This window comes from Apis laboriosa, unplaced genomic scaffold (assembly GCF_014066325.1).
Source record: "Apis laboriosa isolate Shangri-la unplaced genomic scaffold, ASM1406632v1 scaffold19_cov150, whole genome shotgun sequence".
NCBI classification, from domain to species: Eukaryota; Metazoa; Arthropoda; class Insecta; order Hymenoptera; family Apidae; genus Apis; species Apis laboriosa.
Genome location: NW_025222278.1, coordinates 3307851 through 3452029, shown reverse-complemented (window position 1 = coordinate 3452029; position 144179 = coordinate 3307851). Strand labels below are relative to the sequence as shown.

Genomic DNA, 144179 nt, shown 5'->3' with positions numbered 1-144179 from the left:
CACGTAGTGGTGGTTCCCGTGGGACCACGTANGGGTGGTTTTCTTCGGGACCACGTAGGGGTGGTTTTCTTCAGGACCACGTAGAGGTGCTTTTCTTCAGGACCACACAGGGGTTGTTTTCTTCAGGACCACGAAGGGGTGGTTTTCTTCAGGACCTCGTAGGGGTGGTTTCCCTCAGGACCACGTAGGGGTTGTTTCCGTAAGGGCCACGTAGGGGTGGTTTCCGTCAGGACGTAACATTATGTAACCCACCCTTACGTTTTCCTGATGGAACCCACGCCTACTTGGTCCTGAAGGAACACACCCCTACTTGACCCTGACGTAACTCACCCCAACCTGTCTCTGACGTAAGCCACCCCAACCTGATCCTGACGTAACCCACCCCGACCTTACCCTGACGTAACCCACCCCAACCTGAGCCTGGCGTAACCTACCCCAACCTGACCCTGACGTAACAACCCCGACCTTACCCTGATGTAACCGACCCCAACCTGAGCCTGACGTAACCTACCCCAACCTGATCCTAACGTAACCTAGCCTAACCTGATCCTGACGTAACCTATCCTAACCTGATCCTGACCTAACCTAAGGTAACCTGATCCTGACCTACTTTTACGTAACCTGATCCTGTCCTTCTATAATTCTTATTCACTGATGTGATTATTATTCTGTCTTTAATAATAGTTATAACGATAACGATTCTATTAACAGTAGTAAAAATACTGATAATGATAGTTTTAATGATAGTATTAGTGGTAGGAATAGTATTAATGGTTGTAATTGTTTATGGTAATAATAAAAAATTGATTAATAAGAATATAAACAAATGTACGGTAATAATAATAATAATCGTAATAGTAGTAACCTTAACTAATAACTATATTTTCTATCCTGAATAAAAATTAATAATAAGTTAATTGTTAATATTGTTACAAATATTGTAATGAATATATATCGCGGCATAATATCGCGTCCTATGCTATTGTATATATACGATTATTTGTAATCGGTTTCCGAACACGGAAGGAAATAGATGTATGCTTTCAATTATTATTGTATACGTTTCGATTAAATTTAATCTGTCTCCGAACGCGGATGAAAACAGACGTGTATTTCGATTGTTATTTTACGTTTCGACTAAACGTAGTCGTTTTCTGTCCGAACGCGGAACGGGACGGATCTGCACGTTTCTGTTCTCCTAATAAATTTTATCGCTGTACGATGTATTAGAATATGTATTAGAGTATAGTAATCGTTCGATAAATAAAGTATCGAAATGTAAAGATATATTATATTATGTTCTCTTTCAATTAAATATTTAAGTAATCATTTTTTTCTTCCATTCTTTTAGATTGTAAATAAAATCGTTATTTTCTAAATTCAATTTCTCCTTCCTTTATTTCTTAAATATTTCTGTTACCGATATTTTTGCTTTTAGAAATCTTTATTCTTCCAATTATTCTTCCAATTACCTTTTTAAATAACAATTTTTCATGCATTCGTTTTATTAATCATTTCTTGAAATAATAATTTTCATACTTCAATTTTTCATTTTTGCTTCCCCCCTCCTCCCTTCTCCCATTTCTTTTAAATATTCTGATAATAAATGACTTCAACGTTTAATCTTTCTCTTTCTTTAAACTTTCCAAATATATTATTAACTCTTAAGTCCTTATTAATTATAATTCAAGTTCTTCGCTTTCTTCAATCTAATCTTTTTTCCTTAAATATTAAATTTTAAATTTCTGTCATTCTCTTATAAACCATAAATAATTTTTTTCGAAATTATATATCTTAATTTCCTTTGATTAAAGAAAAAAAGATATTTCTTTTTATTTACTACAGTTTTTTTCTTCTTTCTTCTTTTTACTTTTCGCTTACTTTTTTAATTTTTGATACATGCCGACGCTTTTTTCATGTTACCGCTAGACACCCGATACCTTTCCGCGCCGTTAAGCTGATATCTCGCTGTGAGAGTAGCACAACTTCGCTCCCTCTACGCGGGAGCAAAAGCCGAGACGAAGTTGCAACGTTCCCCTTCCATCCTCCACCTGTGCCTCTTCCAAAATTTCAGTCCGGCCGGGGGGAAGCCTGGGTGAAAAACCCCCCGGACAGAGAGTGTGACATCCCGAATTCCTGTGGGAGAAAGACGACCGAGGGTCATTCCTTCGTGGCAAGTTAAGAAGCTGTCCGTTGCTTGCGAAAAAACTCCCCCAAGTCGAGAATCCACGAGTCTCGAACTCGAGTTCTTCGACATGCGGAAAAAGCAGCATTCCAACTTAGCCATAGCCCTTCTGACGAAAACTTCTAATTTTCGGCTATTTTAGATACTGGAAAATACTTTTCGCTTGTTTTTTTTTTTAGTTTTTATGTTTTTTATTCTTGCGAATCGTAGAAAATCGTTCGATCGAAAAAATATTTTTATTAAAAAAAGAAATTAAACTCTTAAAAGAATCGAAACGAGAATCATTGACGCATCATTTGTCAGTGACCTATCTATCCATTACTTGATTCACTTTTCAAATTAAATCTATTTTTCGATGTCTCTTCTAAGAAATTTAACTTCCATCGTATTTTTCTTTTTTTTTTTCTTTTTACTTCTTTTTACTTGAATTGTTCCTTTTTTTTATTTCGTTTCCAATTTACATATTTTTTTTTCTCTTATATTTCATATATTAAAATATCGTTTAATCATAATTAATTGCATTAATTATATATACCACGAATCGAATTTAAAAAGTAAAAATTAGAAAAAACGAATAAAATTTGAATAAAATTTGAACAAACAAAAAAATAATCGTATAACATATAAATACGTTTTCGAGAATAAAGAATACGATAATCGAAAATGATAAATAAAAGTAAAAAATATATATATATATATTTTAAATAAGAATTAAGCGAAAAATTAAAATATATAAATATAAAATATATAAATACATAAAATAATCTTTTATTTCTAAGAATTGTGAGTTTTATCGTGATTGTCGTGTATTTTTATTTGTGTATTTTTATTGAGTGATACCTGATATAAATTTATATTATTTTAAACAATTTCAAGGGCAAATAAAAAAGCATTGGTTTTTTTATTTAAAAATAAATACGAATCGTTTACTACGTCTATACAATTGTTTATTAAAATAACATTTATTGGAACATTTCGTTCCTATATTGATTCAATATATTTCAACGTATATCAAATACGTTTATTAACGATTTAACTTAATTTAATTTAATAGCGATGAATGTCTTGAAAATCTTTTAGTATTGTACGCGAATATGTGAGTACGTGAGTACTCGAAGATACGTATATATGTATATTTACTTACATATATGCGATACAATATATTATTATTAGATAGAAATGATATGAAATTGATGAAATGATCTATATAGCGAATTATGAATAAAAGAAGACTAACGGAATATTTATAAATTTTATATACAGATATATGAAAAAAAAAATATACGTATGTATGTGTGTGCATCTGTATTTTCTTTTCATATATAATATATTCCATTGAATGATACATTTGTATAGAACAAACGGACAAATAATGTAATATTTGCACAATTGTGAAGTTAGGAATTAATATATATATATACATATTTTGTGGTCTTTTGTGATTATGTACAGCTTTTTTTTGCGCAAAAGAAAAATACAATTTTGTGTATTTTGTTTTCTCTCATTTTAAATTGTTTTGTTTTTTTTTTAGTTCAAGATATATCACGCATAAGACGGTTACGGTAAGAATTCTTTTACTCTTTTGAAATTTATACATGGAATGAAAAGCGATTTGCGAATGAAATGAAAATTCGAAACGTCGATATTTTGAAAAATAAATTTAAATTGAAAATGATCTAGGCACTTGATTTTTTACGTATAATTTCATTTTTACGATACAAAGCTGTATTTAACGTATAAAAATTGTATAATGATTTACGAGGGAACTGTTTCTTTCGAAGAAGAAAAGATGTGTCTTCGTAGAAATGTTCGGTTATTCTAAATCGAGCGAATAGTTCCTTACCATACGCGTCCAATGTGCCGTCGTTTTGCAGATTTTCGTAGATTGTAGTAAATTTTCGGGAATTAAAAAAAAAAAGAAGAAAGAAACAAATCCGTCGTCATTCTGTGTAACAACGATTTTGTACAGATTTTTTTTTTTTAATATTCGTGCAACATTTACTAGAACGGCATCGTGATTCGTTAAAATGAAACGATACTTGTTACAACGCGTTTTTATTTTTTATAAGTGTAACATTAAATATAAATATTTGCGTTAGATATAAAATATGATATATAATAATGGAAAAATTATAAAAATTGTTTCGTTTCGATAATATAATTTGATTTTACGCTTTTTGTTATAAAGAGAAAATAAAGAAAAAATAAATTATAATAATAATTATTATAATAATGCGAAATAAGATGGAAGATAAAAGGAAATTTTATATAATTGTAACGATTATTGAAGAAATATATTCAAAATTTTCAATGATTTCTACTATTTTTAACTAATTTCGAAATTATATGAAAGATCCTATGAAATTGTTTCTCTTTATCGTATCGATGAATTAAGCTAATAACGATGATGAAAAATAAAAGTATCGTGTTAATAAATTATTATATAATGATACGATATTGATACATTAATGGTTAGATAATTATTCCGTAAGTTCTCAAAGATAATTATCTTTTCGAAGATAATTAATGCATAAAATTATTTGCTATTCCTTTTATCTTCCTACATAAATTGTATATAAAATTAAAAGATATATTTTGTAGATTTTATATTTTACATTTTTCAATTATATATCTAGATATGGCATTTTTCTAATTATTTAACAACGCTATACAACATTTTAGTTACGCTTAACGAGAATTGTTTGAGTGAGAATAAATTCTGTTGATCGAATCTCTTTGAAATTAGAAGCAAAGTGATTATGAACCGCGAAGACGCTGTCTTTTCTTATCTAATTTGTTGATTGATTTTATTTCTTAACTAATAAGAATGTGTTCGCATCGTACACGATCGTCAATTTTTTTTTATACTTAGACCGGATGAAAAATCAATTCCAACGACACGCGTATAAAAAGTATTGATATTAAAAAAAAATAAATAAATAAAATAAAATAAAAAATAAGAAATCATCATTGATTATAACGTTTTATCACGGATTATAACGTTTAATGGTTATTTTCATTTTTAATAGCATCGCTGGAATGCCAATTATGCCAATACTTGTAGATATAGCGCGAAATGCAAAATTTCTTCAAGTCGAACGATCGTGTATAATGTGAATCTCGCATTACATATTTATTTTTCCCATTTATTATTGAACACGTATTTTCTCTCTGAGGCAAAGTAGTTTTTTCTTTTTGTAACTCGTTGATCGAGGAACAATTTTATAAAATAGTTTGTAGCGAATTGTGTTATTAAGAAGTAACACCGTTATTGTGATCATATTTTTTTATGATTAAAGTAGGCCTCTCGTTTATTTTTACGTATTATTACTATTGATAATATATTTCCAAAATAACATAACGATAAATCGAATTCGCTATATACCATCGATATATCGATTTTTTTAATAATTCTGCGATAAGCTATTGAGTTTTATCTTTTTTCTCGATATTTCTTTATGAAAATATAGATGGATGCAAAAATTCTGTATATTATTCTTTTAAAAGAACATTGTCACGAACTTTTTAATAATAGTTAATTATAAAAGATTAAATGTAGTAAAGATTATATGTAGTAATAATAAAATATAAAGAAACGATATAAAAAATAAATAAAAAGAAATTAAAAATATAATGTTATAATTTTATTAAAATATTTGAACGATTTTGCTTTTTAATTAATAGAATATTATTAAAATAACTGATGAAAAATCACTAATAAGATTATTACTACTTCGATACAAAGCGTGATTTTACATTGGTCATTACAGAAATTTCCTGCGATACATATATGTTCATTTAGAAATAACATTGTAAAAATATTTACAATGTTACTCATTGACAAGGAATGGCATAATATAATAAAGTTAGAAAAACTTTCGATCAATCCGATACATATATATATATATATATATATATATATGCGTTGCAAAGATATATTTTTTAAAAGTGACGCTTTTAACTTAAAATACATAATTTATTTTATATAAATTGGAAAAGAATCACATTACAATTTGCAAAGAGTTAAGAATAGAAAATTAAAATTTATTTTTTTTACCATCATTATTTATTTGAAAAATAATATAAAACTTATAAATATTTTATTTTATTTTTTTTTTTTTTTTAGAAACATCATTTTCGAAATATCTGTGCGATATATATATATATAATATGAATGCATATGATCCTATAAATGTACAATTTTTGAAAAAGATTGATAAATCATGACGTTGAGTGTGTGTTCGGCAATTTCATTTATAAACAAATGTAATAATTTTATTAAACAATGACGATTTGATTTCCTCGGTAACGAGATACATATATAAATAAATTGACCTCTGAGAGAAATTAGAGATAGATATACATATATATACGGCGAGGAAGATAATACAGAAATAAAGGTGTTCCGTGTATCAAGAACCACCTAGGAAATTGACATTTCGCAAAAAGATGCACCCTAATGTTGTTCGCATATATTTTTTTTCTCCTATAATTCCACGAGTAAAAATCTATATAATTGTCTTTTGACGGTCAAAGGTGATGTGCTACTATTTTTTCATTTTGTCACTATAGATATGTATAAAAATCATGTTGCGAAATGGAAATATGTTTGATAAGAGTGAAACATTTTTCTTTTCTTATGCGATGAAAAATTTGTATAGAATCGTACTATTTGTTTCGTTCGATTATAAAATTTTCAACGTACATTGTGCAATGTGTTATAATTGAATTCCTCTTAGCGAAATAACGAACAATAAATATATAGATACAATTTTCACAGTGGATATAAAAAAATAATTATTTCCATAGATAAATATCACGTAAATCTAGAATTGGTATTGCGTATAGAATTATTTTATTCATTGCCATGTCTGTATTATGATCTTTTCGTTTTGATTTATAAGATATATTTACATTTTTTAAATAAGATTAATCAAAAAACGGTGATTAATTATAAAAAATTAATTATTTATAAAAAACGAATGATCAAACTATTTAATAAAATTTATTAAAGAGAGATAAAAAAAAAGCGACGTTACTTCTCGGTGTCCCTAATATTATAGATACATAAAAATTGTGTATCAAACACATTTGTTCTATTATATGAAAATTTTTTTATCCGAACACTTGATTCATTCGTAATAACATACTTTTTATTCGTTCTACCGTATTTATAATTCAAAAATATTGGTCCATTATCGAACAATTACCCGTCTGTCGTTTCTTTTCTTCTTTCCTTATCGAATCTAAACGAACGAGTCGAGTTTAGGAGAAGTTGACATCGAGTCTCAATTGTACGATTTATTAATAATCTTTTTTCGAACACGCGTCATTGGATCTTGTCACGCTTATAAGCGTCCTAATGGATTCTGTACTTTGAGAGAATACAGGTTATCGATTTCTTTGTTACTCGTTGTAGCACTTTCCAATATTGCTCCCTTGTAACGAGACGACTTTGAAACGCTCCGTGACACACGAATTAACAACGAACTGTATCGCTACTGGTAGATATAGTAAAGTATCGATCGCGATTTTCGTGCAAAAAAGAAGAAAAAAAAAAATATGTGTGTATTTTGTGTATCGAATATACTATTTTTTTAAAACAAATTCAAGCGCAACTTTTTTTCTCGATTTTTTTCTAATTTTGGAATAAGTTATACTTCACAATACATTTTTCGATAATAATTATTTACGTTTTCGCGCAAGATTGGACATTTTTTTATTTGAAATAGAAATAAATAACGAATAGAAAAAAAAATTTCGAATAAAATAAAAAAGTAATAAATAATTATTTGAAATAATAATAATATTTGGGAATAAATTCTAAAAATCTTATTTAAAGAATAAATTATTTTTAAACAATATATTTGTTAAATATTTATCATTTGATTATTTCGAATAACGAGAAAACGAAAGAAAGATAAGAAATAACATAGCATTTAACTTTATTCCCTTTTACGATATCTTGAATGATGCCACTCTAAAACGTTCAACGTACATACATGAATTATATTGCAAAAAAATTATAGGATCATGTGTATTCTATGATAGAAATAATTTTAAAAAGAAAAATCTTTCTCCGTGAATTGAGAAATTGATAAACGTTAAATAAGAACGCGTTAATCACACTCGCTATCTTTGGCCGTCAAGAGAGTTAAAGGTCCGTTTCGTCTTGGGCCGAAACGATCGCGTGCGCGATACGATAATCGTATTCGGGTGGAACGGAAAAAACAAAATTATATAATCATTTTCTAATAGTGAAAAAAATTTGCCTTTATATAATATTCTAAGATTTTCGTGTAAAAGATTTTCATGTAAATTTCTATAAAATTAATTTATAGAAATTATTTAAATTTTTTAAAAGTTCTAAATTTTAATTTTTTATTTTCTTTTAAAACATATTTTTTAACTTTATAATTTTTATTTTTATTTTATATTATTTTATATTATAAATTTGTTGATACGTTTCAAAATTAATATATATAAAAGTATGTTATATTATTACATAAATAATGTTGTGTTAAAAATATAGTAAAATAATTATATATATGCTTTATTTTTAATCGATGATATATTAATCATATTTGTTGTTTACGAGCAATATTTTTTTTATAAATATTGTTCTTTATTTAAAATAATATTTTTCATTTTCTTTTAAACAAATTTTTTTAATGTTACTTTATGCGATCGTATTTGCATTTTCAACGATTTGCAATGATTTCAGAAGTTTTGCGATAGGTAAAATAAGATAATAATCATCGATATCGTATACATCGATATATTTTTAACAATTAAAAATTATTTTTTTCTATGCTTCCTTTCTTTCCAATTTGAAAATGCTTTTTTATTAAAGTTTATTTATTATATAAATTATTAAAACTGAGATAATTCGATTTTATTTATAATGATCTTTTTTAATAAAACTAAAACTAGATCTTTAATACAACATTATTTATGAAATGATCTAAATATAAATTTGAAAATTAAAAATTCTTGTTTCTCTAATAATAATTCTCTTTAATCTATTCCAAATCTAGTTCAAAATTAAACTTCACGTAGGAAAACATTATTTTCTAAAAACTGTATGTTATTATAAAATAATTTTAAAAAATCAACGAAAATAATTTTTAAATGGTATTATGGAGCGATCTTAAAAAATTGATCGATAGTTCATATATATATATATACATAGAAGGCAACGTTTGTTCGCTATTAGAAGTCATGATAATAGAAAAAAAAATTTTGTTTCTATATTCGTTCCACTCTAAACCATAAATATATCTATTTTTCACGAATTATTTTCCATGATCGAGACCTGCTCGAAGGAAAAAGATTTTCAAACCTAATCGATCTATAGGGCCGCATCGTTCGCGCTCTTTCTATGTAAAAAAGAACGTTATTGGAACGTTGACGCATTTCATGATAATTTGTCTTTGTCCCCATATCCGTCGAATATTCGATCGTGACGAATATTCGATCGTATCGTAAACATCGCATAATTCGGGGAAACACGGAGATATTCTTATAATAAAGGATAATAAAATAACGCTCATGATGATCGAGCGATCCGTCCGTTCATTGTTATTTATTGATCAAATTTTATCGTTTTCGAATTCCGCTTTTCGAAGTCTATGAAATCCTTCGAAGACAAGACAAAGCGGCAAATCATATTTTTTTTTTCTTTTTTTTTTTTTTTTTTTTTTTTTGGAAGGGAGAGAAGAATTCTCTTTATTGACTAAGACGACTAGGATTTAGCGGTACTAGTTTGTGCCTTGTCGTTCTGCGCCTTATCGAATCCGTCGATCAATGTCTCGATGATAAATTTGATTGTCACTTTGTAGGTGCTCTCCACGTTTTCCGAATATCGATCTTCTAAAGTTCGTTTCACAGCCTCTAAAAACGGTTGTTCAATTTTCTGAAAAATAAAATTGATCGAAATATGTGTCCAACTATATACGTAATCTGCCACGACAGAATGAATTAAAAACTATACGAGGTGACATTTGATATTTTCGGAGAATCGATAGAGGAAATAGAAAAAAAAATTGTCATTGACTTAACAATTTTTTTTTCACAAACTTACCCAAAAATATTGTGGATTGAAGTCAGGTATCTTCGTATGCGTGGCTCCGACTTGATGAAGACATGTCAGAAAATCATCCATGTTGTCAAGGCCTCTGATACCTTCATCTAAAGCACCCATTACTTTTTCTGCATGTTTTCCTAATTCTACCATATCGAATCGTTCTTCTTTCGACTTTAAATCCAAAAATCGTGAGAACATCTGTACTAATTCTTCATTTTCTTCGAACAACCTATAAATAAATGTAATAATAATAATAATAACAATAATAAAAATAATAATAATGATATAGAGGGTTTATTCGTGGGATATGAAAGATCAATTTGAAAGATCACTTCTATGGGCCAAAATCCTGTAGAATCGATCTTCAAGAGTTGATTGCACGAATCAATGTCTGTATAAGAATATACTTATAAAAAATTTCAATTTATAATTTTTTTTTTTCAAAGAATATATATATATTATAATACGTATAAAATAATGATAAAAGAGTTTTTGCGTATAAATTGTGCTAATTTTACAATAAAATTTATTCTTAAATAAATAATAAGCAAAACTTAAATTTATTTGAAATATTGTAAATTCAAATTTGAAATCAGAAATATTTCGATATAATATATATTTTTATATATTTTTTCATCGCAATTTTTCGTTCTTTTTATCGTTATTCCTTCATCGTTTTATTATTTATTTTTCTTATAAGATAATTTCAACTTTCTATTATTTTTATGCAAATAAAAAAAAATAATTAACAAGATTGATAAAAAATTTTTTTAATCTATTTCTTGATAACATTGTCATTGTTATATGTTAATACTATTATTTTATAACCATAATTGAATCGTTTATTTTTTTTTTCATTATCGAATCAATTTTTATTTTATGTATATAAATAATAATATATTATTACATATTTTTTGACAAGACAAAACAAGAAAAGGTACTCAATTTCTTTTTGAATTTTTTTAGGTGTCATAAATCTCTAACTTGCCCTTTAGAGAATAAGAGCTTTTACGATACATCTTGTACTTCCTTGAAAACTTTTCGAAACTTGATCTAACAACTATTGTTACATAAAACCGACATTCCTTTTTTAATATATCTCTATTCCATATTTTTTATCTTCATTTTTCTTTTAACCAACATGTCTCTTAACCAACTTTTCTTTCTTCTTAATTCTTTTTTTCCAAACGAATTGAATTTCATCTTTATATACTTTGTATATATACATTGGTATACATTCAATGATTTTATTAATGACATTTGTTTCCTCTCTTTTCCTTTATTTTTTATCTTTTATTAAAACATAATTTATATGTGTATCCACGAAAAGATTATTTTATTTTTATATTTTTTCATTAATTTAATCTAGATAGAAAAGAATAGAAAATAACTTCGTTATTTTGTTTAGGAACGATATCTATATGTATAAAATAATAATAATTAAAATATTTATTTATATCAGATATTATATATAGATATATATAACGAGTTTATGATCTATTTAAAAATATAATTTATTATTTATTTATATATAAAACATGTATTTATTTTGTACAAATTATACATGAATATTTCATTTTGTTTAACTTAATTACCGTTAATTATATGTATTGAATAATTGAATAATTATCAAAATTAAAATTAATATTTGCAAGATTAAAAAGTTGCATTTTTTTGTTTTGAAATTACAAATTTTCGAAAACTATGGATTTTAGGAAAATACTAGATTTATAAATTCATATTCAATGTGTTAAAATCTATGAGAAAAATCCATCAAAGTTTATAAAATCAGATATATATATATATATATATTGAACAATATAATATAATAAATATGAAAAATAATATAACAAATACAGCTAACTATATATATATAAATATAGATTGCAAGTAACAAATAATTTAAAAAGAAAGCAAATTGTGAATTATTTAAAAAATTATTAAATTATCTTTATTATTGTTTTCAAGTTATCAAGTTCTTTGTCTTATTTGCATTTTTATTTTCATTTCGTTTATACATTTAATTAGTCAGTCTATTCTAACAAATTGTCTTATTATCATGCTCTACTTCGTTTTCTCTTAGTTCTTAAGAGTCACAGCGAAGAGCATAGAAAGATGACATGGCGGAACAACCTTAGAATGTTGAGTGACTAAAATCTTTAGTCTCAACCTTAAAAATTCATTAAATTCATTAAATCTATCAAAACATTGAGCAAGAAGTCTAAAGATTTAATTCCGACAAACATTAATTTTAATTAACGCAAATTTTAATATCGTGTCAAATGAAATTTTTTTAACTATTATATAATATCTAATATAAATTGATTCTAGCTAAGTATATTCAATCCTAAAACTATCCGATTATTAATATAATACATTATATCATATATATTATATTCTTCTGATTCAAAGAATTACTATTTATCATTTGTTATAAAACTTTTTAAATGGCAAAATAGTTTTTGCTTGATAATTGTGAACATTTTTTCGTTGTATCGAAATAAATTCAATAATATTAATATGAAAATGTGTTGAATATAACAAATATTTTTTTATCGATAAAAAATTAGGTCATTTTAATTATATCACCAACAATGAATAAATAAATATACTATTCAACATTTTCTTCGAGATACTCGTGATTGTTGCTCGTGATTTGTTCATATTTGGTTCGACGGTGAGCTAATGCTGTCGATTAGACTACGCGGTTCGTGATTGGTCAATATTTTTTTGTTAATAACTTAACAAAACCGTAACAAAAGTTTTTCTAAAAGGAAAATATTGTTTGAAATTATCTCATAGGAATCTCCATTTTACGGATATTTCAATTTTTGGAACACTCTGTATATGTTCTCTATGTCCTGAATAGATAGAATCAATAATAAAGAACTTAGATAAGACTCTTGAGATATGAATAGCTCATAAGAGTAATTATTGACTTTGATGTTCTATAATCAAATCGCCAAATTACTGTGCACATATATTATTTTAGGAGAATTCCTTGAGATTTAGATTTGAGATAAGATTTCCTAGCTTAAATGAGAATTTAACAAATATATAATAAATAATATTATATAAATAATATTACTTTTCAAATAGTATCATTTTTTCTGATATTATTTTGTTTTATTCGATATATTGAAATGTTTCGTTTTAAAAATATATTGAAACATCTAAAGTTCTTTAACATTTTAACATTTTTTAACATTTTAAATAAAATTATTACAAAATATTAAGCATTTTTTGAAAATTTAAAATATGATTTATTTTATTTTTAATAAAAAAAAAATACAAAGAGAATGATAAAGATTTTAAATATCTATCTCGAATATTTTAAAACATTGAAGAAGATTAGAACGTTTGAGAAGAGAATTGATTTCAGGATTTTTTTCTTTTTCTCTCTCTCTCCCTTCCTTTTTCTTTGTCCTATCCAAATTTTCAACTTGTTTGGTCAGTGAAATGCATATAACGCTACACTTGAAAATAGAAATGCTATTTTCAAATAGTATTTGTTCGTGAAAATACTTTTCAGTTTTGATTTCACCTTTTCAATATTTTATTTCAAAGTTATTCTCTTCGTCCCTATTACTTATTGGCTGCACTTCTTAATTTACTAAAAAAATTGTTTTAATATTGATAAAATATGTTTTATACTATTTCTATTTTTTTATCTGTGCTATTGTGTTAACCAAAATTTGATTAAAAAAGGATGACATGTAAAAAAAATTCTTATTAACGATAAACTAACAGGTTGTGAATTCCAATATTCCAAGCATAATACGCATGTATAGCACGTTTATTGATTTCGGAGGCACTGGTTGGACTAAACATCTCTGATCGACTTTCATCTCGAACCATGATGTCGGGAGTATAGGCAGATCAAGCTTGATTAAGTTGCTTTAAAGCAACTCTCTCGGTTCTCCGTACAATTTGCATACATTTGAATATGTTTATTATTTGTTGTTCGATATTTGTTGTTTTCATGAAAAGTATGTCAAATATAAATGACGAATTTGTTAATTTTTTTTTCTAAGTACTACAATATATGTATGTATATTTGGATTGGCCAATAAGACATTATTATTTTTTTTTTTTAAAGAAAATTTTCAATTTTTCTATTTGTTTTGCAAATTTTGCAAATTTTGTTTTTTCTAAATTTGTTTTGCAAATAATTTCCAGCTCGATTTAATTTAAACTTTTCTTTTTATAAAGTTATGTCTTTTTTTTTTACGAAATATCTATATCTTTAAGAGAATGAAATTAATCTCCAAAGTTTTATTATGTTATGTTATGAATGTAATTTTACTTGGAAATTTTTAAAAAAATTTCATTAAAATCAGGATTATCGAATTAACTAAATTTTCTTGTTTTCTTGTAAGTGTATATCCGGGTATTATTCCGAGATAAGCAATAATCGTCTAGTTCAAGATTTCCGCTTCTTTGTTTGAAATCGAAATTTCTTATTCGTGAAAACAAGAAACGGAAAAGAATTGTTTCATAACCGAATGAGATGATATATCATTATATTCTTTTCAAAAAAGTAATTAATATTGTTCGGTCGACCACTTTATGATTTGTCACTATTTCGAGCCCGTTCTCGCTCGTTCTTTTTTTACCTCCTTCGAGAACAAAGGCAAGCCGAATGGTATATCTTATATCTGCAATAATTATTTAACTAGTCTTGGACGAATTGATTATTTTGGAATACAATATCGTATAATATTTTTAAATAGATAAAACCGAATGAAAATATAAAATTTTGATGAATTTCCAATGATACATGAACACAGATTTGGAATAATTACACGATGTATTTCAGAAACGATTAGAAATAAGAAACGAAAAAAAATAAGATAAATATGTTTTTGAGTGAAGTTAAAAAAAAAAGGAAAAAGATAAAGAAATGAAGAAGAAGAAGAAAAAAAAGAAGAAAATAATAATAAATAAAAAGAAATAATCTATAAACATGTATAAAAGATTAGAAAAAAGAAGAAAATTGATTATAAGACTAAAAGAAGCTTATTAAGAAAGAGAACAATAGAAAAGAGGATGAAAGGTGGAATAAGGATGGAATGAAATTAAAAAAAGAACATTCGTGTTTAAAAAATGGATAAAAAATAGCATGGAGGATAGTGGAAAATAAAAAAACGGAATAGACTCATTTTTACGTCGATTCGTCTAGAAACAGCCATGAGCGCACTATTTCTGCGCCTGGTCACGTGAATAGGTCTGAAAATGCCAATACGAGGAAGTCCATTGTCCGTTAACAGTCGGATAGAAGCGGAAAAACAACAGTCGCTTGCGTTTCATGTCGGAACTTTCAATCCTCGAACATTCGTTAACATTGAAAAACGAACAAAAAAAGAAAAAACAGAAAAAGATAAATACATCTACATCGTTTATTCGTTATTAATCGTTCGCTATTTTATGAAAATATTTTCATCGAAAATTATCATGAAGCCTATAATCGGAATGATATAATGGCATGAGAGAAAGAATTTTGTTATGTTTGAAGAATTTAATCACAACTTTTCGATAATGAGTTCTGAGCGAATTTTCTGTGTTCCATAAAGATTTTTCTAAATATTCTGTAATTGTATTTTTCAATATTTTTTAAACGAGACTTTTTTTTATATATGTATACATATATGTATATGTTACATATATAATCAAAATTAAATAAGTTATGAATCCCCATTCTTGTAATTATTCATATAAAATAAATTAAGATCTATCTTAAATAGATGTATACATTATTTTGACATGAGATAACGATTGATTATGATCGATTATATTTACCATATATGTATATACACAATGAATTTCAAAAGAGATATTTATTAATTTTTAATAAAAATTTTTTTCTTATTTTCTTTAATTCTCTCTTTCTAAATATTTTTTATATCCACTTGATTATTGGTTAAAGAAGGATCAAATTTGCACAATTTCCTCTTCGATCTACGATAAATTATTTCAGGGTAGCCCTTTGTAGGCATAACATCCCGTACGCTCTAATTACGCTGAGAGTGCATCAATATCAGGAATCTCATAATTCAATAATAAAAGGATAGATAAAGATAGAAAATAAAGAGAGAGGTCAATGCATGTAAAATCCCTCAAAAGGGATTTACCGTGAAAACGAATAGCGAATAATGGAATCATTTATTGAACATTGGTAAGGAAAATGTAATTAAGTGTTAAACAGATTTAAAAATATCAGTTGATATTTACAAGTTTGAACATAAGTTTAACCCTCCGTAATTGAATTTTTTCTTCCCTTTATAAAAAAATTGATTATGATTTAAAACAATTTTTCATTCGGATACAATTTCATTTCTAGATTATTGTGGCTGCGCATCTGTAGAATCAGTGTTTATTTCTCAATAATATTTTTTTTGTTTTTTTTTTTTTTTTAGCACCACAAATCTAAATAAAATTAATTAGGAAATACGTGAAATTAGACTCAGTGTCTGTTTTATGCGGTCACACAATATAATGGTTTTCTATTTTTTTTTTTTTTTCATATAAATATTCGTTGTAATAGAATAAAGACAGTGCTTTTTTTAATTAGAATAAGGTGATTATGCGAACAAATAATTATCTTTTTTTTTTTATTAATTTTCTATTATTTAAATTTTTCTATCGAAAAATAGGACAATTATTAGAATTTCAATTTTTATATTTCAAGTTTTTATTTAAAGATTTTAATTTTTATTGTTATCATATCTAATTAGAATTTTTATCATATTCCTAATATGATATGATTTAAAATATCCATCTTTTGTTACAGATATTTGCCAGTCTTTGCGATTATTTCCCACGAGTAACAACAATGTAGATTCTTCGCATCTAATGATGAATCACATGTATTTTGATTCTTCCAGTCACTCAATTCGGATGTCAGACATCCGACATTTTGCAGCGCTTTTTTTAGCGCTTTTCTAGGCTTTTTTTTTGTGTCTCAATTATGAATGAGAATCATGAGTATGTTGGTGTGCTTGTTTTGCAATTTTTTTAAAATACAAAACTAATTAAAAAAACTAGAATAAGTAATATACTTCTGATATGTCTGTTAATTATAAATAGATAGAGCCGGATAGATATAATTAGATAAATTGTGATTGTATCTTGATCGAATAGATATGCGTTTTCAAATGATAACCTGTTTCAAAAAATAAAATTTAAAAAATGGAGGATAAAATTGAAAAAAGTGATTATCATTTATGGGTATTCCATTTTGTTTTGTCCATTGATTTTTCGAGTTCCGTGATCGAAATCGCGAAATGTTTCAAAACGAATGTTGCACTCAAGATTCTGCGTACATATACGGATAAAGATCCTTACGATCATCGATCGTTCATGTGTATTTAACTTCCTTTTTATTCTTTTCTTTCTTTATCATTAATTTAGTTATTGCAATTGAGTCTTTTTTTCACAAATATAAATTGAAGAAAATAAAAAGTAGAAAATTGATATAAATTGATATAATGCTTGATTTTTATTTGTTATAAACTAATTATCTTTTTTATCTAATTATTCTTTCTATTTAGAACGATTATGATTTAGAACGAATTTTGATTGAAAAAAAGAAGAATTGTGTATGTACTTTGAATTTTTATAATAATAAACTTGTCAAACTTGATAAATAAATAAAGTATAAAATTAAAACATGTAAATATTATATTAAATTATAAATATTAAATTATATAATAAGTTATACAATTTCTAAATTGTAAATTTTCGCCAATTATTTCTCATCTGAATTCTCGGATAACGTTCAAGTCTATTTGGAAAATTATTCTTAAAAAAAAAAAAAAGAAAAATAATTATTCTTGAATTACACACGAAACTTCAAATACGTCAATTATGATGGGTTATTACGCCAGTATAAAAACCTATTGTTCTTTCGAACATTGGAAGATCGATAGATAAAGAGGAATTGCGTGCGTTTGACAGAGAAAAAATTGAAGAATCTGAAATCTAATATTTGTTGACGAATAGAAAGGGTTGAAGGAGGGGAATAGAGAAAGAAAGAGATTGTTCGATTTTAATTAACATCAAAGATCTCGTAAAATTTATCCGTCATAAAATTATTTCGATAAAATTGTAACGTGATATCATGCTCCATTAACGTTTTAAATGAAAGCAAAGATAACGTTGATTTATATTTGCCGTTCAGTTGTTTCTTAATATTTAATTTTTCCATTAAATATTTCAATCTTTGGATATCATATCGTATAATTTTCATCATATATATTCATATATAGTTTCTCGTATTTTAATTTTAATAATTAACAACAGATTAGAAAAAAGACAACATTTAGAAAACAAACAACATTTTAGAAAAAAGAAATGGTATTGAATAGAGAAAACATGAAAAGAGTGATAGATGATTCACAAGCGCGGCAAATATTTTATAAAATGAGAGACGATCGTTCGAATCACGTAAAAACCGACGAATAATAATAAGGATTGCTGATGAAAGTTTCTGATCGAAATCTGGTTTTCTATTAAAAAAATCGTCAAGTCCTTATATCAGATTTGATGATGCAAAATTAAGAAAAATTTGTAACAAATTACTAACGAAGACTATTATTTTCAATAAACATTTATCGCGTTTCAATAGAAAATTGAAAATAAATATTTTATTTCATATTACAAATGCAATATATGTATACAAACAAATGTAATAATATTTCGAATTGATAATTGTTTTATAAAAATATCTTGCGAGTTTTCTAGTATTTTTGTTTTAATTTATTTTAAATTTTCTTCAACTTTGATATTATTTTATACTGATATTCTATAAAAAATACAAATAAAATATTTCCGATCAATTCGATAGTATTCAAGTTACTCACTTTAAGTACTTGATTTATTTTAGTTAGAAAAGAAAATAAGAAATGGTTGAATCATGTCATATATATATATATATATATATATATATATATATATATAATATAATAAATCATCCCTTAGAATGGAAGATGAAAGAAAAAATATGTATAGTAAACGATCGTATAGTGTAAGAGAAAGATGCGATATAGGAATCATTGAGCGCATTCTGCCTTTGGAAAATTGCGTTTGATGTTGATGGTGTCCTTGAAGAGCCTAAATGCTTATCAATCGCGTAATAGCGTATGGCGTTGTGTATGGGCTAACGTAATAATACATATGTCGTATCTCATCAAATATTTGATAAAGTTCAAATTAAAATTTGTCTTATATTAATAATTTCTTGTTGAAAATATGTTAATTATTTAACATTTTTTTGCGTGTCACGATAATAATATAACGATATTGCAAATACGATTGATTTTGGAAATTCGCTTCTTGACATTCGATGCAATTTGATAATGTCGATTTTCCAAGAAACCGATTATAAAATTTTATAAAAATAAAAATAAAAATATTATAAAATATTTTAAAAATTATTTTAAAATATCATAAAAATATTATAAAATATCATATGATATATATCATATGATATTTATTTTAAAATATCATAAAAATATTATAAAATGCTTGTCAAGATCATCGTTTTATCGATGAATAAAATTACAGAGGAAAATTTTGCATATAATCGATTCGAACTATGTTTATATATCGAATAATTAACTATTTTTCCATTTATTTTGTTGGATAATAAAGAGTAAAATAATCGCCTGTTGAACGAAAAGCGTTAAAACGTTACAAACCTCATAAGCATAAAGACACCAGTTGTCTCCAATTTTCTGGATACAGCTTTCCAGCTGGCCATAACCGTAAATTTTTGTTTTGCCGTAAGCGGAAGTCGTGGATCTGTGGTGGGTTGATTCGGTGTAGCCAATTTGCCAAGTTCGCAACCCATATCGAGTCGGCTTATGTTTTCCTCTCTTCTCGACGAATAAAAATAAAAAGAAAATCACCAACACAATTGCTATTTATCTTTTATCCATAAAAGTTTAATACCACGAAAAATATTCACCTCTATAGAAATATTAAGCTTGGAGTTAAAACATTTGACGACTTCGCGTCAACGATAAATCTTTCTACACCATGATAGAAATCAATCCGGCCGAGAAAACGAACGAACGAACAAACTTTGATCAACCAAGCAATCGTTTCCTTTTCCTTTCACAGTTTGATCGAATCACTCGTGCCTGAAGCGTTTCACCAGATTATTCGATTAATTTTATTGATCCACCAATTCAAGATCGTAGAATGAAAATGAATTTTCGTATCTTCCGGAATTAATCACTTTCGAATCATGTTCATAATTATCATTTTACGAATAATATTTAATAATTCATTTAAGATACGGATTTAACATGGGTTTCCAATGGGTTAACGATCCATTCCATTCGAGACTAACTTGATCGAAAATGCGTCAAACGTTGGTATGAAAAGTTGAAAAGTTCACTTGTCCTCGTGTTGATTCAAAATTCGATTTATAAATGAATCCGAGTGTTCAAATTTAGCGAAAACCACTTTTTTCTTATTTTATTATTAATTTATCTTCTTTGAATCTTGCTACGGGTTTATATATAACGATGAATTTGGATCGATTTCCTCGATTCATTCGAAGATTCTTTTCAAGAACGTCTTTTCACCTTCAACGAGTAAATGTGTCGAAAATTTCTACTGGACGAAACATAAGAGAATTCTGATTGGAACGACTTTTGCGATAACAGTTCGTTGACAAAGAAAAAGAAGAGAGAGACGATGGACATTGTTATACGATTGGAATTATCCGTGGTCTGTTGGATGAACAAAAAGGGAAAATAAAAACAAAACGGTCGAATGGATGTATTTTATTAACGAATGTAAATTAATCGAATGTACTCTTAAAAAAAAAAAAAAGATAGATTTAAATTGATTTTATTACTCGAATCCTTGGCGTTTGCCAATGTTTGATGTACTTTTCGGTACAAAAATTATTATATAGTGCATAAACAAGAATACTGAATGTTGAAATAAATTACGATTCGAATAATCCAAATAATTAAATTTGAAAAAATTCTTATTCGTATTGCTCAGTTTCTTAAACGAGTTTTACCAATTCTATCAAATATTAAATATTAACGATAAATTTGAATTTTTTTAAATTTTATTTTTGTTATTTTTATCATTTTTTATTACAAAAATATGTTATATATCAGTCTTTTTATTTTGATTTTTTGAATTTAAACAAATTTTGAATTGAACGTTTAAACGAATATACGAAAAACGAAAAAAACATTAGATTTCGAGAGGAAAAATGTGAAAAATATATAATGGAAAATAAGGAAAAATATGAAAAGATTCTTATTAAAATTTAAAAAATTTAAAGTTGGCGACGACTCGTTTCGTAATTTAAAGACAAAATTCTTAAAGAATTGTTACCGTAGTTGAACCGAAGATAAATAATTGTAAGGAAAAACCGAAAAGAACGAAATAAATAGATGAAACTTTCTTCCTCGATGGAAAAATGTTAAACTCGACACAGAATGGAGGCAGTAACGAAGGTGAAAATTAAAAAGAAAAAAAAAGTTTGGAAGAAATAATTAGAAAACGTCGGAATTTAAGATTAAAGAGATATACATATACAAATATATATTTACGTAAGAATGGAAAAAGGTCAGAGAATATATATATATATATATAAAAGAAAAGAAATCGAATATAATTCAAAGAAAATTTGAGTAATTCTATTGGATAGTCTTTAAAAATCGATAATATTTGAAAACTAATGATCCGATTCATCGAGTACGATTCTCATCTGTTATTTTTGAAATAGATTCTATTTAAAATAGAAATGGAGGCGAATAATATAAATGAAAAAAAAGAAAATGTATATTGCCATCTATAAACAGAGATCGAATGAATGTTGACTTTTATAAAAACAAATTTTGTGCCCAACTTTTAAATTGTTTCGTTTTTTTTATATCTTAATTTGCTATAATAATTTTATTAATATAATATAATTCAACTTTGTAGTATATAGTGATTTTAAAATTTATTCAAATCATCGTTACAACGTTAAAATTATAATTTTAAAAAATTGTTAAAGAATACAATTTAATCTCAAAATATTCTATTTTAATTTCTAAAAATCCTATTTATTTTATATTTTTGTTTTGAAATTATTCATTAAACGTGCATTGAGTGACATATATTTTGCAAAATTTAAAATAGAATTCATATAGATATATGATCTAATATAAAGATCTGAATTTTGAAGAAAAAAATGTCAATGTTTTATTATTTCATATTATAAAAATAATATAATAACAAAATAATATCCAAATTTATCTGAATTTGCTAAATGTTTGTTGTACACATGAGTATTGCGATATAAAAAGTAATACGCGATAAAACTTTGAAACGATAAAAGTAAATGCAAAATACATTTTTGTTCTATATTGATGAGACTTTTGATCAAAAAACGGAATACAAAATACAAAATAGAGCGACAAATTTAACTACTTGCGATATATAATATCATTTTTTTTATTTTTCGTAACGAAAAATATTTTTCAAAGAAGAACACGCGTAAGCATTAGATTGCAAAATTTGATAGAGTAATTAAATTTTCGTTTATTCGAAACCACGTTTAGAAGGTAAACCACATTTAAAACTTACTCTCGTTTGACATCGTGTCAAATATCTTAACACGAACATCAATTCCCGTCGCATATAATTCTTTCCCGTTAATCACTAATCGAAAATCAAAAGACAAAAAGGATGAAAGCAGGAAAGAGACGAAAACAAAGAAGAAGAAAAATAATCCATTTTCTTTTCACAAAAAAGAAAAATCTTGTCCAATCGTTCAATCTTCTCTCCCGAATACGACACGAACAAAGTAAACAGGGTAAACAAGAATGATGGAATAAATCACCTGATGTGCGATACGCGGTTTCCCTGATCCCCTGATACGATGTTTCGCGTACTACGAATTGTCAACCACGAATCGTCAACCACGAATCGATTCGAACGCGATTTATAACCCGTCAAAGTCCTCTTCCTGTTTGTTGGTCGGTGGTACTGCACCCTGTTTCCTCTTCCTCATCTCGGTCCACCGAAGAAAGAGGCGAGTATCGTAACGCGCCAGACGAAATTTCTCTCGTCCCTCGTGAGTACGCGTACGCGGACTCCTCTCGATACGAAAGCGGCGAGATCTCATTCGAATCACAGTCTCTCGAACCTGAGAAGACCTGCGAATATTACGATGTCGAAACACTATTGGTGAGCGGCACACGCGACACGGTTCCTGTTTTCTATCTTTAGAACGTCTCCCGGGGCTCCGGATCGAGGGGATTTTCGAAGGGGATGATGATTTTCGTCACGAATTCCGTGTTGCCTTCAGCCCAGACGAGCCGAGACTGAGCCAGCGGTAACAAGTGCTCAGCTCGAGCGCGCACATGCGCGCAACCAATCCTCCCCTTGTCCCTTCACCAACCCTCGCGTTAACCATCTTCCTCGATACAATACCTGCGACCAATTAATCGACCACTTTGCATTTTTCTCCACCGCCGGAGAATTGGATTGGACAACGGAGGGGATAAATAAGGTTGCGAGGATGGAAGATGATTTTATCTTTCGTCTTTATCTTTCGTGTTTATCTTGAAAAAAAGAATCTTGAAGAAAAGAAAGATTTGCTTCATAATGGATGATTTGCGGGAAAATGAAAAAGCGATCGCGAGTGAAATCGCAATAGTTTGTATCTCTGTACATCTTTTTATTTGTAGCTACGATAAAAAGTAAAAATTGCTGGAAAATAATAATTAAATACATTTTAGAAAAGTTGAACGTGATTAACATGATAATAATACCATGGCAAATCCGACAGGTGTGTTTACATTGGTTAAGAACGTAGAACGGAGAGGTTCTATGAAAAGGCCGGAAGATCCTCGGCTCGCGATCAACCTACCAATCAGCTGGCTTTGTGTTGATTCAAGCGAAAGCCGCGCGGCAAGGTTTCCGTTCTTTCAGAGACCGCTTCTTGGTTTAGTTCGCCACGACGCGTATCCTCGACGCGACGTTCCTCTCGATCCGTTCGATAAATCGATTTCTCTGATCAATTGGCGAATATCCGATACTTTTGAATGGTAAAAATAAACTAGTGCGTCGAACAAATTACGGGAGCGTTCTACCTTGTACGTTTACGTGTCGTCAACGCCCGATCCTTGCTTCGCTTTTATCCAATTCCCTCTCGAATTCGCGTTGATCGTGATCAAACGATTAATTGAGTACGACAATATGAGCATCGAATACGGTTTAATTGTAAAAGATTATGTTTTCGAATGATATTCTCGATGGATATATATTATTTTTCATAGAAATGATATGTCGCGTCATTGAAGTTGGCAAAAAAAGCAAAATTCGATGTTATGTAACAATAGTGTAGTAGTATATAATAATATTTCGAAAATTATGAATTTACAATAATCCGTATCGCAACTATTGTAATCGAAGCTCGAGGCATGAGTTTTTAATCTTCCTAATAACGATAAAACGAAGCAAAATTTCTTTTAAATTTCGCGACAATTTCATAACAAAACGAACGATGTAAATTTGTGATGAATAATGAATTATGAAGAGTGAAATTACAAACGATGGAAATATAAGTGAGAAAAGTAGATATCGGTGACGCAAAGCTGGACGAAAACAACGACCTTCTTGTTGATCAGGTAAATATCGACTTTAGAAAAAAGACTTTAGAAATATTTTTTTCTTACTTATTATACTCTTAAAAAATATAATTTATAAAATACAAAATATAATTTATAAATATAATACAAGATTGTTTCTGTTCATTCGCAAATGTCCAATCCATTTAATTCGTTTAAATTGTTATCTTAATATCATTTAAATTGCTATCTTCGATCAGGAAAAAATTGTATATCTGTATAATAACAAATAATTTCTAGGAAAGATTTTTCCCTTATCGATTTTCCTTATTTTCAAAAATTTTAAAATTAAATAGATAATGAGTTATTATGGGTTACGGATTTTAAAACAAATATGTTGATTCGTGTTCAACACCATTTGAAAGCGCTTTACAAAGTTCGATGATTATTCCAACCATAAATTTGCATTTTCATAAGATAAACATGACTGCTATTGTATCAGATACACGCGCACGATCGATAATCTTTTAACAAATACAATGTAGGAAATAGAAAACTTGAACTTGTTTGAACCTTTAAAGAAGAAAAATTAAAAGTACGATTTAAAAAATAATATTTATTTTAAAGAGAAATTATTTAGCAATTTTTTTCTACGTACAATTATACATATGATATAATTTCGAGATTTTGAATTTTTAAATTTGATATTTACTTAGCTATTATACGCGGAGAATGTCTCTGTTGGATATTATACATTATTTTAATTTATATCAAAAAGTCATTATATAGGGAAGTCATTTTAAACGATATAGAAAAAAATATTTAAATAATACTCCAAGTTTATATATGAATATCCATCTATTATGATTCAAATATGTTATTTTATGGAAAATTATTTTTTCTTGTTTTAAACAATTTTTTTTTTGAAAAAATTAAAATTATTTAAATATCTTCGTTGTAAATAATTTAAAAAAAATACTAAATTTTAAAAAACTATATGAGATAGCCTCGATTGACTTCGCTTCAGTTTCTATTTACTTAAAATTTCAGAAATTTCGAGCTCCAAATTCTCTCAAGTATTTAATTAGTACTTAATTATATAAATATTCGTGAATGCTAAATTATAAAAAAATATGTGTATATATTCTGATGATCATTCTTGAGCCTTTCCATAAAATATATAACATTTGGTGAGATTTACTCAAATTTGTCAAAAGTTGGATTGAATTTCTGATCGGATATAACAACCGTAATAAGAACAAACCTCATGGTATAGATCTAAGGATTCGTATTGAAAAATTGTTTGTTTAATCATTAGTTGATTCATTACTTTTTAATTTAAATCGAAATGTAAAATTAATCGTTACGATTAATCAATTAATTATTTCATCCCTCCTTTGATATTTGTTTAAAATATTGCGAAAAAAGAGAGAAAAAAGAAAAGAAGAGTTTTCTTTTTTCTTGCCGCAAACAAAATATTATTAGCCGAAGAATCGTGTTTTCGAGAAAGAAACACGCGGATATACGGATTAAATACGAGTTTTCGATTGAATATAATGCGTGATTTTTATTGATTATAAATTATTTACGCAACTATATATGCATTTGATTTATATCTATACTATGTACTATTAGGATCTCGATAATAATCGATTGGAATTTTCATTTTTTTACTCGTTCTGATTTTCGAAATCTCAGCAAAATATCATCTTGCGGACTTTCAATTTTTTCATTCTCCTTATTTTATCTTTTTGTTCCAATTTTTTTGTTTTTTATTGTGATCGTGCTTCTTGCTCTATTAGCGGGATATTCTATCTTCGTAACGCGATACACTTTGTATCTGTTTTTCTTTTGCATTAATCACCACTAAAGATTTTTACCATGCCATTTCCTCCGTTTTTCGTTTTATTTCTCGATACAAAGTGCTTTTCGAATGGTTCTCAATCCCTTTGAATTTGCCGTATCCACGTAATTCGACGGTATGGTCGTGAAACTCCTCCTTCTTCCTGCTTTTTGCCCAATTTCCAACTCGAAATTCATCCATATTTTTTTACCATACTCTCTCCCTTTTTTTACTCATTTTTCTCGTTTTTTCTCATTTTTGTTTTATCCTTCTTGAATAATAATCATATATTTTTGTGGCTAATTGTAAAGATATATTGATTTGGACAAAAACTTCGTAATAAATCATTATTATAGAAATATATATAATCATTTATTATAGAAATATATATAAAAGATATCGATTCGTAATTAAATCTAATTTGTAAACTCGTTTCATTATTTTTCATTATTTATCGATGAATAAAATAAAATTTGATAAGATAGAAATGGGAGAATTGGAGAATAAAATACACGTGGAAATAAATATGTATATGTATATTGAATAAATATAATGTATATTGAATAAATATAAGAAAAGCAAAAATTATTTATTAAATCATTTTTGAAATACTTTTTAAACATATTCCTTTGCGACTCGAGTTATTTAACTACAATGAATAATCACGAATAATATGAATTAGAATTAGAAAATACCAGATTCAGCGATTGTCGTTTCGGTTAGTGGCGGCAACTCGTTCATCGAGTTTCGACCTCTCGAGGCCGCGTCTGTGCCTGGAATCATAATTTCGCTTGGAATGAAAATTCTCGACGAAGAATCCCCGAGGCATTCCATAGTCGTCGATCGAGGATGTACGATACGATCTACGATAAGAAAACGCATGGCTCGTCTTGTCTGACAATTTTTTCTTTGAATAAAAATGATAAAGAGAAATAGTAGTTTACCGTTTTTGCAAGATGGATAAATATAAAATTCACTATGGTATCAAATTGATATTGCTATTGTTTGCGTTGATTTATAAAGAGAAAGAGAAAGAATAAATTAGCATATGCGATTATTTAATGATTTTTCTCAAAATTTTGAATATTTGGTTCTTAAAAGTTCTTTTTTTTCTCAAAGTTTTATTTAAAAAAAAAAATCATCCAGAGAGAGAGAGAGAGAGAGAGAGAGAGAGAGAACAATTTTGAAAAGAATATATTTTTATATTTTTCACTGCGATATCGATCGATGTTGAATGTTTCGTTTCAAAGGACACATTTTTATAATATCTAATGGTTAATAATACATGATCGATGGTTCTAATATTAAAATTTACGAGATACACAACGTTTAATTTGTCCAATCTCTGTTCAAAGATAATTAGACGCGATTCGTGAGAAAGGATTCGATTCGATTGTTGGTTGAATTACACGGGATAGTTCGATGGTATCCATGAAATCGCATCGAAGACTGATGATTTTCGAATGACCGCGAATATCGGAAGGCTTTAAAATGCTAATTATCGATGTTTGGGATGTCGACTGCACGTCAATTACTAGAATTTTAAAATCCACCGCGTTGTTTAAGTTGACGGGCGCACGGTAGAGTTCGATCCAAATTATCGTGGCAGACGTTTGAATTTTTTGCGGTAAAGGACCTCGATCGGGCCAAACCTGAAGCTGATGGGAAATATCCTGTCAAGAGGAACACAGGTTCAACCAATTCCACCAATTATCGAACATGTAATCGCTTCAGAGTTCGCATGTTTGCGCGTTCGATCCTCTTCTATTTCTATAGAAAACTCTGCCTGATGAGGATCAATTTTTCTTTTTTTTTCTTTTTTTCTTTTTTGTTCATCGATATTGGATAAAATGCATATCTATTATACAGGATGTTTCCCATAGCGTGATACAATTGATTAGGACCATGTTTCTCAATTTTTTTTGAAGCACAATCCTTTTTTTTATAATGTTTAAATAAGTTGTGATCCGCATCTCTTTTTGCAATTAAATAAAAATAATATTTTAAATATTCCATTTTTTATCCGCGTAAAAAATCTATCTATAGTTTAAATATAAAATGTTCAATACCTTTAATACTTATTTATACATAATTATTATGAATTTTTATTTCTTTCGGAATTAAACTTTTTTTTTTAAATGTACGAAAAAATTTCTTACGCTTAAAAAATTTGTCGATTTTTATGAGAAAAATCTTTATCTTTTATAAAGAAGATAAGTCGTACAAAATTATCTTGTTTCACATTAGAAAAAAAAAACAGATTTATTATTCATTTGTAAAATAAATCAGTAATACTATGTAACGTTAATTGAACATGAAAATATTAATATTTTTTCATATTTTTCTGTTACGATAAATCGTAAGTCATTTCCATTTATTATATAACGTGATATTTTGAAACAAATAATTATTATAAATTTTCTATTTATTATTAATTATTATTAAATTTTCTATTTCCTATGATCTGGCTCTCCGAAAATTATTTCGCGTAATTCTTTCAAACATTTGATCAAAACATGATATTACGTGTAAAAATAAATCTGAATATTGTACAATAAAGCTTTAATCGGTAAGTGGTAAAATTAATCAATTTTATGGAGAAAGCATAATATATATATATAATGATTATTATTTCTAATTGTATATATATATTCGTAATTATACGTGTCAATTTTATATTATTATCCTCAATTTTATATTATTTATAATCGATCAGATTTATTGTTTACGTGCAATTAACGTGAATCAGCAATCGGATAAGATGAAATAAGAACTATATCCACGTTATATTGGATTCAATATCCAAATGATTTAATCAACAGAATCACTTTATTTTATTTTTTATTCATTTCATTTGATTTATAATTAAATTATATTAATTTAATAAATAATTGTGAATCTATATTTTTCTATACTGAAAATTATTTGATTTCGGTATTTAGAGAAACCATGTCGTTTACGAATATATCAACGTTCTACGTTCTAAAAAATGTCTTCAAAGACAAGAAACGGTGTAGTCCGAAAAATTAAATATTAATAACACGTAAAAATTAGGTTTTTTTTTCCTTGGATTTCGATCCGAAAAGTTTAGCAATAAAATCGTATTATAGGAGTAACCTAGACATATAATCAAAGGAAGGAATTTCGTGAGAAAATATCCGAGTATTTATAATAGCATCGGATCACGGAACATAAAGAAACTTCTCTATCGATTTTGGATCAGTAATCTTGTGAAAGATCATCGAAGAGATTCATAAAATCTTTGAATGTTCATTCACAAAAAATATCGAATCGATTGGAAAAAATATTATTTACTCATTAGAATTTCAAATTTTTGAAATAGGAAAAATTATGAAGAGAAGCAAAATTAAAAGAGTCGGATAATTTAGATTTTTTAAATTTAACATTCTTATTTTTATTATATTTATTACATTTGATAGTGTAGATTTATAGTATAGATCGAATAACTTTATCGAATATTCGAATAATTTTATCAAGTATTTTTCAATATTAAAAATTTAAACGATATTTAATCCTATAGATAGATTCCATAAATCATTAGGAAATTATTAATTATGTTCTTTTTTTTTTTTCAAGCATTCTAATTATTTCTAAAACATGATTGAAACGAAATAAACTTAGAAATGTTTGATATATTGATATATTGTTTGATATATATGTTGATATATATGATGATATATATGTTTGATATATTATGTTATATAGAATAGTAAATTCCTCTGATGAAATTTATAAATTTTTTTCTTTGATGTTTTAGATGATGCAGACTAAGAACGTAAATCAAACCGTATATGGAAATGATGTAAGTATTATAATTACAAAAATTATAAATTATTTTGAAATGTATAGGATGCCAACCGTCGCTATAATTTTTCTAATAACTTAAGCAATTAATATGTTTATTTTACAATAGTTGATTTTCTTTTTATTTTTTACTATTAGTTTTGATATTAAAAAATTTGAAACAAAATTTTTCTTCGATGAAATAATTTCTTCGATAAAATTGTATTCTTCTTGTCTATCTTGGAATAGAGTAATTATGAGATAACATGTTGTTGAATTTGAAAATATTACTATACATTGCAGTTATATTATCATTCGTGTAGAGAGATATTTTCATCAATTAATTACCAACAAATAAAAAAATAAAGCCAAAAAAATATTTTAATATAATTAATATTTGGAGAGAAAAAAGCTTCTTCACTTTATTTTGATGATTTTTGATCACATCATAAAGGGATATTTCTGCCTAAACTCGTTATTATCTTGCATTGGGATGGAAATATTTTCAGCCTATCGCGATTCACGATGAAATAATTTTTTAAGTAATTCAATGTATAATATGTAAGTAAATAAGTAGTTTCTTGATATCGCAATGATTTATATTAAACAAAAGACAAATTGCAATCTGATGTATGACTGCAATTAATGCATATATTATCATATACATATACATATATATTTAAAATTTTATTTAATTACTTTTTTTTTGCAAATATCTCAAAAAATAAAATCGAACAACGATATAATGTTAAATCTAGAAAATAAAATAAAATGTCAAATAGAAAATATGATACTCGACACAGATCGGAAAATAACTTTCTTATTCTCTTATTTTGATTGAAATCAAATTGTTGGACATGTATAATCTTGTATCCTATATATATATTTGTATAAAAAAAAATAGATATAAAATAATAACTTTTATCCGATATGGATATTACACTATAAAAGCAATTTTGATGCTAATCATTTTTATTAATCTTTCCTCCATCCAAATTTTCTTTTAAATTTCGCTCAATTGTGCTGTTTATATATTACAGAAACGCCAAATTGACTGCTCGACCGGAAGTAAGTACGCTTTTGCATCTCTCAAACTAACCTCTCTTCGTATAAGATAAGAAAAAAAAATTTTTTTTTAAATCCTTACACTGAAAATCTCGACATTTGTCAAACAAAAAAATGCAAAAATGGCAAAAAATATATATACATATACAATTGATGATCTTGATCTTAATTTGATTTACTAAAAATCGTTCTGCTAAAAAAAAAAAAAACAAATAATGCTTTTTTTTCGAAATAAAATTAATTAACTAAACAGGGAAATAAAGAAAATATATACTTATTTTTTATAAACTATTCGTTCATTGAATAGACAAATCTCATTTATTTAATTTTATAATAAGTTTATTTTTCGATGATATTATCATTTATTATTATAATATAATGAATTAGATTAAATACGTTTAAGATTTGTTTAGGAGTTTAACAACGGATCTTTTTTTATTACATACATTTGCTCATGTACATTGATACATACATTGTATGCTATTAAAATCTACGATACGATAAAAAAATTTATAAAAAATATATATATATATAAAAATACAGGCGAAAGTTAAATATAAATTATTAATTTGATTTTTTTAACTTAAGTACATTATACTTGATGTATATTTCATAAATATAATTGATAAAAAAGAAATGATATGAACGAATAAATCAAATAATGCATAAGTTGTCATGACGTTATTATGTTACAACAATGCTAATAAATATATATATATATATTAATTTTAATTAATATTTTTAATAACCAATCGATGAATTAAATACGATATAAACATAGGATATAAACATATATCGATAAAGTAGAAATCTGCAACAATTATTTCTTTTTTCATAAATCACGAATATTTGCAGCAATTCATTTGCAACTTACTTTATAATTGAAATTCGATTGATCTATACCGAGTATTTTCTAAATTATATTCTATATTCTATACAATGTTGTAATTATTTTATTACAATTTTATGTAATTTTAAATTTTATTTTATTTCAATATTTTTGTCAATTAGAAAAAATACATTGATCACCGATAATTCTTATTTTTTATTTATTTAAACAATTTCGTTAAAATGAATTATCAATTTATTCATTGATTATTTTGCTATTAAATTTGAAATATCATGTACAATAGAATTACGATGTTTGTACAATAGAATCTTTTGTTGTTCGTTATTTTATTGTCTATACTTTCATCTGAATTTTCTCGTATCAATAATATATATTATCCGAACAATATATATCCTCCTATTAGAATAAAAATTGTATTTAAATATATTTCAAATACTAAATATTAATTTTATTTAATCATTATCGATATTTGTTATAATTATATATTTCGATTTTGATTTCTTTCTTTCTTTCTTTTATTTATTTACTTAAAGTATTGTATATAATTCATTTTAATTTCAATCAATGATAAATATCTCGTTAAACAACATGGGGGAAAAGATACTTAATTGAATCGAATATGTATCTATGTATCTAAGAAAGAAAAATTTTAAGGCTAAAATTTTTAATTCAGAAAGATTTCATTTATACATACATACCGGCACGCGAGTATATAGAGAGGAATCAATTTATAATATTAAAAATTAATAAATTTAATTTAGATTTTTCATTTATCGATCAATCGATGAAATAGCATAAAATTATCATTTCTTATCATAACTGTATTTCGTTGCATGTCGTTCCATTTCAATCGCAAATTCGAAGACAATCACAGGTGATAGATAAAAAATATCCATAAACGATACAATTCAATTTACGTGGTTCAAAATCACGATACGATATTCGCCTTTATGATTATTCTTGATTATTATTATTAATAAGAATTCGAGGACCATTTTAAACCGCGATCAAGAAGATCGAGAAGAAGAATCACAATCGATAAAGAAGGAATCGAATCGTTCCACTCGGTAAAGATCGTCGAATCCTGTAGAGGCGCCTCGACCTTCGTTGCGGGCCCCAAAGAATTAAGAATCCTCTTGTTCACCGATAAACCTTGCCTGTAGCACGCAGGTGGGGCGAGGTGAAACGAGGTAAAGAGAGAGGAGAGAGATGGTTACTCCCGGTGCCCACCTGGCGTCTCACCCGAGGCTTCACGCCAAGTATTACTACGTCGCTGCTCGGACGAGCTGCTTATGGGATAGCACGCGTCAAACAAAGTGGCGAAAATCGTCGAGCACGAGGTTGTTTTTTTTTTTTTTTTTTTTTAATCGAAGGATCGGGAGCGCGCGAAACGTGATCGAAGAAGGTGGTAAAGACGATGGTCAACAACCATGTCGAAGGGCCGCCAACTTTCTCAGATGGACTAGAACAGGTGAACTGAAACGAGGAAACACGCTGAGCTGACTTCCTGTAAGATCGCATGTCCTAAAAGGATAGATTTCGAATCAAATTGTGAATCGTCATGGCAAAGGTAGTTTGGATCTAGTTTAACGGTGATCGGAAAGATTTTAATTCTGTGAAATAAATTAATTGAAATTTGGAAAATTTGTTGCAAAGAAAGAAAAGTTAAATAAACTCGACTCACCGTTTCTTTATATTTCTTATATATCGTTTCTTTGGTTTCGAGGATGCTGAACTGTTGCTTTCTTTCGCGTTGGCTGTGCGAATGTTTCACAAACATGGGGAACGTGCGATTTTAAAAGGTGGCTTGAAGTATATGCGTGTTTCAATACGCAGAAACAGAGTGAAAGGAGTAACATTCAATCTGGTAGAACAGAGTTGCTTTGAGAAGAGCATCGATTATTTTTAAAATCTCGCACGATCCATTCGTTCTTTAATTTCTTCTATTTCGATGATTCAAAATTTATGAATCTCAATTGTGTTTCGTTACTTTTTAATAGAAGAATAGTGAGAATGAATTTTCTTGAGAAATATAAATGGAAAATTTGTTTAAAAGTTGAAAGAGCACAAAAAGAATTGAAATCGTTGACGATAGAATATTGGTGAGATAATTGAAGATAAGATATTGAAATAAGTTTTAATTATTTTTAAAATTCTTATATTCAATAACTTATCCTTTAACAAAGCTTAATAATCAAGGTTACGTTTTAAAATTGATTAACAATGACAATTTCATGGATTCGTTTGCAAATCGAGGGAAAAAAAGAATTTATGGATAGTCGGTGACAGAGAGTAGAGGAAAAAAAAATATTGAAAGTTGGATAAATTACGTGTGATATTATATAATATCATCGATGTATGTAATAAAAAGAAACGAGCAAGAGAAAGAATAACAAATGTACTAGTTACTAAGGAGTTGATAATTGAAAATCGAAAAATTTATAATAATATCACCAAAGATAATCACCATCCAAATAGAACTAAGAAAAATGTAATAAAAATATTCAACGAATGTATATATACATGCGAATCGTTTATTCGAAGAATTATCATTAAAAAATATTGGTCGTAGAATTTGGAAAAAGTTGACAACTTTGAAAATTAATAATATCGTTTGGACGAGATGTTCGCCTATGCTTAAATAATTAAAAACACAGAAGAATGCGAGAAATCTGAATGAAAGAGCGATAAAGAGAAAAAAGAAAGAGAAGTTGGACGGCGTGGGAAGGAGAAAGTGGGAGAATCAGTTGGGAAGAGTGTGGTAAAATAGCACGGAGTGGGATCATCGAATCGGTAGACTCGGATGTGCAAGGTCGGAAAGGAAGACGCGTTGTTGAGAGGCGGGAAGCGTGGAAATAAAAGTTGGTGTCGCTCGTTAAAAGGATGCGTGCGCGTGTGTGAAGGGGAATTTTTCCTTTGGAATCTTGATTTTTGCGTGTGTAGTGTGGGTATAGAACGGGACGGGAAGAGGAGGGTATCTAGCTGATGCTACCTAGCCGATGGAAAATATTTTCTGCTATGCGATTCCTGCTCGGCCATCGTGGGATTTCACCTGAGAGGTAAAATGCACGTGTTTTTTTTATCGTTGATAAAAATGATGAGATCAAGTTACAGAAAACTTATAAAAATAAATAAATCGAAATCGAATTCATTGGAAAAGATTCGTTTCGCGGAATTCGAATATTATCATTCATATCATCCACCGATGAAAAGTTTTCGGCTAAATGCACAACGACGAGGAAAAACAAACAACTTGATCTCAAGAAATTGCACGATGAACGTAAGATTTCTTCTTACGTTTGCCAAGTATGATACGTGTAATTTCAATGCGGTTGCCTCACATCGACGCTCAAACAGGCTCTATAAAACGTATTACTGGAATCGAATCAACATTATCTGGAATTTGTGCCAGCATATTACGGTGGAATGTTGCGTTCCAAGCAAGTTGTAAACACGAGATCGCGAATATATTCGGTGAACGTGTGCACGTAGAATATTTTTTCGAAAAGAAATTTACGATTTCTCCTCGATTCTCTTCAACGTGTTAATGGAATTTTTTGTTTATTATAATTAATAATTAATGAATATTAATGAAATAAAATTTGTCTTTTTTTTTTAATTTCAATTAATTTCACTTTTTTTTTGTAAATATATATTTATATATTTTTAGTTTTAAGGCAATTTTAGAAATATATCATTTTATTTTATTCTATATTTTTAAACTATTCTATCAAATTATTACAATCTTATATAAAAATATTAATAAATAATACAGTAGTAACAAAGTAATACAAAATAATAACGTATTTACAATTGATATTTTATTATTTATTAATTAGAATATAATTATTATATTACGTACGTGAATAACGTAATAATTGAGGTGAAAATATTTTAAATATCAATAGTAATAAACTTGTGATACTTTGTTAGAGATAAAATCATGAGTAATGTATATATTTATTTGTTCGAAAGCTTTTGAATAGTACGCATTCTTGATTAATAGATTAATTATAAATTGATCGATTTATTATTTTTAATAAAATATATTACGAAAAGTTTTATTATATTTGTTTAATTTTAATCATAAAATTGATTTAAATTAAACAAATATATATAATATAATATATAATTATACATTTAGTATTTTGACTATTTTAGTGTATAATAACTGAAAATTTTTGTGAAATTGTTATATTACTAAGAAAACTCGTAAAGTTAATCGTATATCATTAGTTGGGCTATCATTAACAGAATTACATTGTTAAAAGATGCCGAATAGACATGAAAAGTAATTTTGAATGTAGATGCAAATGAACGGAAGAGAATAGCGTAATCAAAATGCGGAAATGCAATGAAATAAAATTTAATCGTGATTATAGAAAAGTGAAAGTAAATAGTAAGATTATATATACTTGTATACATTATCATCGAATGATGATCGCATATACATTAATTACCAGATTTGGACAAATAAAACTATTGTGTAATAAACTAAAATTAAACATAAAATTATACATTAGTAACGTTATTAACGGAAAAATTATATGATGCACAATAGATGATATCCGAGAAGATTGAAAGNATATATATATATATATATATATATATATATATATATATATATATATCTATTCTTGTTTCCAAAAATATTGGTATAATTTGTAAAACAAATTGAAGAAATATATATTTTGAAAACGTGTAAAAATATTCGAACGTGTTATAAATTTATGTTGTTGAATTAATAAAAAATAATCAATTTTTGATAAAGATTTTTACGTGTGGCTGTCTCTATATATTAATTGTTAAAAAAATATAAATAAATGATAAAATTATTGGATAAATTATGATATAACATTAGTAAATTTTGAGAAGATGAAAAGAAGGGATAGGAAAATATAAAGCGAGTATCTGTTAGTTTCTAAGATATTGATAAAAATCTTCCGATGTTGAATGTTGTCTACGCGTGAAAATATCGATTAAATGTCGTTTTTCTATCATTTCATTATTTTTACAAATAATCAAACTTGTATATCCATCACACTTGGTATCTATTCGCAAAAAGATTTGAAAATAAAATATAAAACAATTTTTAAACGATATAATCATTGAATAGATCAGCCAATACTATGTGTTTATAGATAGGTGAGGATCCATTTGTGGACGAATAGGTATTCAATGCATAATACATCGAAAAATTTCTAATAAAACTCGCGACTAAAATTTTATTATATTTAAATATCTATCCTATCTCTTGTCAAAATTTCGATTCGAGTATGACGATTGAATCGTATCGTGTATTTGTTACAAACTTACTTTTGAATAAAATTTAACTGAATTTGAATAAAATTTTTCTAACGATTTCACACAGACTTTATCAGTTGTTTAATACATGAAACAAAAATATTTCGATGAATTCCACAAAAATGTTTCTCATGGAATTAGAAGACGAGAAGAATTAGAAAGCTAAATTCAAATCAATAATATCTTTCGCAAATATATTTGACGATAGGTGAATTATCGCGTTGAAGTAATTTTCATTATCAAAACGAAATAAATAAAAGAACAGAAAAGGAACGATTCTCTAAGGATTTAGCCGATTTATTCTTTTTTTTTCTGGGCAAATCTAGCGGGATACGAAGATGTGCTGTGTTCATCGTGGCTTTATTTTATCATTGGTCAGTGGATAGATAGACAAAGGTGCTGTACAGTTATCTACGAAACGGTTGATACGCGTTACGGCAAAGATGAAAGCAGGCAAAACAGCAGATGTTCGATACCGTTGAAAATACGCGAATGCTTCGAACGCTTCCACGAAGAAAATCACTCGAACCGACGCGACGGATATTTGGGAGGAGGAAGGGAATTTTTCGCTCGTTCGAAGGATCAAACTACCAGATGATTCGACGATAGGACGAGGAAACTCGATCGTTTATTACGGCGGAGAGTAGTGATTTTCGCGATTAGAAAGGAAAAATAAATAACTGTGCGATGTATGTGTATGTGATTGTCGAGAAAACGAGCAACAGGGATCGAGAAATGGGAGCTTGTAAAACTGGTACGGAGGCGTTTTGCTTTTTCTCCGATGCTAATATTAAGCCGGTCGGAAAACTTGGACGTTTCTTCGTACGCTTCTTGGACCGACGATATGATATATCAAATCGTTGAACGAAAAGTTATTTAAAGCGAATATATCTATATGGAATATCTAATATAGAATAATATAAATATTTTTTAAAGTATTTGAGAAAGTTAAAAATATATTCTTGATTATGCCTTTTGATACGATAATAAAATATTTTTATATTTTTATTTCTAGATGGGATGAAAGGAAAGGTATGTAAAAAAAAAAAAAAATGCGAAAATCGACGAGATATCAGCGTGAAAGTAAAAAGAATGTCAACAATTGGCAATAATTGGCAATAATTTTCAAGCCACTTTTCACGTGATGTTTTCGATTTCTAAACAAGATAGAAACATGGAAATATCAAAAGAATATATTTATGCGATAATATAAGCAAGATCTTATCAAATGATATCGTACTAAACTAAATTGACTATAACGGAAGCGAAGCGAAGTTCAATGAATCGTTACTTAGTTTAGCTAATATTCAATATTCAATATTGAATATTCAATTGCTTTATAAATGACATTTATCATACATATCATACTCGGCGATAATGCTTCTTTTTAAAAGATAAACTTTCTTGTAACCAAACTTTCTTAACGCATTTTATTTATTAATTTTTCTTATTACTTTGAGAGATAGAGGTTCTAGCCTAATTTAATGACTTTTCTTATACGTGTATTTTTTTTTTTTTTTTACAAATATTCAATAAATAATCAATTATCAAATTATCAACCAATTTATCAAAATATTTATTATATGTTGAAATTTATAATTTTTAATATATAGGTATAATATTTTTTAATATATATATATATTAAAACAAATGATATATGTTTGTGTCCGTGGAAGAATTTCAATTTCCTAATTGAAAATGAAATTGGATCATTATTCATGCAAGATTTTATCTAAAGATCTATAATCGTACAACGATAAAAAGAAGAACGATGAAAAAAGAAAAAGAATAACGATTCGTAGGATGCAGATCGCAATTGAAATGGTTTAGCGATACTTCTCTCTTTCTACGTCGCGTGGTTAAGTTTACGCTGGAAGAAGGATTTTCATTCTCACGGTGGCGGTGCAGCACGAGAGAAGGAGAGAGGGACGCGGCCTCGATAGAGGAGAATGAAACCCCCTTCTCCCGGTAAAACTAGTTGGCTGGCAAAAACTAGACGCTATTCAAAGAGCGTTTGTATGAAGGTGGACGGACGGCAAGATGCGTCGAGAGGCGATGGTTTCAGGATGGCGCGTGGAAACATAAGGAGCAAGATGAGAAGGAAGCGCGCGAAAGCAAAAGAGACGGGGTTGAAAAGAAGAATGAACCAATGGAGGACCAATTTGGAGGATGGGATAATTTCGTTAGCGGGATAGATCGCTGTTTAAGTGAATTTTTATTACCTGCCTGCTTCTTCCAATATACATATATCTAATATTTGCTCCAATGTATTATCTGTTTCTCCTTTTTTACAAATTTTTATACCGTTTTATAACAGTGTTATTATGACACGTTTGGTGAATCGGATTTGAACGTTATTCGAACCTAATTTTTTAATTTTACTAAAGGGACGTTTTTTTTTAAATATTTCTTCGGAGAGATAAGAATCGTTAAAAATGATATCGATTGTTTAAATATCGCAAATATGATATTTACAACACTAATATCGCAAAAAATTCTTTCGAGTTCCGGTTTCTTTTTACGAATATTTATTTTAAAATACTGATAACAAAAAAAACGTAAAAAAGAAAATTTGTTTTAAAAAGGCAGTTTTTTGTCTCAAGCATAATAGGATAATACTATTTTTAGCCAATTTTAAGAACAAGTTTAAGAACAAGTTGCATTAGGGATAATCTTCGTTCAAATCAAGGTTACCAGATGATCAGCTATGTTTCTTCTTTTTTCTTTGTTTTTCTTTTCTTTTTTTAAACGAAAATAAAATGTATACGTGTACTACCTAATATAAGGTATCTAAGGTACTAGTTTTGATCCTTAAGTATAATTTGAAATAAGTATCGCTACCTATATGAAAACGATCGACCGACCTTGAATATAATTACGTAGTTAAAGTACCAAATATAACTTGTAAGTATATCATGCAAACGGATAATAATATACACCTTGGATTTTATTAGTTTTAATAACTTTTTAGATTACCACGATTTAAATTTATGCCACGTAATTAAATTTGTTTTTGTTAAATTCCTTTCCAATTTGGAAATTTTCAAGATAGCCTTGAATAAATAAATGTAATATGTTTTTATATAACATTTTTATTTCACTTTACTTTTAAATTTAAATTTATCAAATATCTATGTATGTATAAATGAATTATCGAAAGGTCGAAATACGCGATACACGCGCATTATTTAAATTTTTGCCGAATTAATTTATACAGTTTTCCATGCGTAAAACGACAAAATCAGATCCATTCTTTTTTGATAAGATTTGCTGATATTTGTTTCTCTTGATTTCTTATTTTACTAGATGCCTAATTTTACCGTGTTTTCTTTCATCCGTTTCATTAGTTTTATCTTAACGTTGAATTCAATATATTAAATTCGAAGAAAATGAACAATTTTTATTCCCGATATAAGAATTTTTTATTCTTTTATAAGATAAATTATATTATAAATGGATAGGAAAATCCATCGATACATGACACGTTTCGTGAATCGAAATTGTTATATCGATGTTGTATCGCTACATGTTCGTACGTTCGTACATATATTGAAATGAAACGTGCGAAACAGAGATAAAAATACCAAAGTATAAAGTGAACAGGAATTTCATACGTGGTTAACGAACCTTGGTTTGCCAATACACACGATGAACGTAAAAAAGTAATAAAATAATAACGTATAAAATAATAATTATCGAATAATGATGTTCGAACGTTATTCGAAGTAATTATTTTGAAATTACAATTATTTGAAATATATAAATTTCATCCAAGTGTGTAGCAGACATCCATATCAAATTTTATGATATTAATTTAAGAAGAAAAATAAATAATTGTAGGCTTAATCGTCATAATAGGAATCACTATATACCGACATTAACGCTCAATCAGTCGTAACACGTTCCAAGGCAATAAAATTTCACCAAAAGAATTCTTACGTGTTTCCATTTTACATGTTTTTCTTCCTATCTCGAAGGCGAGCGCAAGATCCGCTTCGCTGCCATTTGCAACTGACTTGCACGCAAGAGGTTTATTAACCGTTTCGTAGAAACATTAGGAATTCATATCTAGCTTCTTAAATGATCGACAAGCACATGCGATGTAACGTTTTTCAAAAATTTGGAAAAATAAAGAATAGAATGGATGAAAATTGGGAAGAATCGATATTAAAAATACTAACGAATGTAGAAATAGAATTTTTCGATTGAGAGAAAAGAGGAAAGAAAAAGAAGAGAATAGAACGAAGGATCAAAAGTGAGAATCGATATTGAAAAAGACATATGCGTAGTTTTTTTTTTTTTTTTCTCCTTCGGCCAGTTTTCTCGTTGTTCTATGCTCGTGAAAGGTTCGTTCCGTGGTTACTCGAGCTCACCTGTAAAACGCTCGCGAATATAGGGAAGCACGCATGGTTGAATCGCTTGAGTGGTCTCCTCGTGCTCGACTCTAGTCTTTGCTTGTTTTCGACCCACCTACCGTCCTTCTTAGCCTCTCTTCTCTCTACATTCTTCTTCTTCAAACGTATTTTCTCACGGATTGTACTTCGCGTACTACGTATCGTTATGTAGTACGTCATCCACTGTCAACTAGCATCGTCTTTCCTTTCTGGAATCAGACGACCTGATTTTCTGTCTTATAACGTAAATAGAAAGAAACATGCCCTCGAATTTAGATTTTCCATTGGTCCAAAACAAGATCTTTTTGCTGAGACTTCACCGCATAATGTTCTTTCATATTTATTTCCTTTTTCCCGTAATTTTTTCTAAAATATCTATTTTTTTTGTACTTCTTTCTCTAGTGATTTTATCTATTGCTTTTATCTTCTTTTCTTTATTTGAAAATTGATTTAACATCTTTGTATATTATTTTATTAATTAATTTCGAATTAATTTGGAAAATTTAGCTATTTTTAAAGCTAATTTGTAGATAAATATACATATATATTTACGATTAGTCAATAGATCGATATTAAAATCGTAGAATTAAAGAGAAAAAAAAAGACGATGACATGATAAAATCAACGTAATAATTTAATTACTCGATAATTAATTTTTATAGAAATATTCATAGATGTATTTGATGACGAATCGTTTAATTAGAGTATTTCATTTGTTAAATGATCAAATGAAGAAATTCTGGTTTCGAATATAATCATTTTTTCGTATAAAACTATAAGTTAATAGCTCTTTTAACGTTATGTAACGGTTACTTTATAAACCGTTCTTTTATGTTTTTCAACTTACCATTAGGTGGTCGTTACTATGATATTTGAACAATGCATACACTTATTGGAACTTATATTCTTTTAAGTTGGACATAATGACAAATATAGAACTCGATCTTTCACAAATCTTTATATTAAAAAAAAAAAAAAAAAAAAAAAAAAAAAATGCACGAACGAATTTTCATATATTTTCTTTTTCTTCTCTTTTTTTAATTTTCTGTTTTTGTATATTGTGAGAATGTTTATCTTCTGTTTTTGTTGTCATTTTTTCTCGAGTTTCCAAGATTATTGACATTTTTTGATATTTAGAGAGTTTTTTTTAAAAGATGAGAAGGAGAGAAAGATTTAGGTTCGAGAATATAAGAGTTTAAAAGTTCAAATATTATAAATGTATTACATGATACTTTGTACACGGCTTTTGATCTTAGAATATACAAAAGATAAGATTTGTTTCACACGCATGACTCATCCTTTCATATCTTAATCAGTTTGCTCAATTTTATATTATAAATGCAAATGAAATTGAGTATTCCCAAGCTTTCTATATTGTTATCTTATTATTTTTTACGAATTTTTCGCGTTATTATATTATATGAGAAATACAATACAACGTTTATATGCACATGTATGCCGGATTTCTGTTAAAATATTATATGAAACGTAAATAATATTGTATTTTTTTGTAAAACATTTTGATTTAATGTATACGGGATATCTGATCGAATATTATATTTTAAAAAATAAATATTTTAAATTTTATACATATATATATAAAAATATATATGTATAATATATACATAGATATATTTTTTCATGCATGTGTTTCTTTATGATTTAAATGAATCTTCGATCAATGAAACTGCTTCGACAATTGAAATCCCCACTATGTTTGAAATAATTATGTAATTGTTTCATCGATAAATTATTAGTATAAAAATTAAGATTAAACGAACAAAATATAATAGAAAATTTTATTTATTTGAATTAAAAATGATAGAGATACGTTTTAAATACTTGGAAAATTGGAAATTTTGAAAGAAAAATGTGAACGTTTTATTTTGTTAAACTTGGAACTACGAAAATATAAAGTAGACGTTATTTTATAATTATACAAGATATTTCAGATAATTGGAACAAGTTGTAATTCCTTAAAACTCCTTTTTTTTTTTTTTTTTTACGTTTTACAAATAATCGTCACAAGAAATAAAACGAAACATTCTAAATTTAATTTCATCGCGCACATCTGAATAGCACCAATTAAAATATTTGAAATTAAACTTATGTAAATAATTAGTCTCGGGAAGAAAACTATAGAATTTATTTGGAAATATGTTTATCGAAAAGAATTATTTCGATTTGAAAGAAGAAATGTCGAATCTCGGTTAAAGAACGATCGTTTCTCGAGCACGCGCACACACTTGGGATACGAAGATTGTTCTTAGGCGATGGACGTCGCAGACGCGGAGGAACGCGGCATTGGTAGCCGATCAGGGTCTCGATAATGTCGCGTAACAACTCGGCGTTAGGGCGGATTCACACTACGCGCACCGTCACGAAAGGTCAAGCATTTTCGAGAAATATATTTTTACGTGACAATCGTCACGATTAATCGGCGATTCTTGTTGCGTTCATGTAGTTACAACGACACTAGCATGTATCTGTACGTGTAATGCTATACGACCTTTATTCGCTGTTAAGGAACGCGTCAAATGCCATTTGGATGCGATGCGCTCGTTCTTTTCCCACTTACTTTTCCACATGGTTGCAACAATGTGTGGAAATACGTAGACGATCGAAAAATCATAGACGAAACGAGAAACGTGAAGGATGGAAATATTTTTGTCCAGCCGATCCAATCTTTGAAATTTAACTATTAACAAGGTTCGCATCAAACGATTTTAAAGCATTCTCGTTAGTTAGTTTTTATCATAAATGAAACAAATTATATTTATATTTATCGTTTAATAATAATAATAATAATAAACTATTTTTAAATTTTTAAAAGCAAATTGATTGATAATTACAATTTTTCATAGCAAATTTGCGAAAATTATACATTTATATATGTATTCTTACAATATTTTGATATTTAACGATCAATATTGTTAAGAATAGCAATATATTTCAAAGTTTTCTATCTTATATACTTTTGTCCCTTGATACCAAAACAGGAAATATCAATACGAGTAATGGATGCAAGGAAGGTTTAAAAGAAAACTATTAGTTTTACGGTCCTCTTCTTAGTAATGGTAAATGCTCGCAGATCCAGTTCCAGGTAGAATTACAAAAAGAACAGATAATAATACAACCAGTTTTAGTAGGCGATACCACTTAGTTCGATAATCGATCTTTAGCTAATGAGATATATATCGATAAGCATGATCGTGAAAAATATATTGGTAACTAAATACTAAATGTTGTAAATGTTAAAAATATCAAAAATACGAAGAATAATATATTACTCTCGCAAGACACAATTCCACAATAATCTTAATGGAATTCATCGTTCAATAAACGTAAGGATAAAAAAGTTTAAATTGTATCATTTTTAAATTTTCATTTTTTTTTTTTTACTCGAATAGAACTGAAAATATATAATGTACTACTAAAATATAAAAATTTATAGAAAATTATAGAAAATAATATAAAATATATGGTGATATGTCACTAATTTTTTTCGTAAAGTTTCTAAAAAAAAAAAAGGATGTAATCGTTTAAAATTTGCAAAGAAAATTATTCGAAAATATTTTTATGCTTCCGATGTATAAGCAAATTCTAAGAAGAAAACCGAAAAACGAATATAAGTACACGTATGAGTACAGCGATATTCTTAGATGAAAATCGAATCCTTCAAACGAGAGCGAGCGATTTGTATGACGACGACTGCTACAGAGATACGCTTTCGCGAATAATATTTTCAATTACGAATATGATACGATAATAATTGAAAATATATTTTTTATAAAATATAAAAAATAAAATTAAAATATTTTTTATAAATTAAATTATAATTTTACCGATGGGTAAAATACAATATATTCATATTGTAAGAAAAAAATTAAAATTAGCGAATTTTGTAAATAAATAAATATTATTATATAATAAAATATGGATAATATTTTCGAAGGAATCAAGATTCTACAAGATTCCTTTCAAAGGTATTTATCGTAGAAAAGTGACGGCGGATTTCAGTATTGGAGAATCACTAATAGCGTTTTTTTCACGAAAGGAAAACGGTGAAGTTAAATAGTCAAATAGTACTTTCACTACAAACCAGGCCTATTTAATATTTGTCTTCTTACCTCGTTCGTACACGAAACATCTCGCGTATAAATCATATAAAAATAAATTTCCACGATGATGCTTGAAACTTATGGCAAATATTTTTAAAATTTGTGTTACACGATAATATGCGATAATATGCGATTATATTATACAGTTATTCGTATTAATATTTTAATTCTTATTTCAATTGATTCTAAATTTATTTCTACATTTCTATATGATAACATGTATCGTGTGAAGAAATAGAAATATTTTTTTATTTTCCTATTTTTATTTGTTTAATATCACATCGTTTGAATATCTTGATTAAAATGTATTTCAGAAATAAATATCGAAAGAATTCTCTTCATATACAATACAATTGATCATATTTTTAATAACCTGTTATATTAGATATTTTATACAAGATTATATTCGTATGTATATATATATTGGTAAAGATAATCTGATTTTAATAAATATTTATTATATTATTTTCTCGGTACAGGGAATAATTTTACGTTGGAAAATAAGGAAAATAAAATACTTAGATCAATGATTTTTGTTAACCGAATAAATATAAGCAAAGTGTACGTATTTTTATTATATAATATTATATTATATAATATGTTTAAATAACATTATATTATATATATAATAATTTTAATATTTTTAAATTATTAATATCATAAGATACTACACTAAGATATTCGAATAATTGGAATATCTTATCTAATTCGAAATTTATCTATAATAATGATATAGTTTTAGGCTGGCTTCGTTTTTTATAAAAAATTATTAACAATGATTTCGAATATTAACAATATAATTATTTTAATTATTTCAATCCTTTCGAAACACGATAAATCGTGCAAAAATTTGTCGAAACGAAATATCACATGCAAAATAATTGACACGTAGTCATAATCGTCGTAGAATATATATATGGTTAAAATACTATATACGAATATACAAAGAGTATGTAAACAGAGCGAAGAACGTTCTAACGCGAACTTACCAACTTTATTATCAATTTTGTTTTCGTCTTCTCTAGAATCGATCAACAACTGTTCATATACATTGAATTATTCGAAAGTTGGGGAAAATCTCGCGTAAGAAGGAGAGTAAGGAAGAAATATCGAGAGAAAAAATTAGATAAACGTAAGTAGAAATGTAGAAACGAAGGATGATCGAAGTAAGTAGAAGGAAGGAGTAACGAGCAGCTTGATATTCGTGGGACGCGGAGCCCGTCTGCGTATGGACGCGGAATAAATTATCCCCGAAGGTTTGTCCTTCTCCATTTCTTATCCCGATCCTTCCCCCGACCATCTTTCTCTACGATCCTTCTCCCACTTCTTGTCTATAATGATTTCTGATTCGTAGTGGTGGGACGATACCGGAAGTGAAGTCAGAACGGCGGAACCAGACGTTCGCTCAATGGAAAGTTTGAGTCGTTTCAGTCGGTGCGAGAAGGGGCCGAGCGTGGATCGGAGTTCCGCTCGCGTGGAAAATCCATTTCTTTCCCCCGGCCACCACAGCCACCGCACATTCCCGCTCGCGACTCACGCGTGTACGGAAGAAACTCGTCCAAGAACCGGAGAAACTCGCGTATATCGCGACTTGGCTCGGTCGCCAAACGCGAAAAAAAATCCCCCCTTCGGTGAAAGACGAACGAACGATCGATCTCGTTCGAGTATATACCATTCGATCGTGCTTCCCTCTAGGTCGGATTGATCTAACGTTTCTTTCGATCTTAAACAGAAGAGTGGTGAATCGACATTGAGACCACCAGTTGTGTTCTGTGCTTTCATCTTTGTTAATTAATAAATTTTACGAAAAAATAGTGGAGTGACACGCGTTTCCCTTTCACGAGGATCATCAGAATCCGGAGAAATGGATTTTTTTTCGTTCTATCGAGACGATTTTCTTGGAAGAATTTTACAAAAAATAGAGATGATAAAACGTGTAATGTGAATGTATCAATTTTTCAAGATGGGAAAAAGCATAACAATAGTCTACTAAACAATAGTCTTTTAAAATGAAACTATTAGATAAAATTTACGATATATTATAATTACGTTTCAACCGTTTTTTTTTTTTTTTTTTTTTTTTATAGAGAAAGTGTGCTAAATTTTTAATCAAAAGATTCAATTATTCGTTGCTCGAAAGTTTTATCGAAATAATACGAAGCTTTATGAAATTAAAATTACAAGTTGAACTTTGTTTATACGTAGAATTTCTCTTATAATAAACAGGTTCGTATAATCAAATTTTAGAAATAATAGAAATTCCTTTGATTTTATCGATCCATAACGAAATTAAGAAAGAATTCGAATTTGCAGAGGGAATAATTCATTGCTCGATGAATTACTTTTTTATTTATTTTTGTATATATATATATATATATATACGAAATACATATCAAGATGATTTGCCATTTTTTTCAATTTTTGTTAAATTTCATACGATATAATTCATCGAAACGTCTTTATAAAATCTAAAAAAGATTAGTGGACGATAGAAAAAAAAAAAAAATAAAGACACAAATGAAGATAATTGCATCGTTTTACGTTTTTTTTTTTTGCAACGTTCACGAGATTGTGCAATTCTATTCGAGACTCTATCCTGATTCGCGAGCAAAGACGAAATATGTTGGTTTACCTCGAATGTAAGGCGTAAATAGGGAGGGAGAGTTTCAATTACGAAAAGGAAGGAATTGAGAAGCCGCGTTTCACCGATTAGTTGCATGATTGGCGGTTGATTTTCAGCATTTTCGAGACGAGATAAAAGATACTTTCACTTGGATGTTCCACGATTAAAAAACGACAAGAAATAACATCGTTGAATGCGAAAAGAAGAAAGGGAAACTCGACGAAATAACGATAGCTATAGCGACACAGATTGCACGATGTGGAATGTTTATTAGAGAGGTGTTCGTTAAATGTGAATGGAAACAAGGTTTTGGTGGGAATTTGCGACAGTATTTTTCAGAAATGGTCAGCCAACACGCGATGGCCACTACGGTTCGCAAAGTGAAGCAGGAGAATCGTTTGAGGCGACAGAATTTGAACCAAGGTACTTGACGTGAGATATCCTAATAAAGGGAAAAAAATAGACCGCGCGTAAAATTTTAAAAAATAACGAGTGTTATCAGTCGGATTATTTTGACGATTTGTCGCTATCTCGTGTCAATTGCTCTTTCTTCCTTCGTTTCGTTTAGTTTTCTCTCGTTTCTCTGATTCGAACAAACAAAAGAAAGCCGACTAATATATTTGATAATAAGCATCTTATTTCCAAACTTTGGAATATTTTGTTTTTTTCCATAAGTTATAAACAATTATGGACGGAAATCAATATCGATACTATACACTATACCATTGACGGTCAATTTGGATAAAAGAAATTGAATTTTATGGAAAAATCTCGAAATTAAATTTTTCTATTTTATCTCTGCGTTCGTGTATCGCGAAGAATAAACGCGAACGAAATATTCGTTCCAGATGAGGAGGGATTTTACAAGCCTATACCACCACCGAAACCGGTGCCGAACAATCAAAAGATTCAGAACGGGCAACAGGATAGCAGGATTCAGACGGTAGCCGAGCAATCGTCGCGGACCGTCGTTTCCGGTGTAGAGAGGAGCACAACGTTAGACGAGAGCCAACTTCGAAGTTCCGGACAGAACGTTGCACCGGAATACAGGATGCCACCACTCTACGGAGAGGAACAGAGCTCGAGTCAAACTCAACAGCCGGCTAACTTGCAGACTCATAGCAGCAAATTTCCGGTAAGTTTCGAATACATTTATACACGTGAATATGGGGTGTTTCCAATTTGGAGAAATGGTAATTGAAAAACTATATCGAAGTCAATATACCGATATTAAACTAAACAAATATAAATTATGTATTTTGTTTAAGAATAACATTTCGTTCTCGTTAAAGCCACGTTTCGCCAACTTTTGATCGAATCGAAACTTCGAGTTATTCGAATCTCATTCTTGTTGATTAAAATTTCAATTTTTGTCGCATAAAATAAACGGTTGCTATTGAAAGTTGTTCGATATAAATAAAACACGGCAAAAATCAAAAATCAAATTTTTACGAAAGAAAAATTAGCTAATAATTTCGAGTTTAAACTTCGAGTTTAGTGCATCGATTGCAATATTGAATAACTTATATTTTTATTTGTATTTCTTCGTATATTCTTTCACACATGTAGAAACGTTGTTAAAATTTTAAGAAATTTTAAGAAAGATATGTTATAAACGAAAGAAGTACGTATAGTCTTATGGCGAGTTGTTCAAACTTTTAATCTTTTCGGTCTACTTGTGCTTACAAAGCACATCGAACCGTATCGGAATACATATATATGTGAAATATATACATATATGTATATATATAGATAAATGTTTAATAGTTGCTTGCTGATTATTACGTTTCTAACTAAAACATTTTTTACATATGAAAAAAAATTTACGTATTTTAATAACGTAAAAATGATTTTAGAATAATATTTTATTTCATATATTTTTTTGAAATTTCAAATTCTATTAAATATATTCTTCTTATGTAAAATTTAAATTTTATTATTCTATTTTATTATTATTATTCGAATAAAATATAAAATAAAAATTTTATTTAGAATCACGGATTAATTACATGATTCTATTATATTTGTATTGTATACACAAATGAAGAAGAAAATGTAAAGTGAAGAACAAATTTTATCTTTTAATATTACCGTATTAAATATATAGATCTTAAAATTTATGTCTAAGCGAGAACTTTATTCGCCTTATTAAAGAAGTTACTCTTAATGTAAAGTTTTATGGGAAAAGTACATTGATTTTTAATCCTTAAACTGTTGTCGACCAACTCTAAATATCTCAAATGTTACAAATATTTCATATTTTCGATTAATAGCCGATATCGAGTGATTTGATAATCTTCAATTAAATTGATCCTGGTATTGTCTTAACCTTCTATGTTTCTATGTTTTTTATTTCTTTATTGGGATATAATCAGGTTTTCATTGAACAATTAACATAAATATTTCTATTTCGCTATACTTGATCAAAATATAAAAAATTAAAATGTAAAACGTTAATGATCGACAATTATATATTTTTTCAAGTCTTCCACGAAAAATTATCATTCTATTTACGTTTACACGAATAATAAAATAATAAACTTTTGTTTTGAGTTCGAATGCAATTTCCAGCACACCTTGTATATATAACAGCGCAAGAATAGCACGAGCATAGAAAGAATAATGTAGGCGGTTCCGTGCGATGCAACCGCGCGTCACGGCCAGTGGTGGTGTGTTAATTAACGATGCACCGTGTCCATTAATTCCACGTGCGCGAAAAACGTGCGTGTCTGCGTGCACTGCCACGGTAGTTACATAGTTTCGCGCCATATACAAGCATCCACCGGTTCTGGAAACTTTTGTTATAGACGCGGCGCATAGGCGTGCCGCCGTTCAATTTTACTACCACCGATAACGTGACGGGTTCCGGAGGTGTAACGGGCTGAATATGGCGATTCCAGTCGTGGACTTTGATGCACCTTCGTGTACGGTGACTGGACTCGAGTCGATGAGAAAGAGAGAGAAGAAAAAGAAAAAGAAAAAAACAGCCACGGTTAGAAGTCAAGACATAGCGCTTTATTCGGTATGGTCTCCGCATCGACTTTCTAGCCTTCTTCTTCTTCTTTTTCTTCTTCTTCTTTCTCTTCTTTTTTTTCCTTTTCCTCCTCCTCCACCTCTTCCTTTTCCTTCTTCTTCTTCTTCTTTTTCTTCTTCTTCTTCTTCTTTATCTTCTTCTTCTTCTTTATCTTCTTCATCTTCATCTTCTTCTTCATCATCTTTTTCTTCTTCTTCTTCATCTTCTTCTTCTTTTTCTTCTTCTTTTATTCTTCCGATGTCGTTCCAAAACCAAGTAAAATCGGCGCGAGATTTTCCCTTCAATTGCGCTTTTCCTTTACGCTCAAAGTTGGATTTCGTTTAAAATTTTAAGGAATCAAAATCTAGGCTGCATATTTTAGATATTCGCTGTTTTATCTATTGTTTATAATAGCGAAACGTAGCGAATTTAAATACGAAATTGAACGTTATCGTTGGAATAATGATAGAACTGTACGAAACTTCTTATATGAATTCTTTGAGCAATTCATGAACTGTTATATTTCTTCAGATAGAGTTTTTCCCGATCTAGGTCATTGTTGGATTCATGAGGATTCGTAGTTGTTTACAACGGATTTCGCTGAAAACGTGACAAGTAGATACACGTATAGTATTGCTTAGGTGGTGGTACAAATGCAGTAACTGCAAAAAAGCGAGGTATAGACACATATAGAAGCTAGACTCGAAGACAATGCTACGTGTTGTTTCGATATGAATGATATGTTCTTCTTGTATAATATGTGAGATTTCAATTTTTTAAAAATGACGATATATCGACTGTATAAAAGAAAAATGAATGTATGAAATTAAAAATGTCTTACGTGATAACGAATAATAAAACGTGATAACGAAAATAAATAAGAAAAAAGAAATTAAATAATCATTGACACGTCAAAATGTATTTTGCGGTACATTTATGTTACTGCCGATAAACGAAACGACTTTTTTTCCAAAGTATTGCAAAGTTTTTTTAATTAAAGTCATCGATCGTCATGAAAGTAAAATTGATTCGTCATCTGTCCAATATCGCATCGGGAATACATTTTATTCGTATTCGTATTCATATATGATATTTAACTAGTTCAAAAAATATTCGTTATTCACATATTTAATTTTAATTTATATTCTTTGTATCGTAAATATAAATATCATTATAATAATATTGTTTACAGTCTATTGCATTACGAACAAAAAATCAGAAATTAAAAACTAAACTAAATTAATACTTTAATAATTTATTAATTATACTTTATTAATTATACTGTTAAGTTGTAATAATTATATTAATTGCAATACATTAACTGATGATACAAAAAAAATTACATTTGAAAGAAATCTATTGCTGTACTTGCTAGCAAAATCAAAGGAAAGATACTTGTTCGAAACGTATCGTCTTTCGTGCGAACAAATTGTACCGATGCTAGAATAAACCGCGTAATTAGTATTGTAATTTTACAGGTATTCGGTTTTTCTTGCGCTCTACCGAGAATCAACGACTCGTTCGCTTGTCTCTTACCGTTGATGGACAAAGAACCGTACGATAAAAATACGGGCGCAAAGTCGATTCTGCGAAACAATTGTCGAGGAATATCAAGCAGCTACCGATATATTCAATGACAGAGAAATGTTTATTAGAAACAATACGATGTAATACGATTGCGTATATGAAATGTTTATAACGTTTCGTTCTGATCTCGATTGTACGATGATTAAACGTTATTAACTTTCTCTCCTAAAATAAAAATGGCCAATTTTGCATTTCGATGGAAATTGTGATACGTATACCTGATACGTATAGTGAAAAATGGAAAACGAAAAACGAAACAAAATTATCCATAGGATGTGCATTGGGTCGCGAAGCTTTGCGAATAAATTTTTGACGAACGTGAACGTAATAACAAGAGACGTATTAAATTCCATAGGGAAGACAAGCAAAACGCGTGAATTTAATATCCTCCTTGATGTTCCGCGTTGATCGTGTAGAAGTATATCAAAGAGACGCTCTTAAGAGCGCTTTGACATTCTCCTTTCAAGAGGAATGAAAGCATTTTATTCCCGTATCCTCCTTCCATCCCTTCGTTTCCATCCACCCCTCTTCTTCAATGCTCCATTTCTCCTCTGATATCAACTTCTTCGATCTCGGTCTTCTTTCTCTTTGAGGATAAGCAACCACTCGATCCCTGTGTGTACGACGTATAAACCGGTGCATGGATGCGTGTGAGAAAAATGCGCGCGAGTTTTCTTTACAAATTGTGCGCATGGGAACATGTGAAATGACTCGTTCGAAAACTCGTTCGAATGCGGCGAACTAATGAAAATTAGATCGGCGCGACGCGTTCGTTAATTCCACGTTTCCGTTATGTTTAGATGTTTGGAATAATCATTTAATAATAGCGTGGCATTCGCTTCATATGTTCCAATGAATTTGCACTTTATGCACTCGATAATTATGAGACTGTTCTGTAATCTTTTTTTTTACATTTTTCCTTCTCTTTTTTCATTTGTCAACAGGATTTTTTTGAAAATAGTGGTAAATTGTGGTATACGCTAATAATTCATCTTTTTATCAAATTAATTTTTATAAATGAAAAACACGATATTTTTATTTTTTTCGCTATCGCGGATAAACTTTTTTTAATTAAAAAAATAGACGGAATAAATTTTGAAAGATTTTTTTCTTTTTTTTTTTTTTTTAATAAAATAAGCAAAAATAAGCGAATCATAATCTTTAATATCTTAGTTTTCTTATCTACGATTATGAGATCTATGAGATAACGCTCTTGATATTCATGTATATTTGTGTATAAAAAAAATTCGCGTAAAGGGATATTTTCATTAATTTTTAATTGCTAATAAATAAAAAACAAGTTATATAAAGAAATAATATTAATTTGGATTATATATTTTATAATTAACTCGCGCGAATATTTATGAAACGAGTATAAAATATAATACAAATAAATACTTTAAATAAATAGATAATAAATACTTTAAATAAATAGATTTTTTATTATCTTAACGTTATTTTATTCCAATACTATATATCAAAATCGTTATTAATAATTATTAATACGAGGATAAATTTTGATCAAAGTTTAAAGTATAGATGATAATTTGTTATATACATGTAATATTATTAACTGAGAATAATGTGTGTCGTTTTTGTAATTCATAATATAAACACGAATAATTGTTATTTTGTTAAACGATCATCATTGAATAATTTTTTCCATTAATTTATCGCTTGAAACAAACAAATTACAAACTTGTTTCAGATTTTAATTAAATTTTATATTTGTATAGTTGTTGTAACATACTCGTGACTTTCTAACGCTATGCGAAGAGTCTATTTTCTAAACGATATTTTTATTATATATCCCATTATAAGAATGGCGTTAAAAGTGACGCATAGTAGTTCCATTGACGATATATTTATCTCATAAGGAGAATATACGTTAAAGAGGGAGAATGTTATTTTATATTTTAAATTCTTCGTCTAATTTTATTCAAAAAAGTTTTCGCCTTATGATGTATATCTAAAATTGATATTTTTCTAAAATGATTTATACTTTCGATAAAAAATACTAAATATTCTCATCTCATATGTCGAATTGATGCTGATAACAATCTTCAAGATAAAATAAATTAGAAGTAATTTTAAATCGGACATTAAGATATATTTCGCTATCAAAATGTTAATTATCTAAATTTTTTCAGCTCGATATCTCGGTTTCTTGTTTTTAATATCTGTTTCTTCCATTATTTCTTCTTCCATCCCCTCTTTTTCTCCTTTCACTTTTATTCATCGTTCATCGACTAACGGGAAATGATAGGTCTACCTAACCTTTCATCACTTATAGTGAGATACGTTAAATTATTTTTTTTTAAATGTACGCTTGTACGTATATATAAAATTGTTTAATATTTCATTCTTCTATTTCTTTCTACGATTTTAATTTTCAAATAAACATATATATTTTTACTCATCATTTTTATAAATTCTTTAATTCAGTTTTAATTTTCTAATTTTAATTTTAATTTTTTCTAAAAAATCTAATTTTTCTTTAATTAATATGAGAAATTTAAGTTAAAATCACCTAATTAATAATCTAATTAAACTTCATAGAATTCATCATATAATTTCTTGTAATATTTCGGTATATCGTTCATATATGATGTATCTTGGATAATCCATCACGATCAAGTGCAACGTTTGTCTTGTTATAATTTCAAATAAAGAAAGGTCAATAGCAACGATTGAATAAAACGATCGAATTCATTATTTTCTTAACGAGTTTTCTTTTAAAGTTGGAAGAACAAAGTTTTTGATATATTCGGAAAAAATAAAAATATTTATTTCTATCTATTTATATTTATTTGAAAAGTTTAATTTTTTTTCAAAATGTTTGTGATTTGTTTGTAAAACGTAAAATTATTTTACGTATAAATAATATGGAAAATAAATAAGGAGAGCAACATATTGAATTAAATTAAACATATTGAATTAAAAAAAAGAAAGAGAGCAAGAAAGGAGCGTAGATTTAAATGAATATAGAATATAGCGTTTGTTAGTTGTGAGAAGAACGAAGAAGGCCCGACATGTATGTTCCACATTCTAGGTGAAGCATGTGCGTGGAAGATGGTGGTTCGGTGAAATCTTCGGTAACAGTTCGTTGTACATCGGTTACGTTCTTGGGAAAATTCTCAGAGATTCTGAGCCGAGACAAAAGAGGCATCATACTTGCGTACCGTTTACCGGAAGTTGGGAAGGGGGTTGCGATAGCCGTTTAGATACATCACTTTTCCTCGTAGTTCGTCCCTCCCGGAGGCGAGAACAAATCGGAACAATTGTCGATGACGACATACTTCTGTCCTATATATATTTGTATTTTCCCGACTTGACAAATTTGTTCTCCCGCACCTTTTGTTCCACCAACCGACAATCGTATTACGTATCTTGTGTTTAAATGCTTGCGAATTATTCACAGAATCTTTCGTGAAATCTTGAGTATTCTCATCATCGAGTTTCTTTTGCTGTTTCGTTTACTTATGAAATCGCGATGAGAAATGATTAAATGCAATTGTTGTCTAGTATGCGGCAATATTTTAAGAACTTAAATAAGTGAATAATACTGTTAGGTAGTTAATATAATATTAAGTGATTAGATGGTGGAGATGGCGGATGTAATATACTAATACGATACAAACTCTGTTATTTGAAAATCTATTATCCGAATTACTCGAAGAATCAAGTATACAAATATTACGTTGTTAGAAGTATAATGAATGACGTCATTCTACACGTGTAATTACGATAAGATTTCCAATACGTTGAATCTTCATACTGAACAATAGGGAACATAGGGAAGGATAATAACGTCGCAACACAATTTGCGGTTGAAATTTGTATTAAACGAAGCGAGACGAAGATAGAGCGAAACCGGTCCATTTCCGTCTCATTTCCGTATCTAGAGCGTATAAAGGACAATATAATTAATTTTTAAATAACAGAAAAAAAAGTTTATTATTTCGCGGTATACCAATTAATTTCTCTTCAAAGTACGTATATTTCTAACGAGATGAAAAAAAAAACATTTGGCACGCGTAACGGTGAACCCGTTTCACAAATTATAACACGCGTATAAAAGCATATTAATCGAATGCCACCGATGTCGATCTTTCCACTTAGAGATCGGATCGCGATCTCAAGGCGAGCTTAGTTCAGTGACACCTCTTTTTAGACGCGTTATTATGTATATGCACGCAAAGGGTATATACGAGAGGTTCGTTCGCGAGTCGTGCTCATGAACTTCCAGATCCTGTTCTCGATCTTGTTTGGAAAAATTGAACGAACGTCACGTGGAAGTGAGATCGACGTTTACGATGAGAAAGAAATCTTTGTCGATGTTGCCATCATGAAAGAGTCGTATTTTTAACGCGCGTCTATCGTCTACGTATCGATACAATGATTTTGTTTCGACAATATTATTTTACAGAGTTGGAAAAATTTAAAATACATCGAAATAAATACGTATTAGGAAATTAAAAGATTTGACATAAGCAAAATGATTACGTATAAAGTTCTATTGTATTTATAAAAAATAAAATCATCATTTAAATCATTTATAACTTTATTGAAAATAATATTAACAGTTAAAATTTGTCAGACGTTGTTCTCGAGAATTTTTTTGAAATACATTTTTATTTAAAAATCTCCATTTGATTCTATAATTTTTTTATAATATTTTGTTTTATTTAAGTTTTGTATCCTTTGTACAAATTTGATTATAATTTATTTATTTAAAACGGATTATAATTAAAATATAAATAATGTTTAAAAGAGCAATAGAAATAAAAAATGAGTGAAATAATAATACGATCTTTTTTTATTTACAGATTGAACGCGAAGTTGTTCTATCATCGGGAGATAAAAATTCAAAGATTCCTATTCTGCACGAGTACAAACAAAGAACTGCCGGAAGAGTGGCTATTGCACCGGATGCACCGATCAAGCAGCAAGCTTGGGTTCAAGAGGTGAGTTAATTCTATCTAATTCTCTATAATAATTGTTAGACTAGCAACAATAATGTAATATTTTATAATATTTAGTCAGTTGCAGTGAAAAACGTTGATACACGCAATAATATACATATAATATATATTAAATATCTTTATATATTAATTTCCCATTGATTCTAATATAACGTAACGTGTTATTATTCAACAATTAGTATCGAACAATCACAATATGATATACATGATTTAAATGTTTAATAATGTTTTATATTCTCTTAATTTATCATTTATAATTTATAATAATCGGTCAATATCAGCGTTTATTATTTATTTTGGAAAAAAATCTAAAAGTTTTGAATGACTTTCGAGTTTTACGTATCTTTGATATTAAGCATTAAATATTAAATATAAATAAATATTAAATATTTAAATATTATTATTACTTCACAATATCTCGTGATCTTCCATCAAATCGATAAAGTTCAACAAAATGTTAAGGGTCGAATTTATACGCATGAAAACACCATGTTATTTCTTTTTACGGTTTACCGTAAAATCCGACCACTTGTTGAAAATGGAACCTTTATTGATCTCTCCCTCTATATATATCATATATATAAATCGTGGATTGACCGTGTGAAAACGCAATTAAGCAGTTAATCGTCGTAAAATCGCGATCATTGCAAAATCATTGATTGGCTCACGCGAGTGTAACTCGTGCGCTGGTCGGACACCTACGTGAATTGCTCGAGGTGTGAGTAGGTGGCGATAATGCACGTGCCACGGGATATTGTTTCACGATCGTAGGTTAGAGACGGATGTGAGCGTCAAAGGGCGTGCAAAGAACGTGGAAAATTATCTTTTGGTTTGATCCGCGTTCGAATTTGTCTTTTCTCTATCGCTGTCCCATGCGACCGGTGTTTCAATTATCATTCGTGTTTTGCGGATGAAACGCTGTTTTTAAAACGCTGCGCATAATTAGAATCACGCTGGTTACGTTTTAATACACGATGATGATCATGTTCCACGAGTGAATCTGTACAATAGCTTTGAACGTTCGATTTTGATTATGCTAATATATACGTACATACATATATAAATAAAATATATTAAGAAAATATATTTTTTTATTAAAATTGTGTTATAATATTTATTACTAAATTGTTAATCTTCTGCTAAAGATCAGATTCATCTCGATTCCGTATTATAAATAGGCGATATTGTTAGATATCGTATGCTTATTATATTTGTTATATTATTATATATTGTAAAATAAAAGAAATATAACGATACTAAAAAAATTTAATCCAATGAAATATAATTCAAGATTTTAGGATTTTAACGTAAAATAATATGATAATGTGCAAAATGATGTATTTTACGATATAATTTACAATAACGATTCAAACGTTATTGTTATACGAATAACGAGACTTGATAAAATGTACATTATAAAACATTGTTTTTCATAATTGCTAATAAAAATATCAATGCGTGCGTGGATTTTTTTCGTGGATAAAATCAACCTATTGTTTTTGATGATGTAGGCGGTCTGTAAATCTGTTACTTGCTTCTCTTTGTTTGTTCTACGATGTAATTACTTTCATCATATCATATCGCGTCGATCTTTTCTTTAACCATAGTTGAGAGAAAAAATAATTTTGCATAGACGTATAATTTATACGTTAAATTTAGATAAAAATAAAATGATGCGGTTTTTTTATTTTAGTATGAGAAACGTATTTAATTACACATTTCTGTATTCGAAATGATTCGATCGCATTGAATAAATTCGAAAATTTCGATACTTTTTAATGTCTTTTTCTACTTGATTTTGTTTGTCGTGATTTGTCCAATTTGAAAAGAATCTACGAACGTGTTGACAATCGTGTCAATTTATTTTAATTTCATTCTTGAAATTTTTTCATTCAATTCAGTTTAATGGCTGGAACGCGAAGAAATGATAAAAAATTGATCAAAGTTAAGGACATTTCGTGTGCACGGAAATCATGAAATATTCATAGCTCGATGTGCGTCAAACGAACGAGGAGAATGTTGCGGAGTTAAACATAGTCATGTTCATTTTAAGATACGCTTTAAGGTATACGTGGAATCAACCTCGCTCGTTTACGATACCTGTGTACCAAAAACTATAGTTACTAACTTTGCAGACATTTATCGATTATTTTATCGCGTGAAAATACTACTTAATTATTAGATTATTTGATGAGAATGGAAAAAAATTGTGTTCTCTAAATTTTCCCTATTAATCTATATTTAAATTAATGGTTCTTTAAAATAATAACGGGTATGATATTACGTACTTTGATTTTTAGATCGATATCTCGCAATTGCCACTTGAATCGAAATTTATTAATCGTCCTTAAAAATCCTTCGATATTACAATTCAAAAAATAAAGACTAGGAAAGTACGTGATATTTTATAATATTTTATAAGCTACGATCAAACGAAATAATAATATTTTTCTCTTATATTTTTATTATATAACGTAGAAAGAGAAAAAAAAGAAAGAAAAGAAAGAAAAAAATGAACGACAAACTGTAGCAACTAAAGTGAAATATAAAAGTGAAATATAAAAGTGAAATATAAAATGGTGATGACAATAATGGTGACGAGAAATAAACGTAACTAAAGTGAGTAAATAAAATACGTACTTGTACTTTTATTTGCGAAGAATTTTTGAAGAAATTAAAATTAATCAATGATCATCGATGAACAAATGGAAATTGATTACGAATGAAAAAGAGAAAAGAAAAATACGAAAAAAGATGTTCGAATCACGACGAACGGAAGATATAACGTTGGAACGTTAGTTGAAAACGATCGGTTAACATTTTAAATTCGATTTTTCACCGACTGTAAAATTCATACGTTAGATTTAATACGCGGTGTAATCCTCAACACGGTAGCTGTGTGCAGGGACCATAAGTCAGAAAATCTTTTTTCGTATGCGCAAAGCGTGTCACGAAGCCCTACGGGCACACAACTTGGCTGGCTACCCCTCTTTCCCTGCCCTCCTCTCTCTTTCTATCTATCAGGATGACAGTGTCAGTTGTTATTCCAACCGCATCCCTTCCTAAGAACCGGGAGGATTCAGTCCGACAACTTTGAAATTCCCTCTGCGGTTTAAACGGACACGTTGCCATTAGCCGCCCGCTGTCCTCTTCCACAGAGAATTGTTTTCGGTGGATTCCGGTAAATTGCGTCGAGAAATTTCCCTCTACTCAGCTCAGCTCTGCGCTGAGAAATATGCGTTTCGTTTCGCGCGAGAGAATATTCGTAAGGTAAAGATGGTTCGAGTATGTTACTCGGAGAAAAACTCCGATAGGGAATAAATTAATAATTTATACATCGATTGATATAAATTTCGCAACTTTTTTCACCACTTTGCATATCACGTAACATTACAATATACTGGAAAATATATTTTTGGAAAGGATGACAATTTTCTCAAGTTAAGTTAGGATTACGAAAATTTAATCGATAATTATATTTCAACTTAATTAATTTTATACATAATCTTCGTTATTTATCAAGAAAATTTTCCATTATCATAAATGACAGTAAATGAGAATAATTGATACAAATATCACGACAATCTTGTTGAAACGAGTAATTTTCTATGCGTGTTTTCAAAAAAAGTTCTCAAAAGGAAAGAGAAAAAAAAATCAAAAGTAGAACAATTTAACAACGAATCTTATATTTTTTTTTGCTACGTGTTATACGTAAAATATGTTCATGCGGATTAATTGCTCGTACGTGTCGCAAAAGTTTTAGAATTGTTTTCCAATTATTTTATATCCAGCGCATTCACAGAAATAACTTTTCGGATCCGAAATCCGATCTGATAAACAACTGAATAAAGGAATAAAAATAATTCCATCCACTTAGATTTCGGTTTATCGGTGTCGGAAATATTTCAATTAGAGAATTATGTAAAATAACGCGAGAGGAAATACGAAATGAACGGACGAGAGAAGGTAAATTGGATCGAGTGAAGGGTGGAACGACACGTTGAAAGGACGATGTAAACGATTTTTCAGGGAACTCAGATGCAAGAAGTGAGACAAGAGGGCCAAGCGAGGAGTTATCAAGCAGCGGAATCTTACGCGTAAATATCCTCCTTGTATCGCACCGCACGGTGAATCCGAGAATTGATTTTCCCCGATAAAATGGCAATTTCTCCGAAGGTCGACGTCGGTTGGATCGGCGCCAAGGACGACCAAGATCGATGAGGAGAAAAGCAAATCGATCTCGAGGACTTATCACACGATTAAGGACATGATATCGAGCCGTTTCGGGCAGAGTCGCAAGGACGTTGAGCCGGAACCGGAGGCGAGTTTGAACAACGTTACGGAAGAATTGAGAAAATCGAGTAGGAGCATCGACGAGGAGGAGGCCAAAAAGAAGGATGGGATTTATGGGAAACCGCGGGCTCAAGATCCTCCCCTTAATATGCAACAATATCCGAAGAATGCTTGTAGTAAGTATTACTTTGCCGATCAATTAAGATTTAGAGGATTTAGCGAAAGAGAAAAATTAAATTTTTGTTCGACTTAATTAATTTCTTAAATTTATATTACTTGACGAGTTTATATGGAAGGAAGGAAAATTTTAACTCGTAAAACTGCAAGGAAACAACGAAAAATTAACAAATACGATAACGTTGATATTTTATATCGAAAAATGGTTTTTAAAGTTAGTTAAACTAGGTCACTTGGATAGTTGGTTGGAAACCAATCGACCATTCGGTTGGAAATTCGGGATCCTTTACTTTGCAGCTAATAGGGTTGTAGAAGGTTTCTTTATCGGTAACAAAATCGGTTCGCGACGTCACACTTTCACAATTCATTTTTTAATGGACTCTACATTTAGCTAGATTCTAATTTCGTTCTATCTTTTGTCCAAAAATCGGCATCTGTCTTTCCTGAGTTATTAATATTTTAAAAATTAATTAGAAGGGGGAGGGGGAAGAATCAAATGAATGAGTATGAGAGAAAGAGAAAAAATTCTCTCCGATAAATGAAATGGAATAAAAAATTTACAGAATTATAACATCGTGAATTTATAGTGGTTTTTAGAAATTCAACTTTCGATTCAAATATATTATAATGCTTTCCATCTATTCGTGGAACGGATAATGCAAGCACTGAATAAAATTCAACGTGAAACGTGTTTTCGTGCGAAGAATTTTCGATAATAGAAATTGATAAAATATTTATATCGTAATAATACATATAAACCGAATATATTTTCACGAGAATTATTTTTATTTGAAATCATTTTTTTAATATATATTTGATTATCGAATTCATTATTTTTAACAATGTATCCTTGTAAAATTTTTTTCCAATTATTTTCTAAGAAAAAAAAAAACTATTACATAACAATATATAAAAATTTTGTTAGAAAATTTACTCGTAGATGCAAATATATATTGTAAAAGAAAAAAAAAAGAAAATTTATAAATTAATATTGCTTATATTTTATAAGCAGTATTACGTTGAAGCAAAAATAATATTCTATTTACTTAATGTAAGTTGGTAATAGCATATTAAAATACTTTTATCAAATGGAAGTAAAAAGAAACAATGCAATGATTCAAGTTCGATCAGAGTCATTGATTAAATTTTTATTTATCTTAATTAGTCGAACGAGAAACAATGTGAAACGTAACAAGAATAAATAAATTGTGTACAGAATGTTACGAAATAAAAGTTTCTGTACATTATTCTACTGTAAATATTGGATAATTTAGTCGTTAATAAAACGGAAGAAATAAGTTAAAAATTAGAAATAAATTTTGAAGTGAAAAAATAATGTAAAAAATATTAATTTACGAAATTTATGAAATTTGTCGTTATTACAAATTATTTAGCATTTTAAACGTATTTTTATTATTTATTACAAAAAATGTGTCTACGGAAGATCGTATTTTAGAATAAAATTATCGTCTTCGAAACATATTTATATCAATTAGATATTTTATCGTTTATTTTACTATAAATATTCAAATTATTTTTTCGTAAAATCTTTTATTATGCGGATATATCGTTTCAAGTTTATTATTTTCTAGATAATTAAACGTTTTAAACTTTCCGTATAAAGATTACATTTTATTGCCATTCACGGAGAATAAATTTATTTTTGTTCGTCTCGCGAATCATCGTATTTTATCGTATCGTACGATGAACTTTCATAAATGAATATTTAGAAAAAACATTATATATATATAATGTGTCGATTTATTTAAACTGCCACCATCTACCATCTACGATGTAATGGATGACAACGTTTACGTAATATTTGAAAATGGTTTAGGTCAATACGGACACTCGTATAGTTATCTGAACAATCAGCAGAACGTACCGCTTCCTGGACAACTTCAACCAACGTCGCAAATTCAACCCAATTTACCGGGTCAAAGTGCTCAGCTTCACGTGACGCATCACACTCCACCAGGAGGAGTTCAAACGGTTCATCAAACTCAAGTTGCTGGTTTCGGGCAATCGGCGACAGGTGGACAGCAGGTGCAAAACGTTGCTAGGGAATACGTCGTACAGGGGCCATCTGGATTGCCGAGTCAGCAATTGCATCAACCACTTCATCAGAATCCTCAGAACCAGGTAATCTTTGATTTCCTTACAATCCTGTCTTTCGACTGGTTGTTTTATTTCGCTTACGAATTGAAATTCTTTCTATATTGACGAATAAATAGGGCAAATAAGCGTGAAAGTTATTACGCGATGAAAATTACTTTGACAGCCAACAATTTTCTTCCGATAGACAAGATGTTTACTTCTCTTAAATATGAATCGACGTTGTTACGTGAATATATACATTTCAAGTTTTATTAAAAAATTATTATAAAAAGATACGAAATATAAAGTAATTTATGATATTACGTTAGAATAGTACAATAGATACATTTCTGGAGAATCGATCTAGACTTCGAGAAAAAATGAAATGTTTCTAATTTAGTATTATAACGTGTACATGTTTAGAATAAATATTAGAAAAAAATATTCTATTCTCCGATGGCCTATAATTTTATTTCATCGTTTTATTTCACCGATTACTTTTTGTCGGGCAACAGGAATGACGAATGAGAGTTTATCACGTTGAAATAAAATAAAATAATGCTATAAAAAACATAAAGATATGAAAAAATTGCGTATTTTTAATTAAAAAATTGGAATATGGGAGGAATTTATTGGAAAAATTTTCAATTTTCCTATAACGAATATTTAAAAAGTTTTATCATTCGTTAGTTCCTGTTCTAAACAATAAATAAAACCTTTAACAATTGAAAGAAAAACGTTAACTTTCTGATCAAGATTATCGATAATTATTATAATATTAATGATTAAATTTACATGATAATTTTTAACGTATATGAGATTAAACTCGTGAGATAAAATATATATATATTACGATAAATTGATTTAATAAAACTTCGCTTTAATTAGAATATACTTGGAAATATCTATCAATGATTAAAAACATTTAGAAATAACATTAATGTTTATCATTAATTTTTACATTAAAAAATCCAACTTGTCTTTTCATCCGATACATAATTATACTTTTGAATTTTGAATTTCGTTGTAATACTTAAATCCATGAACGACGATAAATTGATCAAAACAACTTATTTTTTTATTTATCATTATGGATTGTTTTTAAATATTCAACGAGACAACACTTTCTCGATCCTAATAGATTTCGATTCGGATTATTCGCAGAAGTATTTTTAGACGTTCCACCGTCTTATTGTTTCAAACAAAAATTCCGCGTGGAAATTCTATTTTCAATAATAAGAGAAATATTTCCGATACACGTCGAATGAATTGGCTGATGACTATTTCCGGTTTGAGCAGCGGAAAGGTTATTTTTTATGTTAAAAAAAAAGAAAAAAGAAAAAAAAGAAATCTTTTCCTCATATAAATTCCTCGTAAAAAGAGGCATATAACGCGACACATACATCCTATTCAAATAGCCAGTGCACGCGATACGTATTCCATATTTATGCTATCTAAAGCCGACCACACGCAACATAATGCACCGTGCGTACCTTCGAAATTTATTTCAAGACATCGACAAATTTTTGATCGGTCTCTTTATTCCCTACATACAGCATTCGATACGTATTGTAGTTTAACGGTATTTATTATCGAGAAAAAGGTTTAAATTTCTAACTAAATTCTTGACTTTTGCGATAGACTCGTTGTTGATTCTTACTTCATCCAAATCTAATTAAATAAAATTTTCATCATCTTTTTTTTCTCGCAACACGTCCATAAGTTATCATAACGGTACATTATTAAAAACAATTAATTAATATAATTGTAGAAAATCGGCGAATCTCTGCGAATGGCGTTTCTAATTAATATGTAAGATAATTAATGGGAATGCAAATTGCTGTTAGAAGCAGCGAGTGGTAAAAAAATAAGAATGCGAATATATTGGCGTCTTGCTTCCGTACTCGAGACGCGAGTAAACTGACAACTAAATTACTAATGCGCGAATAGTAGGTAAGGTTATTATGGTACGTCGTCCTTACATTCTGAAAAATGTTGTTAGCTTATTACGAAAATTCCTTCGATACAATTATTTATTTGGAAAATACTGTAATTAGATATCTTCTGGGTATCTTTCGATTCGAGGTATGCGTACATACGCGTGATTATCTATATTTTAGATTAAGATAGATGTATTTAAACGTGATAATACATTACATGTGAATTACGACGAAGATAATATAAAATTAATAAAAAGTATATAAATTCGAAAACGTGTTAATTTCGTGAAAAATTGAAAAAAATCGAAAAAACGAAAGTTTTCTCCCAAACTCGAAAAAATTTGATCGATTAATCGATGAATCGTTTCCCGTATCAGGGTCAGAGTACGCAGATGCAAAAGTCACACGGTCTACCGATTCAACCTCATCAAGTGGGGAATTCGATGCAGCCATCGAATCAAAACTTTCAAAGCGCTCAACAATTGATGCATCAGAATCAGAGTCATCATCAGAGCCCTAGATTCGCCCAACAACACGCGCAGAACATGCACCAACGTCAACTGATCCAACAGATGCATCAACAACAATTGGCCGGGCAGCAGAACGCCAATCAGCCAGGAGTCAGGAACGTGCAACAGAGTTATTTCTCGAACAACGTGTCTTATCAGCAGTACCAGCAAGCCCGACAGGCTATGTCAAGATCTCAGATCGATCTACCCAGCACTTCGAGACAAGCTCAAGAACTGAGGCTGCCCGGCCAAGAGGTATACTATCATTACGCTCAAGGTCGGCCTAGGTACGGTGTACCGCAAGTATACATGAAGACCGAAAGTAACCAAGAGGCCGAGTTCCAACGACGAAACTCGACCAAAGGTATCGAGAAAGCTGCTTCCCAACCGCAACTCTGCTACGAGGACGAGAGAGTTAACGATCCCCAATCGAGGAATCCGGTAATAGATCCTATCAAGGGTCTGACGGTTGATCCGTTGGACAAGGAACGGTACGAGATCACGGTGGAGGATCACGGTGGTGGAGTAACGGCCGAGTTTGGAAGAAGCGATTCTCAAAGAAAGGACGAGTATCGACCGGAGACAAGCTTCGGTATACGCAGAGACGACGCTGTCAGGTGTTCGAAAAGGGAACAAGAGCAAATAGGGGTGGGTGGGCAAGATGGACAGGAGTCGGAAGGAAGTTCGGTGCAGAAGAGGATCGAGGAGTTGCAGAAACGAGCCGAGGAGAATCATTATAACGGGAAAGTGTCGTCGAAGGAGGGTATGGAAGGGGCGGAGGTAGGCAAAAGTTCGTCCACGACGAAAATTGGAAACGGCGATGGACCAAAGAGAATGGAGAATCAATACGCAAAGGATCTTGTTCAGGCGAAATCCGAGGTAAGAAAAGACGAGCTGGAACACGGGATCGGTCGATTGAAAATCCAAAATCAGGGATCAGGATCGGATTACGACAAAGCCGGCCAGAGTTCCTCGAATGTTGATTCCGGGAGAGGATCGGCCGTTTATTCCAGCGGAAGACGGCCACCACCGGAAGATCAAACTCATCAACCAGGTTTGTTGTTTGCCAATTTCTTTGCTCATCGTGATAAATGCTTCCGCGATTTCTCTAAACATTCGTTGTCTAAACATTCTCTAAACTTGAAACGACAGTAATATATTTATGGGCCGCTTTGGAGAATCGAATCTAAAGTCGAATTAAAACAAGTATGAAAGTTATTATATAAAATAAAAATTTTCGTAATAAACGGAAAGAGACAACTTGACATTTTTCTATATTTTTTGTGTTTATTTATTCTCTTCTTTTTGTTTTTTTTTTTTTTTTTTTTCTTTTATTTCGGTCTCTAGAATCGATCCTCCAAAGATATCTCACGAATATATTAATACTGTATATGATTTGAAAAATATTTTAACTATGACACATCGGATCGAAGAGAACAAAATTATTTGAATAAATATTGTAAGATAAGAATAATATAATAAAAGAATCGACAAAACTTTTCTACAATACGATAAGTAAAAAATGATAATAAAAGATAAATGATCGATTTTTATCCGTATCTCCAGTACAAGACTCAGAATGGGTGGACATTGTGGAATCCGAATTAAGAAGTATTTTAGAGCCGAGAGATGTGCCCGCTATGGCGCATTCCACCCTATCTGAAAGCGTATCATCGGTAACTCCACCCCTGCCACCGCTTTCACCCCATGAAAGTCCCAGAACACCAAGAAATCGATACTCGGCGAGGTAACGTTACTTCGAACAGATCTCTTCTCATCTCGTAACCGATGTCACTTCCGGTCACTGCTCCCTTAGCTTGCTTTCGATTAGTTCCCTTCTCCGCGTAGATCGAAATACTGATATCGAATCGATCAAAATGTTGAGCATACATTGTAGACGCTTTTTTAAAGAACGTAACAAGCTTATCGAAACTAGAATCAATTTTTTTTTTCTTCATTTTCTTTAAGTTAAAAAATTTTTTAGCGATATCGTTAACTCCTTAATTTAAGTATAATAATAGCTTAAATATAATTATATATAATTATATTAAGTATAATTATATATTAAATATAATTATATATTAAGTATAATTATATATAATTATATTTATCATTTAATCGTTGATTTGTTCTCGTTGTTGAGTTGTCTGTAAGTTATTCTTTTTCAATTTAATCTTTTCAAGAATTATGACGATACGAAAATATAATTATTCGTTTTTATCATCTTTTTCATTTACAGCAAATATTGACGAATATTGAGAAATAATAACATAACAAAATGACAATTTCGTTTTAAAATGACAATTTCTTGAAAAATATTTTTCAAAGTAAAAAAAAAAATCTAATATAAGGAGCAATGAATCATTTTTACGACGTTACATTTAACATGTGCTCTTCTAGCACATTTATTTCTTTCGAACGTTTCCATTCTATAAAACATAAACGTTGTACATAAAAATTGTATACGTAAAAATGAACAAAACATATATATTTGTGGAAAGAAATTTGAAACATGTATGGTATATATCTCTTTTCCATTGAATCCTTTATTTATTATATATAGTATAAATCATAGAATTTGTTTCGGATGAAATTTAACCATCTTTTTGCGGCTTTTTTCGCGATGCTAACAGTTGCATGTTTGTGGGTCTTTTAGCTTACCATACGGATCGAAACCTAATTACAGCGATTACAGCAAGGCCATGGAGAAAAGAGGATTCTCGAGTAGTTCGAAGCATCGTGGTGCCTCGACTTCCAAGAAAGAAGCTGCTAAGAAATTCTCTCATCGTGAGTGATCTCTTCTTTTTTTTTTTTTTTGTACACGCGTTGATGATTATTCGTTCCTTGAGACTATAACGAGTATTGTTTATTCAGTTTTCGGTGTCGAAGCTGGTGATTTAACTTCAACCACGACTGGACTCGATTTAGATTCGATGTTGGATAGAAGTGATTCTGATTTAAGCACGAATGACGCGAGAACGATTAGGAAACAACTGGAGGGTTTGGAAAATATGTATAGCGAGGTGAGACGTATTTTTATGGAAAATTTTGAAAATATTGATTTTTTCAACATTTTTCTTTTCATATTCGAATAATATCCTATATTTTGTAATGCGATATGCAAAAAAAGCAAATGTTGATTAAAAAAAATGTTTTTTTGCTTCCAAAGGAAAAAGATTTCATTTTTCATTTATAACAACGATAAGTCGATAACTTCTGTTTCTTTTTCATATACATATTACATGTATATCGATTATATTGGATCGATATGTTTATTTTAGATTTTTGAATAACGAATTTATTAGTAAACTCGTATCAATATTTTAGCGGTTTCGATCGATATAATTTTAAATTTAGCTCGTCAATCTTCTTACAAGGCTAAATATAAGGGAAATAACAATTCCTTGTACATAGAGATGGTCTCATTTTCGAGAGAACATATCGTTGCAAAAATTTTTCTTAATTCTTATTTGAATAAGTTGATAGCGACAAATCTTTTTAAATTTCTGTGAAAATATTTAATGATCGTTACGTTAAATATAGTCGTTTGATAAAATTATTATATTTTTTAGTTGCATTTTTATTCGTATAATGAATTTTCTAATTTGTTTTCTATTTTTTTAAGTTCTGCGATATTTATCATAGATTTCTTTATCTCTATCGCACGAAATATGCATTATACCTTATATTGTACCTGATCATCCTACCCTCGCGATTAACGATTAATATTCTTTTGCATTGGTATTTTTGACATCTAAAGAACTTGATTTTTATCTCCAAATCGCATTTTTAAACTTGATGGAAACAATGGATAAAAAAATTAATTGAAATGTATCCATCTATATCGTAATGTAAAAAGTTATAATACAGTTGGATTATGGATATATCACAGGTACTGAAATTGCTCGGTGGAAGTGTGAAAAAAAGACGTAAAGCCAGAGGCTTAGCCAGTTATGGTTCCGTCTCATCGTTGCCGACATCATCCGTCTCGTCCAGACCACCTGTAACGAGGCACCATGATAAACGTAGATCTCACGCGATTGACGACAGAATGAAGAAAGCCAAAGACATCAAGGTCAGTTAGAGAGATTATTCCATTTCGCGAAATTTCTCATCGCCAGAGATTAAATAAAACTGTCCATTTTATAAATTTATTGAATAAAAAAATTATGAACTGAATTTTTAACTTTTTAAAGTCCTACGAATATTATATATTAACGTCTTGTATCATTTCAATGTTTTTAGAATTTATTTCACATATTATATAACGTGGAATTGATTAAAGATTATCATTGTATCGTTACAGAGCATTAACAAACGTTTTCAACGATTAGAATCTCACGTGGTTACACTTGCCAGATCGGTGGCACATCTGAGTTCGGAGATGAGAACGCAACATTTAATGATACAGGTGAGAGAGAGTCTCGTTAATATTTAAGATCGAACGAATAGTTAGAGAGCTTGAAAATGATGTTAAAAGATCTTTTATGGCAGTTATTTTTGTAGAGGAGAAGTTTTCTCTCGTATTTTATCCAATTTTTTATCAATATTAAATCTATATTTCGATACAAATTCGTCCAATTTTTATACGTATCTAAATATCTTCGAGTTAGATCCAACAACAAAAAAACGTAAGGAATAGGAAAGAGAGTAAAATAAGCGGAAAAGCGATTTTCGGAATATTCGAAACTCACTACTATCAGGTATTCGCAGGAAATGGAGAACATAAGGGGAGAGATTGCTGCATTGAGAACCCAAACGAGTATGGCAATGGTGAGATCGCAGTCTCAACCATTGATCAAGGATTCGGAACTACCAGCTCTCTCCAATCCTTCCAGAGTGAAAAAACTCACCAAGTTCTTCGGCACGGAACCACCGCTCATCAGACTATTCCTCAGGGAACTTGGGTATGAGGTAAGTAATTCGAATTATCGCTTTCTTTCTTCTTTTAATAATCTCTCGATTCGAAAGAGATCGCCGATCTCTCTCTCTCTCTCTCTCTCTTTCTCTATTAACTTTTATTTTAAAACAAATATTATACAGATATCAATTATATAATTTGTAATTTTTATTTTTATATATATTAAAACATTTATTTATTTATTTGTTAATAACAGAATTAAATTTTATTTTTATTAAGAATTAAATATATTTTGTATTTATATAATTTTAAAATATTCGAAATATTTTTGCTGTAATGATTACGATAAAAGTAAATAGAAGAAAATTTCATATTTCACGATATAAAACAATATTTAAAATTTTTTAAATAGTGAACATTCATTTTCATTATTATTATTTATTTGGTTAATATTTGATTAATTTTTTAATTGTAATCATTTAGCAAAGTGTTAAAAATTAAAATTATATCCGATCAATCAGATTATTTTAATGAAAATATTCGATTTTTATGTTTATTTCATAGAACGAAAGAAATATTTAAATATATACGCTACGTTTATTTATTTACATACTAAATAAATAATTTTTACTTGAAACCAGAAATATGCGAATGCTTTCGAGAAAGAAAAAGTCGGAATGGTGGAGCTTCCTTATCTAAGCGAGGAAAGATTGCAAAAAATGGGAGTTCCTCTGGGACCGAGACTGAGGATTTTACAAGAAGCGAGGATATCGGTGTGCAAAGATCCAATTTATGTTGTGTAAGTCTTGTGGAATCCCTTGTTCATCTGAAAAGCTACAGAACGAAGAAATATTAAAAAAAATAAATAAATAAATAAATAAAATTATTTTCATTTCATGCTTTTAACGGATTTTAAATGGTCAAAAGTATCTCGTTCTTTCAATTCATCTCAACGAAAGATGATTCTCTCGGATGAAATCCTAAACAATGAACAGATATTGCAAAAATTAGTATTTTTTACAAAGTAGAAAAATAATACTAATAAGAAGGGTGGAAAAAATAATTGCGTTCTATTTCGTGTGTATTAATGCGATTAATAATTATTTTGAGATAGAGATTATGGTTTTGCACGTTAAAATGTGTATAAGTGTATTAGGAAATCTGTAAAACTATCTGTATTTTTAATCATACAATTGAAAATTAAGAATTTTTTAGTTACATGCATCATTGATCTCGAAAATATTTAATTCTAATAATATAAAATTTACTTGTCACTTAATTTTTTTTAACAACAATTTTTAACAACATTTGTATTTCAATTATATATTATAATAATGACAATTTATTATATAATATAAAATTGATAAAAATTTAGGAAATAAAATAAAGGAATAAAAATTTCTTCGTTACATTTGTTTTATGTTTATTAATTATATTAAGAATAATTAATTTTTTAAAAATACAAATTTTTTATTTCTCTATACATGTTCAAAATCATAATCTCTAATATATCACAAAAGATATAACTGATCTTGTGTTTAATGCGTTTAATTCGTTTAATTCGTTGAAAGAAATGTTTGTGAGAAATGCGTTAATCCTCAAATAGTATTGTTAGGTCTATAAATAACGGTCTACTATACTAATTAAATATACTTGATTATATTATATATTCAACGTTTAAACGATAAAATTTTTGTCGTTTTAAATATAAAATACGAGATGTAATTAAATATTTTATAATTAAATTATGAATATTGTACATATATGTACCTATATGTACCTATATGTACATTTATGATTTATTTAACGGTGCAAAATTGTACAAAATACAAATAATATACAAAAATATAGAAAAATAATCGTTACAATATTTAAATTTCTGTTTAAGTATCATTTATTCAGTTATACGTTCATCAAAGTATAATTCGCTTAAATACTCTACCTATTATCGATACTAATTGAATCTACATACTAATTGAAGATTACAATACAATACTAATTGAAGGTTAGCGTTTTAGATAATATGTAGATAAAATAAGGGAACAATTATTAAGTAATAACAATTATTTAAGATTCTTAATCTTAGATCCGTTTAATTTCGCTTCTATAATTTATTATAAATTATTAGTAAACCGAATACTCATCATCGGTATACATATAACACATATTTTACATATATACATACAAATGATAACTGCCTCATTTAATTAATTTTAAATCTTATATATATATATATTTTTAACAACTATTAGGAATATATTATAACGAAATAGAAGGAATGATACATCGAATAACGTTAATCAAAATATAAATACCTTTCACGGTATTGTCGTTGATTTTAAGAAACCATTTATATATTTATACAAAGGAAGTAATCGTGATTGATTTTGATTGCTTATGCGTCAATTAAACGAACGACCAATTATAACGAGTATAATTTCTTATTTTGTACAATTACAATTAATCGATCACTTTGGAATATTATAAATAATACGTATTTTGTAGACACATTTAATCAAAAGACAAACATCTTATGAACATTTTAAAAATACTTATCAAAAAAGTTATTGTATAAAAAATGTTTTAATTGTACATGTATTTTTACTTACAATGATTCGTAGAAATATTTGAACACTTAGTATAGAAAAATTATATAAATACAATATAATATATATATAATATGTGTTATGTAAAAATATTTAAAATACAATAAGTATATACATATATATATTGGGACTATTTAAAATCAATATATATACGGAAAAATCCAAAAGTATACGTAAATGTTATAAAATATTTATTACAAGCGATTATTTCTCAATTGATTTCAATGAGAAAAATTGATCTCAATAATTCAATTTAATTTATATAAAAATTGTAAATTTAATAATTTGTAAAGTGCAATGTACGTTTATCGTTTTAGAAAAGAAGAATTTTATCATTTTTAATCATTATTGGTGCGACAGAAATTATAGGAAATTTTATATCTGATTTAAAAATAATAGGGATAAATCATTATCAAAATTGATCAAAATCCTCATCAAAATTCTCTGAATTTTCAATTAGAAAAATTGTATTTTCGTTCACATAACTTAAATTTGTTATTTTAAATTTTTATTTTTAAATTTTTAATTTTTAAATATTTATTTTAAATTTATATTTTAAATATTTATTTCTTATCTGATCTTTTTTCGTTCTTACATTATTTCTTTATAGAGAAAAGAATTCGCCCACACACCGTTCAGTCTCATATATTATTACGTTATTATAGTTGTATATATATATATATATATATATTATATATATATATTTTTATTATAAAGTATCAATGTATTCATATATGGAAATGATCAATATGATTGAAATTTATGGGAAAACCAACAGAAATTAATACGAAACAAGAAAAATTTACGTAGAGTGTTTTCCATCTCGTTAAATACCAAATGAAAAAATATTTCAATGGGTGGTTGAAAGATCATTTTCATTCCTTTTCATTCTTTTTCATATTTTTTAAACTTTATTTCGTTCATATAGATTCAATCGTATAATATATTCTATCGTACGAACTTGATTTCTTGATACCTTGATTCGTCGAGTAAATTATTAACGAATTTGCGTATGAAGAAACGAAATAAAAGTGAAAAAAGATCAGAAAAAATATTTTTGAAGACGGTATTTTTATGTATTATTCGCGATTTTTATGTATTCCTTTTTCGAATATTTTATTTATTATATTATATTAAATTTTATTTTTTCCTAAATGATTTAAATTTAAACGCATTAACGTTATAATTAAAACGATTCGTTAATTTACGATTTAATGGTATTCGAAATAAAATTGTTATCAATTGCTGTGAATTTAATCAAGCAAATACAAACTTAACAACTCGTTAATGAAATCATTTTGAATATATGTACATATGAATTATGATGTGTTATTTAACAACTTTTAATACACATATTGTATTTATAAAAACTTTCCGAGTGTTCTAAGTGTTCGAATCTTTCTATTCAATCATAGATTCTTTTCGATATAATTATAAATGATATTCACAATAATAATGTATAACGAATATTTTGTTAATGAGAATCTAAATCTATTGATTAAAAATTAAATGTTCATCGAATATTATACTATATTATACTTTCTGTACTGTTTTTAGAGAAAGACAATGATGAATTTCTCCAATTTCATTATTAATAATATAATCAATGACAATAATATTAGAAAAGTAATTATACGCATAAGACATATTTTTATGTTGAAATTTGTAACATTTTTCCGAATATTTCATACGAAACAGTTTTAAATCGTCTATATAAAAAATCGACATTAAATGGACAAATGTATTTCAAATGTGTCGAGATGTTACTATATTCTATCTGAATAGATTGTACGTTAGGTTTTTTCTCCGATCGATCAGTTTCAATCGATGGAACAGATCTATTCTATCGTCTCGATCGAGAATAAGCTCAAGCAGTTAACGCGAATGCGCAGATTGAGAATTGGAAGCAAAAATGAATTTTTGCCAAAGAGACGTGGAAACGTCGTCGACCGAGTGGCGTGTCGAACATTGTCATTTCGAGGAAGCGGAAGAAATTTTTTTCCAAGTGTGCTATTGTTTTCGTTTAAAACAATTCAACGAATGTTATTTTCGTTCTAACAATTTAAGAAATGAGACGCGAGAGAATTTACATAAATACGAATCACAAGCAAATTTTGGTGAACTAATAATATGAAATTGTTTAAATCGGTTCTTTTATTTCATAAAGAAAGTTTTTAAAAAAAAAACGGAAAGAAAAATGAAGTAGAATTGCAACGAATTACCGTTTGACTTTGAATGGAAAATCACCGACACGAATGCCCGTGTCCCACTTCGATAATATCGATTCGTTGGATAGAAAACAGAGTTTGCCCAAAAAGCGGTCTCTCGTTCGCGGGTCTTTGCCAATTTTACAAAAGACACGACTCCTTGTCCCCACTTATGAGTAATTTTTCTTCTTTGTACTTTGAAATTTAAAAGAAAAGAGAAAGAAATAATTCGTTCATTCAAAATAATTACAATTTCGAACGTTATTAGAACGAAAAATTAAAATTCAAATTCTATAGCAATCTATCGAAAGGAAAGAAAAAAGGTAAATTTTTGGAATTTTCGTTTTCATTGTTTATTTATCAGTTTATTAAACTGGATTTATCGCGTGAAATAACTGAGAAAACAAATAGTTTCGATTATAGTCGAACAAGCACATGTAACGTTGATACCAAAGAATCGATATCCGCTCCTTTGCAATGACGATTGCTACAACGATTTCAATTATTACCAATGATGTGTTGATTATGTAAAAGAGCGACACACCGCTTCGGTTCTCAATTAATATCGATTCTTGTTATCGAATTCACGTGAGACATGATCCAATGTTAACTGTAAATTCGACGTTAATTTAATTAATATGTCAATATTCGATGATTCTCGATAAATTTGTTATTAAGCATCATTATATATCGTACCTCCTTTACAAACTTTTTTCATGTTCTAATAATATCTTCCAGACGTGATTCCAGTTATATCTCGTAGCTGATATTGTTTTTAACATTACCTGCATTTTTTGATTTCATTATTATCTATATTAAACCTTGTACAGTTAATTATTTGTAGGAATATTTCGATAATAATATCATTAATATCATTATTTTAATATTCATATTATTATAAGTATATTATTATCTTGTTAAATCTTGTATTTAATAAATAAGTGAAGAGAAATAATGAATGAAATAATAGAGATTTAATGGATGTCAATTTTTCGTTTACTTTAAATGACGAATATTTTAAATGTTGAATAAAATGATTTGGTGAAAGGTTTATAATAATTATAAAAATTTAAAATGACAATTTTAAAATTCATTATCATTAAAAAGCAAAAGAATTATAAAAATTTTAGGAATTACGAATATTTTGAATTTTATTAATATTAGTTTTGTTACCATTATATTATTCATGTTATTTTTTTTTATTTTTAAGATTTAAATCTAATTTTTATATTATTTTGCTAATCATTTTCTAAACATATTTTATTACGTTATATCGATTTGATCGTACGAGTAGATAAAATTTTTTCTTAACTTATTTTGTTCGTAATATTTGCAATTTGTTTCGCAATACTTTTAGGTAAAATATAGAAATTGTAATTTCTTTATTTTTATTTTGAAAAAGTTGTAATAGTATAATTATTTGCGCAAAAATAAATAAAGAGAAAATAAATAAATAAAATATTATTAAAATTCTAAAAAAAATAAATATAACGTAATTCTTAAAATCGGGCAATTATTTTATCGTTTTGTCAGAAATTAACTATATATTTAATTGAAAAATTTTGCAATTGTGTCATTGTTCTTCCAAATCGGTGATATTCGATAAAAACTTGGAACAAATCCACTTTTCGCGTTAATGTGAGTTCTATAAATAATAATATAGAAAAAATAAATAAAAATAATGAAAAATAATCTTTATTAAAGGTAAATGAAAATTCTTGATTCTTTGATTTAAAATTTTATCTCGATTCGATCGAAGAAATAACACGAAAAGCTGTTGCGATTTACGAAAAGATTTTCTAAACTACACGCCGTCTAGTTCTTCGTGAATCAACCGTTTCTTTCAATTGAATAATCGCGTGTTAACTGTTATAACTCACAGTGTACAGACCATCACTAAGTGATCTGCTATTATGGACCCAGACCATGGACTGGCCTCTAATCGACGCTGTGAATAATAATTATTTCGCTTCCGATCATCCATCGCCTAATTTAATTATGATCCTAACTATTCTGCCTCTTTTTTAATTATGGTTGATTACTCGTTAAAATTAAACGATGATCTTGCGATTATAATAATAATAATAATTCGTTTCTTTCGTTCCATGATAATTTTCAAATATTTTTCCATATTATTTTATTAATTAAATGAGATTAGTTAAATGAGAAGAAATTTGTATTTAACTTGCACGAAATATAAAAAGTAAGATATGATTAATGTTCTTCGATCTTGTTGGATTGATGATGCGTTTTAATAAATTAATTAGTAAACAGTAAGATTTTATGGCAAAAAGAAAAAAAGAAAATGGAAAAAAAGTGATAACGTTAGAAGAAAGAAAATTTATTACAAATTTGTACGATAAATCATTAGAAACTTTAAAACTTTAAAAAAATAATCCATAAAGTGAGCGTCTACGAAAGATAAATGAAAATGCTAGTAACAAATTGATAATTTATAAAATAGAGCAGAATCTGAAGATAAGCGACGATCGATTTGAAAAATGATCGTTAACGATATTTGTTTGTTTTAAGTTTGTTCAAGATTAGACATATTCTACGTACATTTGGACGAAAATATTCATCTTGTAAACTATAATCTCAAGATTTTATTATAATTTGGTGAAAGTAATCGTTTAAACTTTTTTTATTTTAACGATGTTAAAGTTGAATGCTTAAAAGCTTAAATTATTAATTATATCGATTTCCTTCTACGTACAAGCATGTAATGTTGAATAATATTGATGAATTATTATGCAACATTATGCAAAGTTGAGAAACGATTATAATAGAGCATAGATTGCAGTTTAAGAAACATTGGCCTGATTCTGTATAAATCGTTACAAAGTTGCGTCATATTTTTGGCACGAGAAAATTAAAATGATGAAATTAGGTGAAACTTTGTTCAAAGTAAGTAACCAAAGCAGAGAAGAACTTTTGAGAAGAACTTTTAATGGACAGAGAATTAAATAGCTTTATGATCTTCGCGTCATTCATTGTATCGATAGAAAGATATTTTTAAGCAAATTTGTAATTTCTATGTAATAAAACTTTAGATTTATATTTAACATCATATTACGTATACGTAAAATATTCGATTTGAGAATATAAAGACAAAATACAATTTTCTTGTTAAATAATATTTTATAAATTAAAATATATTGTAAAAAAAAAAAAAAAGAAAATGAAAACGTTCATCCAATTTTATTTTAAGCGATCCTATTTTTCCATTCTTTCTATCTCTTGATCAAATTCAATAAGAATCACAAGTATACGTGGTCTCTAACGAGCGAAATTAAATCGAAAGGAGGATCGACTGGGCGAGACATATTTGAAATTTCGGCAGAATCGACGATGTCCAGACTGTGTTCCGGCATAGCCAGCCCACTTTTATCAGGAAATGCACAATTTAACAATTGTGTCCAATTATTTTTCCCGAGGCCTCGGTCTTTGATTGGCCATCTTGAAGATCGCATAGCGGCAGCCCTTTGCCCATTCACCTAGTGATCCGTTCATTTTTTGTTTCTACCGATCTGATGATTCAAACATGTCTCGTCTCGTTATCGTGCTATATTCTGCCCTCCTTATTGCTTAAAATGCTTTTTTTTTAATCCTTTATCGTATATCACGCATATGATCACGATAAGGGTAATTATGCAGAATGTAATCTTCGAAACTAATTCCTTGCGACGTTCTGACGCAATTGACTCGATGATCCAACTTGGAAAGGGGTCAAGTATCAAGAAAATGAAAAATTTTAAGTTTTATAATCAAATTCGATGATTTTGTATAATTTTAATCTTTGTAAATTTATAATGAATATTGATCGCGTTTTTAAGAATTTTTTTTTTTTTTCCGTAATTCTATGACTAAGTCGTTTCTCATATATCTCTACTTGGAGAGTTAAACATGTTTTCTTCGTGAATGATAACTATTTGAAAAAATAAAATAAAATAGTTTCGTTGGTTTCTAATCAATTTCATTAGTTTTAATTATATAATGAGATACAAAAATGATCATTAATTTCTAAATAAGATAAACATAAGTGTATCTTTTTCTATTACGTATTATAATTAAAAAAAGAATTTAAAAAATCAAATAAAACAATGGATTAAACACGATAAAAGTAATAGTTTCATTATTTTTACTTATCAGCACACATATATATATATGTATTTCTTATTGATAAGAGTATTCGATACGGCTTGCGAAAAATAAACAAGAAGAAGAAACAAATGATTTGGCATCCAATGAAAACAAGAAATCAATTTTCGATCGAGCGAGATACGATTACTTTTTTTCTGTTCGAACGATCGTATCATCTCAAATATTTTGCAAATTGTGAATAAAAATGATTTTAAAAATAGCTCGATATTTATAAGTGTGTTCCATAGTAGGTATTAAAATATTTTGGTGCGTTTTACCGATTGCGGAAATAGCGATAGCGAGTGTGAATCAACGGAAGAAGAGTGTAGCGTGATAACAACGTGGAGCTGCCCTCCGTACAGTTTACTCGTGGCTCAAGACACAATTTCAATTGACCTATGGCCCCACTCTCAGTCCTCTCCCCTCGTCCATCGTACGCTTTCTGTTCATAGGCCAACATAAGCGTCTTTTCCTTCACTTCGCAACGACCGTCCATCGAAGATGAATCGAAACGGTATGTTCCTCTTCGTCTTCTTTCTCTTCGCTCTGTCCATCGTCTACGCGGAATTAGTACCTTGGAGGCAGTGTCCTTATCCTGATCGTGAGTATTGGATTCTTCCATTTATTTGATTAACGTTTAAAGTGGCAATGATCGATGAATTCGATGAATGAAAAATCAATCGATAATGATGAATTAAGGGAGAAGATATTTCATCTTTTGATAAAATTAATCACTTATTATTCGTAATATGTATAAAAAAAAAATTTTTTACTTGTGCGGTAATATAAGATGTTAGATGTGTCGATGAAACGATTTATCTTAGATTTTTGATCGTTATGTGCAATGAATTGTTCATTACTGTTTCAAATTTTGCTATTTCTTGCATTTAATGAAAAACGACATTTTTTTTTATATATTTTTTTTATAAATAATAAAACATCAAACAAATCGATAAATCGTGTTTCGTTTTGTTATTCGTTAACGAAAAGTAACTATTTTGATTTATATTTTGATTTATATTTTACTTTTGATTATTTTGATATTTTCGTGGAAATCGAAGATTCAAAACTCCTAAAAAATTGCCAAAAATTAAAATAAAAATTTATTAATTCGATAACTATTAATTATAACGTGATAAAATATATTTTTTTAATTTGTTTCTTTAATGATAATTTTATTATATTTTAATTTTTTTTATTTTCCTGTAGTTGTTACAAGTGAATCTCTTCCTCTCTTATTGTTACAAGTTCTATCATAGCAACAGTTCTATCATATTGAAAAAAAATATCGATGATTCAAATGTTTTTAAGATATAATTTGTTTTTAATCTTGCGACATATAGTATATCGAATTTCATTGAAATAATTTCGATCAAATTTTGATTCTTTTTTTTTTTTTCTAATTTAATATTAATGTCACATGTTAGAGACTTGATTATTTTTTTCGATTAATTCAATTAATTTTTTCGATAAATTTAAAAAATCATAAATCATAAATCGTTTCTCATTATGGATAATCTTTAAGAAAAAATGTAAAAATGTCGGCTGATGCTTATCTTTTAAATTATAAGTAATTTAATTCAAATAAGATAAGGCAAGATAGTGAAATGAATCAGCTGATCGACCAGAAGTATCATTGTCGCGATTGATACTTATCTAGTCTTTCAATGAAAAATTCAAAGAGATATATTCATATCATTTTATGCATACAATTTACTCTATTAAATATGAACGCAATATAATACGTGATATGCGAAGAAAAAACAAATTCTAGCTATAGTTTTACATTAACTATTATATTAATATTATATATAATATTAATACAAATTATCTGTAACATATATTTCCACTCAAAATAATGTTGTAATAGCTGTCTAAAAATGATCTTTCTTAAATAAAAATTTAAGGAGAAAAATTTTAAAGAAATTTTTTAAATTATTCTTCATGTTTTTTAAATTTGTGTTATTTATGTATAATATTATTTATACATTATTTTTAATCGAATATAAGTTTTTTTTTCTGCGTGATAAATAACTTTAACTATAATCATAGTCAAAATAAAAATAATCGTTAAAAAATTATTTGCCTAATAAAATTTACTTTTGTATTTTAATCTAATATTTTGATTTTATTCTTTTTTTACAGCCAATACCCAGACAAATTGTACTATTCATGAAGTATATATAGAGCCTTGCAAAGAAATCGCAGAGGGAAAGCCATGTAAAATAAAAAGAGGAGTTATTGGAAACATGACATTCCATTATACGCCTGGTAAATATCATATTATTTATTATAATATAGAAAGAAAAATAAAATTTATAAAAATGATTCATAGTTAAGTTTATGTACAAAGTTTTAAAAAATTTATATCGGAATGAAAAATAATAATAATATGAACTAATGAAATATTTTATTTTTAATTTTTCAGCCTTCTCCTCGGATAAAGTACAAGGACGAATATTTTGGGCAAGTCAGGTAATGGATATTCCATTTTTGGGAATGAATCCCGATGCTTGCTTGTCAACTTCCTGTCCAATTGAAGCAGGATTAAGAAATACATATCACGTGGAAATACCAATTTTAAAGAAATATCCTGTTGTAAGTATTGAAAATAATTGTATTTTATACAATAATGTGTTTTTTTTTAATCATTTCTTAAATCAATTCATTATTCTATGAATTTAGATATAGGAAAAATTCACAAAATTTCATTGTATATAAATTTAAAAAATTTTAATCAATATTATTAATAAATCATAACGAATATTATTTATAACATTTTCCTTTTTTATATTTTTTTTCTTTATGCAGGGACAATTCGAAATTCAATATATTGTTATTTAATCTTCAATTCGTATCAATGATTTACTTGTTTCTGACAATCCTCGAACATTTAAAAAATATTGATTGTCGTTAAAGGTTTCGAAAGTAATAGATTCTATTTTAAACTATGTTGTATTAAAATTTTAATTACATCTGTTTCATTCAATTAATATTAAATTATTAAAATATCAAAATTATAAATTTAATTTACACGTTTTTCTCCTATAGCTTTCAATTATCATAATTTTTTTATTTTATAACGAAACAAAATTCTAAATATAAAAAATTAAAAATATTACGTTAAATTAATCATTTTTGAGATAAAAATGCAACTAATGAAATTGAAGTATAATATAAATAAAGGAACAATTAACAATATATTAATTATAATTAGTTTCTATATTAAAATAATATATATATAAATATTTTTATATTAGATTAAAATGAATATCAATTGAAATATATTTTTGTTTCAGCGAACTTATGATCTTAAATGGAAAATTTGGAACGATGAAGAGCAAGAATGTTGTTTTATGTTCCAAATTAAAATAACAAAATGATATCAAGTATATATGATTCATCGTACCATCACGCTCAATCAATTAATATTTCCGATTCGTTAATTTAATAAAATAAATGGATAATTATCGACAAAATGAATTTCTTTGTTACATTCCTTTTTTTTATTATTCAATTTTTTTAATTTCTTTTTATATTGGAAATTAACATTAAAATACATTATTATTAATAAATAATTTTTCATATTCATGTTAGTTTTTGCATTTTTGATAAATAAAATTTTGAAACTTTTTCATTTTATATAATAATATTCTAGAAAAATAATTATATTGATCTAATTATATTGATCTAATATTGGTCTAAATTATCTTTACATGTTATATATTATTATGAAGATTTAAAGACTTTGTCAAAAGACGATAAGATTTTTTTAAAATAATATTTATATATATAAAAGAAAAGAACTTCAAAAAAAATCGCTACGGATAGGATTCGAACCTATGCGGGAAAAACCCATTGGATTTCGAGTCCAACTCCTTAACCACTCGGACACCGCAGCTTATGCAACGTATCGTTTGAATTCTCTTTTATTAACGTACTTTAATATTAAAATGACAATAATATTAAATAAAATAAAATATGTTTCGATTTTTTATTCATATTATATAATTCTATACTATACAAAAATATACGACATAAATAAATATTAGATTCGAATGGTACTCTATACATATGATATATTTTTTATAAAATTATTAAATTTAATATCTAATAATATTGCAAAATATTATTTAAATTGATAAATTATAAAATTAATAATATATTAGTAAAATTATTGACAATTATAACAATTTTAAAGCATTTTAAAATATTTATTAAAAATCTACAGGTATCTACTTATACTACTATCGATATGATAGTTGGCAACGTAATTTTACTTATTAAGCTACAATATTGAACAAAGAAAGATATATGCGTGATATAAAAGAAATAAATTGCAACAAATGTAAAAGATTCACTTTTAAAGATTTTATTTATAAATAAATTTTAATATATATATTTTTTATTATATTTTATTCTATATAATTTTTCTACAAATTCTTTTATTTATTTTTTAGCTTTTCTTTTAATTTAATATTTGTCTTAATTTCTTTTATCATATTTTTATTCAATTTAGATATATTTTTCAGATTTTAATTAATTTCAGATTTTTTTTTATTTGCTTCTTTTTTTGATTTGATCAATATTTATTTTAAATAATTTTACTTATATATAATAATTTTAAATAATTTTAATTCACTTTTTTTAATTTGAATGATTTTTATATTAAATTAATTATAATTAATATATATTCTTATTATATTTTATTTTTAAATAAAATAATAATTTTTAAATAATATCTTATTTTATCTATATATTAGATAAAATGTCAAAAGAAATATATTATAAAATTTTGAAAGAAATATGCTAAAAATATATGAGAAATATATTAGAAATTATATATAAAATTTTTTTTATAATAATAAATCATTATAATATAATAATCATATTATGTTATACATTTTATTATATTTTATTAATATTATTATACATTATATATATTATATTATTTAAAATATATTTAATTTTATTTTTTTAAATTTATATTATAATATATTATATATATAATATATAATATAATATATAATTTATAATATAATATATATAATATATAATATTATAATAATATATATAATTATAATATAATATATTATAATATAATATTATTTTTGTATTTGTTTACATTTGAAACTTAAAAGTTTTTCGGAAACGTTTACATTCGTAGCACGTTCGACATATTTATACTTACTCGAATTGTTGAGCATATCCCCTCCCCAATTTATAATGTAATATGTCGAATCGCGGCGCGAAGTGTCATTTCGTTGTCGAAACTCGTGGTGATTAGACGCTTTATCAGATATGTGCTTTATTTATCCCATAATATATATTTGACAATTATTCTTTGTATTCTTTATATTATTATTTTATTAATTTTACTAATATACATTTCTTCAATTATTAAATATTAATATCATTGATAATGTTTAAAGAATAATATAAAAATAGAATAATAATAAGAATTTATTCTATTTTTTTATTCGTTAATTAAACTATTAGAGTATTTATATAAAGAACTTTTATAATAGGATTTGAACTTTGTTATTTTATTTTATTTTATTATAATTAATTTAATTTTATACCTTTTATATATTTATTATGTTTTAAAAATGATTTTTTTTATGCATAGATAAATAGCTGATTTCTTGGATTATTTTAAGGGGGAAAAAGATTTTCAATAGATGACAATTTACTTTTTGTGAAGAAAGGTGTGAAGAAAATTTAAATTTTTATATCGAAGAAAACATATGTAAGTATTTTTGTTTTTTTTTACTAAATTATTTAGTTATATATATACACATATTATAAATATGTAATTCACAAATAATTTTTGTAAAAATAGTAGTATAGCAGTAATCAAATAGCAGTATCTTTCTTAATAAATGCTCTATAAAAAGAAGAAAGAAAATATAAAAACATATTTTATTTTATTTTTTTTTTTTTTTTTTTGCATATTTCTACATTAATATAATTTCATTTTTAGATTATAAAATCTAGGATTCATCTTATTGAGGATATATATCTTCTATCTTTCTTTTTTTTATTTTTTTTTATCGATCAAGAATTGATTTGCAAATATAATAGAATACTCTTCGTGTTTTCTTGGAAAATTTAATATATTAATATTGCGAAAATTAGAAAAGATATTCTACTCACAGTTTGTTCGGGTTTATATTGAATGGATTATTTTGATAATTCTTCTGATTATCTTTTTGTCTGTTTTTTTTCTTTTTAGTATTTTATTAAGAGCATTTGTTATTTAAAATATTGTTAAAAAATATATTTCTTCTTATTGATGAATATCTTTCAAATTATTTTCAAATTATTTAACAATGTTTTAATAATTTAATTTTTTTTCCAGCTATTAATGTTTCTTCTCTTTGATATAAATTGTTTTTTTAATTAATTAATCTAACAATTGTTTGTTACAGGTACAATTTTGAAGAAAATAAATAGAAGAGAAGAAGTATACAAAGAAGAAGTATTACAAAATATTTGATATTCTAGAAATTAATTATTCGTTATTGACAAATTATATTATATAGTTTGTTTTACGTATTCTTCATCTTTCAACGAAATAGAAATAGAAGAAATATCTAATTCTTGAAATAAATCTTTCGATTCTTATATGTATAAATAAAATCAAAAGAATATTTAATTTTCTGATAGATAGGATTTATAAATGATATGTTTAATGCCTTCTTCTTCTTAAAAGATATTTTCGTCTTCTTTTATGTTGGATTCTAATATTTCGTGAAATAATATTTCTATTTTTCAATGTGATAATAAATTGTTTGCCATTCTTCAATTTTCTCATTTTAAAACAATCAAATATTTCATAGTTAGATGAATAGTTATCATTGGTCTATTCTTATTTGCATTTTTTTTGATTATATATAATTCATGTATTATATTCTAAATAATTGAAAATTGTTGTTATTATGAACGTAGAAAATTCTGTAAAAATAATATTTTTCGATAGGCAAGATTTATAAACGAAATATTAAATTTTTGTGTAAATTGAGATGTAAAAAGAACATTTAGAATAGATTTTTAGAATGTTTAAAATGTTTTCTATATAAATTTGTTTCAGATAGCAAAAAATTGCATAGAAAAATATTGATCAAATAAAATGTATTTAGAATTAAATCTAATTGCATAATTAAATAGATATATAGTGGATGAAAGAATGTATTATAAATAAGTAGATAATTAATAGGCAAAGTAACTATTTTATTGAAAGTTTATATTCTTTTCTTTTTTTTTCTTACGTTTTTAATTATTAATTATTTTTCATTTTCACAATGATGGAAATGTAAAATATCGATAGACAATCTTTTAACTTAGATTTTATTTTCAAATTTAGTTTTCTGCGCCTTTTTTTTTTTTTTTTTTTTTTTTTTTACTATTTCTTTTATTGTGTGTGTAATTAAAAATTTGAATGTTTTGCAAACACGTACAATAAAATTTAAAAGTATAAATACATACAACTTTTTTGTACTTTTTGAGTATATTATATTGAGTATAGTATATATAGTATACTTAGATTGTTGCACGTTAGATGGCGTGTGAAACACTCTCATCTTTTTCAGGTTGGTATTTCAGAATATATGATGAAGATAGATGTCACGTTTATTATATTTTTTGCTTATAAAGTTATTATGTTATCTACGAACGGTAATGGTAACTATTTTTAATATGGAATATAAAATATAAATTATTTGATTTTCATTATTATTTCAATTTTAATTTTTAAAGAAATTTATTGTGCTTTTTATATAATTCAGCAACAATGTCTGATTTTATGTTATATTTCAGTTTTTATGATTCAGTTTTATTGAACTGGTATAAAATGTGATCATGTATAAGGATTTCCTTGGTTTGCAGTAAAGTTTTTCAGTTTTTTAATTAAGTTTTTTAGTTTTTTGGGGAGGGAGGGGAGTTAAATGAAATAAATTTTTAAATCTTATTTAAAGATTGAATCGGTATCGAATTGAAGGCAATATCTGTGGTTCGATTGATTCATATGAAAGACACTTTCGCTACATCTACTTTCCTAAGAACTCGTTTAATCAAATAGAAGTAGTAAAAAATATAAACATGATTAGAATATACGATAACAACGTATGAATTTACGTGCGATAATAATTGTACATGTAAAAGATATCTTGCTTAAACTATGAGAAAATATTATATAAAATGAGAAATTCGAAGTAGATTGGTACGAATTATTTGTAAATTAATAATTTGGTTATTACTAAAATAATAAATAAGAAAACAAAAATATGGTTATATTAATAGGGAATAGCTGAAGAAAGAATGAAATAAATAAATTTTTTTTTTTGACAAGTAATTATTTTTGAAAAAATATATTCTTATATATTTTCTTCAATTAATATTCTTTTTATTAATTTTTTTTAATCGACTAATAATTTTATAAGCAATTTTTTCTTTAATTTTCGAAATATTGTTATAAATGGATTTGCTTCTCTTTTGATACAATATTCAATTATCAGTATTATTATTTGTAAGTATTTAGAAAAGTCGAATGATTAATAATTGAAAAATCTACCAGGTGTATTTATATTGGTTCAGTATTCTCGAAAAATTGAAAGATCTTCGCAAACAATTTACTGATCATTTAGCTTTCTATTAATTTTAACAAAAGTTTCGCGGCAAAATTTTCATTCTTTCTGAAAAAGCCATTTTTCAATCAGTTCGTCATATAAATATATACTTTTAACGATACAAAAAGCATTTATTCAAAATTTATAAATTTATTCCATTCTATAAATCTATTTATTTTAATTTTTTTATTATCAATCGATTCAGTGGAAGAAATTAAAAGTATTATAAGTGAAACAACGTAAATTCTTATCATTATCAAAATTCTTGAAAAATGTAATTAAATTTTTCGTTCTATCAATTTTCTTATAATATTATATTATAATTTATATTGATTAATTCTTAATTAATGAATCAAATATTGATTCGTTTATGATCTATTGTATATATAGCGAAATAGTCAAATTTTTACAATTCATGTAACGATATAGAGTAATATCAATTTTAACTTTCACATGAAATAACACGAGTCCAAATTGATCCAACTTTGCCAGCTGACAGTGAATACAGGTGTCATATAATATTCAAGTAATATACTTTTACTCCTCGATCACTTATTTCCATAAAAAATTCCATTTTTAATTTGCAAATACGAAATTCACATTGTTTATAATTCGTATAATATGTAATAATTATCACGTATAAATATTTTTCATATTTTTGTCATATTTAACGTAACGTAAGAAAAAGTTATAAAGGATAATTTAAAACACAAAATAAATCGATAAAGATATTTTATAAACAGAAATATGGAAAATTTAATTAAAGATAGAAAAGTATGGGAAATAAAAATATTTGATATTTTTAACGATGGAAAGAATGACGCATGCGATCGGTTCCCGGATCGGCAAGCTACGTCACTGGCCTGTATAGTTCACACCTGTTGCCCTGAATAGAACACGCGAGTGATACGTCACTGGCCGTAAACTGGTGGCACGGCTCACCTGTTGGCCTGAACAGTGCTTGGCTGGGTTGTTGAGCGTGCGGTTCCTTTCGCCCGCCACTGCTTCGCGATCACTTGGTTATCGTGTCTCCGCGCTCTTTGGATGCGTGTTTCCGCGATAGCTTCCCGTAAATCGGTATCGAATCGATTTCACGGTGTCGTTCGAGATCGATTAAATTTCGCTTTGCGCTTGAAAAAAAATTCGCCAACCAATCACTTTTCTCGATGAATAAAATAAGGGTGAGAACGTGAATCGTGAGTGAGAATCGACGACGCCCACAAAACGGAAACCGCGTCATCTGTAGAAGGGAGGAAAGCGAAAAGGGAAGAAGGACAACACCACTTTCTACGGATTCTTGAACGCCGTGAATTTGCGTCCAGCCGGATTGTATGCAAATATCGGAGGAAATATCCGTATCTTACCTCTGTCTCTCTGACCCCACCAGCCTCCGCTCCCGGCTATCGTGTCGTTATTTACGCTGCTGACTAACCTACCCGTGGAAGAGGTCCACTCCGACCGATCGTGCATACCGCACGATCGTTTCGCAGACAGGTAATGCATTCTCTCTCTCTCTCTCTCTCTCTCTCTCTCTCTCTCTCTCTCTCTCTCTCTCTCTCTCTCTCTCTCTCTCTTCTACTGAAATGTTCATCGTGAGTCGGTGTTTTTTTTATTAGTTTTGAATTGGATTCGTGTTGGTCAAGATTAGAAAAATTTCTAACGAATTTAGAATAGGAGAAATTCAAATATTTTTATAAAATTATGTTTATTTGATATTATTATATATTACTATTTATTTCGTTTTTCATTTTTTTTATTTATTAATAAAATATATCGTAATGTCTATATAAATATTATATTCGTGTTTTTATAAAAAAAAAATTAAAAATTTGTGTGAATTTATGAACATGAATGGGGAATATAAAATAAATCTAACAAAGGAATTATCGTAGTTATAATGACGATAACGCGATGAAAATACGTGATTGATACGGAATGTATGCGAAAATTTACACGATACGTTTTAACCTTGGGATAAACTTGGATCAAATTTAAATTGGATTTCGAGGAAGATAAGATGTCTCGTTAAATGTCAAAATATCATGTTATACGTCTTAATAATAATGAATTTTATTGAAAATTTTCTTCAGAATTTAAATAGAATTAATAGAAAATTGGATTTCGTTTATTTCGAGGAATAAATATTTTCGTTATTTTTATCGGCACGATAAAACATGATAAATTAAATTCAGCAGGATAAATATTGTGACTCATGATATTTTTATTTAGAATACAATTTTTCTTTTTTTGATTTCTTTTTTTTAATTAGTATATTTTTATCGTTAATAGTAGCAATTCAAGTATTAATTTATCGGAGAAGTAAATTGAAACGTATATGTGTTAATTTTTAAAATAAGATTAAAATAAGCGAGGAATTTTCAATATAATTTTTCTAATATTTCTAATACTTTGTTTGTAGCATTCATGGTGAAACATCTTGTACGCGTAGTAACGAATTTTGCATTACAAAATAGGTCAATCGTGTGTTTACTATAGGTATTTAACATAATCTTGTTTTGAAACAATATCTTGAAATGAATAGTTAATGCCATTAATAATTAGTAATTATAAGTTATAACGCTTTTGAAATTCCCTTTTCAAAATATCATACTATTTTTATTTCTATTATTTTTCCAGATTATTAAAAGATAAAATTGTTCAAATTGTTCAAATTTGATACTTATTTTATACTTATTATACTTTGTACACGTATGTATGTTTATTCGAAGTAGAAATGAAACTTTCGAACATCTTTAAAATATTAAATAAAAGATTGACGTAAAATTAAATGTTGTTAAACGATACAATTAGCCAATCGATGAATCTGATAGTATAGAATAATTTTTCAAAAATGCGTAATAACGTTGAAATTGTTTATCATATAAAATCATATTTATATTATAGAACATTATCTATTGTAATCACGTACGACATCGATATCTGCTTGAAAGAAAATCGAATTACTTCGTCGCAATAGGTTGATACGATTAACAGAAAGCATAACGCGTTGCGCGATTTCCCTCTCCATGGTGTGCGAAATTTTGTTTCGTCAGTGAGTGATCGGTGAAAGCACTTCCCACACCTTCGAAACGGATTACCATATTCAACTTTTCTCTAAAAATCATTTCGAATCGATGAAAATAACATTTGATCGAATGTTATTCGTTTTGCATTCGATCCCATAAAAGCTGCACAATTTGATTGCAAATTGATTAGAAAATGACAATCCGGTAATCGAAATTCGTGAAAATCTCTTTTTTTCGAACCAATAGCTGTAAAAAAAATGTATTTTGTTTGATGTTTATCTGCTTGATATCTGAAATGATATCCGTTAACTATAAAATACAATTTGTTGTTCAATAATTAACGATTATTTGATTTATCAAATTAACTGTTTTTTTGAGTAATAAAATAAGTTAATAATATAGATTATGTTATATGAATAATACACATAAATATATTTGATTAACTGTTCTTAAGCAATAAAACAAATTAATAACGTGGATTATATGAATAATACGTATAAATATATCGGATTAACTGTTTTTAAGCGATAAAATAAGTTAATAACATGAATTATGTTATGCGAATAATATGTGTGTGTGTATATATATATATATATACATATACACAAGATAATACATATATATATATATCGATCTATTTGTTCGTTTTGCAGAGTTTTNTATATATATATATATATACATATACACAAGATAATACATATATATATATATCGATCTATTTGTTCGTTTTGCAGAGTTTTTATACTGTAACGAAGTTTTTAAAATGAACCGCTTCGTTACGAGATATCTTATAAGATACATTTATAATTGTTGTTGTCTATTAAATGGAATAAAGATAATTATTTTCACGAATAAAAGTTTTTTTTTTCATCTTTCGCATCTTTCTTTTTACAATATATGAAAAAATAACGAGAATTTTTGGTATTTCTTATTCGATAGGAAGAAAGAAAAAGAAAGAAAGATTAATTGCACAACGAATGGTCTATTTTCATTAATATGATTTCACCGAGGCTGCAAAACGTACAATAAGTAAACGTACGTACAGAAAGTAAGTAGAAGTTAAGGGCGAGAGTGTGGACGGCGAACCGTAAAGAAGATATCGCCGTGAGATTTTTCAATCGGCACCGTTATTGCGTCCTGCTTTTTTTTCGCGCTATCAACGCGCCACCGATGAGAGATCCACTCTTTACGTGTCACGACTCCGTGTAGTTAGACAATACCAAGAGAAATTACGGTGGTGAATGTCGTGAGAAACTCGGCACGCCGTTGGCCCATTGTCACAATTCAGACCTCGTAATTGGCAAAGCGGTACGCTTCGAATCTTGTTCTCTTTATTTTCCGCTAAATCTTCCTTCGTAGAAATTTCGTATCTCGTTTGTTCTTCGCCGAACGAAAGAAAGAAATAATTTTCTAAAAATTTATAAAATTTCCACTTTTTTCATATACGTTATTATATATATATATATATATATGAAATAAAATTTTGAAAGGAATTAAAAGATAACGCGCGAATTATTTTTCAAACAATTACAACGCTGATATTGTTCTCCTATCTTTGGTAAATGGAATATAATAATAAGGCACGGTGTGTTTTCGTGACGGGGAACACGTTGTTTGCGATTAGTTGCGATAAGTGTCAAGGTTGTTGGAATAGTGAATCGCAAGATGGTCGTTTAGCTCGTCCACGTATATAACGTGGAAAATTGTCATAATTTTGGAAGGATAATATCGGCATCAAGTTTATTGTTGAGAACCTTCACAGTTTAATCATAGCGATACGTAATAGAATTGCAAATTAAGTTTTTAAAGACATATTCTGCTTGGATATTGGACTTATTGATGACACATATGCTCGTTTAATAAAAGTATTCGAACATTCTTATTTTATGTACTATGATTTTAATTCTATTAAAAAAGAAAAATTATTCTTATAAGAAACTTAATATAGAATTATATTTGTTTTATATAATAAAACAAGATAAATAATAAATGATAAATTGAAAAATTTATTTTATTATGAAAAACGAAATAATGATAGAGAAAAAGCAAAATTGATATATATACGTATCCTTCGATCGAAATATTCGTGTGATTATATCGATAAAAGGAAAATGATGCGTTATTTGTTTTATTAAAAAAAAAAAAGAAAAGAAAAGTCCTGATTTAAAAATGATTTTAAAATATTGTTCTAAAATATAAATAAACCGAAAATCGTGTATTACGTGGTTAGAAAGTAGATAAGTTTCAACAGAGCTGGCGCATTAATTCTCTCGTCGACACGTGAATGCACAGCTTGCATAGTATTGCAGTTTACTGACCTTGGTGCACACGATCGCGTGTTCCTCGATAAACGAATCGGTAAATCGATGAATTTTAGGCAAACATTTGAAACGTTTGTCTCGAAAACAGCGAAGAAAACGTTTTAACGATCGGTCGAAATAGTTATAAATCAAAATACATATTGGAGAAGGTTTGTCTGCTAATTGTATGCTCGGTACATGCAAATGCATAGTTTGCATCGCGTTGCAGTTGAGTGACCTCCAAGTCCAGTATATGCATGTAGCAATGGCGGCAAAGTAGAAATCTGCTAACGCGAAATTCACTCGATTGGAATTTCAATTATTCTACGAAATTATATCAATGGCGATAATAACGTTTTATTTATATGCGGTATACGATATATTCTTGTTTCAAATAATTAATTAATATTAATCTTAAAAGAGAAGTTATTAGAGGATGAGAAGAATGCTGAAAAAATTGTAACGTTATAGCGGTTTTTGGATGATTATTCGGTTATTATATTCGATTCATAAAATAAAAATATAAAATAATTTGTTAATAACAAAAAAAGATATATTAGAAGATATTTAAAATTTGAAAAGTTACGTATCTTTTTATAATTTAAAATTATTATTTCCATCGTTCGTAGAAGAAGAAACGATTTGTCTCGCTTCGCTATGTTTCTATTCAATACGTTGCGTATACAAAACGCGTTTCTTGTTTATGGAGCTCTTAGTTGAACGCAATGTGGGATGATGCTATTATGCAAATTTCGGTACTATATCCTTCGTGCTAATGACACAGTAGCAAGAGACGGAGAATTAACGTTGAATAAAATTTATGCAAGTATAGTCGTCATCGATTTTCCAACTTCTAATCACGCGCCAACGTCGCGCGTTTCCCTCTACGCGTGTTGAATCTTAGACATACTGATAACGGTCTACGCGCATACCAAATCGATTTTTTGCATTGACGTCGATCCCACATACTGTTTTTAATTGTACATGTTTTTAATTGTATATCTCGAACGAGTAATTTTGATTCTTCAATTATAATAAATAATTTTAATTTTAATTCGCGAGGATATTTGGAATAAATTCTTTGCACCAACGTTTCTCAACCTTTTCAATTATATTTTAAAACTACGATAATTAGATTTACGATATACTATAATTTTTGATGAATTTGATTATTTGATTAGATGAAAAATTTGTTTATTTATAACAATATTTTGATGAGAAAAAGTTCTTTTAAATCTTATTGAGCATTTGTTGAGCATAAAAGCATAGAAAGATATCTTTTAAAGATCGATACTATTATTGTATCCGTGTACAAAAGCCCGTCATGAAAGTACTTGAGAAGAATACTTGAGAAAATGAGCTGCGTATTCCACTGAGAAGATGGGATAAGATCGCTTGAAATTAGACACGAAATGACATCAAGATTTACACAACTACTGTTTGGTCGTGCTTTTCTTGCACTTCCGTGCATTTTTGATCTTACGAAATTAATATTTACATTGAATCTTTCAACTTGAAACATTGTAATCTTTTTAACGTTGTGCATAACCGTAACTTATTATTTCGAGGATAAATTTAATCAAAAAAACATATTTTTTAACAGAAATGAGAAAAAATTGTAGACTTTATTCTTTGAATTGGTATTAGTATGAATTGAATTGGTATTGTATAAGTATATCCCCATGTATAATTTCATTAATTAAAGTTAAAACTTGTATTTAATATGTAAGATTAAAGCTAAATTTTTACAACTATTCTATTCCATTCGAATATTTTATCTATTCTTCGCTTAAATATTTGCTTAAAAATTTTCCGAGACTTCTTCAAGTAAATATTCTGTAATCTAAATTTCATAAAAAAAAATTATGTTGAAAAAGAATTTGAAAATTATTGAACATGGAAAATATTTGATTATTCGATTTGGGGGCGGAACCATTTAATATCAAAATTATATATTATTTTCAGATAACATAGTGTAATCTGCTTAAAGTTCAACAGATCTAGTTCTATAAATATTTGTTTCTATAAAGATTTATTTTTAGTACTCGCTCTGTGTTTTATTTTAAACTACTCTCAAGGTCTTTTTTTTTTTTTGAGAGCATGCGATATAATACGTGTTAAAGCGTTATTAATTATGATAATTTTAAACGATAGTCTATTAAATAATAAGAAATAATAAATATATATATTTTTTTTTAGAAACATGATCTTAATTATTATATTATTATATTATATTACTCACCTGTAAGGACCTTTATAATTATAAGAAATAAGAAATATTAGATTTAATTATCATATAATTGCGTAATTTCATTTATCATAATAATAAATAGGCAAATTTATCGTATTAATAAATAGGAAATATAATATAAAGGATATAATATATAGGAAATATCAAGCAAATATTAATGTTAAAATATTTTTTTTAGATCTTAAATATTTATTGAATTTTATTACTTAATTATAAAATAAAAATTTTTGAATATTATTTTGCTAAAATAATTAGAATTATCTAGAATCATCTTATAAATATTTAATCATGTGATTGTAGATATTTTATTGCATTTATATGTATAACTGTTTATATGCGCGTGGTATTAATATTTATAAATAAATTATTTTTTAGCTTTAAATGTTATTACAGTCTTTGTATGAAACATCGAATCGAATAATTGTAAATTTTTTTCAATATATTTTTTTCACTGAACAACGTATCGGATATAAATATGCCTATTCATTAAAATTATGTTTAGAAAAATTAAGTACACGAGCAAATGAAACACTTAGATCAGTTCTTAAATTATCTTGTAATTTTTCCACATTTAGAATAATCTGGTTTAAAAGTAAATGCGAAACCAGGAAGAAGGACGATGCCCATCTCATAATGTTCTAACGCAACTGCGTCTAGCGTTACATAAACTGTTCCAAATTAATTAAGATGCTTCATTAAGTCTAATGAATATACAGGCCGTGTGTTGCCGTAGCGAGAAACTTCTCCGAGAAAACTATGATTTTATCACGGGAAACATATTGCATATTCAAGTGAAATTTACCAGAAAACTAACTGATTTTCTGACTTTTACCGATCAAATAAAGAATGAAATTTAGAAAAAAAAATAACAATTATACCATTCGAGATTATTTCCACCAGGAATTTGTTTTGAGATTCAACAAAATTATTAAATTAAAATTATCAAATTATATCTTTAATTAATACTAGAATTATTAGTAAAAATATGCATATGCTGGTCTTCTATTATATTTAATTATATATTTAATTATATATTATTATTATATTTATCATTATGGGAATTATGGATTTGTACAAATATTGGTAATTTAAAACAATCAATTATTGTATGTATAATCAAATTTTAATTTATATATTTATATAATTATTATATTATTATATTATATTGCATTGTGAAATATTGTGCAGGTTATATGAAGCGTATCTCGTTCGACACGAATCAAGTATTTTTATCTTAGCCAAATTCGACACAGATATAATCTAATATTCATTTTCTTCCGCTCAAGTTTTATTTCTTGCCAAGCTTGCCAAACTTTCGACAATTTACATTTATCGCAATATGTATGGTACAAATTAAAGATTTTTCCCATCAACGAATGTGATCTTCAGCGAGTAATCAATTCTGGTAAAGGCAAGAATTATGTTTAACAAGATTGGCGAGTTTCATTCGAGTTCGAGCCACGTTCTATCAATGCGCAACGGGAATCATTCATATATCGTGACATCAATTTGCGTGAATGCAAATCCAGTTTATCATTAACATAATCTGATGTCCACCACAAGAGATTGTCATTCCTTCTTGTCTGGCTTACATAAGAAAGAAAGTAACGAGAAGTATGCATCGTGGGACAATCGAGAATAGATGACAAAGGGATGAAAGAATGTAATGGTGAATCATTTTCAATGATGTTACGATGTTATAAAAATATTACTACGATACAAAATGTTGATCCACATTCGTGGAATAAAAGCACGCGATACTCTACTCTTTCATGGATTTTTTGTCTTTCGTGTCATCTTTACATTTTCATTTCCATTATTTTGAAACCACAAACAAATTATTATGATATAATACTTCCCTTTGAATGAAATAATTTTATTGTAAAATATTTCGTCGACTTTAATCGCGAGATATTCGTATTAAATAAGACGAAACATTTTGTGTGAGATAGATCATGGTCAGATTCTTTCGGATAAGAAGTAGGTCAGGATGATTCAAACTTTATAGGATAGAAACGAGGTTTATAGAGGATGGATAGCGAATGAAATTTTCTCCGTTTTACTTATAACTTAATTCATAGTACGTAGTCGATACATTTTCAAAAACGATTTATTCGAAAAAGAAATTTTGTATAAAAAAATGTAATTTTTTATGTATCTTATTCTAAATAAATTAATAGAAATTAATTAATCTATAAAATTTAAAAGAATTTAAGAAATTTTCGTCAATGAGTCTACAAGGTTAAATTTATATAATATAATATATAATATATATAAATGCGAGAATATCCCTACTCAACTCACAAATAAGTGTTTGCGACACTAGCGCCACTAATATACCGGCCTTCCGATATTAATTCATTAAACACGATACCAAGAACAAGTTTCACAAAGCGGATTTATTTCACAAGCGTTACAGAAATTTTTGTCGAGCATGCTTCCCAGGAATACATCACCGATGGAACCATACACCGGTGAATCTTAACGCTGACTTGATATCGAGGTTGCTTACGAATGGCGAACCAATTATCCGCGTCGCGTTTAATACGTATATGCGTATATGGTAGAGAACGCGGGAAGAAAGAGAGAGAAATAGAGAGAGAGAGAGAGAAAGAAAGAAAGAAATATATCGTATCTGTTCACAAGACGGTATCGTAAAATAAGCTTCGTGGGGGCCAGCCTTATGCACCAATAAGGCAACATTCTGACCAGGTCAATGCTTACTGGTTTTGTATTTCAACTCGTTCCCGCGTCTCTCGCTATTTCAGCGATCACCGCTTCGGGCGAAATGATTATGTCTATACGTTAATATATATTTATGTATTATAGAAGGACTCTCTTGGGTATAGATCTCTTTCGATATATCCTGATTCACGATTCCTCTCCGATCATCTTTTCGAGAATATTATCCCTATCGTTTGCCACCTTTCGAAATGATCATTTCAATTCTTACTACAAATAGCGATGGGATCGAATTCGATATACGTATACAAATTTAAATAAAAAAAGATATAAAGGATTTATTTCATAATAAGATTCGAATATTATTAAAATAAAATAAAATATGTAAAATATTTGTGGGACATTTTTGAAAGATTGATTTCAATAAAAATATTCACTTTTTTGTTATGGTTATATAATTTTGATGTACGACTATATATATCAAATTTAATCATATATCGAAAATATAATTTTGTTTTAAAATCTTTTCTTTTTTAATTGTAATAAGAAAAAGTATGATTTGGTTGCATGAATTATTTTTTACATAAACATACACGTATTTAAAAAAAATGAATCGTATTGTAGGAAATTTAAAAATTTGTCAATAAATGATATTTTAGAAGGCACAATCGTATTAATAATTACAGGAATAAATTATTGTAATAAAAATTCTATAGTATTATATAGAATATTTTAAAATAATATTTTAATGATTTTAAAATTATAGTTTAAAAAGATTATTTAAATTAAATTTATCATAGTATATAATCATAATATATAAATTAGTCTCCATAAAATATAAAGGCGATTAACGAGATTGCAAAAATTATTAATTCTAAAATTTGAGAATAAATTGATTTGGATTCTTAATGTTTAATATTCTGATATATCTATTTAATCCAAGTCTAGATTATCCGATAGATTATTTAAATGACATGTCCCGATCTCCATTAAACCGGTTAATCAAGGTTGTATCGAATCGACAAGTGAAGAAAACTTAGGATGTTTGAACACGATTGATAATTGATTTTATTCATACTTAAAAAGGAATATATAAACTGATATTTGACTACTTTTTCTTCATTTTAAAAAAAAAATAGTATAATGTTATTCGAATAACTTTGATCAATTTATATCGAATGGAGCAAATTATTATTTTTAAATTTTGTAATTAAACGAAATATAAATAAATAATTTTTAAGATTTATAATTATACAATATAATATATTAAGTTTTACTTTCGAAATCTGATAATTTTTTAAATTCATAGCAAAAATTGTATAATTTTAACTTTTATATATATTCAATTAAATAAAATATTATAATAAATAATAATATTACAATAAATATAAAATAAAAAGTAAAAACAATTTTCTAATTCTGATGAATCGAATTGATAAAATATGTTTATTGCATCTGAATTCATAGTAAAACTTAATACATTTTCTTCTTTTTTTTTTCTTCTTTTTTTTTCCTTCTTTTTTTTATATAAAATATAAACGAAGATGCAACACGTCCTAGTTTCTAAAACAACATTAGCTATGTTCGCGATCACGTAGCGCCATTCGTTTTCATTGATCAAGGTTGCGGCGCGTTTTTATTCTTTTTTCCTGATTGAATGATAAAATTAAAGAATTAAACAACAAAGTAAAAGGAAAAAAATATTTAATTTTTTTTTATACATCGTATCATATTAAGCTATATTAAGAAGAAAAATAAAAAAATATATAATATAATATAATAATAAATAAAATGAATACGATATATCATCATATTATATAATGATTAATATATTAAGCACGAAAAAAATCGAATTAAACGCAGGGGCAAACGAAGCCGAAGATTTTTGTTGAAAACTACAATTATCAAATGAGAATAAACAATTTGTGGCAATTTGACGACCGATTTTCAAACCAAAGACATCATGACGAGCGAAATCGTGCGAATTATGACGCGGTTAACATCTTTGTATCTTTGTAATATTATTCTTTCTTTTTTTGCTTGATATTTTTATTATTTCGCGGTTTTATTATTCCGATATTTTGATATTCTATACGTCATAGACATATCAATTCAAAGTTATATTATATTATTACGTATTACAACATATTGTAGGATATATTGTATATTCTTATCAGATTGAAAATTATTATCAGAAATTCATTTACACATGCACATAATTCATATATGGAAGAATAATATCGGTAATTAATAAAAATAATAATTCTTTTTTCAAGATATTTATTGAACGAAGATATAATATTTTTTTTTAAATTTATGGAAAATAATTATCTATAATATCTTTTTCTTCTAGTAATTTAATTATTGCTTTTATTATTTTATTATATAAAAATTGCGATTCATAATAATAATTATATTTATTTCTTTTTCCAGACACGGAGTCCTCAACGAAGGAGCAACATCAGTATGAAAAGAAAAGTTCGGACACAACGATGCACGTAAACGGGCATACGACACACAACGCGAAACAAGAAATGAGTAAGTTCTTTTTTTTTTTATTACATATTTGTACATACATATATTCCTATTCATAAATATTAGAACATTTATTCGCCTGGTACATAATGATTGAGCGGAAATTATAAAAAAAAAGAAAGAATAATAAAAAATAAGTTTAAATATAATATTATTTCACCTAGTTGTGTAGTCATCTAGTAACTCGGTACGCTTCTATGAACAGAAATTACAGTTATGGCAATTTATCGTGGGCTAATTTTCTACCTTGATTTTATCAAAAAATGAAGAATCAAAGAAAAAAATATTATTTTTTCTTTTTGATTTACGATTACGATAAACATATAATCTGAATATTCATTATTCCATTGAACAGTGATAATTATATTGTTTAAAACTAAAACTATTGATTTCTAATATATATCTTCATAACTACATATCTATACATATATTAGACAAATAATGTATAATTAAATATACGTAATTATATTTTTATTTGAATAAATACATATTAATTGTTTTTAAAAAAAAACTTTACTACACTTTTTTAATTTTTAATTTTTTAATGTGCAAAAGCGAGACAATTTGAAATCAGTCAATTTGAATGTTAATAAAAAAACATGCAATGGTATTAATTGCAAATCAACATCGAAAATTAGAAAAATGAAGATAAAAGATAGAAGATATTATATATTTTTATTTCTTGAACGTGAAACTCGTAATTTCAATATGGTAAAGTAGATGTGGGGATCGTAATTTGACAATTGGAACAGTACTAGTACTAGAGAGACGCTTCGTCGCAAAGTCAGTCGAATGTGCGTCGTAAATGAGAAAAATAGACATTGTATGGTGGCCGATGTCACTTGTTATGTAAGTCATTCAAGGCTCGATGACGTTATGCGAAGGTGTGCCATCCTCATCCTGTTCTTTCGTTATTATTGATCCACTGTTTCGCTTATTTAGTCGAATAACGAATTCTTGGATAGAATTTTACGAAATTTGGTCAACATTTATTCATTTGAATATTCGAACGTTTCAATATCTGGTTGCATGAACACTTATCGCAATGATATTCATTTTCGATTATAAATTTTTAATTATTTAATGATTTTATTAATATATCGATACAATATATATCGTTAGATGTTATAAAACTTCCTAGTATTTAATTAACAAAAATCTAATTACGAAGAGAAGTACATAACAAAATATACATAAATAATTTTTGTTAAATATATTTTAAAAATATAAAAATATAAAATCCTCGAATTCAAGACCAGTTTTATAATATTTCGCAAAAATATGTAATATTTTGTACATAGAATGTTCGCTTAGCGACAAACGAGGATTCCGCTTGGTTCAATTTTATTTTCTAGACTGCATTCGCTGGAATAGTGCCGAAGGATGACATAACACGAGTAATTTTAATGGAACAACTCCCTCCGATATAGGACAAGATGATTTCAAAGAATAGTTAGGGTGTGTTCGATATCCAGGATGCGATTCGTTTGTTAGAGACGAATAGCATAAATCTAAAGAATAAATCGAACGCGTCTAATTTCATCTTCGGAAATATGTTCGATCGTGTAGGGGATCTTGATTTATGGAATAATTGTCATGTTGAAGGAAAGGGAAACTTAAAAACAATTATTATAAATGTGTAAAAATATCAGTAGTGAAAAATATTTTTTATCAAATTTATAATTGGTATTATGTTATAATATAAAAATTATAATCATATAAGTATTATTTATGGAATAATTATAAAAATCATTGTGTATGGTAATATGTTACAAATGATATGTTTTTATCATATGTTCTCTTTAAGAAAAGTGAAATGATAATTGCAATTGTGAAAATAATAGATAAAGAAATATAATAAAGACAAAAAAATTAAATAATTGACACGTACTAATGGAAGAAAATTAGTTCTATTTATCTATTGGGCTGTTAAAAAAAAAGAAATAAAAGTATTAAATTTATGAGCATAATATGCATTTTTAATCTAAATTCTCTGACGAAGTTTAGAGAAAAGTCACATTGAATGGATTTCATCGTAAGAACAATTTTTTCGAAAATAAAAAAGGAGAAAAATATTTTTAATATTATAATATAAGTTAAGATTTATTTGAAAAAAAATGGAGTATCATGCGAAAAAAATAAAAATAAAGCAAATCGGTGAAGGCAGAAAGAATAATCGGTATATGTATATGTACAGGATATATCGTGTGCTTATCGTGACCCCAGTCAATGGTTCGCGTAGCGTAGTCGAGTCATCTGGATCATCTGGAGTATCTAGAACGTATTGATCGCGGCTAAGCAGCTGTACTCTCGGGCTGGCAGTAACGTTGGGGCGGCCGTACGGAAAACACACGTGTTACATGGTCTCGCGATGAAAACGTCGGTGTCGTGAAAACTACTTTCGAGGGAAAGTGCAAAGCCCTTTCGCTTTGACCCGATCCAACACGATTCTTTCCACGTTCGGTGTGCGCGTGTCTTCGTTGAAACGCGATTTTTATTTTTTTTCCGGAATATCGAACGACTAGGGATATGCCACGTTATAAGTTTAGTCGGCGATTAATCACGATTAATCGTAAATAATCGAATACAAAATGAATCGTTTATATGCCGGCCGCGCGTTTTCTTTTCATATCGTGTACGCGGGGTGCAGATTTCTTCTCTAAGTTTTATTATTTGTTAAAGTGATACGATGATGTTACACGTGAGGGAAGAATTTTAGCGAAGATGAGGATCAGGATGAGGTGGAGAATATTTTTTTGAATTTTTAATCATCCTTATGTCGCATATATATATTATGATTAAAATTATTGCACAATAAAAATAGCGATATATATAAAATAATAATATAATAATAAAATGATAGTTGATCATAATAATAATAATAATAATAATAATAATAATATAATATGAATTTATATCGTAACAAACGATAATCCAATAAATATCGATAAAAAATTCGTGTCACTTGCGCGATATACAAAGATTAAACCATAACGTTTACAGGATTAAATGTTTCTCGTTCTTCTTTCTTCCTTTTTTGATACGATATTAAGATAACTCGTGTAAAGAAGTGTCAAATTTATGAATAGGAATAGGTTTGAAACGATATTTGATCGCGAATAATTTCATAGTTCAACAAGAATTTAGTTTACATTGTGGTTTCAAAGTGTCGATCTTAAATACCCATTTCGATGTTTGTGCAAATATTGGAAATGTTTGACAACAAATAATTTCTTGTTTTGGAAACAATGAGTGATTCTATTTGCGTTGTAATTATTTATCGTTTGTTCTATCGATCAATGATTTTCGAGTGATATGATGAGTTCGTTAGAAATTAAAATGTGTAAAATTTGGAAGAATTTTAACACGTGAAATATACGCTATAAAATATTTATCGTTAATGAAATTAATATAATAATTAATTTTTAATTAATAATTTTTTATTTAAAAATACATTTTATCGATATTGATCAATGTAATAAGTATTGCTTTTTTTCCTTTCTTCTATAATAATAATCTTTGAATATAAAATAAATTATACATTATCGAATAATATGTTTCGTTAAGAAAGTTTAATATTCACTAAATTTTACAACTGATTTAGCCATAATTATGACTTTTTCATCTCTATATTTTTACACAATAGCAAAAGTTGTATTTTTTTTCACTACTGATTAATTTATTGCTATTTCTTACCGATTATTGATTACAACGATTCAAAACAAATATTTTAAATCATATGTCTTAAAAAAAGAAAAAAAAGAAAAAAAGTTACAATTTTTTCTATATTTATTTTTGCAATAAAATCATATCGTATATGCATAAATATTTTTTTGAACGAGAAATATCAAATATAACTAAACTTTTAAATATTTAATGCAACTTACTATAGTCAGTTTGATATTTTTATTGTAACTCATTCGGTGTTTATCTTCGTAAAAAGAAGGAACGTTAAATGTTTTTTCATATCTTTGAAAGATACGTAGATTTATATAATGCCGATATTCCATTTATATGGCTGGTGACGAAAATATACGTTTCGTTAAGAAATTATTAATCTATCATAACGAGAATAATACTCATATGCTTTTCTTATATTAATTAAAATTAATCTAAATTATATCGAGGGCAAAATTTTTGTCTACGATAAATATTGTATAAATATTGCATAAGTAATTAATATGTATTAATAATTAATATATTTTGAGTGATATTACTAATAATTTAGCAATATTTTTTAGCGTTTTTAAAACTATTAATAATATTCTTGAAAAGTGAAGTGAAATTATTGAAAAAATTCGCGTGTTACGACACTTGCAATATTTTACATTTCTTTTAATGATAGAATAAAAAATATGAAAACCATATATAATAAAAATAATAATAAATAAATATCATAAATATCAAATAATTATTAATAATATTTTCTCAACTTAATTGAACTACATTATTATTACTCTTGAAACATTGAACGATATAATGTGGAAATAGTATTAAAATATTTGATATTGTTCGATATTATTAATAATTACGAGGAATCAAATTTTTCTGAGTTATTTTAAATATCATTTTTATGATAAATTATATAAAATTTGTATAGAAACAGATCTTATCGATTTGAAATTTTAGATTTTTTTTTTTTTTTTTTTCTATTATTTTTTGATCTTTCATTTTCTTTGAGTAGATTACGTAAATCCTACTATAAAGAACTAATCAATTCGAATGTATTTTTCCGTTTCTCTTCATATTTAGTTATCCATTATCAAAGATCGTCTTTGAAATCGTACAGTCATACATTCGATGCTTTAACAATTCACGTTTTCTAATTAAAAATAATCTATTATTTTTATATTTTTGCATTATAATATCTATTATCGTATTATAATATTACAATAATGATATATAAATATTTTATTTTATTACGTTATTGACAATTTAATGAAAAGATGTTATATTCATAACATAAAAAAAAGATTTTGTTATGAATCATTATAAATTATTGTAGAGAAAAGAAGAGAAGAGAAAGAGAGAGAGAGAAAGATCAAAAGTTTTATTGAAAATTTGTATTTAATAGAGACTATAACTTGAAAATTCAATTATTCAAATATTAAAGTAAAGTATTAAAAAAAAAAACATTCATACAAAAGATGGAATAATATATGAATTATAAATGAATTATTAAAGTTATATGTATATAACTTTATAAAGATATATATATAATAAAAGGAAAAAATATCTCGAGAAGTTAGCGTTACGAGCACAAAATGGTTGATGATGAGAATTGCGTGTACGAATTGTTTATCGCTATTCGTAACGGGTTTGCGCATGGGTTTCACTTTCAATGAATATTCGCGTTTCCAGAGACGATGTCAATCTCCTCCCCAACTTGAATTGCTCGATTCGCGTCGCGTTTGTTCCCTCTCTCAACTCACTTTCCGTCGCGTTAATTGCACCCCGTTAATTGGCAATAATTGATTCAAACTGTTGATTTTTAACATTCGATTCGCGATTATTATTATTATTATTATTATTATTATTCGATTCATGGCGTGTCACGCCGCGCAAATAATTTCAAAATCGCGTTTCACGGTTCGTTCGTCGATTGGCATCGGTTCGTGAAATTCTCGTAATGGGTAATAATCGAAATAAAAGAGTGTAACGTTGACCTCTGAATTCGAACGTAGCGATAACATCAATAATTTATCTAATCTATTTTAAAAGATTACGAAAACTTTTTTTCTATCGTATGTATAAATAAATGGGTAAATATGAAAACTATAATTATTAACATTATCTCAATAATCTTAATAATATCTTTTTTATCAAGGTAAATGGAACACTTTGCTGCTACCAATTTGTGTTCAAATTATGGGAAGTGGGTTATTAAATAATTGTACGTTACAAAATGATTTGCATATAATCGGACTAAATGTGTAGGTACGTTATAAATTCCGTGAGACGATTCCCTTATATATTCTTTCTTAATAATGTTATCACGAAAAAAACAAACATTATTTCTTAATGTATCCGTAACCATTTTTTCTTTCATCATTTCTTTCGAAATGTTAAACTCGGAAAATAAAAAATAATAAAAAATAATAGAAATTCGTAGTTGTAGTGTAATATCGAACATATAATAAGTAAGAGATCGAAAATAATATCGAAATATAACCGGATTTTATATTTTTTATTATATATACGTATAATATTATATAATACGTATAATAAATTAAGGTTTTTATCCAAATTTTATCTTATTAATTTTATATAAATATATTATTAACTAAATTAGTTTTTTTTTTTGAAATGCTAAAATCTCGTTTCAGCATTAATTAATTTTAAACGCGATTCTTTAAGATTTAAATTAATAAATTGATTTTAAGCCTCATTTGTTAATTTATTCGATTCAAGATTCTTCTTTCTCATATTTCAAGGTTGTATTTATTCGAAACAATTATTAATAATCATATTTGCAATTCATAAGAATGAATTATATTAATATTATTATAAATAATAAGATTTTCCTTTTATTTCTATGATGAGAAAATATTTACATATATATCTAAAATTTGTAGAAACATAAACATCGTTATCTAATATTAACAACTTATCATTTTCCGTGATTCTAATGAATATATATATATATTGCGAATGTATTATTTGACACGATCGTTACAATTATTTTCACGAACTAAATCTTTCTTGACGTGATTAATATTCGATATAATTTTGAATGATGACTATTTATTTTTTTCTATATTTTCAATTTTTTTTATTTATAATCTTATTATTAATTTTATTTCATATCATATAATTATATGCAAAAACAAAGAAGCTCGGATTTTGAGCTAATCGAGTTCGCCTCGATGCACGACAATATTGAAAGTAATCGTTTAAGTAGAAATTTATCTTTTTTTCTAAAAGAATCAAATATTATTATCTCGAAGATCTATTTATGAGAAAAAAAAATTATAACTTGAAATGAAAATAATTGAAATCGAAGTCACGATATAAATGTGATTCATCTCGTATACTGAATTGCTCGATCAGGAGATAAACGATGGATCGATCAATCGAAATATATGAAACGGTGGGACGAGATAAAGGTTGTGAAAAGATCAATTGGTTCAATACATAATGAATTCATAAAAGACTGTTGGAAATATGAAAAAAAAAACTAATATCCATCATTGGGAAAATGATTAAAATCATTTAATTAATTTTTCGTCTATGATAATCGACGATGTGTTAATTAATTGTTTATCCGTCCGATGAAGCACTGGTGTGGTTGTTTCGCGTTTCGAAAGAAAAGTGACTCGGTGGAGAGGACGTGTACGCGAGACAGCACATTGGCTCTGTTTGCGCTTGTTAATCAGTTCAATTGAATAACGTATTAATACGTCGGGGTCACCGTAAGGTTAATCGCAATGTCCACGCCGGACACGATGGACACCATCGATGAAGCGGAGCAGGCGTGGCGTGAGTATTATACAGAACGACAAAATTTACAACGTTTTATTATTTATTATTTATTCATTATTTTTCGTCCATCAAGTTGTACACGATGTTTCATTGAAAAAATAATTATATACTCGATGTTTAATTACAAATTATAAACCAATATAATATACATGAAAACGAAAAAGCAGAGATCATTCAATAGATCATTTTTTAATAAATCATTTAATAATATCTGTGTCAATTTTCTGTGTTGATTATAATATTTTTTACAAATGAAAATAACAGCTATTTATTTTCCTATGGACATTGATTAAATCGCAAGATATCGAAGCGAAAATTTTAAAACAATCACGATTAGCTGTTATGGCAAAGAATTGCAGAAAGCTGATAAAGCTGAGAAAATAAACTGGTAAACTTTGTAGATTGACGAAATATATTTATGTAAGGTAAAAAATTGTATAAAATTGGCGAAGCGATAACGATGCTCGATCCGATGAACGAGAATTCCCTTTTACAGACGAGATGTTGGAGTGCGAGACCGGATCCCTGTTGGGCCGAGTCGCGGATCTCGAGAGGCAATCCTTGGCGCAAAGGGACGAGATAGTTTGTCTTCGCGCTACTCTCGCAGACGCGTTAAGGCGGATCGCACTGTTGGAAGGACGCGAAAAAAGGGAGGATGAGAGGAACGAGAGGAGAAACGAGAGGATGGTGTCCTCGCCCTTAAGGAACGGACACGTATCGCTTAGGAGTAAGTACAAGCCGGAATCACGATCCTTGCCGATTATTTTGCATGCCTAAAATCGCGGATTGCTAACGTGTTCAACTTGCCTTTTATCGAAGGTGTGACAACGTATTTTTATTACAATGTTTTACAATATTTTCAAAATTAGAGAAGCTAGGAAAGAAAATCTTGACAGAAAAGATGAACGACAAGTTTCAGAAAATATATAATAATTGTGTTGTAATTGTCGTGCTAAAGCTTGGAGGATAAAAAGTGAACACTCGTTAGATTATAGTGGAATAGATAAAATTTCCTTTGATCGATATCTTCTGCTTTGCTTTATAAATGATATCTGTTCGTGACCCGTATTTGAAATAACGAAAACTCGAGGCGTGGCAAATCGTGCAAAGTTGAATACGTCAATCAAACGGAATAATTAGTATTTGATCTTTTATTACTTTCGCGTGGAACAGGGTTCAGCCATTATTGATTCTCGATACGACGCGACGAAACAAAAGTAGAAAAACCAATAAAGATGAACGCATTATCGTCCAGAACGTGTATAGAATTATCGTAATGAAATATTTGAATCGTATAAATATTAAATATCGGATAAACTTTAGAAATAATGGAAGGAAAAATTAAATTACTTCTTTGTAAGAAAATAATGGAAATTGTTTGAGATCGATCTTCGTCAGTTTGGTTGCGGTAATTACGAAGCGTGAAGCAGAAAAAAAACGATATTATAAATTTTCAAGACGAGAATAAATTTGGACGGGAATCGTTACAAAAGCTATGGTGGCATGTCGCGAATCACAAATAGGCGGAGAAGCCTGACGAGGCTGAGCCCATTTGAAACAAAGTTCATCGGGTTTACCTGTTAACACGCCACACTGCTTAGGGTCACGTTCCGTTTCGTTTCGTTCGCGATTCACGAGGCAATTTCATCGGGCAATTGCAGTTCTATCTATTCCGAGATACTATTCCAGTTCCTGCCAACCAGAACGTACACTTTTGAAACGAACGTTTATAACATCGGTATCTAAAAAGGTTTGAAACGATATCGCGCATAGTTCACGGATAGTTCGGTTTATTTCAATGATAATATATCGATGAAAAATGCACGAACCGGTCTTAACCGTACAAATCTTACTCGATCTTTCTTCTTTCTCACTTTTTAAACGTCTTAAGAGCTTAGAGTTATATATAAATAATTAGAACGAGATATGTGATATTAAAAATACGGTTATGCGACAAATATTAATCTTATTAAAATTGTATTGTTATTAGGTAATCAAAATTCAACACCAGCGAAAGACGTACGTTTACGTCAAACTGGTTGCTTGAGAAATTCATCATCCTCCGGATCTTCTCAAGACGTTCGAGATTCGATTTCCAGTCCACGGAGGCCAGTCAGTTACACTCATTCCTCTCAACTTCCTCAAAGGTATATCGTTTTTTTTCTCTACCAATGATCGCGTTTTTTCGAATTAATTTATTTTTAATATATTTATAATGTATATTGCCATTATCGAAATTGGTTATAATCGTTGGTTATGACCATTTTTTTCTCTATCTTTTTCATTCAAAAAAAAAAAATTAACGATTAATTAACTTTCAGAAGGTCAGTTCATTATCAATCGACGGGTTCTTTACATTCGGACAGTCCCAGTAGTAGTAGTGTTTCCCCGGTGCCATCGCCAAGTCCTAGAGCCACACCACTGCCAGTAGCCAGGTACTCGAATTAAATTAATTCACTTACTATATTTTTCCTCCTTTTTTAACAACAAATCGAGTAAAATAAATAGTTTTTCTTTTACATAGAGAGTAGATAAATGCCATGGAAAATGATACTTTTTCTATTATAAGGAAGAAGGAATAAATTGAAAATATTCTTTCATGAGATTGAAACTTAAATGTATCATTTTTCTTTTTTAGATATGCATGCTAACGAATATAATATAATTAACGCGTCTGTACTTAGAATTCGTAATTTTCGCTTGTGCTCGTGCTCGTGTGTTTGTAATTGAATTATGATCAATTTTGTACTTTAGATATAATACGAATTGAGAAATCTTATTCTCTTCTAGTATTATATATTTGGTCATAGTAAAATCTACATAGTTACTCGTTATACTATTGCATCGTGTTATTTCTTAATAATTTATATTTACAGCATGAGAATTAAAAAAGGAATTAGTACACGAGGAATAAAATTTTATACGTTGACGTTAATTAACGAAATTTCTATTTGAATTATTAACTAGCGTAAAACAATTGTTGTTAAAAAGTAAGAATAAAAAATTTTAACATATTTTGATTTGATAGTTCGAATTATATTTTAAAAATCTATCTAGGAATTTTCAATTAATTTGTACGAATAAATTTTATTCCGTTAAAAGAAATAAATTCAAAGTAGTATATTTGAATAGATTAATAGAAAATGATGTGTAATAGAAAATGATGGAATCATATGACATCTTTATCGTATCGTGAAAACGCGAATTTCGCGTGAAGATTGTAAAATGTCACGTGCGATGGCACGGGGAGGGAGGAAAAATGTCGTTTAACGCGACAAATCGAATCCCGTGGACGATCCGCGACAGATCCGCAACCGAAGGTAATTGCGTTTTCCCGTCACGCATTAATCCTGTTATTCGATAGATCACCGACAGCAAGATCAAACGGGCCACCCCAAAGCAGCTTAAGAAGGGCGAAACGGTGGTCGTCCACAGGGGATTTTACGCATTCCCCGCAAAATCAGGGAAGCAATTCGCAACTCGTGGGTGGCAGGTAAGCGATATTAACGAGCGAATGCACATTTGCCTGCTTTCCTCTTATTTACGGAGGACTCGACTCGATTTTAACCCTCATCCGAGCGCACCTTTCTTTTTTCGCTTCTTTGAACGTTTTACTATTACCTTATGTGACGGTCGTACGCGTTTTTCTTTTTTTTTCTTTTTTATATATATATCCTTCGATGAATGAAAGCGAATAAAAATAGGAAACACCTTCTCATCAAGTTCGTGAAATTATTAGAGTGCAATGTTCTTTGAAAGCGAGTTGAAATCGGTCACGGTGACCGATTATTAGAGTCTTGGAGAGACTTTGTTTCTTTTTTGCTTTTAAAACTAACGATTTGTTCCCAATCTTGCAGCTATGAAAGTTTAGTTTTTTTTAATTTCAATGATAAAAATATATCGATCGAAAAGGAATCCTTACTTATAAACTTATAAACGAATAAAGACACGTAGTATTTATACACGGATATTCTCGAAAGTTTTGCTTCTGGATGGATGGAAATTCATTATTATTTAAATTAATAATTTTGACGGTAAGGTTGGCGCGAAAGAGGAGCGTCTAGCGAGCAACATTGACGGAGCAACGGACTATCGATTATGTCTCGCGACGTGAATTCGCTTCACAGCTCATTAATCGTGGAAAGCGTATAACCATCTCCCGTTTGTTTTCCATTCGTCCGAGCTTCCCTTTGGTGGTAACTGAATCGAGAGAATCGGTTACCGGAAGTGGATAATTCTTCTCATCGCATTGCGGGCGAGAAAGCGCAAATGGTCCATGGGGAAAAAAAGGAAAAAAAAAAGCACGTACGGCTCGTCACTTTGTTTATTTCATCCTTTTTTACGTGTTTTTTATTCGTTTATTTATTTATTTATCACTTTTTCTCTAACTCCTCTCACTCCGTTCGGCACCGCATGGTTTTCGTTTGCATTTTCGTTCATTATAGATTGTCAGCCTCCACCAAGTCTTTGTTCAACCTCTTCAAGCCCCCGGCGCTGAACAACGTGAAACATGGGTAAATAAAAATACATTCTTCGCATTTTATCCGATTTACGTCGAGAATTTTTAACCTTTTCGCGAATGCGATGTATGCATATCTTTTTGTCAAATTTTTAACAATTTGTTAAATATAAGTATAGATATAAATTAATCAGATATTGTCTAATCTTAGGAGAATTTATGAGACGATAGTATTAATAGCAGTAATACCAGTCTGAGTTTTACGTATAGAGAAATCTAAATCTTTTTTTATTTATAACGGAAATAAAAATTGAAAATCGAAGATTAAAAAAAACATACACATCCAGCCAATTGTGAAAAGGTTAAGAGAAACGAATACGACACGTGCGTCGGCTGTGATCGTGTCGGCCACGTGCACGTTACACGTGTACAATTGCCTTATAAGATACATCTTTTTAAACTTCTTTCAGGTGAGTGATAACAAGTACGAATAGTTTTTCGTTCGTTTGTTCGTTCGTTTATTCGTTTGTTCTCTCTAATCTTTTGTAGATTAAAAAAAAAGAAAAACCAATTTATCGATCGCGTGCAAATTAATGATTATGTAAAATAAAAAGGATCTTGTAACTGTCATCGCGTAAACTCGAATCATTTCTAGCACGAGTATTACAACTTTTCTTTTGGTCAAACGATAATACTTTGAGACTCGTTTTGTTAAACATTAAAAAAAAAATATTAGATTGCAACGTGTCGATTGTCACATCTACGAACGCGCATCCAAATCGATCCAAATAGCGAACGAGATACTGGCGTACTTCGTAGTAGTTATAACGTAAGTTATAAAGCTTACGTTACTACGATAGAACTCGTATAGCATGCCGTTAATTACTACGATAAAACTTGCGACCTCGAACGTTTGGATAGGAGAGAGATTTCCTAGTGATGAGCCCACCTTCGTCAAATGGAATCGGGGTAAAAAGCGTGAATTATACATTATGCATTCGCTCGAGAACCGTGAATGGATGTATCCTAATTAAAAAAATTCTAATTTTAAATGGTACACGCCTAGTTGGAACGTATTAACCCGAGCATAGCTTTCTTTTTCGCTCGTGAAAGGAAAACCTTGTTTGGAACGCGGCTCACCTTCCTATCTCTCCTCGATCAGCCTTCCGTAACCTACTTACGATCTTTCGAGTAACGTTTTCGAACTTTTACTATCCTTTTTTCTTTCCTCCTTTTTTTTTTAATTATTATTAACATATTGATTAATTCATTAGACTGTGGATTTTTTTTTACGCTCAAAACAAATATTCTATATTTCAACGAATGTATATAAAGAAATATATGCGCATAATGTTTATTACACGTATGCACGAGAATTCGCAGTCTAACGGGTACTTTTTGCTCGAAACTGTCTCTTGATTTTCTGTTCTTCGAATGAGCAAGTGTTTATAACGATCTATGTATTGCATATTAAATAGCATGTTTTTCCGTGTTGTTATCTTTTTTATACGGTAACGATAACGATATATCGTGGACATCTCGTACAAAATTTCGAAAATTTTTCGAAATTTCGTATTTAATTCACGATTAAAACAAGTCGATAATTTACTTTTAATAATGGAAAAGGAAAGGTAAAGTTAAAAGTTTGAACGGATAAATCTAAGAAGGGAAAGTTATGTAGCAAAAGTGATTTTTAATTAACTAAACGAAATTATTATTACGAGATATAACGACAATGAATTTTATTCGAAATGACAGTACTTTGGAAATAATATGGAAATTTAATTATCATATAACGGTGCTACGTTCTTTTAATCGTAAGTGCAAACAAACTTTAAAATATGTTTGCTTAAAAATATTTGCAAGAAGATTTCGCAGTCGAATCAATCGTAATTTCTACAGGGGTTAAAGATCGACGACATAATCATAAATTCCGTTAAATGGCAGAGGAACGAAGAGACAAGCGCAAACCGGTATTCGGTATATAACAGCGAATCCATGCGTTAAAGTCACCAGTGTACCAAATGAACGAAGGATAATCTACGAAAAAAAGCGCACAAAAAAGGGGGTGTAGAAGAAAGAGGATACGTTTTCATTCGACGAATAATTCGCTACGATAATTGAGAAAATGTTATAAAACGAGTAAAAATTATTCATTGTATTAAAAATAATCCAAAAGGCGAATAATTGTGAATCTGTATTCATCCTATATTAAGTCTTAATCGTCAAATCAATCTCGATACGTAATCTCGATCTTTTCCCGCAAACTTGAATCATTGGCAAAATAAGTATGCGATAAATATTCGAGGATAATTCTCTTCGAGCACTTTCTAAGAAAGGTTCCAAGGCGACAGGTATGAAAGTCACGTGAATAACAACGGTCGTTCATCGCACAAAAGAGCTATGCCATTGCATTCCCGAAGAAAGTGAATCGCGATTTCTGTCGTTATACAACCGTGAATTCCCAGTTTCCTGGTACAAGCTGTTTACCAGCGGATCTTATAGACAGTCGGTAAAAAAATTGGCGAACAAGCAAAGTTCCTCTTCACGCTTTACCGATTCATTTTCATCGTATCCGTTTTCGCTTGGTATTTAAATACGCTTCGATACTCCTTAACTTCTTGGTTATAAATTTTACTTGCACGCAAAGAGTTGGATTATGTAATTTTTTATGGCATGGTAGTGTCCTTTTTATTATTATTATTTGTGTCCTTTTAGTTGTAAAATTTGATGTAAAATAGATAAAAATTTGATGTAATAAAAATTGTAAATTTTATTCGATTTAAAAAATTTATCATCGAGAGCGAATAATATTTTAATTTGTACAAATATTCGCGTTATACGTTATACGTATATTTTACTTTTACTACATACATATTTTACTACATATTTAAATTTTTATTACATAAATAAAAATTTTCAGATACAGATAACGCACAAATACTTTCGCGATTGACTGTACATATATCGCTTGGATGAAATGTTCGCTCCAGCCGGCATTCATTCAACATCCGAGTAATTCACGGTCGCCATTAACGCAAAAACGTATCCTAAATCGAGAGAAGAAATAAAACGGTCTACCGTTTTTCTTTTCACGGAATGGGCAATTTCGGGTTTTTTCAAGCGAGTCGTAAATCGCGTCTCGAACGGCAGACAGTCCTTGATCGTAATCGCGGATGAGGAGAGTTGGGACGGGGAAGCGGAAAGGAAGGCAAGAATGACGTAACGTGGTAACGCGCAAAACTATGCCTGGTCGGGTAATAAAAGCGAACGCGCGCAACGAGTGACTCATTCTTTCGCGGTTTCGAGAGTAGATCGTCACGGAAAGTTCTGCAATCTATCAATCGGTTTGCCATTTAAACACGGTAGGTGTAACATCATTCTCCAAAGTAAAATAAATCGATAAGACGATAATTCAGCCTTGATCTGATAATTAAAGATAGATAAAGTGATCGTTGCGTGGTAAATGACGGGAAACTTGCAAGTGACGGGTAAAAGATGAAAGTAGTAGTTGATCAATGGTAGTGTTTTTATAGAGAAAACGTGATTTCCAATTTGTTATTTACAACTCGTAAGAAAATCGCCTTTTAACTCAATATTCCACGAAGTAATCATTCGATGGAGATTAAGTTTCAAAATTTTTCTTGAATGTGTTAAGAATTGAAGATGAGAAACGCGTAAATTTCGCTCGATAGAAAGATCGGTTTTTGAAGAAGGAATGAGAAAAAACAGGATATCTAAATTCGCAGCACGAGAGATATGCAGTACAACGAGGAGGAGAATACCGTCCGCATGTACCTGCGGGGACGACCCGTTGTCCTCTACGTTCCGTCGCCTTTGACGGAGTCGTACGACCTTCACAAAGTCAGCACACCGCCCCAGAGCAAATTGAAACTCGACTGGGTGTACGGTTACCGAGGCAGGGATTGTCGAAGCAATTTGCATCTACTGCCCACCGGTGAAATCGTTTATTTCGTCGCAGCTGTGGTGGTATTGTACAACATGGAGGAGCATAGCCAGAGGCATTACCTGGGTCATACGGACGATATCAAATGGTGAGTTAATCGCGACTTAATAACGATATGGTAAGGAAAATTCGCTATTGAAAATTTTTTTTTTTTTAAATACAACGCTTAAAAAGTTGAAGTACAGTTTTCTTTTGTAAAAAATAGATACTATAAAATTACTATTATTATAAAAGAAAGTATTAAGCTATTTTTTTTTAATCATATTAATTGAATATATTACATTGATTAAATATATTTCAGCATAGCCATTCATCCGAACAAAATGGTAGTCGCTACTGGTCAAGTATGTGGGACCGATAGGCGAGATGCTATGGTAAGAACGCGATTAAACTAGAATTAATCGGGAGGTGAATGAAAATAACGATTTTGTAATTTATTATTGATACTAAAACGCTTATAATTATAATTAGGCACGAGTCTAAGATTTATTATGTCACACGATATATTTCGTTTCATTAGATTCAAAGAAGAAATAAAAATAAACAAGATCAATAAATATATTTCGAAAATATAACAAATTTTACCATGATATTTTTTTTTATCTATTTTCTAATTTTTATCGAAAAGCATCGAAATTATTATTTTTCATTCGACTCTCTGATAAATATTCGTAATATATCTACATGTATATCTTAGGATTTAATTTACAATTAATCTAGGATTTAATCGTAAAATTTTTCTCAGCCACACATAAGGATATGGAATTCGGTCAGTTTGGCAACTCTTTGTGTGATTGGTAACGGCGAATTCGATGGTTCGATTTGTTGCCTCTCGTTCTCGAAGGCAGACGGTGGAAATTACTTGTGTGCGATCGACGAGACCTCCGATCACAATATCTCGATCTGGGATTGGCAGAAAGGAGAACGAGGTACCAAGATAACTGAAACAAAGGTATGTTCCAATTCTCTGATACAATTGTTGCAATTAATTAGTTTTAATTTAAACTTATAGATTATAGGAAACATATACCTACTATTTCTCATTCTTTCATTCTTATCATTCACTATAAATTCCGATAACTTAAATATTACTCTGCATAAAGCAATTGTTAAAATTTATTATGATCGTGAAAAGCTGAAAATAGTAGATATATATTTTCTCCTATAGGAAATTTTAAAGATTTTTTAATATATATATATATATATTAAATATCTTTTCTTTATCTAATAGATAAAGAAATAATTATTTTCTACATCTATTTTGAATTTCTTGCAATTTTATTACATTCAAATTAATTATTCTCCATTTTGAAGAGTTGTATTTATATAAAATTGAAATTTTATATTATATCGATATATATCAGATAATATCGTTATTTCTATAGAGGAGATAAATACACGTGTCAAGGTTAACGTATTGTGCAATATCGATTCATTTCTAAGAATATTATATATTATCGGAATCATAAATGTGCGAGAAAGAATAGAAAATATATAATTTCGGTCACAAAGAAACACATACACATTGATTCGTGAGTGTGCGAAACCGGAACCGGTCCATTCAATGAACGACGATGGTCAATTGCAGTGCTCGGTGGACACGGTGGTATGCGCGGAGTGGCATCCGCTGGAACGGAACCAGATCGTGTCCTGTGGGAAAGGACACCTGTCTTTTTGGTCCCTCGATAATGGTGGTATGCTGTACAAGCGGATGGGGATTTTCGAGAGCAGAGAAAAACCGAGATACGTCACCTGTGTGGCGTTTAATCAAAACGGTGATGTTCTTACCGGTGATAGCAACGGTAACATCATTGTTTGGGGCAGAGGTAAAATAAAAAGAAGAATTGTATCAGTGATTTCGATTTTTTTCTTTCCAATTCTTACGTGTCGAATATTTAATATTTTTTTTTTTTTTTTTTACTTGAAAGCTAAAAGCTAAATTTTAATACGTTACAATAATCTTTAAATTCATCCAGATCGTTGTTATTTGTTTTATTTAACATTTCAACTTTTGAAACATTTGAATTAATATCATATTCGAGATTATTAAGATAAAAGAATAATATTTGTAATTAAAATAAAATACATTTTATTTACAGGAACAAACACAATTTCTAAAATAGTGAGGAACGTTCACGAAGGATCGATATTTTCAATTTGTGTCCTGAAAGATGGTTTTATCGTCACCGGTGGTGGCAAAGATGGCAAAATTTTGTATTTCGACGAATCTTTAAATTTAACAGGAGAAGAAGCACAAGTAAGCAGAATTAATCAGAATATGGTGTTCAAATAATGATAAATAATTTTTTTTTTTTAATAACGATCAGATCACAATAGACAATAATGTTCATCATATATACAGTTTATAAAGATTTAAATAATCATTTAAATATTTTTCTTGGAAATGTTCGTTCCAAGAATAAAAGAAAAATGATTATTCATGTCTATTACTTATTTAGAAATTAGAATTGATCAGTGATGAGATGCGAAGACTTGAAATGTGTGGCAAGGATGAAGATAATTGATTAAAATTATTTTTCTTTTCTTTCTTTATTTTTTTCTTATCTTTTTCATTATTTTTCTTTTTTTTTACGCCAACTTAGAGAGCTCGTATAGAAATAAATGAGAAAACATTTTTCTAATAATAATACATTTTATATTTAACAGATCGAAGATCATTTCGGTGGAATTCGAACACTCGCGGAAGGTAGAGGTTCGCAATTGTTGATAGGAACAACGAGAAACTGCATTTTAGTCGGTGATGTAGGAATGGGATTCAATCCAGCCATGTTAGGTCACGCTGAAGAGGTTTGGGGACTCGCTGCTCATCCAACTCTACCTCAATTTGCAACAGCAGGTCACGACAGATTATTACAAATGTGGGATAGTCTCAGTCATACTGTTGTTTGGAGTAAAGATATTGGAGTTAGTATTTAATTAAATTATTATAATATAAATATTTATTTTTTAATATAGTGTTTAGTAAGTGAATAATGCGAATAATTCAAATATACTCAGATTACACTTTAATTGAGAAATATTTTACATTTATCAAACATTGTGCAAAATTTAAAACGAGTAATGATTCGAAATAACATCAAATCGTAATCATATACTTTAATGAAAATTTAATTTACTTTATAAAGTAGTATGTTCTACTTTATAGTTCAAATTGTGGAAAATAACATGATTACAATTCCGTAGTAATTAAATAAAATCTTTATTCATTTAGGAGCAAGCACAAAGCATCGGGTTCTCACCAGATGGTAATGTTATGGTGGTCGGATGCACTTCCGGAAAATGGTTAGCAATTGATAGTGAAACGCGAGAATTATACACTCACCATAGTGATGGTTCAGAACCTATTCAGGTAAATTGTTAATTTAGATAAAAATAATTTTTTATGCATTTTTTTAAATAAATGTTATATATCAATAAATATTTCTCTCTCTCTCTCTCTCTCTCTCTCTCTCTCTCTCTATATATATATATATATATATATATATACAATGATTAAAAAAATACTTATAAAATAAATTTTAAAAAAGTTTTATCAAATATATTAAATATTTTATTTTCTTTTCATATTTTTATTCAAATATTTAAAACTAAATTTAAAACAAAGTTATAAGAATCTTTATCCTATTGGTGAAATTGACTTTATAATTTAATTTCAGGTCGTTCGATTTTCACCAGATGGTACTTTATTAGCATTGGGTTCCAGAGATAACTATATTTATATTTATCAAGTTAATGAAGATGCGATTAAATATAGTCGAGTTGGACGATGTATGGTAAGATTATTTTTATTATAAATTTTTAAAATTAATAATAATTGATCCAAAAGAAATATTATAAAAGTTTTATCATGTAAAAATTAAAAATTAATACGTATGTATAGACATAATTATATATACGATAAATTTTTTTTTAAATATATAATCTTAATTTAATATAAATATATTTTTTATTTTATTACTTAAACTTGCTTTATATAATATCCTTTAATAGTTAATATTATTATTAACTATTATTATTATTATTATTGTTAAATATATGTATAATTATATATAAGCAATTTCTTTTAGAAATTATTTATATTGTTGTTTATATTCTTGTATATATTTACTATTATTGATATTTGAAAAAAAATATAAAATTACACATAAATCACTAATCAATATTGAATGTCTATTGATATTTAAAGATTTAAAATTGGATGCTGTACAAATTGCTTTTATGCATCATAAAATTTGATCTATAATCATATCATTTGTATATTTTCATTTTGTGGTATTCTTCGATGTTTTATATGTTGAGATAATATATTATTACATATATATATATTTATTTTCATTGATGAGCATGCAGTAATATGAATATACATACGTATATCGATGTTAAATAATTAGAAAATAATTTATTTTATTCTTTTAAAAGAATATATATATTTATGGAAAGATCATTTTTTATTTTTTTAATGTGTATGTATAGAAAATTAATTTAGAATCATGTCCAACCATTGTAAATGTTTCATTATTCGTCATTCGTTTGTTTAAGAAAAAGATATTTCATTTATGAACAAATATATACGTGTATAAATATATTTTCATTGATTACAATATTACATTATCGAAACAAAATGTGTTTAAAATTTTCAGAATTCAAAATAGTAAAATTTACAAACGATTAGAATCACAAATATTACATATATTATTTCTTGATTTCTAGCCAAAGAGGATACGCAGACGTGGTGTAAGACATGTTTTTAGTTGATCAAAAATGAAATGGAGACATTACATTATAAATTATTGAAAATTTTATAAAAAATGATTTAACTTTATATTTATATAATCGATAAAAATAGGAATTTAAAATATATAAAATATTTCTTATAATGATATAATTTTTTGCGTTTAATAGATTTCTTAATGAATTTCTATGACAGATTTTTACATTTGTTATTACATTCGTAAATACAATTCTTTAGAATGAATTATGTATTAATATTGTAACAAATTTTTTAAATTTTCGATAAAAAGCATTAAATATCAACTTTTATTATTTTATTTTTATCTATTTTTTAATATATTCTTTTTTCAATAATTTGTAAAAAAGAAAATTTTGTAATTTGTAAAAAAGGGACAAGATAAAATAATTACAATAATAAAAATTATTAATTTTAAACTTTAGAAGAATTACAAAGAATTATATATTTTTTTTTTTTTTCGTATCTTTGATTTTATTATTATTGTATTAGATGTGCAATCAATGAAATTATTTCACATTATATGTGAAATTAATGATTTTTTTCTATATTTTGATATATGTATTTAAAATTATTATGAAAAATCTTTAAAATTTATCATCAACGCGACGAATGTAATGTCTTTATGAATGATGCAATATTATCATAGCTATTCATAGTCACATATGAGCAGACATTTCTGTTTAAAAATTGCTTACCGCGAGCACGCACGGTAGTCATTGTTTGCACCAATTGTTGACACTCTTTCCATAGTAATGGCCTGTAAACTGGGCCAACTCTTTAGTTGCTTTCAAGGGAGCCATTGACATAATTTTTTTTTATTTGCGAGGCATTTAGAAGATAGAAGCGAGGAATATTTTTTTCTATGTTTAAACGATGAAAATTTGTTTCAGGGACATTCCAGTTTTATAACTCATTTGGACTGGTCAGCAGATGGTCAATATTTACGTAGCAATAGCGGCGATTATGAGGTATTATATTGTAAGTAAAGAGTTCCATATTTTTCCAATGTTTTTTTGTCATATTATATACTACTCATATTAAATTATTCAAGAAATTTAACCTGAGATAATAGGAGATTGTATACATTAGATAAAAAAAATAGATGAAATTTTATTTTATTTTTTTTATTTTTTTATTATTGAAAAAGATGTCATTGATATCCTATCTTATTTTACTTTTGCCTATATTAAATTTCATAATTTTGGCGAATTAAAATAATTAAAATAAACAAATTTAATAATTTTTAAATATTTTTTTAACTATTAAAAAAATTAAAATCACATTAAAACATCGTTTTGCATGAAATTTCTTTAAATGTTATAATAAATAATAAATTGATTTAAAAGATACGTAAGAAAAGCATATAAATAAAATTTTATGTAATATTTTAGGGAATCCCGGAGTCTGTCGTCAGATTCCACAATCATCGATAATGAGGGACATGGAATGGGCAAGTCACACCTGTGTAATATCATTCGAAACGATTGGAATATGGCCCGAAGGCGCCGATGGCACAGACGTAAATAATTGCACGCGAAGCAGTGATTCGAAATTGCTCGCAACCGGAGATGATTTCGGAAAAGTAAAATTATTCTCTTATCCTGCTTGTCAACCAAAGGTAACGCTTTAAATTAACGTTATTAGAAACTTAAAAAATAAATAATCAAGAATAATCAAGAAAACACTTACGTTGAATTGCATTCGAATTTTCGAATGAAAATGAAATTTAAAAATTTATAAAAAATATAACATGAACATGATTAATTCTCATTGATTGAATACGATTAAATGATAAATATGAAAAATATATAATTCTATATTTTTTTTATTTATTTTTTATTCACACAGTGTCCATATTTTATAAAAAATAAATATTTATAAATATTTGCAATTCATAAGATTGAAAAGATAATCATAATTTTACAATTATATTTTTGCGAGAAACGAAAAAAAGAAAATACGTGTGAATTATTATAAATATGTGATATCTAACAAATAATTTCTCTATTCCAGTCTTTATGTCACGCATACGGTGGTCATTCAAGTCACGTTACGAACGTTTCGTTCCTTCAAGACGACACTCGACTAATTTCCACGGGCGGAAGTGACACAAGCGTTCTTCAATGGATCGTAAACTATTAACTCTATTATATAATTATGTAACTGAAAAACAAAATGAAAGATACAGAAGCGATAAAACATGAAGCGGATGCTCTTCTGAATTTAGTGGTACATACAATGTTCGTTAAAAGGAAATATGCGATTCTTATTTAAATCAAGGAAGAGAATCGATAACGAATAAACTAATTATTTAGAAGAGAAATCTCGATTGAACGAGAAAAGATACTGAATGCGGTTAATGAAATATTAGCTAAATTTTACCGTTTAAGTGTCCTTTACGAATTGAAATGACTGAATGTCATGTAATTTCTTAGGTGTAGAACGATCTTCGTAATTTTTTGCTTCAAAAAAAGAAAATTAAAAAGAAGAAGAAGAGAAAATGAGAAAAATTTAGCGAAATCTTGTATCCACGATGTGGCAACAGATAAACTTATACAACTTACTTTAACAGCTAATAATAACGTAACGAAGTGTCTTTTACATATTTCGCAACTATTTTTCAAACGTCCAAACGCTGAATCTATATATTTCTGTGTTCTTTATCTAATTAATCACCGACGAAACGCACTGTGCTGTTTTTCACGTAAAAAAAAAAAAAAAAAAAAAAAAAAAATAAGCTGCACAGCTTTAGAGAAGTATTTACTTTCGTATATAATTAATATCATAATATAAAAAAATTAGATTACGATTGCATCAATTGCTCGTATCTATAGAAAGATAAATGTCATCTGTGTAGTGTAATATATAAGTATCTTCTGTTTTTTTTCTTTCTCCTCTAATTTTCAATTCACACTCACAGATTAAATTTTCTTCGTGAATAGATTACGTTCAATTTTGATTAAAAATATTTTTTATTCTGTTATAAATTAATCGGAATTGGATAATATTCATACGAGCCTTTAAACTGTGTTTGAAATTATAAAAATGATTGAAAATAGATCGAATGTAGAACATGTAATTAAATACATGTAAAATAATGAAATAAATTTAAAGAGATAATTAATAAATTGGTATGAACGATGTTACATATCAACAGAATATTTTAGGATTAATTGCAAAAACAATTGAAATTATATTTTATTTTATCAGGAAATTATAATGTGTTTATATTTGATCACTGAATATTTATAAATTGCTATATATTAATATTTTCTAGAAATATAATATTTCTACCACGCAGATTTAATACTTCTGATGTAATACTTCTGAAAATGTGCATAAGAATACGTCGATGAAGATCGAAAGCTAAAATATATTTTGCTGATTTCTTATTAAGTTACTTAATAATCTTTCAATTTAATCTGATCTTTTCTCATGTATCACTTACATATAGCTGTAAATTTGTTTTCACTTAGGGCTATATAATAAATATACAGATTTACTTTTATATTTTTATATTAGAATTTTTATTCCTGTTATTTATTGTTCGCAATGTGGTTCGAGATTCGAATTCGTTAATACATCCATTATTTTTTATTACTCTTTTCTCTTTTATCATCTTTTTCTCTTCTCTGTTTAAATAAATTTTTAAATAGATCTCAGTTTAATAATTGATCTGTGAACAAATAATTTTTTTTTTCTCCCCGTGTGAATAAAATTTTTCCAATTTTTCGAATTTTAAATCATAATTTTTCACTTTTACAGAATATTATTGTACTCGTGGGATATCTTTGGAAAGTCATTTTTACATCTATAGGCCAAAACAAATATAAAAGTTTGTACATAAAAATATCGATTGTATACTGCAATTATAGAACGAATTATAAAAGTAATGAAAAATTAACTTTTCAATAAAAAAAAAATTATGAAATACCTTTTATATTCATCAAATTTGCAATTATGAAAATGTGATTGAACGATATTACGTAAATACTATAATAGAAAAGAAAAGATTACGTATATTTCATACAGAAGATGTTATTTTTTGCTTATACTCTACCAAAAGAAATGATACCGATTAATATTGTATGTTCTCAATAAATTTGAAGATATATGATAGGCAAGATAAAATATTATTTTGAATAGTAAATAGCAAATAAAAACGAGAGACTGTATTTTATTTTAGATTATAAATTTAATTTTAAAAATAAATATTTTATTTATTGAAAAAAACTTTTGAAATAATATTAGAAAAAATATTTTAAATTATTTATAAAAGATTTTTAAATTGAAGTATATAAAATTTCATTTGAAAATATTTTATTTATTTAAATTCGTTTTCCTTATACTCGTAAAAAATTGCTGCATTAATTCATTCGGTAATACTACTCTATTACAACCATTAATATTAATTGTAATTTAATTGTATTTATTATTTATTATATTTTATAGAAATAGAATAATAACAATACTTTTGCGCGATTCATTTGTTCGATCATATTTTCCAAGATTAAGGTGAAAAAGTAGACGGACATCATAAGTTGAGAGCCGTTTCGCCTCGATTTCGCAAGTTTCCCCGATTTAAAATGAAATTTAAACGCAGAACGAGTCTCGAGTCTCGATCTGTATGTATATACATTTATTACTACAACTGCTCATGCATTAATTCATAAAATATTTTTCAGTCAACTCGATACGAGATTACGTGACTCATAGTCATCTATGATTAGAATAATACGATAATCGATAAACTTAGCTCGATTATTGTTAATCTATGTTTTCTAATTGGTAGAAAGAAAACGAATTTAACGTAAATTGTTTCTTGAAATCTTAAAGTTACGAATCTAAGATTTGGCATTCGATAATTGATTAATTTAGTAATAACGAATGATTTAAACGAACGGTCAACTTATATGTATATTTTACGTGAAAATTAAATAAATGTATGAAACATTATTATAAATGTTGAATAATTATATTAACATGACATTTATATCGCCTCGATTAATTTTTTTTAATAAATTTAGAAACAAAAAAAGATTTAGAAGAAATATAAATTTAAAATGATCTCTTGGAATTCATTGAATAGTATATAAATACAAAATGATTGATTTGTTAACTCCGATCTGTTAAATTTGATAAGTATTTGTATTTTTTACATTTTTTTTTTAATACAATTATAGTAAAAGTAATTAAGTAATTGTTCTTCTTTGTTTTTTTTCAGAATAGTAAAATATACGATATAAATGAAAGATTCGTTTAATTGCAAAATACTTGATGTTAAACGTCATCACATTTGATATTATAAGAGAATAAATTTCTTTATAGTGAATAATCAATATGAGTCGCATCTGTAATTTTTTTCAACCAATTATGCATACCTCATAATAAATATATTTCGATAATCGTAAGAATTTAATATTTTTATTTGATTTTTTTTTTATTTTTGTTTTGTTTAATTTGTATCCGATTTAATCGTATTATTTGTTTAAATTTTTTTAGATTTTCTTGGTACAATTTTTATTTATCTTATTTATTCAACTATTCTTGTTTAATTATATTTTAACTTGGATATTTTATTGAAATTTATCATTTATTAAAAAGCGAAATTATTCATATCGTTTTGCAATTTCGAATAGTTGAAAGAAAAACTGCGAAAAATAGTGAAAATCGAGTTGTTTATGCCTCGCACCGGTAAATCTGACGCAAGTAATTTTTATAAAAAGGAACCTACATTCAGTTGAAACGTGTTTAGGTACTAAAGTAACTGGACCATGAAGGAACAAGACATTTCCCACATGCGATTTTTCCCTCATTATTATTCCAACTAAAAATTTTTCTCATCAAAAAATCGTTAACAGTGGCCAGTTCGAATCATGCAGATAAATCAAATTACTTGCGATAAATCATATTTTTTTAAGTAAAATTGTAAACAAGAACGTTAAAACAATCACTATATTGTTATTATTTAGTTAGTCTATTAATAATTCAGTTTATCTTTGAGGAAATCAATGAAATTATCAAGAAAATTAATTTTTTATGATACAAGACTCACGTTCACAGCATGGACGTGATATCAAGCGAATATTCTCGAGGAGAATACAAATTAATGACGAAGCACAAGAGGTTATGTTATACGCGATACGCTACGTTTTCTTCTGCCTCTGTCGAAAACTCGACACGTAAAAGAATGAATTAAGTGTTATGTAATTTTTTTCATGACAGTGTGAAATATATCGCGATTTATGACAGTAATTCTTGTGTCAGCGTTTATCAATGTAGCGTAAAATCCCGTTTACATCAGGCAACTTTTGATCGATCGATCGAAATAAACTCGAATAAATTCGCTGCTGCAAACTTATTTTCTAAAAAAATCAAAAATTTTCATTATATTAAGGTTTATTGAAAAGTAGATTATTATTTCGTTTATTATTAACATTTCGAATTTTATTACAATTAATTCTAGTTAAATTTAATCCTATTTGATTCTATAAGATTCATATTTTATTAGAAATAATATAAACAAATGTTTATAGGAAAGATATATTTAACTTGTTGTCTCGATACCGAATCGTGTAATTGTATAAAAATCTCAAATATCAAGAAACAAACTCAAAGAAGAAAGAAAAGAAAAGGTTGAAAATAGGAATTTACAACTGTGGATCCAATATTTTCTAAAGGCTCGAAGAATGAGAAATAAAAAATACGACGCATTTATCTCGAACACGTTGTTGCATTTCGATTAAATGCAAAAATGAAAAATAAATAGTAAATTTTCTATTTCCTGGTAATTTCAAACAATAAAAAGAAAAAGATGAAATCATATATTTTTACTATATAAAATATTTCAGTTTTAGCTTTACTTCAAATTTTCATCTAGTCCATATAACGTTTCATGGAAAAGTTGAGACTTGAGTGGATTCAATTAAAGATACAGGATCTTATTGCGTGGTCGCAGAATAATAAATCTGGAAAAGACGAGGAAGACGAGGAAGCAGGCAACGCCCTCGGGAAAAAGGATGGAAAAGGATGGAAGGGTGGAGGGGTGGCCTGATCGGAGACGACAACTACGCGGGGATGGAACCGAGCGGAGCGAACCGAGGGAGGATCGAGGGAGATCAAAATCGAAGAAAAAGAAGGGGGACACACTGTTGGCTTCAAATCAAGGACCAGACGAACCGGTCTACCCATCCGTGAGATGCGTCTAATTTTTTTCCCCGTTCTTCTACCTTTCTCTCTCTTTTTTTTTTCTTTCTTTTCCATTTCTTTTCCTCTCTTTCTCTCTCTGTCTCTGTCTTTCTTCTCTCTTTCTACTATACAGGGTGTTTCTAAGACAGGTGGTATAAACAGGAAGAGAGTGATTTTACGTATAAAGAATAATAAAGAACGTAAGAATAATAAATTACGTTCATGATTCCGCTTTTGAATAAATCAAGTTTGAATTCTCGAGAGATTATTCTACATAAGTAAAAGTAAATAAAAAGCGTCGATTTAAATTTTATTTTCGTTTTTTCAGAAAATCGAAATTCAACGTACACATATATAGATATAAGATCAAGAAATAATGAGAATAATTATTTAAAAATCATCTGATCGATTTCGAATCGAAATATGTACATTATATATGTCAATGAATCTTCAGTTTTCGAGATATTGCAAAAATATTTTTTATTCCGTTTGTGATATATAAAATTTTAACATGTTCGCGATGCTTTGAAAGATCGATATAAAAGTTGATACACAGAAATATTGATTAAAGCTTATTTATTAAATTATAAATAATTGAAGTTCGAGTTACACAATCTCGCTTATATCATCCATTCTCCAACATTCGTAGGTATACGTTAGCCTGAAGGCTTCCTTTTACGTGTCCTTTTCTTCCATAGTATCTTGCTTTTTCGTCAATGCTTCTTTTCATCTTACAAACATGCCTGCAGGTGCCTGGTTGGGGACTGTCCAGAAATCTTGCTCGTGAGCCCTGATTTCCTACCGACTACCTTGTCCACTTTCTCTTTCTCTCTCCCTCTCCCTCTCTCTCTCTCTCTCTCTCTCTCTCTCTCTTTTTCTCTCATCACGCAATCCTTTCGATCCGGCTATGGCAAAGGAGGTGTTAACTGGAAGGAATAATTCCGCATGTAAGTGTCGCTACTGTCGAACAGAGGGAGCCTGTGAATTGGCGTGGAAAGAATAACAAGGATTTTAATATAGGAAGTATTCAAGTATCGTTGAACGCCATCTTTTTGTCAAAACGTTTTCATTAAACGAAACGAAACGAAATACGGAACGATCAATTTTTTTTTTATAGAAATTACTTTTTATAGCTTGGAACGATTGTGCGATTAAAACTAATTATTTAATTGACATTTTTAATTTTTCATAGTGCAAAAAAAAAAAAAAGAAACATAAGAAATCTCCAAGTAAGGATATTTCAAGATTTCTAACAAAATATTAATTTCTGAATATTTTGAATATTAAGTTATTTTTATATTTTTATTCAAATTTTATTTCTTCTTTTCTTCTCCCTTTTCCCTTTAATATGAAATTTTATTTAGATTAGTTAAAATTGGATTTATTAGCAAATCTTGGTAAACTTTAATTTTTTTTTACGAAACATTCTATGATTGATGCTAAAATATTAATTATATTGTGTAAATTTAAACTATTAAAATATCATTCGTTATATATCTTTTTCATATACCTTTAATATTAAATAAGATTTAATTGATTGAAAGATCGAAAGTATTATTCGAGATGAAGAAGTTCTTTCTTATTTCGCTAAGCAAAAGAGAAGAAAAAAAGAAAAGAAAAGAAAAGAAAGAAATAAATAAATAAATAAAATACGGCACAATTAATTTATTCGACAAATTTCACGAGAAAAAAAGCTAAGAAAGCTCGAATGATCCTTAATTGACAATTAAGGCAGATGATTTGGCGCTTCTGAACGTGATACGAGAATATCTAAGATATTTTAATCGTGTTAGCTGCTGTCAAATATCGATTGACGTTGACGTTTAGTCAATCTTTACTAATCTTTACCGTCAATAGACAGTTTTAACGTGGATAATTAATTTATTGAAATTTTTTTATACATTGTATTTATAGAAATTTATATTCGAAAGACGACTTCAATCAAACGTTAATGTCAATCGTAAAAACAATATGGCGTATAATTGATCGTCAATACTTTCGAACATAATTGCACGCATACGTTCAAAACATTCCAACGCATTCTGTACTTGTTCTCTCTTAGATATTTTCGTAGATATTTTTCTCCTCTGCATCACAGCAATGAAATGTCATGATCAATAAATGACTAAAAATCGAAACACACGAGATTTCGCGAGAAGAAACGTAGATTCTTTAGCTTTACTAACAATGAGTTTCTAAAATTTGTAGATTTTGATAAGCATATTCCCCACGCGTCCCTAATCTCGGAATATATCTCCGAGGAAATAGCACGTTGTACGCAAGAAGCGAGAAGAAAGTTCAAGGTGTTCGAACGTTATTCAGGATCGGCGACCCTTCCAATCGTCGTTGAGGATTCGTTTAGAAAGAAAAACGTTCGGTAGGAGGAAATCACACGGTTGTACCGGGAATACGTAGAGAATATTTAAGAAGGTGCATTGCTGCACGGTTCCACGATTCGAATGCAAAGCCGGATCGTAAAAGGCGCATCGAATGGCTCTTAACGTTTTCTCTACGGAGGATTTCGATTTTGTCACTGTTTCTTAAACGCGATTTCGTCTCGTCGCGATTTGACATTTCCTTCGATGATTTCGAAAAACTTTTTATCTTAGATTTTTTTTTAACGGTTGGGAAATATTAAACGATTATATATACTATTCGAATGATATATAGAATTTTATGGATAAACTTTCCTTACTTAAATACTTAGCAATCTGAAAATTATGATTTTGATGTTATCGTTAAAGTTAAAATATTTTGTTATTTTTAAATTTTAATAAATAAATAATAAAATTTGTCGAACGGATGATCCGAATGAAATTTAGCGATTCGATGACAATACTGTATATTAGAAATTTTGTTCGAGTATATTCTATATATTTCCAATTTTAATATCGAATAAATTGATATAACGAATCATCGAACGTGTTGGATCAAAGATACGTGATAAAGTAAATACCGCTATAAATTCGAAGATCTGGAAGAAACACGACCGTTCCGAACGTAAACGAATTATCGTGCAAAAGCGTAACGAGAGGGACATCGCACACATACACGCGCGCGCACACCTTTCCAGAGAGATAATTTGCATGCGACCGACCGATGAATAATTTTGCTGAATGCGAGTGAAAATCGCTTGGAGCGGATCGATTGCCCGAACACACGCGAAACACAAGTATCTCTTCTCTAATACGGAGAATCTTTACAAGCGCGAAATTACGAACTCGCGAACGAACGAAATCCTATTTGAAATCAGTGAGATTTCGTCATCGAGATACACGGATAGAGATAATTTCTCCGCATGATGAGATGGCAAGACGCGATATGTCAAGATTTCTTAATTTTAAAAATCTATGTGAAAAATCTTCACGAATCTTCCCTGTAATTATTAACGTTTAAATATTTACAGATAATAATAGGCATTGCTTCAATCGTCGATTGCCGAAACTGAGATATACGCGTAATTATATTCCTCTCCAACGTCATTATTATATCCTATCACTTTTTTCATTTTGATTATACAACGATGGTTTATCATCCTTAATCGATCGAACATTTTTTTTTTTTTTTTCTTTTTCCTTTACGCGTGCAAGAAGTTAGCAACGACGCAACTTGAACAGTTTACGCCCTTTACGTATGAAAATGTAGCGGCACGCGAGATGGCCCCATTAATTTATTAACGCGAAACCATATGGCCAAGCGCGGTGGACGCACGAGGGGAGATCTATGGCAATTTAAAGACCCGTATTTTCGTAGCGGACACGAGCTCACTCGTTTCTGACGTAACGCCATTGTTTAGGCAGGGAAGCGGGTGGACGAGCAATTTACAAATCAGTTCGAATGGAATTGGAGGATATGCGGGTTGGCATCGGGGGAAATGGAGAAACGAAATGAATTCTGAATCGTTCGAAACGATCATTTTGTCGCGTGTCCCACATCCGATCGTTGATCGGCTTTCGATTAAATTTCCTTCTCAATTATTCCCTTCCCACGGTGCTCCTCGTTGCGTAGCGTTACGAACGCACGAACCACTGAACTTTGTAAAGACGATATTCGAAATCGAATATTGGTCGCGCGTCGTCTCTATCTCTATCTCGTCCATCGTTATCGAGAAGGAAAGGAAAAAATCTGAGACGAGGCGAGATAAGATAAGAGTCAAGAATCCGATCTTATTCGCGAAAGGGAATAAAAGAAGCAGAGGAAGAGGAGAGAAGAAAAGAGTAAGAGGTTGATCGGTGAAATTCTGCGGTAGCGAATTCTTGCTTGATTCCCGGTCGAAAATGTCGGACGAAGCGAAATAAAGAAAGAGAGAGAGAGAGAGAGACAGAGAAAAAAAGGAAAGATGATGGCCGACGATGGCGAAGACCACGAGGGAAGAAGAAGTAAGAGTCGTAAAACGGGTTCTCCTGGACCCCCTCGGCCCTCCTTTTCTTCTTCTTTTTTTAACCGTAGCTTCGATCTTTCGCGTTAAACGCCTCGATGTTTTAAGGAGCGACGACAATAACTTAACCGGTCAAAAATCAGCAACAGATCCCGGTTGCAATCGCGATCTATCTAGAGGGTGATCGATATCGATCCTCGTTCGAAATTGACCACGCTGCAACAACGAAACCCTATTTTATTTCAATTCCGCAGAGGAATATATTATATCGATATGCGATAACGTTGTTTCTCTATTATTTTTCTCACAGTTGCTTATTTTAATATAGAACCGATCGCGAGTTACAAATTATAGGTATCGATAAAATAAAATTTCGATGTATAGCAATAACAGTGATACAAATACGCTTCTATCTACGATATTTATAGAGCTGAATAGAGATTTAATGATTTATTTATTCGTATCTCGTGTAATATCGATATTATAATATTCAAAAAATCGATTTAAAAAATACGCGAAAATAATTAATTCGAAATAATTAACTCTTTATCTACGAAAATTATTTTTTCTAAAACTTGTTTCCTATAAATTCACAATACCTATTATAGTCCATGCCTGTCTTTCGAAACACCCCTAATTCCAAGTATTCCATCTTTGAAAGATTTTACGATTTCCAGGAGTACTCGATGTCTTCCTCTTTGAACTCTGCGAATCTCTCTGTCCTAAACGTAGACGTAGTCCGCTTCTTCGTCTTAACGCGAGGTTCGTTTATATCCGACGACTCCTCTTTTTCGTCTTAAATGTCACCACGTTTTTTTCACTCTGACAGCTTAATTACGCATGCACGAACAATTTCGTCTCGCTTCTTCTCTTGAAATCTGAAAACGATTTACTCTTCAAACGTAAAGCAAACGTTTCAAAAATCGTACGTTATTTCAATTTCACAAATCTCCTTACTTCACGCAAGCTCCTCTTTTATGACAACGCTCTGTCACACGTTACGTAATGATCTCAACGCTATTCCCCCGTTGTCGCTTTCTTTTTTGCATCTGCGGCGCTTCGTCGATTCGCGATTACTTCCATGCTGCTCCTCCTTCTTTTTTCTTTTTTTTTTTTTCTTTTTCTTCTCCCTAATGGCCGCGTTAAAATGATGGAGGGAGGCGAAACGTGTATTTACAATAACGGGTACAACTTCCTCGTTTTAGAGGCTCTCCTTCTCAAATTGAAGGTTTCGATGTTGAAGGCCCCGATCCGATCGCCGTCAAGATAATCTCGGCCGTGTCGTCTATCTCTCGCCGTTATTTTCGATGATTAACGCGCGAAATTCGCTATCCCCTTTTTTTTGTCATGGAGGGGGAAAGGGAAAGAAAAAAAAAATTACGTACCTTTAACGCGATTATTTAACACCCGAAAGAATTGTAAGAAAAATATGAGAGGGGGAGGAAAATGTTTGCGTTGTTTCGTAATAATGGCGTGTTTTACCAATTTTTTATACATGGCATCGGTAATTGCGAAGGAAGTTGAAGCAGCGAAATACTCGTATAGTAATTATCCGTGTTTATTATGCGTATCGGGCGCAGGAGTAGCGTGACCTTGGCGCAAGGCCATCTCGACGATGATACTTGAACGCGAAAAATATAAGAGATGATCTCGTTGCATATCGTCCCGCTGTGGAACGAGTTTGCCGGTGAAATAATTAAAATCGAGCGCGGTTATTATTCGTACGCAAGGTTGAGTACGCGTACGCTACCGTAAAAAGTATAATGGAAGCCTTGAATTCTCAAAGAGACGCGTAACTAATGAGGCTAGGCTCGAACGAGACGAACGATACGTTATATGTTAATAGTCCATTGACTCATCGACGTGAGTGGGGATCGAAGGCAAAGTAAATTAATAAAAGTCGTCCATTAATGGATCGTTTCATCGATCACAACGTGGACCGATGAAAAAAAACTTTACGAGCAGACAACTTGAACAACGGATTGATGGGTCGAGTCGTATTATACAGGGGAGTAAACAACCGTTCTTCTACATCTATCTCGTTACGAAAATTCTCGACGTATGCGCAAACGTAATAGCGCAACGAGGTGCTTATTAATTATTCGTTGGACAGATAAGAATATTTGATGAATCTCGAACAGAATGTATATAAGATGAAATATACTTGTATATACGTGTATGTGTCATATTTGCGTTCGAGCAGTACTCGTTTGTCAAAATTTCTATATCCTTCCGAGTGTTTTCGAACTCGAAACATAATTGCAATATATTTGCAACTTGCGTTTCGAACCTGCTTCGAACCTGTTCGAGAAAAGAAAAGAAAGAAAATGTTTTATCTATTCACTCTCGATTTCATTCGTCAACAATCCTATCTTCCGACACTTGTCCGTTTCACGCTCTAACTCGTCGTCGAGCTGTCCTCTTTATCTTCCGTCAAATTACAAAACGTATAAAAAATTGGCCGTAACATCTATCACACCTCGATAAAATTAAAGTGTTTACGTCGCAATTTACTCGCCGGTGGAATGGAAAAATATACGAGCAAACTTGTATTCCCGGGACACTTGGGGCATATCCGTGAGGCTTCCTTCACACGATTTCCTAACTTTCGATCCAATGAAGGATCAAAAAGGATCCTAATAGACGTAAATGGAAAAATTATTATTTTCAAAGTTATAAGCAATTTTTTGTCACTTGGGACAATATTTTATATTCACACCTACGTGTCAAGCGTGCGATGAGACAAAGAGGGAATACGTGGAATATTTCTCTGTAATTATAAAAAAACGAAGCATATTTACATATTTATAATTAGAAAAATATTAATTTTTAAACATAAATTTCTTTCGATTTTTCTACTTTGTTTTAAAAAAAAGAAAAAAAGAAAAAGTTTTAATGTCTTTTCCACGTCCAATTAATTTAAGTATCGCTTTTATGCTATCGGTCTGACAAATTTTAAACTTTATTTATAGAAAAAATTAATCAACGAAACTAAGTAACGTCTGAAAATGAAAGGAAATGTTCGTAAATAAAGAATAAAGTAGATATTAATAGGATAAATTGTTACGCTAACATTACTAAATTTGTTAAAAAATAAAGAAAATGTATCGTTACAGGAATTTGTGATTCTTTATGATCGATCAATATACGCGATATCGTCATCGATATGCGATCGATGGAAGAAAAGAAGTTTGTCTCTGGATGGATGAAACGACACGTTGACGAACGAGATTCGCACGGCGCGCGTGATATTTCGATTTGGACGAAGATTGGACGATCGGTTTAACGGGTGATTTCGTTTGCGGTCGAATGCGATCGATCGGTCCGCTACTCTAATGCTACTTTACTCGCGTGTCTATGATTACGCGATCGTTCCGTGTGAACAGAGCCTAACGCAGCTCCAACAATAAATAGCGTAGGGCCTCGGATTTTTCTCTTATTGTAGACCTGCTAACAGCTTGCTTTTCCCTAGCGAGACCGGTTCTTTTAATGGGCCCTCGTTAATTATTGTGTCGTTCGTTGTATCGAACGTTCTAAACAAACTTAATCCTCGAACAGAGCATGGTCTGTTCGCGTTCTAACTCATTTCGCTTCATTGTGCGCGATTTGAAAAATCTTTTGCCCGATAAACCTGTTAAATTTAATTAAATCGATTTATACTTATGTTATTTTAAAACACTTCGAAGTCTCGTTATATCGTTCCATCTCTCGATACCTGCAATATAGTTTCGAAGAAAGCATGGAACTATTCTATGTAATATAATGTAATATATAACTCGAACTAATTTAAATATTAAATTATTTATTACAGTTCAGATTTAAAACCTCGCTGCACGTGTATTCTATTTCTTTCGATTTTTTTTTTTTTGCGATCGTAAAAAGAGATTAGAAAAATAGTGTTGATATATAAGTTATTCGATCGAGTTAAGTTATATCGAATCTTTTACGTTATCGTTATCTTTTACGAATTCGCGCGTGTAAATATTACACAAATGATTTACGCAACGAACGATTTTGCAAAACTATAAAACGCATAAATATTGTGGAAATGCGTGGACGACGATTTATTACATGGAACGTAAGAGGACGAAAATAAAGCAGAAATAGCTTTAGACGTTGTTGGCCACGTAAGGTATTCATAGAAGTTGGAGAAAGGAGCGATTCTTTGATCTGGCGAGTGCAATGAAACGTCGATATCACGGAAGAGCGAGGGGAATAATGAAAGTCGTTGCATTCGCGATTGCGCCGGTCATGATGCACAGGCGACACGATTGAAATACCACGGCGTATACTTTCCGCCATCGTGCATTACAAAGAGGTCTTCCATGGAAAAGAAGGGGTCGCCATGACGGATTTTCCATGACGAGCTCGGTGGGGTCAAAGGCCGAGAAACCTTATACCGCATACCTTGTACAAGCGAATACCGATAGAACTCGCTTTACCTATGTCCTATCCTTTTTTTTTTCCATGCTATGAAACTGCGAAACATTGACGCGTGAAATCTGACTTATGGTGAAACTCTTGGAAGAAATTGGAAAAAGATTTTAAAGATTTCGAACGCACGTTCCGCGAACGTATTAACACTTTGTATACTTTGGAATATGAATTTGGACATGAATTTCGAGTGGAATTTGGAAAATAATTTCTTTCTTATTAGAAAAAAGAAAAAGTCGCGAGAAGTCGAAAATATCGAGTCGAAAATTTATCTCGGTATTGGAACGGGTTCTCTCGAAAATATACGAGATTTATACGGGATTCCAGCAATTATTTTTTTAGCTTTTTAGTTTTTTAATTTCTGAAGAAACTGTTATTATGGTTCGTCGAGATTCTCATATTTTCAAAAAATCCGAAATTTTCGCGATCGGATCCACGACGAGCATCGTGTTCCCGCAAAAATATTACTCTCGAGAGCAAATGTCGACACAGAAAGAGACCGATATTTTCGAATATGTCGCATATTTCTAGATTTTTCTATTAAATCTTTGCAAATAGATAAATAAAAAACGTGTAAGGATCAGTTTTGCTTTTATAATAGAATTTTGAATACACGAGAATCGATACAACTTTTCATCATATGCAAAAATATAATATCTCATATATTAATTGATAGATGCAATGATATTATTACAATAAATAAATTGAAATCATGATAAAGGAAAAATATATACGTTAAAATTTCGGTCGTAATTGTATTACTTTCTATGCTCTCTATTAAAAAGATTAATTAAATCAATGAGAAAGAAATTGTAATTCTTTTATAAAGAAATATATGCAAAAAGTACCATTTTCATGTAAATTGGAATAATATATCTTCTTATAACTATTCTTCGCATGTTTTGTAAATGTTCTTTCATGTTCAACGAAATGAATTATTTATGATTGGACGTTACACTCGTCGAAGCAGAGAATTATTCTTCTCGTCCAAGTCGAAACTTTTAATTATGCTTATTAAATTTTTATAAAATAATTTACTTCTAATTGTAATGATTTTTAAAAAAAGATATTTTTTAATTTTATTTAGAATACTCACGGGGATTTATTATTTCGTTTAATATTTGTTTCTCGAATTTAATTATGCGAATCAAAACGATTCTAATTGGAAAAATCGGATAATATTTTTTTAATTGAAAGTTTCAAAAAGATCATAATATTGGAACGTAATTTTTAATTCGTTTTGCGTTTTTTTAATTCAACGAAGGGAAGAAACGTTCGAAAAATTATTTTCTCATAAAAATAAGATAATTTTTTAGATCTTTTTTTCTTACATCGAATTAAGCAGCTTGTTGGTCGTGAAAATATTTTCGCATTTTTCGAAACATATTTAATTTATCGTTTAAATTCGTTTTCTTCGTGAATTTTTTAAATTTTTATCTATTTCTGATAGAATTATTTCAAATAGGAAACTTTAATTATAGGACTTTTTGTCAGATAGATTATAAAAAAATATCTTGAAATACAATATCGTATTGAATTGTTCAATATGAAATGAAGCAAAGACAGATAAATATTCGCCTATTCAAAAATTTCTTAACAATAGTCATGTCTTCTTATTAATATTCGTATTAAAAATTCCATTAAATATTCATATTATACTATAGTTTCGTTAAAATATCATATTTTTACGCCACATTTTACGCCATGTTAATTTAAAAGAAAGAAAGCAAACGCAAACAACTGATGATGGACTAAGTTTCTGATAGAATTGGCATATATTTACTGTTTGGTATAAAGTAATGTAAATTACACTTTGTGGCAAGTTTCCAAGTCACTTCTTGTGTAATCATGTATACCATGAATCGTAAATAACATCGAGGAAACAATATACTTCTCTGTTACAAAATCTCAAGTTTATGAATCTCAATGTTATCGAGATTAATCGTTCTCTTTCGTTTTGCGTTTTTTAAGGGAAAATTTTACTGTTCGATTATTCGATGAAACATCGATGAATCGTGATGTAATATTTAATAGATAAGACCAATAAATAAATAACGAAAAATTATAAAAATATTTAATAAAATATAATGTATTAAATAATAGATAACATTATGGAGAAACTTTAAATTTAGAAATTTTATTTCGAAAAATTCAAGCAATATCGTTTCAGCAATAAATATCTACATTTTTTTAAATTGATCATTCATCACACGATTAAATCATACGTGAAACTATTTTCGAAGAAACATTATTGTGCATTATCGTAAGAATATTTTACCGCGAAATATTTTAAATGGCTAATTATAAAAATTAAAGTACGTCTGTAATTTTGAAACTGCATGAAAATAATAAATCTTAACAGAATAACGAGTCGTTACTTGCCCACCGACAGTTTCATAGCTTTGCTTAATGTAATAGTGACCCGTGGTGGACTTTGTAAGTAGCCAGTTGTTACTCGGCAATTTTCAATAGCAGGCGCTTGTCATTAAACATCAGCGTCACTCTTGACCACTTAAGGCCATCATGCTTAAAACGAATCGACCAATAGCGACCCATAAATATTATCATCCTAGTAAATCAGTGTGCAGTATCTATAAAAAATATCTCATCTTTATCTAACTCTGATCTCGGAATTATAAATCGTATCTATGAAAGAAAAGATGCGATCGATGTGTTTATTCGTAAATAATTTGACCATTTGCTAATTTTAAACGTTTTAAAATATTTTTATGTTAATGTTAACTCATTAAGAACCTCATATTAATGCAACATTATTATTTGCAATTCTTTATTCTCAGATAATTTACTTAATTTAATTCTGGTTTTGAACTTTGTAGTTATATAACATAACATTGTTATTTCCAATTCTTAAGTACTTTATTTAATTTAATTCTATCTTTGAACTTTATAGTTGTATGTTAATGCAACATTGTTATTTGCAATTCTTTTATCCTAAAATTTACTTAATTAAATTCTGTTTTTTTAAAATATGAAAAATAAAACTCAAAAATTAGAATATTTTCTTTATCGTTTCTTTTTTTTAATTGCAAATTTCAAATCGTTCCATCGATTAATATCTTGTATTAATTTCAAATTTTACAATTACAATTTCAATTCAAATACCCTCTGCGAAAACTTTTGTCCCAAGCTGTACTTTATTTCTGTAAACTTTTGACCTATTTTATGAAAAAAAAAAAAAAAAAAAAAAAATTCGATTAAAGTGTTATTTATGAATGAAATACGTTAGGAAAAAATTGGCACGTAATAACCGTGATTTACCTATATAATAATACCTGCATAAATATAAAGTCGTTAACGATTTCTTCGCTGAAACGAAAGTATGATTATTTGATTATTCGTTATATACGAAACATCATGCAACAGGGGAATAGAAAGTAATTCTATCATTTCGATAAATGAAAATGTAATTTAAGAGTTTACTCATCCCGGTAATTTTTATATAAAATTTATATTCATCCTCTCTAAAAGTAACGTTTAAAAGAGATAACGCGGCAAAAAGATTATGAACTTTTATTACGTGAAATTACCATTTGGATGTACAGTTATATAGAGTTCGTTTCTTCACTTTCACTGAATTATCGATGAAAATTCGCAGTATCTATTAACGTTCAAATTTAAATCGTGTGCGCACGAGCGTGATCGAGCTTCTTCTTCGCTTTCATCCTGTAATGTACTTTCATACAGTAACCACACGCGCTGGTGAAAACATGTGATTACAACTTTTGACCACGATATGAGAATAGAAATTTTCTTTTTCTATTTAACATTTCAAACAATGGTATTATAATTTTCATGTAACATTTCAATATTTCATTCGAAAACCGATTATATGAAACGTCGCTTATTTTTAATTAGAAATTAATTAATTTTGTTGACAACGTAATACGATTATGTTATGTTATGTTAAACATTTGTAATGCGATTCGTATAAAAGTGAATTAAAATTATTAATATACAAGCAAGGAAAATTGTTAGAAAAGAAAAAATCTAAATATAAATTATTATATTTACATTTTAACATTATTTTTACATATTTCAATTCGATAATCATATGCGATCAATAGTAAATTATTTCTGTTTGATTTGTTTCACACGGTAAAACGAAAGTACTAGTTTATATAAAAATTCATACCTTATTTTTACATTTTATGTAAAATAATAATTATTTAACAGACACACATCCGGTATATCAAAGCTATATAAAAGCTATATAAAGATATATTTAAACATCATGATATATATATGTACTCGTCCATACGAATATGTAAATGTGTATAACATTTAACAGTTAACGATAAGAGATGTATGTAAGTATGAAAACAAATAGTGCAAATAATCATATTTTCTTAAGTGGATTTTTATTGAAAATTTTTACTTCCGAGCACAATTTATGGGGACAGAATTCTCGTTGGAATTAAACACGCTTTATTCGTAGACTTTTGAAATGCAATATTATTAATTTACGAGGAATTAGGGAAGTAAGTAAGTAATTTGTATACCGATATTATAAAATAACGACAAATTATTTACTCGTACGAATAACATTTTGTTTCGTTTTTTTTTTTTTTTTTATTCAATTTTATCAAGCTTTTGAATAAACAGGTTAGGTGAGATATAAGTGATAGATATAAATACTAAGTAAGAAATTTAGTTTGCTTGCTAAGGATATGAAAGTATTCAAATAAATTAAAATCATTTCTTATACTTTGATTTTAATGAAAATTTTAAAAAAGAAGATATATAGAAGATATGTATATAATAATCTGTAAATTTA

At 28.4% G+C, this 144179-nt stretch overlaps 4 protein-coding genes and 1 non-coding gene across 11 annotated transcripts; 3 read left to right on the top strand and 2 right to left on the bottom strand.

Annotated features, from left to right (window-relative positions):
- Positions 1-9295: 9295 nt before the first annotated feature.
- On the bottom strand, positions 9296-23568 carry LOC122712147 (globin-1-like). Of its 2 annotated transcripts, none has more exons than XM_043931548.1 (5): positions 23131-23568; positions 20239-20891; positions 19970-20146; positions 10269-10500; positions 9296-10100 (listed from the first exon to the last, which is right to left on the bottom strand). In XM_043931548.1, the coding sequence occupies exons 3-5, from the start codon at positions 20119-20121 to the stop codon at positions 9930-9932; spliced, it is 555 nt and encodes a 184-aa protein (XP_043787483.1). In that variant the 5' UTR covers positions 20122-20146; positions 20239-20891; positions 23131-23568; the 3' UTR covers positions 9296-9929. The 2 variants fall into 2 exon arrangements, with proteins under 2 accessions (XP_043787483.1, XP_043787484.1); XM_043931549.1 differs by having other exon boundaries at positions 20239-20783.
- A 10247-nt stretch (positions 23569-33815) lies between these two features.
- LOC122712116 lies at positions 33816-73607 on the top strand. Of its 3 annotated transcripts, none has more exons than XM_043931489.1 (14): positions 33816-35483; positions 49715-50001; positions 58296-58433; positions 62481-62548; positions 62628-62920; positions 64759-65063; positions 67336-68521; positions 69034-69214; positions 70124-70254; positions 70342-70490; positions 71360-71542; positions 71774-71878; positions 72181-72381; positions 72970-73607. In XM_043931489.1, the coding sequence occupies exons 2-14, from the start codon at positions 49918-49920 to the stop codon at positions 73129-73131; spliced, it is 3186 nt and encodes a 1061-aa protein (XP_043787424.1). In that variant the 5' UTR covers positions 33816-35483; positions 49715-49917; the 3' UTR covers positions 73132-73607. The 3 variants fall into 3 exon arrangements, with proteins under 3 accessions (XP_043787424.1, XP_043787425.1, XP_043787426.1); XM_043931490.1 differs by having other exon boundaries at positions 72171-72381; positions 72970-73104; XM_043931491.1 differs by lacking the exons at positions 33816-35483; positions 49715-50001; positions 58296-58433 and adding an exon at positions 60972-61070.
- Positions 73608-81732: 8125 nt separating this feature from the next.
- Positions 81733-84763, top strand: LOC122712151 (MD-2-related lipid-recognition protein-like). The gene is made up of 4 exons (XM_043931554.1): positions 81733-81885; positions 83430-83555; positions 83713-83882; positions 84584-84763. Exons 1-4 carry the CDS (start codon positions 81786-81788, stop codon positions 84665-84667), a joined length of 480 nt encoding a protein of 159 aa, XP_043787489.1. The 5' UTR covers positions 81733-81785; the 3' UTR covers positions 84668-84763.
- A 340-nt stretch (positions 84764-85103) lies between these two features.
- Trnas-cga lies at positions 85104-85185 on the bottom strand. Its single transcript has one exon. It is a non-coding gene; the product is annotated as a tRNA-Ser (tRNA).
- Positions 85186-90875: 5690 nt separating this feature from the next.
- Positions 90876-127041, top strand: LOC122712114 (echinoderm microtubule-associated protein-like 2). 4 transcript variants are annotated; one of them, XM_043931486.1, is made up of 18 exons: positions 90876-91405; positions 102604-102708; positions 110684-110914; positions 112178-112334; positions 112509-112622; positions 113552-113680; positions 114633-114701; positions 118396-118701; positions 118915-118987; positions 119359-119565; positions 120202-120439; positions 120713-120870; positions 121281-121538; positions 121846-121983; positions 122291-122407; positions 124275-124362; positions 124776-125002; positions 125398-127041. In XM_043931486.1, exons 2-18 carry the CDS (start codon positions 102663-102665, stop codon positions 125524-125526), a joined length of 2685 nt encoding a protein of 894 aa, XP_043787421.1. In that variant the 5' UTR covers positions 90876-91405; positions 102604-102662; the 3' UTR covers positions 125527-127041. The 4 variants fall into 4 exon arrangements, with proteins under 4 accessions (XP_043787421.1, XP_043787418.1, XP_043787420.1 ...); XM_043931483.1 differs by lacking the exons at positions 90876-91405; positions 102604-102708 and adding an exon at positions 109778-110184; XM_043931485.1 differs by lacking the exons at positions 90876-91405; positions 102604-102708 and adding an exon at positions 109828-110184 and having other exon boundaries at positions 112512-112622.
- The last annotated feature ends 17138 nt before the right edge of the window (positions 127042-144179 follow it).

Coding starts and splice junctions, on each gene's coding strand:
- LOC122712147 (XM_043931548.1), bottom strand. CDS start 20,121: ATGGGTTGCGAACTTGGCAAATTGGCTACACCGAATCAACCCACCACA. Junction 10,501..19,969: donor GGTGTCTTTATGCTTATGAG/GTTTGTAACGTT, acceptor ATTTATTTATAG/GTTGTTCGAAGAAAATGAAG. Junction 10,101..10,268: donor TCAATCCACAATATTTTTGG/GTAAGTTTGTGA, acceptor TTTATTTTTCAG/AAAATTGAACAACCGTTTTT.
- LOC122712116 (XM_043931489.1), top strand. CDS start 49,918: ATGCCACCACTCTACGGAGAGGAACAGAGCTCGAGTCAAACTCAACAG. Junction 58,434..62,480: donor AGCAAGCTTGGGTTCAAGAG/GTGAGTTAATTC, acceptor ACGATTTTTCAG/GGAACTCAGATGCAAGAAGT. Junction 65,064..67,335: donor ATCAGAATCCTCAGAACCAG/GTAATCTTTGAT, acceptor TTCCCGTATCAG/GGTCAGAGTACGCAGATGCA.
- LOC122712151 (XM_043931554.1), top strand. CDS start 81,786: ATGAATCGAAACGGTATGTTCCTCTTCGTCTTCTTTCTCTTCGCTCTG. Junction 83,556..83,712: donor GACATTCCATTATACGCCTG/GTAAATATCATA, acceptor TTAATTTTTCAG/CCTTCTCCTCGGATAAAGTA. Junction 83,883..84,583: donor TTTTAAAGAAATATCCTGTT/GTAAGTATTGAA, acceptor TTTTTGTTTCAG/CGAACTTATGATCTTAAATG.
- LOC122712114 (XM_043931483.1), top strand. CDS start 110,133: ATGTCCACGCCGGACACGATGGACACCATCGATGAAGCGGAGCAGGCG. Junction 118,702..118,914: donor CATACGGACGATATCAAATG/GTGAGTTAATCG, acceptor AATATATTTCAG/CATAGCCATTCATCCGAACA. Junction 121,539..121,845: donor TTTGGAGTAAAGATATTGGA/GTTAGTATTTAA, acceptor TTATTCATTTAG/GAGCAAGCACAAAGCATCGG.